General features: G+C 42.6%; 10 protein-coding genes and 1 long non-coding RNA gene across 26 annotated transcripts in view; 9 read left to right on the top strand and 2 right to left on the bottom strand.

Moving 5' to 3' along the window:
• Positions 1-17154, top strand: part of grin1a (glutamate receptor, ionotropic, N-methyl D-aspartate 1a) — a 34047-nt gene extending 16893 nt beyond the window's left edge. For 2 of the 12 annotated variants that reach the window (XM_031855502.1, XM_031855506.1), the window contains 14 exons: positions 1-113; positions 422-549; positions 2538-2702; positions 3156-3274; positions 3631-3743; positions 4316-4464; positions 4594-4751; positions 5301-5462; positions 5815-5924; positions 6278-6423; positions 6683-6733; positions 10909-10935; positions 11743-11853; positions 15132-17154. The exon at positions 1-113 is cut by the window's left edge and continues 35 nt beyond it. In XM_031855502.1, the coding sequence (XP_031711362.1) occupies positions 1-113; positions 422-549; positions 2538-2702; positions 3156-3274; positions 3631-3743; positions 4316-4464; positions 4594-4751; positions 5301-5462; positions 5815-5924; positions 6278-6423; positions 6683-6733; positions 10909-10935; positions 11743-11853; positions 15132-15200 (1621 nt within the window). In that variant the 3' untranslated portion in view covers positions 15201-17154. Of the gene's footprint in view, positions 114-421; positions 550-2537; positions 2703-3155; positions 3275-3630; positions 3744-4315; positions 4465-4593; positions 4752-5300; positions 5463-5814; positions 5925-6277; positions 6424-6682; positions 6734-10908; positions 10936-11579; positions 11854-15131 lie in introns of those variants that run through there. The other 10 variants (XM_031855503.1, XM_031855507.1, XM_031855513.1 and 7 more) reach the window with 8 other exon arrangements.
• Positions 17155-21189: 4035 nt separating this feature from the next.
• On the top strand, positions 21190-33852 carry entpd2b (ectonucleoside triphosphate diphosphohydrolase 2b). The gene is made up of 9 exons (XM_031855940.1): positions 21190-21705; positions 24369-24486; positions 26671-26821; positions 28382-28541; positions 28819-29046; positions 29580-29849; positions 30746-30865; positions 31224-31358; positions 31457-33852. Exons 1-9 carry the CDS (start codon positions 21472-21474, stop codon positions 31670-31672), a joined length of 1632 nt encoding a protein of 543 aa, XP_031711800.1. The 5' UTR covers positions 21190-21471; the 3' UTR covers positions 31673-33852.
• A 451-nt stretch (positions 33853-34303) lies between these two features.
• Positions 34304-36814, top strand: phpt1 (phosphohistidine phosphatase 1). Its single transcript, XM_031855680.1, has 3 exons — positions 34304-34657; positions 35885-36012; positions 36281-36814. Exons 1-3 carry the CDS (start codon positions 34492-34494, stop codon positions 36371-36373), a joined length of 387 nt encoding a protein of 128 aa, XP_031711540.1. The 5' UTR covers positions 34304-34491; the 3' UTR covers positions 36374-36814.
• Positions 36815-37984: 1170 nt separating this feature from the next.
• On the top strand, positions 37985-52432 carry mamdc4 (MAM domain containing 4). Of its 2 annotated transcripts, XM_031855678.1 has the most exons (29): positions 37985-38125; positions 39728-39820; positions 40210-40377; positions 40594-40719; positions 41203-41436; positions 41569-41694; positions 42445-42600; positions 42697-42800; positions 42949-43104; positions 43642-43732; positions 43855-43968; positions 44425-44517; positions 44602-44739; positions 44859-44998; positions 45344-45452; positions 45547-45651; positions 46418-46552; positions 47163-47290; positions 47434-47650; positions 47760-47897; positions 47982-48109; positions 48383-48473; positions 48914-49063; positions 49296-49421; positions 49524-49648; positions 49844-49943; positions 50387-50577; positions 51168-51233; positions 51634-52432. In XM_031855678.1, the coding sequence occupies exons 1-29, from the start codon at positions 38074-38076 to the stop codon at positions 51664-51666; spliced, it is 3633 nt and encodes a 1210-aa protein (XP_031711538.1). In that variant the 5' UTR covers positions 37985-38073; the 3' UTR covers positions 51667-52432. The 2 variants fall into 2 exon arrangements, with proteins under 2 accessions (XP_031711538.1, XP_031711539.1); XM_031855679.1 differs by lacking the exon at positions 51168-51233 and having other exon boundaries at positions 37986-38125.
• On the bottom strand, positions 40874-51310 carry LOC116388074 (uncharacterized). Its single transcript, XR_004213051.1, has 4 exons — positions 47744-51310; positions 47411-47646; positions 47132-47312; positions 40874-46853 (listed from the first exon to the last, which is right to left on the bottom strand). It is a non-coding gene; the product is annotated as an uncharacterized LOC116388074 (long non-coding RNA).
• A 379-nt stretch (positions 52433-52811) lies between the features above and the next one.
• LOC116388237 (uncharacterized) lies at positions 52812-55316 on the top strand. The gene is made up of 3 exons (XM_031855919.1): positions 52812-52855; positions 53164-53458; positions 54657-55316. The coding sequence occupies exons 1-3, from the start codon at positions 52812-52814 to the stop codon at positions 55065-55067; spliced, it is 750 nt and encodes a 249-aa protein (XP_031711779.1). The 3' UTR covers positions 55068-55316.
• A 3068-nt stretch (positions 55317-58384) lies between these two features.
• LOC116388133 (glutamine synthetase-like) lies at positions 58385-63438 on the top strand. The gene is made up of 7 exons (XM_031855769.1): positions 58385-58421; positions 59493-59667; positions 59915-60076; positions 60160-60306; positions 60899-61026; positions 61154-61353; positions 62877-63438. The coding sequence occupies exons 2-7, from the start codon at positions 59499-59501 to the stop codon at positions 63184-63186; spliced, it is 1116 nt and encodes a 371-aa protein (XP_031711629.1). The 5' UTR covers positions 58385-58421; positions 59493-59498; the 3' UTR covers positions 63187-63438.
• Positions 63439-66064: 2626 nt separating this feature from the next.
• Positions 66065-97154, top strand: arrdc1b (arrestin domain containing 1b). The gene is made up of 8 exons (XM_031855567.1): positions 66065-66234; positions 83966-84076; positions 88861-88911; positions 93020-93174; positions 93538-93720; positions 94126-94302; positions 94793-95258; positions 96245-97154. Exons 1-8 carry the CDS (start codon positions 66117-66119, stop codon positions 96307-96309), a joined length of 1326 nt encoding a protein of 441 aa, XP_031711427.1. The 5' UTR covers positions 66065-66116; the 3' UTR covers positions 96310-97154.
• A 2182-nt stretch (positions 97155-99336) lies between these two features.
• slc31a2 (solute carrier family 31 member 2) lies at positions 99337-104914 on the top strand. Of its 3 annotated transcripts, none has more exons than XM_031855575.1 (4): positions 99337-99845; positions 101281-101347; positions 102564-102622; positions 103360-104914. In XM_031855575.1, the coding sequence occupies exons 1-4, from the start codon at positions 99837-99839 to the stop codon at positions 103660-103662; spliced, it is 438 nt and encodes a 145-aa protein (XP_031711435.1). In that variant the 5' UTR covers positions 99337-99836; the 3' UTR covers positions 103663-104914. The 3 variants fall into 3 exon arrangements, with proteins under 3 accessions (XP_031711435.1, XP_031711434.1, XP_031711436.1); XM_031855574.1 differs by having other exon boundaries at positions 99354-99845; positions 102564-102792; positions 103360-103608; XM_031855576.1 differs by lacking the exon at positions 99337-99845 and having other exon boundaries at positions 101281-101343; positions 102564-102792; positions 103360-103608.
• A 258-nt stretch (positions 104915-105172) lies between these two features.
• niban2a (niban apoptosis regulator 2a) lies at positions 105173-132466 on the bottom strand. The gene is made up of 14 exons (XM_031855573.1): positions 132162-132466; positions 125434-125564; positions 124410-124538; positions 124196-124301; positions 123790-123957; positions 114951-115066; positions 111767-111871; positions 111504-111666; positions 109746-109933; positions 109226-109381; positions 108838-108951; positions 108518-108625; positions 107876-107987; positions 105173-107196 (listed from the first exon to the last, which is right to left on the bottom strand). The coding sequence occupies exons 1-14, from the start codon at positions 132214-132216 to the stop codon at positions 106280-106282; spliced, it is 2568 nt and encodes an 855-aa protein (XP_031711433.1). The 5' UTR covers positions 132217-132466; the 3' UTR covers positions 105173-106279.
• Positions 132467-133749: 1283 nt separating this feature from the next.
• Positions 133750-141795, top strand: part of stxbp1a (syntaxin binding protein 1a) — a 30539-nt gene continuing 22493 nt past the window's right edge. For both annotated transcript variants that reach the window (XM_031855533.1, XM_031855532.1), the window contains exon 1: positions 133750-133852. In XM_031855533.1, coding sequence (XP_031711393.1) covers positions 133816-133852 — 37 coding nt within the window. In that variant the 5' untranslated portion in view covers positions 133750-133815. The remainder of the gene's footprint in view (positions 133853-141795) is intronic.

Here is a 141795-nt window from a genome sequence, read left to right as displayed (position 1 = left end):
GAAACCCACTCAGCTGGACGGAACATGCAAGGAGGAAATGACTTTAAACGGAGTCTTAATTAAAAAGGTTATCTGCACTGGGCCCAATGAGACCATCCCAGGTAACCTATCAGGGACGTTTCTACTATCACTGTGCTTTTACTGCACCCGCCAAACACCCACTGGAGATGCATACATATATATGCAGTAGGTATCTATATATGTATGCATGTAGCTGAGTGTGCCATTCAGAGTGAGTGGTTGTTGGGATGCTGGGATATGCTTGGTCTGTATGCCGTGACTGTGTGCGGTCGTCTGCTGTGTGTCACGCATTTCGTTCAGTCTACGTGCGCCGCTTTTGGATAAAAAAAACAAAAAAAAAAACGTAACGTTTTTCCTCAAGAGTGATTGTAACTTGTAACTGTTGCTGGTTTTGTTACAGGACGTCCAATTGTACCCCAATGTTGTTATGGATTCTGTGTTGATCTCCTCATCAAGTTGGCTATGACCATGAACTTCACCTATGAGGTGCATCTGGTGGCCGATGGGAAATTCGGAACTCAGGAGCGGGTTAGTTTTGCATTCAAAGGCCACGTTTGTCGTAGTTTTGCATGAGGCACAGGTTGCACGCGTTACCTCACATTCCATAGGTTACACAGCTTGAATATTTTGAATCTTTTACCCCACTAACAGTAGCGATCTCACTTACAATTCAGAGCTGAAGCAATAAGCAGTCATAAAGCAAAGACCCAAAGATAACAAATGTCCAGCAGGTGAACTTGAACATCGTCAGTGAGCTGGTGTCAGTTTTTGAATGTCCACGCTAAAGGGATTAGACGAGCAGCAATCAGCATGAGCGCTGTAGTGAATTTGGAAGTGTCAATTGGTTGCAACGTGAAAGGAATATAATATCACATGAAGCCCACTTGAAAATTTACCATAGAAAAAAGAAGAATATCTCCATAGTAAAAGTATGGTAGTGTCAAACAAAACAAACAGGATACTTCAAAACTTTATTTTTATTGGTCAGTGATGGAGTTCTTCTCCTTCTGACTTCAGTCTCACCTCAAGCAGGTTTCTGGTTGTGTAGCCTTGACACAGAGTAAATGAAAAAAATTGCTTTAATTAGCAATATAAGTCACATATGGACACAATTAAAAGGGTTGCCAAGTGAGCACCAGTGGCGCCCCCCAGCTTGTTTTAATTGGTGGTGGAAAGACTCGGGCTACAGAGAATCTTGGGGTGGCCCGCCAAAACCAAAACCCATCACAATGTAATAGTTAAGGAATCGTAAACTGATATTGGCTACTTTGGTTTCTTATTTTAAAGTTAATGTAACTAATTAAAGCAGGTCCATGGACTAATAACAATACTGTTAACATTTTGAGATTCACAATGTGCTGGTCTATCTGGGGGCAGTGCCCCCCCATGGCCAACCCTTGGCGGCGCCACTGGCGGGCACCAGTGCAAATTTGAAAATACAAGTAGATTCAGCTCACATACAAATCGGCTGATTATTCAGAGATGACATCGTCCCTGAACAGCTTGCTAACCTACCTATATATTTACAACACAGTAACTTTTAGCTAACCGTTAGCTTATGGCAACCATTTAGCTAACATGTTTAAGCTTACGCTAGCTTAGCTAATGTTGCTAATTGTGGATTTGTTGGCAGTTATAAAGGTGGGATATTTTCTAAGTTAGTCGTTTTTAGGCTAACATTTGTTGAGTAACATCATGGACTACCCATCACACACTGGCAGGCTATTAAGTTTGTTATATTATAAATTATGTCCGTTCACAACCTGCGTGTTAGGACTATGTGGCATGGTGCTTTGAATTGAATAATGACATGAACCATTCTGGGTTTGGCCATTGGTTAAGGCTTGTCCAATCAGGTTTCTTGTAGATGAAAGAATAATCATCAGAATTTTATTATCACGAATAGCAATCATTTTGGAGAATGGAGAGAGTATGCTTACAGTAATATCTTTATATATTATATTGTTTTATTATTTTACCTTGACAGTAAGTAACCGTTGCTTAATTTCAAATCCTGGATCAATATTTTTTCATCATTTCGATGGGTGAACAATAAAACATAATAGTCCTGTACTTAAAATCAATTCACACAATAGCTTAAAGGCTATACCTCAAATGACAATGAAAATCAATGTCACAACGTTAAAGGGGGTGCTTTTAATGACTTGTAAGAGAATCATCACCTGAATCTGCAGCTCCCCTCGGCTTAACAGAGCTTTATAGCAAGTTTCAGCTCATTTGTTTTTATCTCAAAAGATTTTTTCTGTGAACACATTCATCTCTAACCCAGAAAAGGCCTATCCTGTTGGCATGAATGCATGATCTTATCAATTAGAGAAAATAAGCAGGCTCCCTTACGTAAGACAGAGACAGTTTTAAAGATGAGGAGCACGCCAAGAACTTCTATCCCCACTGGGCTTAACCCAAATCCTTAACACCTGGAAACATTCTGTGGTCTAGACGACAGCAGGTTGATGGCTGATTCTCATGTTAACACCTTCCTTTTGGGGCCTCAGGTGAACAACAGTAACAAGAAAGAGTGGAATGGCATGATGGGAGAGCTCCTGGGGGGCCTGGCTGACATGATTGTAGCCCCACTGACTATAAACAACGAACGAGCCCAGTACATCGAGTTCTCCAAACCCTTTAAATATCAAGGCCTCACCATCCTTGTTAAAAAGGTAAGTGTCCACCTCTAGCCCATTCGGTGCTCTATGGAGTCAAACAACCACTGCGGAGTTGTACTTAATATCCACTGTGTTATTTCCAGGTATCAATTCGTTTTCATTCATTTACATATTTTATTGAAATAATAATAATCTCTTAGCACACTGTGCTCATTCCTTTTTGTCCATTATTATTATTATGAGGCAGTGCTGAATTTTCAAGTAAGTCAGCCATGACCATGTGTCTTTTAACACAAATGAATGCCACCTTGAAGTTTGTTGGGATTGACTACACAACTCAAGCAAATCTCAAGAGGCAAAATGGTCAGCAAATATGTAAAAATACACACGGGTTGAAAACTTCAGATAACCATTGAAACAGACACATCTCACTCTATAATATGCAAACGTAAGGTCATCGAAGCTGTTGATTATCAATCGAATACTAACTGCGTTGTGTGTTTTCAGGAAATCCCTCGCAGTACGCTGGACTCGTTCATGCAGCCGTTCCAAAGCACGCTGTGGCTTCTGGTGGGTCTTTCGGTGCATGTGGTGGCGGTGATGCTTTACCTACTAGACCGGTTCAGGTACAAGGGGGACCTGTGTGTGTGTGTATGCTTGTGCCCATGTGTGTGTCATGACTCATGACTGAATCAGCGAATGCATGTGTGCGTACATGTGTGTACATGCACCCCCGAGCGCTGCAGATCTTCCCTCGGTGTGGACAGGAAGGCAGACAGAGGTGAAGATTGGCTCCAACCATCCCACCGCTCTGTCCCTGTGCCGCCGTCTCTGTCTCTTTTCTTTCCCAGTTTGTTTCCCCTCTTGCTTTGCTCGCTCATGTTCCCCTTCCCTTCCCCCCCCCCTGCCTGGGGTCCCACCTACAGGTTCTCTGCAGTTTCTCATTTTATCTTCTGCAACCCACCCAATTTCTTCCCTCTAGCCCGTTTGGAAGATTTAAAGTAAACAGTGAAGAGGAAGAAGAAGATGCCCTCACCTTATCGTCTGCTATGTGGTTCTCCTGGGGAGTGTTGCTGAACTCTGGAATAGGGGAAGGTGAGATTAAATAAATAATAATTAATGTAAATCTCTAAATCATCCCCTATTTACTCGTAAATGTTGCCTTTTTCCCAGAACACTGTAATGCTGTCGAGTACTTTGGTCTTTACAGTTTTGCGGTAGTATAAAGACAAAAATCAAGGCGTTTGTGGCTCCAGCCGATGCCTCTCTGTCATGTTTTTCTTTGAGGATGAGACATTAATTGCTTTCAAATCACATTTTGCAAAGAAAGACGGTGATACAGCTCATATTCTAACAGTTTATACCTGTTGCCTTGGCTTGTTTCATTTGTCTTCCAGTTTCCCTTTTCATATCTGGTATTTTTAGAGGGCTGTATTTTCATTTCTTTGCAAAAGTTACGTGATTTTTAATCTGCGAGCAAAGGGTTGATTATAATTTATCAAAACTGTAATGTATAAGTTAATGATCAGTTGCATCAGTAGTTGTTGTAACAGAAATAGCAGTGTTATGGGTTATTAGCAGTATCCAGCTAACTACCCTGCATGACTATCCAATTAGACATTGGAAGTTACTGAACTGAAAACCTGAACCTTGAACTCACCACACAGGTGCACCGCGCAGCTTCTCAGCGAGAATCCTGGGTATGGTGTGGGCCGGATTTGCCATGATCATTGTGGCTTCTTATACTGCCAACCTGGCTGCCTTCCTGGTGTTGGACCGACCTGAGGAGCGTATCACCGGCATCAACGACCCAAGGGTGAGTGCAGGATCATTGTAGACCATGGTACCACACAACAACATTTTTATCTACATAAAAAAATATAAATACCTTTTAAAATTAAGTAGTCATTACTCAACTGAGTCTTGTCCCTGTCTCTTTATGAAGCTGAGAAACCCATCCGACAAGTTCATCTACGCCACGGTGAAGCAGAGCTCCGTGGACATCTATTTTCGGCGGCAGGTGGAGCTTAGCACCATGTACCGCCACATGGAGAAGCACAACTATGAGAGTGCCGCCGAGGCTATCCAGGCCGTGCGTGACAAGTGAGTCTCGGCCAGGCCGGGCCGACCAGAGCACGAGTCGGCCGGCTGCTCGACCTATCAGACACACAGACCAGGGCCAGTTCAGTTAGCTCAGTGGGGTGAGGGTCATGGACCTCTGGGCCAGGCGGAAGCGGCAGGACTTACTGCGGTGTTCCCACTGATCCGGGCCCATCGCCCAGCCACGCCAGACATCAGGGACAAGAGCAGGTGTGGATGTGTCAACAGCACTGGCACCAGTGTAAGGTTAAGCTAACATTGAGTGGAGGAGCACCCTTTTTCAGGTTGTACCCAGACGAACATCTTTGAGATGGGTGGAATCCAATTGGGGGACGTGCCCTCACCCATCTGGCATTGGATTTCATTTGGGCCATAAGCAGCGGTAGAGATTGCTGGTAAACGCTGAATGACACACACGATCTGGTGTGTGAGAGAGAGAGAGGGGTAGGAGCCGTAAATGTGTATGTAAATCATTGTACTGTTGCACCGTAACCCCCTCCTTCCCCTCCTCCCTCCTCCCCCCCTTCCCTCCTCCCTCCCCCTCCCCCACAGCAAGCTGCATGCTTTCATCTGGGACTCTGCGGTGCTGGAGTTTGAGGCCTCGCAGAAGTGCGACCTGGTGACCACGGGAGAGCTGTTTTTCCGCTCGGGCTTTGGCATTGGCATGCGCAAGGACAGCCCATGGAAACAGAATGTGTCCCTGGCCATTCTCAGGTCTGTCCCAGCCGAAGCTACATTACTCGTATGACTTTCTTTTTTCTTTTTTGTTGGTTTCTTGTCAATATGATTTCACGGTCACTGACCATTTATGAATAAATCACAATCATATCTATTCAATACATTGCCTTATGTTACATTTACTGTTTCTGTATCTCCCCTCTCCTGCTCCTCTCTTGTGTGTTCGTCTTTGTCCAGTTATTGTCTGTCTGTCTGTCAGTACACCTGTCCTGCTGTCTCAGTCTCATTTTTGTTGCTTTCTGGGAGTGAGCGGCTCGGATTTTCCGCCGTATTCGCGGCGCATATTAACTTTGTCACCTCTCTCCCCACCAACCCCAACCCCCTGCAGTTCTCATGAGAATGGCTTCATGGAAGACCTAGATAAAACCTGGGTGAGATACCAGGAGTGTGACTCACGGAGCAATGCCCCAGCCACACTCACCTTTGAAAACATGGCAGGTATGGTCCATTAAGGCGTAGAGAAAGCGTTAAAAGTGATTGGACAAAAACTGCAGTGGTAAGGTACTGTAGCCCTTTTTTGTCCAATACCTTTACAAAATCATTGTTTTAGTGTCAGCGTGGGTGCTCTGTGGAAGTGTGCTGTACGGTATCTTGTGCTGTGGCTATGTGCGGTTGTGGTCTTCCATTAATATTGTGTGGGTCGCAGCTGCTTGGAAAAGAAAGAGGGGCTGCCGCTGAGCAGGACGGGCAGACCGTGCATTCATGCTCGGTGGGCGCGGCGAGGTTGTAGACCAGCAGCTCACGCTTCTCCACCTCTCTTCTCTGTCTGTTTGTCTGTCCTTTACCAACAGGGGTCTTCATGCTAGTGGCAGGAGGAATAGCTGCAGGGATCTTCCTAATCTTCATTGAAATCGCCTATAAGCGGCATAAAGACGCCCGCAGGAAGCAGATGCAGCTCGCCTTTGCGGCGGTCAATGTTTGGAGGAAGAACCTGCAGGTAGGATTGATCCCCTCTGCTCGCTCACACCCAGGGTGGAATGGCTGAGGCTGGGGCGGCAAGAGAGCCGACAGAGTGTCTCTCTGCCTCTTTTGGGAGCTTTTCATTTTTGCACATCAGTGGTGGTGAGACTGCCACATCACCGTATGAGAAAAGCGAGATTTCCGATGCCTTTGTGCACTGTAAGGCATCCTCAGTGGCCACCGTGTAGATCCTAACAGTTCCCAGAGGCCAACGTGTCTCTTGTGTGTGCCTGCAGGACACTCAGGAGACCTCTGGAAGTCAAGCTGTGGTCGGGACCCCCTCATTAGTATGTAGCTAAGTAGCAGAGCCATATCCACCCCCCATGCCAGCTCTCGCTGATAGAGTAACAGTAGGACGATTACCCTTGTGACCCTCCGAGGTGATGGACATCCAAATTAAAACTTCACCTCCCACATCCATGGCATGACCTAGCATTCTTTAAGCTGCTGCTCTGGTGCTTATACTCTTCATAAGGTCAGATGACGTGGACATGGAAAGCTAACGTAAAAAAAGGAGCAAATGTCCTCGCGTGAAAACAATAATAACAATAATTTACGGTCCGGTTGATGTACTTTGATCGCTTCATCATTGATGGCCTTCAGTCTGAAGGCCATACAAAACAACAGCCAGGAGCTAACAATGCAAATAGAGCATAAAGACTAAAATCAATGCCCTGGCCCAATCACTCCCGGGATCGACTCTCCCAGTATGTCAGCATTACTGTAAATGCTACAGTGTGCAATATGTCTCCACTGCAGTGTCCATAATGCAGACACAAAATATGGAGTTTATTCAGGATGCAATCAGAATCAGGTGTCAATTTAAAGGGCCAGTCAAAAAATGTTTGACTTGCCTAGGTGGTATCTAGCCATGCAGATACTTTTGGTTTAATGTGCCTAACTCCTGCCTCAAAACCAATACAATTTGAGGTGAGTAGAATTGAATCTGAATCGAAGACATCTGCATGGTAATTACTACTCGGAGTAAATTATTTTTACTGCTTTGTCATTTGAGTGAACCAACCCTCTTTGAGCTGCAATAAAGCAGTATGTTCCTCCACTCAGCTGACAAAGAACATGATTTGCCTTACGTTATCTAATGCAATCAAACGCAGCTGTGACGCGCCTCCACCGCCAACACACCCCTCCTTTCCTTTTATTCTTGATGGTTTCACTCCCTGATTGGATCGCTCGGAGGTTGAAGCACGTTTAACGACCATGTCCCACTGTGAACTGCGCTTACGGGCTGTCACTGTAAACCTTGCACCAAAGCTCAGTGTTGGGCCCTGCTGAATAGAGACAGCAGGGCTGGAGGAAGGAACGGTATGAAATCACATGTGCCTGTCAGCAAATCGATGTCCTTCCGAGAGTGTCTGCCATCGACCTGATCGATGTATGTAACTGTCGTGAGTGTCGTCACGTGGATGTGCGTTCAGCAGGCGAATGCATGCAGGGAGCGGGGGGGGGGATATCATTACTGAGAAAGGAGAGGGACACACTAAACTGCCCGCAGAGCAGCACGTTTCAGCTCCATGTCAGCAACGATCACGTTAATTTCTCTGCACCGCTGAACAAAGATGGCTCATGCATGCTCATGCTTGCTCATCGACCGTCCCTGTGGGCCCCTCCGGCTAAATCAACGGACCACACACGGTCTTCACCGCCCTAAATAGAACCGCCGTAATGGGGTCTCATGCAAAGGAGTGCAGAGGGAGCCCGCAAAGTCAAGTCGAGCCAATACAATCTGTTCTGTTCGGCGTGAATATTATTTATACTGTTTGGGTGCACTGATGGGATTACGTGATCTAATTTCCCACAAATTAAAAATGACAGCTTAATGTGCGACACACGCTCATCACGATGGAAAATCTAAGCTCACAGTTTATGTGGCCTCCTCCTTCCTTAGTACGGCAAGCACTGAAACCTGCGGTCCCATTGTTGACATCATTTTGACTGATTGTGCGTGTGTTTGTATGTAATTATATGCTTACACGGCCTCGGGTCCGTGCACTATGCAAAAGCACTGTGCACTGTGCACCCACATACCTGTAAACACAGAGACGTAACCTAAGAGAACGTGCACTTCTGACTAACTCAAATTCGTTCATGTACTACATCTCAACTCATCCTCGTTATGCTGTCAATGCTCAAAAGCCCTTGAAATATGAGCTCATTAACGACAACAACACCAACCGTCCCTCCCACATTGCTTTACAAAGAAATAAAGGTGCATGCCTTGTAAGAATTGCACGCCTATGCTGTTCTTTAAGGAGCTGTAGCCACAGAGATGTAGTGGGGGTGAAACTACTTCATCTCATTTTTTGGTAAGATCATTTCAGCCTTTTTGAGGCTGATTAAAACTTTATGATCTAAATTCATAGTTTACATTACACAAAGCAAGTATTTAACAAATGTACTGTGTAGTCACATAAACTTAACATACGATTTTGTCTCTTTTGTGACAGATGTGTAATAATAAATAGTAATAAAAGACAGTCCGTCACTTTACTGTTTTTGTTCACTCTCGCAGCTCTCGTGGCATCGTTTTTCAGCCATAGCAGCTACCTACGGTGGCCGACAAGGACAAACGCGCCACAGCACCGCAAAAACGTTTGTGCTTCAGGTTCAGAGACTATGCCAATTACGAGAAAAAACACATCCGACAATCCAAAACAAATACAGCAATTGAAACGTTCTGCACATGAAGTAACACCATGAACACGCCTCCCTCCCTCAGAATTATTTTCATTATTTGCAGCGAGCTGCACTTCGCCACCACCTGGTGTGTTTTCAGCGTTACAAAGCTGTGCCTGGATTACAGAGACCAGTCTGACACATGAAAATGTATGAAGCCAGGTTTGAAAAATCTAAATTAAAAGAAATTTGAATACATTAATATTGGTAACATGCAATAAAAAGTCACTCAAAACTACAATTTATTTTTTACACACCTCAACATTGATGCTGATGCCACTATATCAGTAATGTGCTAATATTGGCAAGCTTCAAATATTTTATATCTTGCACTGTGGTCTTAATAGCCTACTACTAACTATTGTTTACATCATACAGATTTATGTTGCTATATGTTCAATTTATTGTTGCTGATTTCTCATTTGATTGACCACGACATCACTGGGAGGCTACATGCTCTGGCTTTCAGCTTTCCATTTTGCAACAGATGTTACTCAGAAGTGCACCGTCTGAACGCAACTGAAACCCTCTGTTGCGTGATGGTGATTATGGTGTATTATGAGGACGCACTGCGGCGGCTGGGGTGCGCCGTGCGTGCCCCGTGCCATGTTTCATCTGATGGTCCAGCATGCCGGGACTGTGCGTACGTAGCAACCTCATCAGGGCTCAGAGCGGCCGGACTGCACTGTAAGAATGGGGGGAAGATTAAAAGAAGAGAAGTGACGTCACTGAGGCATTGATTTCTTTTTTCCTGAACCAACCTAGAGGCACACAGTCTGACTTCCTCCATTTACTAACATGAGATGTCATCTTCCAACAGGAAAAGTATTTTACTTACCGTCACCTGCAATAAAAATCGAGTGATGCCGTGCACCCATCATTCCCCTACCAGCTCTCATCTATCGTCCACGCCAGCTAACGCCTGCTCGCCACCTGATATCGAGTCATTAGGGGTTTGAGAGAGAAAGCGCTGGTTGGCGGGCTGATGGGTGATACAAATGTACCCAAAAAGTGCCTAGTCATGTGACCTGATGAAAAAGGATGTACTGCGGGGGCCAGTACTGGCCAGGATTGATTTGTCATGCTATTTGTTTTGTGTTTACTTACTTCTTTGTTCCTCCCCCTCCCCTTTTTTTACCTCCTTCTCTCCATCCATAAAACTTTTGGCATGTTGAAATTCACACCACACTGCCCCGCCCGGCTAAAGGGCCTCCCTCCCTGCAACTACTCGCTCATCCTTCACTTATACTTTACTAACATCCACCTTAGAGCGCTTTATTATTTTAGAAATAGCACCCTTTAGCCTCCATCTGCTCAGATCATTATGAAATTAAGCACACAGAGTTGCAAACCTTTTTTTTTGCACTTTGACTTTGATTAAGAATATGATTTGCAGCTAAATCACCATTCCTTTAAAAATCTTTTTTCTTTCTAATGCACTTTTTCCTCATTCTCCATCCCATTCCCTGTGTGTGGGGTGAATTTCCATTATACCACTTTCAGGTATAATGTCTTTAAATGGGCTTCAATTACTGACTTTTGTCGCTGTTGTTTTCCCTCTTTGATATGCATTGTAGTGGCCTCCGATACTGCAGCTTCTCGACTTTTTATACCAGCCTGGCTTTGGATGTGGATGTTTGCTTTGCTAGTCTTTTCTTAAACTATGCGCCCTTTTTAGTTCCCTTGGCTTTTGCTTAAGGATCATCTTTAAAGTAATAACGATCAAGGATGGAAATTTATTTTATTTTCCTTTTCTCCCCCTATGCAGCCCTCTTCCTCTCTAGAGACTCAGGATGTAAGAATACCTTAATATGAGTTTTTATTTATTTATTTTTTTGCACACAAACACCCAGTTATTGTGCTGAGAGTAGCTGTGGGGCACTCTGATGGTATGAGGGAGGGAGGGCACCAAATTGGTTCGCCGTCTTGTAAGGGTACGGTTAAAACTGACTCTTCCTTTATTTTGCCATATCTTTTTATTTATTTAAATGTCAATGCATTTCTAAATGTCTTCCAGAGCTCTGACCTCGGTCACAACCGAGTACAGAGCAGTTTCTAGATACTTTTGTAAAGTCATACCTCTTTAGTTGTTTTAATTACAATGTAAGATCACTTGTGTGTTAAGATGAGAAAGTTGCAACTGTGTGTTCAGGCCATAGCGAGCATGCAGGCAGAATACAACATAGGTATCACACCCACTGACATCTTTACTAGTCATCCCTCATTCCAATGCATTCCTTGGGGCCGGGTGAATGTGTCAGCACATTCTTAGAGGACTGCCATGTCATCCTGTGCAGACCCAGTGTGGCAATGTCTCATAAAAATGTAGACGAATGCCCTCATGTCAGACTGAACACACTGCCTCCACTCTCACATCTAACAGGCTTTATCCCTTTCTTTCTCCCCCTTGGCGCATTTTTACACTTCCAAACGCTGTAGTCTTTCTCACAAGGACCCTCCCTCTATTTAGATGTTGTAAAATAAGGTGATTTACTGGGGTGGCGGGTGGTTGGTGGCAAGAGAGGAAGGGTGAGACTGAAAACCACGGTTATCACCCCAGCCAAAAGGACATGAATAATGTTTCTACATATATTCATTTTAGGATAGGAAAAGTGGTAGAGCAGAGCCCGACCCCCAAAAGAAAGCCTCTTTTAGGTCCATCAGTACCACCTTGGCCTCCAGCATCAAGAGACGTAGGTCCTCCAAAGACACGGTAAGGAGACGAAGAAGCAACATCTTCCCCTGTTTATTCTCCCCTCGCTCTCCTCCTCCTCGTCCTCCTCTGTCTCTACTCTCACCCCTCTCCTTTCTCCTCCTCTGTCCTCTCTGCCTACATCTCCATGTCTGACCACGAGGGAGTCCCATGTTCCACTCACTCACCCATTTCCACACGGCTCCGCGGCCTCTGCCACGTGTCTGTCCGTTCACCATCAATCAGCCATCACCATTTAGCATCTGTAGGTCCCCCACAGGCCCAAAGGGCATCAGTGCAGGGACTCAGGTCAGGCCAGGAGCTCGGCTCTGGATTTCTTTGGGGCAGGGTGTTTTGATGGGGTTAGTGGCGTGTTTCTTCTGGAGGTGGGGGTTGGGGACAAAAGCACGCAGTCTGCCGGTGGTGTTTTGTCTTGGGCTGCTCTTCCTCCCTGCCTCTGGTTTGGACGTGGACTCTGGCGATTGTGTGCTGTTGGTGGCGTTGTGGTGTGTGTACCGTACTGAAGCGTACAAGATATATTTGTGTTTGTGTCCTGTCATTTTGACTGCTTGATCCTTTTGTATATCCATCGTTTCTTTGCACCAATCCCACCCCCTACTCCCTTCGTTTTGGCTTTCTTCAGCCGCTGTCGTTTCGCTTTTGGTTCGAAATGCATGCGCTGTTGTTTTTGTCATTTTTTTTCCAAAAATCCATTTCCAAGGTTGTCGTGATGGCCGGTCCTCCTGGGAAGAAAAAAACTAATGTGTTATCTTACTTTTCAACATGTCTATTTCAGGATTGCACTCATGGATTTCTATTAATCTATTTACTTTTTGATTTGTCATATTTTCTTTGTCATAATTCCCATTTATTTTCCAGTGTCCTTGTGGTCTGAACTGTGCATGCCTCTTTCAGGGTGTATTTCCAGGTGGCGATGACAGTCTTCTTTTCTGTTTTAAATATTGTTTTGTTTTTTACGAACTACAAACTCTGTGACGCCTCAGACTCTCACTGTGTTACAAATACAAGCTTTTCTTCTTTTGTTTTTGCTAAATCACCATCTCTTTGCTTGACTCCGTTGTTGCAGCACAATGAGAGTGTCAGGTTTCCTCCAGTTCAGTTGAAAAGCCCTGCCCGTTGCGGTCGGGAGCTTGTACTCCACGAGCTCGGAGTGCTCTAACAAACCAGTGACCCGCGGTCGTTTGTGCCCAGCTGCTCCGCAACACATAGCTGGTCGCTAACCAAATCTGGCATGAGAAAAAAACAACATAGCACAGACACCTTCACAGAAAGGCCTCTGCACCAACATTGTGTTTTCAATGTGTTTCCCAGGGGAGATGTAGGCAGCTAAGCTAACGGTCACAAAGTAAAAAACTTTATTGTGTGTTTTTATTTGACCTCCTGTCTTTCTCTTGTTTTTTTTTTTATCATGGATGTTTCTTGAACCAAACCACCTGTACTCTCCCCTGGAGGTTTCTCAATAGACTTGGTCTGGTTTGAAGAGAAGAAGAGTGGGATCACCATTGTCAATATGGTTTCGAAGCCCTGTAGCTGTGGATATACATATTTTTTAAATGGCTCAAATAAAACAGGATTTAGCGCAATGAAAAAAAGATGCTCCAATTGAAAGATTTCCCATCCCCAGTCTTCGACCATTATTTTTGATTTTATATAAATGTTCTTCTTTTATATTAATGGATATCAATGGACTTGAGTGTCAGTGTCCCTCACCCACATGCCACACTGCTCCTCTCTCCCTCTGCAAGCATGCCGACGACTGTAACTGTCATAGCTGTAGTAACGGTAGCCGAAACCATCTTTGTAGCTCCACATTAACAAGGATCACCATACTGAATACGTAGCTTTATAGCCAGTAACTGTGGTTGTGATGTCAGTGAGGTGTCTCTCTTTTGCTGGTCCACTTGACCCCAATAGGGTGCGCTGTTAGCGGGCCCTCAAGGTACAAGAGTGAGGAGACCCCCAATAAGGAGCTGTAAGCCATATGATGATGCAACTTGCGGGTTAAGGAGATGAGGGACATCCACTCTAACCCCAGTTTCATCCAGAAGATTTGACCTTTGACTCGTCAGTCTGGATGTCGCCCCATCGGCCAGCATGTTGGTTGCATCATAGCAGCTTCTGAAGCTCATAATGCTTGAATGTATTGGCTCTATCAGCTAAACGCGAGAGGCACGTCAAACCTAAGATCTTGCTTAATTGAGAAAGAACAAAAACAATAAAAAATTTGTCCATTTGAGACGGGTACACTGAGGCAAGACTCTTCAGTGTTTTGGTTCTGCAATGTACATTTTTAGGGCATTGACGAACAAAAGGATGTTCTCTACACATTGGAAATTAGGAAACAGGCTTTTCCCAACTTAGCGCTGTGGGTCAGGATTATGATTGGCATTTTGGAAATCACAGTAAACAAGTTTATTACTCCACCCACTGTGTTCCAAAACATGAGGCTATTACAGAAGAGAACAGCATGTTTCAAGCTCTTACTCATGATGCAATTGACTATTTTTACATCCAGTCATTGTTTCATTGGGTTTCTATATTTCTTTGCTCGTTAGCAGACTCAGCGTTGCAAAAATATGGCTTACTGCTGTCAGACCGCACACACACACACACACAATCCCCCACACTCAAAAGACTGAAAGGCAAAATCACTGTTGCCATAGAAACTAAGCACCTGCATGGAATCGGGATCTTGTTTTCCCCTCTCAGCATTGTAGACGCCTCTACTTCAACGCGCTCTGCTTTAAAAGAAGCACAGTGAAGCGGGGACTGGACGCAAGAGTCCGGCACAACAGCACTTTGAAATCGGCCTGAAAGATTCGTCTCCTCCTCCTCGTGAGATGCTAAAATTAGAGACGCAGCCTGTCTGCATGCGCACAAGATGACTGTGGGGAGATAAAGGAGCTGCCTGCTTTACCCATGGATGGAAATTATCACCCATTTTTTTTCCTAAAAAAAAAAGGGTGGCTGATTCCAATCTGCTGTTGTCTAGACTTAGGGCTTACGTCTGCTACTAACCCACCTCAGGCACCACCAAGCTGCTTTACAAACAATCCAAACTGAACAGATTCAACAAAAAATGGCAAAAAGTGAGGTTTGCCTGAGAGGGGTTAGAGAACCCTCCTGCTTCTAAATTTCTGCAGAAATGAAGCACAGGTGTTCTTAGAATAAGAAAATGAACGTTTGGATGAATATTCTAACATTGCAAAAATGCTGCAATTGTCAAGAAATGACTGTGCCTCCCTTCCCCCCCCCCCCATTTCTCTTCATCTCTGCAGCAGTACCCACCCACTGACATCACGGGCCAACTCAACTTGTCTGACCCGTCTGTCAGTACCGTGGTGTAAAAGAGAGGGAGGCACCGAGGGAGAGAGGAAACGAGACGAGTCAAGGAGGAAGTGGACGGGGAGAGGGAGGGAGAACCCGTCTCCTCGTTCCCTTCGCCGTCGAAGCCGGAGCTTTCATTTCACTGCCTGCCGACGGAGCTTCGAGAGGAAAGTGCTTGCTGAAGAAGTATCTGAAAACACTGAACTTGCACCTTTTTTGAAAAGTCGGGGTTACCTGGCCTTAGATGTTCGTAGGGCATGCACAGAAGAACCAACCCGACTCACATATACAACCTTTTCCTTCTGTATATTATCAACTTATTTAACCTTGTTTTTGTCCTTTTACTCACAGAAGTTTACTTAATGTTCGATGTTTACTACTTTGAAATTTCCTGACTGATAAGTTTAGCAAGCCAGGTTTAGTTTAGTTAAGTTTACGGATTAACCAGATTTGGTGCAAGTACTTTACTAAACATATCACTTATTAGGGCTTAGATACCATAGTAATTTCTAGTTTTTCTCAACAACATATACTGCAATACAAGACGTACTGTAAGCTTCAGTGGATATCGAATAGTTTTTAATGGGAACTACCTGTTTTTAAGCTACATTTTAAAAGGTTTTCAGAAGATGCTTCTTTCATTGAGAAGCACTAATAATGACACTAATAATGAGGATATGACTAATCTTACCATTGAAGATGATGGAAGCATGTGTGTGCTTGTATGTGAATAAGAGCTTTATGTATCTGAATGATGAAATAGATAACTGTTATTTTGAAGGCTATATACCAGATTCTGTAGATGTTTGAATTGTATCTTTTTCCAATCTGCTAAATGCAATTTATTTTTTATTTCTCGTAAGAACTCAGTTCCTTAATCAAAATATGTTAAGCTTTACAACTATTTCTAAAAACAGGTGAACATATGAAATATGAAAGTAAGGCTGGTGTTTTTACGTCCAAACATGGACGAGACGCTCATGGGTCAGCCATGTCGCTTTTGGGGACGCCCTCTCTCTTCCTCTCTCCTGCCGCAGCAGTCTTTCTCATTTCCAGTCTGTAAAGGGGGTTGCATCAAAGGGCCAGGTTTTTCGTCCAACCAGCACTCGGCCTTTCGTGCAAAACCTCCTTCCATGCGTAGCGCTGGCGAGCTTTTACACGAAGGAGCCCGAGTGAATTGAAAGCGTGGCCCTAGCTCCAGAGCTTGTGTGCCGGTCTTGGTTAGGTGTCAAAACAGGCCTTTTCCCCGTCTTCTGGAACTGAGAAACCACTGGTGTTTATTGAAAAGACTATGACATCGTGTCCGGTCTCTGGCACTGCATAGCACTTTATGCTGAGGCGTCTACCAAACTGTAAAATAAAGATATTGATCCACCAAGAAACTAGAACAGGATCAGTAAAACACCAGTCAGACATAACTTCTCCACAACATGTTTTGATTTCACAATTGTCTTTTTTTTTTCCTTTTTTCTTTTTAATTTGAAAACCGTCTTTGTACGAGAAATAATGACACTTTGAAACAACCACACAAACTGAATTTGTTTTCTAAACCTGAACCAAGGGTTTGCTTCTGATCATGTTCTCATTCTGGCCTATGCATGCTTACGTGTTACTGCAGTATCAGTGCTTCAGTTTGCTTTTGGAGGCGTGTTGTTGCTGTGTACATTCAGCTGAGCTGAGCTGAGTTGAATGAAATGTAAATTCTGGTTCGGTGTAGACGGGGTCGAGGAGATTGCACTGTTTGTGTTACAACTGCAACTGAGAATGTCTAGTCACACACACTCATACACACGCACACACACAACAGTTGTGATACACAGGCATGCACTAACACTCACACACACACACAAACACAAAACCCCTTAAGGGAGGAATTACTTCTTTTTCTTACCTTTTCCAGTAAAGATCTTGCATTGAATCATTCCGTTTATACAACTGTAAATAAAATATACTTGCATTGCCAAGTCTAACCAATCCTGTGATTTTACTGTTTTAGGCCTGCAACTAATTATGAATCTGTTTGTTTTGTCATTATTTAGTTAATTGTATAGGATATAAAATGTATTATTTGTACAACCAACAGTCCAAAACCAAGATATTCAATTTACAGTGATACAAAAACAGGAAAGAATAATCAGCATTTCTGCTAGATAAATGACTTGAATTATTAATTATCCATCATTTCAACACAAATTATGGAGTAGGTAAGTAATTATTTTGTATGTCACCTCCGCAACTGCTATTTTACGAGCTTCTTTACAGTTACAAACAAAACAATGGAAGCACACACCATACCAAAAAGAATAATGCATATACACAGAACACTTAGTCAGTGTAATGTCTTGTTTTGGTTCTTTGGTCTGCCTTTAGACTGAATGGCCTACTCCTACCTGTGGTTATACCAACCCTTCATATACTGTAAAACAGCTGCACTTTTCCACTTTGGCTGGTGAACACGGTCGAGCAACGTGGGCCAGATATTTCCCTCGGGAGTTGTTGGACACCAAATAGAGCTTAAATGAGAGTGAACACTGGACATCAAGTGGACACAAACACGAGTCCAATGGAATTATTATGTGTCCGTTGAATTAAGGCCAATTTGTACTAACGTGTTAGCGATGATAACATATTTTTAAGCTAATAGTGTGTCAGCAATGTGTTTCTGTTTTATGGAGTGTCTGACGCTTTGAATAACTGGAAGAAAGAAACCCTAATGCATCCTAAAATGAAAAGAGTGACCATGCAGTTGAATAACTAGGTTTTATTATAGCAGAAATGAATATGTGCAGATGATATTTGATTTCATTGCATTCATATTAGGCCTCAGCTGCTCTTTGTGTGTACTGCTTATTAGCAAATGTTAGCATGCCAACATGCAAAACTAAGATGGTTGCTAAACATCAGCATATTAACACTGTCCCTGTGGGCATGTTAGCATCTTAACATTAGCATTTAGCTCAAAGCACCGCTGTGCTTACGTAAGCCTATACTGCACAGCCTCACAGTTAGTTGAGACGTGTGTGGCTATTTTAATGTTGCTTCCACATATTTTAGGCTACCATGGTATGTAAAAGCCAACCGACTAGTGTGATAAAATCAAAGGTTTTTCCTCCAAACCTCCAAAATGTCATGTTGCATCCGCAGACAAGACAGGAGGTGCTACAGGTTGTTGATCTGAAATGGACGGACAGGAAATCTTCAGGCCGATTTAAAAACTGTAATTTTTTTAAAACAGCCCACACATCTAAAGGTTAACAGCATGACTCTTTCATTAGCCATACCAGTGTTATCTTGGGTTCACAAGGACACAGTCACTGTCACAATCAGTTGTATCTTTCATTAAATGTGTCATTAATTAAATCATGGCTGTCATTGTTAATTAACGACATGCCTTGTAGAAGCAGAGCTGGGTCGCAGGAAATTGTCAGGTGAGACATGCCACCGCGACCCGACCCCGGATAAGCGGAGGAAAATGGATGGATGGACATTTGTTCTGGTCCATTGACGTTCTGCCCTGATCACAACCGACACTTTGTCACGCTCTGTCAGAGAGATTGATGTGATTCTGTGTGCTGATTGGTTCTAACGACCTGATTGTAAGTACTGGTATGAACCCTCCACCAGGGCAGCAGTAGCTCAGTCTGTGGGGACTGAATATGAAACAATCTCAAAATATTGCTGATGCCTCTATATGACCGACAGAAGGAAATGACACCATCAGTAAGAAGATTGGTTATTTCTGTATAATTGTTCTTTATGTATGTAATCGGTGCCACCGGGTCGGATTCCGCGTGAAATCCGATTAAATCATGCAGGTTCACGAGAAACTCCCTCAGCTCAGACTCCAGCTGGGCCTCCAACAACGGCCAGCCCACCGCAACAGATCGACCCAGATACGGCTTCGCTGCAGAATTCGACCTGCAGTAGGATTCGCCGGTGGGAGGAGGAGAGCTCAGCGCACGGCAATAGCATCTCTTCCTCCGGCCAGGAGCAGAGCTTTGCCTCGCTGCTCCCCAGGTCTCTGCTGGAGATCCAGTGCATTTTATACCTGGGCCTTCACTGCTGTCCTGCAGCTGAACCATCTCCTAATAACCTCATGATGGCGCCACAGCTACGGTTATTATTTGTTTCTAGGGGTGTAACAATACACGTATTCGTATTAAACCATTCGGTACGTGGCTTACAAACCGAACAATACGTTCGAATAATACTAGGGCATTTGGAAAATGCAGAAGCTTAAATTGTGGAAAATATAATGTTTTCTGCACTCACGTAGGAGACAACGGGCTGTGTGACCTCTGAACCGGAACAAAACAAAAAAAGCTGAGGCACCGCACTTCTGGGAGGCTACGCTACACCAGCTTAACGGGAAAACAACAGCAGCAACTCGCATTCTGCTACACACTCGAGGGCACCGGGCCATTCAGATATAGATGTAAAAAAACAAACGCAGTTGACTTACCAAATGCTGATCACTTAAAGACAACCTCCATGCTCCTTTCTTTGTTGACAAAGAGTTTAATCCCACGGTTAAATCCCAACTCACAAATCCGTTTCTCCTCCTTCAGCCATTGAGTGTTAAAAAAACAAAGCTAGGTAAAAAAAATAAAAATCTACACCAAGCAAAATGCAAAAAAAAAATCATAATTTCTTCCATATATTTTAATTTGAACTCTTACTACTCCGACTAAGCTTTGTTGGCTACGTTAAGTTTCGTTTCACGATAGTCACGTGCTCGCCCACTGACCAATCACAGCGCACGCTGCACCTCACTGCAGCACTGCACCTGAAAACTGAGCTGCACGTAATGCTGACGTAGGCCAGCTAGAAGGCTCTGGCACGTCAAAGAATATGCCCAACATGTCAAACTAAAGATCTGATTGGTTGAAGACTATGACAATCAACAATATGGTCCCCATTCACTTAAACTGCACAGGGATTCACTTGAGAGTCTGCAGGCCTCGGGCCTCTCTTCTTACCTAGAGACACAGAGGTGAAATCTGATTGGATGAAAGCTCTACTTAAAACAAGCTGCACTGGAAGCAGAGCAACTGAAGAAGACAGTAGCTGTGCAATGAGAACATAAGATAATGGGGAAAATATTTTTATAAATTATAATACATGTAGTGTATTTAAGAAAAATTATTAGATTATAAAATAGCTATAACTTTGTGATTCTGTTTAGGCCAGCAGAGAAGGCCTTGCTGGCCCATCACTGGGAGAACCAGAACCAGGACTACGTGTAGTAGACTGTCAGACCCCTGCTGCAGTAAATTGAGAAGCTTTGTAGAGGGAATCTAGTGCTCGGAAACACTAACACTTTTGTCCACAGGGACCGCCAAAATCAACACAAAAGGAAAGTTCCTTGCAGTGACTTTAAGTTAACTAATTAAATTAATCAATTCCACGGTTTGGCCAATATGTCAACTTGGTTTCAAAGCCCAGCGCTACGGGCGTTTGAGCAGAGACAGAGAGCAGAGCTAGATAGATAGAGGTAGGTATATTTACATCCCAGTTCTTCCAGAAGATAGGCCTATACAAACTCAGATGTTATATTCATAATTTCATTAACAGTATATATTTTGTGATATCTACCATATTGCAAAGAATACAAACATCAAAATGAGCACCCTGAGTGTGAAGAATAGTGAAGAACGTGAAGAATAGCTCAAGTGCAATATTCAGAAGGTCCTTCAAAATTACTCATTACACATTCTGCTAAATTTAGACTGTCTGAATCAGAGTAGAATTTAAGGAAAAACAAGAATTCAACTACATGCACAAAGAAAGTACATGCCTCCAGTGAAAACGTCATGTTGTACTTAGGCATTCAAATGAGGGCGCAATTTGCAAGTCAAGCTACACCCATTCACATTCAAATACTGGACTAAAACAACAAGCAGCTCTGCAGCACCGCAGTCCAACAGGCTACAAATTGGACCTCTGCCAGACGACACTCCCCCTTTTCTCATTAATGATTGAATCATTATGAGTCATGTGTTTGTCCTCTCTGAAATAAACAAGAAAGTGATTAGTCTGACACTCTGTAGCTCCAACCTCAGTCACCGGTGAATGTGAATGAGCAGCAGCGGGTAAAACACATTTTTCCCTCCATGGCACCGGTAGCCGTGGTGCTGTTTTCATTCATTGGACGAGGAGGAGACGGTTCCGGGCGCGCGGAGGAGTGCTTGGCTGCGCGGGGAACATACATTCACTTCATACTTTGATATCTCAAGTGAAATGTAAAACAGGAGGCAGGCACCAGGTGAAGCGTGAGGCGGGCGGTGTTAAATGCCGGGGCCAGCGGGGAAGCCACCAGCCACGTCTCCCTGTTGGCCGCTATTAAAAGTCGACGCTCAAATTTCCAGCGGGCGCAGAATCGGAGCTGCGCTTGAACGCTCGCGCTCCATGGCTCAGCACTGCGCTCACCCGGTCGTCCCCATCGCGCTGCTGGTGTTTGGACTTGTTGCCATCCTGCTTCTGACCATCCCCACCGAGGACGTTCGGGAGGCCCCGGGGTTCATGGTAAGGTCGGTTCCGTTGGGTATTTTTGGATTAGTTTGTCAGCACGTTGAGTCTATCTGGATAGTAACCAAAGCTGTGCTGAGCAGGGTGCGGACACGGAGCCCAAAAGGTGATACACACTCAAAACATTCTGTGGCACGACAGGATTCTCTTACGTTAGTAGCCTACTTGGAGGTTGTTCAGCCTACTTCACTATTAATGTTTGTAAAATGAGTGTCGGTGTTAAGTTCGCATATTGCATCCTTTTTAATCTTTAGAATCATGACTTTAATTAACAGGCTCTGATCAGCTGTTGAAGCCTAAATGTATGGAAGTTCAGGGGCAACAAAATAAAATAGACAAAGTCAAGTTGAAAATTGTATCTTCTACAAGTGTGAACTAGTCATATTACTCTCAATTTAATAAGTCAAGATCTGGTTCAGTACAACTTGTCAACTTCATGCCATTGTGTCCTGCACTTCACACCCTCACTGTGGATGGTTTGGCTTTAATGCTACAGCTTCACCTCGTCTGAGAGGACAGGTACTATGTTCTCTTTGAGATCACTTCAACATATTTTACAGAGACTGTTTATGAACTTTGATGACACTACAGATCTGGTTCCAGAGCGCCTCCTAAATGTCTCCTTTGTTGTCTTCTGACTGACTGGATGCATTGCGCCAAAGGCGTTTGCTGTCACAAATGATTAAACCATGTGAACGAATCACTTAATCGTGCACACTAATAAGGTATTTGTTTTCTCTGTGACATCTCTTGGGGGTCTGTATGTTACATATAAAACATTTGAATAGTTGGAAATGCACCACAATACCTACGTACGCACCCATTTCGTGATTTGCTGGACAAAAGGCCTCTATAGACCTGAGACTGTATACGGTCATTGTATCGTGGATACACAAATTATCTTTCACTTGCGTTGACACTGCTGGATGACAGCGGTTATCTGAGTCTTCAGGGTGGACCTCATGGCTGTGATACTGATAAACTCAATGGTACATTGTTATAAAACAATGAATATTATAGACTTTACCTGCAGCGACCTGCTGATTTAAGAGACTGCCTTACATTCGGAGTGGAAAGCAAGGTTCAGCGGCTTTGGCCTTCAGAGCAGGACTGCTGCACACGGTAACTCCAGCTTCTGTTCCCTCCGCTTCATCGTTTTTGTGTAAAATATCCCATGGTTCCTCTTTTTTTTTAACATAATGTAGCCTTCCTTTCACTGTGGTCACACAAAAAAAAGGACACAAAGGGTTTTTCTTAGCTTTTGCGAGGAGAGAAGTCCAACAGTTCATGAAATGGAAGGTCAGAGCAGATCATCAAAGCTGCTCTGTGTTCTCTGTGTTTTTTGGCAAGTGTTCGAGTGAGTCCTTACAACTCACTGCACAGCAATAATGAGAAAATGTTATGAGAGATAACAAGCACAGCTTCCACATGATGTTCACCTGTTGTACTGACTTGAGAAGTTGCGTGTTTTCGCAAACGCCTGAGTGTGGAAAGATGTGCAATGTGTGTTATGCATTTCTGCACGTGCACCGTTTGTGTTTGTGGTCTCTTTCCTTTGCATCGTCGGCCACATACCTTCTTGCATGGCTGGATTTCTACTGGTGTTTCCTTTCATTTAAGCAAGTTGCTTAATATTCCACATGGCAGGGAGAGGGGAAGCAGTGTCATGGCAACAGGGTTTTCATCACGGTGGGTAGGCTGTGGCATTTGAGGGAGCATTTTCCGCTTAACAACAAAGTCAGGACTGTCTCAGTTCTTAAAGCAATACTTCACCCACAAAATGACAATATGTATATCGATTACTCTCCGTGTGTTTATTCTCACGTGCCTGTTTATGTAGTGTGTTTTGAGATGCAGGAACGCGCCTCACGAGCACGCACTTACCTGTTTTAACTTGTTGTGAGTTTGCCCTGCAAAATGAGTACATCGTATTTGGCTAATAGCACACAGTTCAAAAAAAAAAAATATATATATATATATATGTGTATATATCGATTTTTTTTTTTTTTTTTTTTGGATTTTTTTTTTTTTTTCTTCACCCTAAATTGACTGGATTCAAGAAGTGGAGCAGGATTTCAAAGTAGATTTAGAATTTATATTTCATGTATCTTGTAAATCCTCTACGTAGAAGACCAAAGTGCTACTTCAAAGTGCTAAAATCTTAATCAGCAATGTCATTAAGATTGAAATTTTTGAGCTGCTGCACAGAGACTTCAACCAAACCTCATCTTTAGATGACAATCGGTGCAAATCAAACTCCTCCTAACATATGCTCGTGTACACACTAAAAGAGGACTGGATTAACAAAACAAATTGTGAAATAACATTTTCTTTTAAAAGTCAAGTCAGAACCTTTGTAGCACAAAGGTTGAGATGCGCGGTGATACAATGTCCTATATTCCTGTGTGTTTATAGAAAAGCAAATGCAATCAGTTTCTGTCCATCATATACTGTATGTAAAAGAACACCCTGAGGGTAACCTTTGAAGGTGGCGCTACAAGTTAATCTTGTTTGCAGCTAAACGTCTTCCAGACGCCAAAATCCAGGTCACACAGCCTCCGTCTCACTCTTCTGTCTTTTTTAACTTCCCTTTTCAAGGGTGTCTGTACAATTACCTCTCTCCATGTGTTTTCTTTTCTTCTGCCTGTTGCTCTCTGTAGTACGGGATTGTCTTGGATGCTGGATCTTCGCACACAACTCTGTACATATACAAGTGGCCAGCGGACAAGCAAAATGGAACGGGCGTGGTCACCCAGCACAGCGAATGCCGTGTTAACGGTAAGTGTCAGCGCTCCCTTCAACCCAAAAACAACACATGTTTTGCATATTAAACTCTCTGGGTACCAATACTCGCACACTTCAGAGGTGGCTCTGAAAAGTTTAGAACTTTCTCTTCACAGCGTCTGTAGCCAGATCAGTCCAACAGCCAGAAGCTCCTTAATATTACTCTAGGCCCCAGGGCTACGGGTGTTTAGGAGGCCGCTCTCTCCCTTCACAATAAGCCACGGCAACTGTCAAAAGACAGCCACAAATAGTCAACGGAGTGCCCTCCTGATTAGTAAACATAATGTTAGCATAAGACAATGTGTCGACAAAAAGTCGAGACAAGGTTTTCAGCCAAGTAGGCCACGAGAAGGTCAGTCTTTTAAGTTAAACAAAGCACACATCATAAGCAAAGAACCACCATATAAAACCAGCTTTCAGAAGTGCTTTCTTACTTTCAGAAGTACGGAGGCCACAATCATGTTCTTCATATCATGTTTGTGTAAGTTGTTCTCCTGCATCGTCCTCAAGCTTTTCGGTGGTTAAAAACATTTGGCATTATTTAGTGTATTTTTTCCCAACTTCGAGTAATAGATATGTGAGAGAGAGAGCAGAATAAAATGTCCCCTGAGCCGCACGCTGTCTTAGTCTTGCTCGTTGGAAGCATGGCGCTGTCTGTGGTGCTGATCGTGCAACTGTTACGATGTCGCTGTTTTTAGTGACTTTGTCTTGCGTTAATAGCTTACTGAGGCCTCGGACTGATTGCGTATCAACTGTAAGGTTTAACAGTGGACGACATGACTTTAACATGCTCTGCACGATTTGTCACAATTCATTCATATCGACTGAACCGAATTTGACATATCATTAAGATATACAGTATACGTTAATTAAGCATGTCATTTAATGATTGTCTAACCACATACAAACCTACACAATATTGAACTATTTAATATGTAATTTAATTTGTAAAAACCAGTTCATCATAGCTATGGCCCAATATTGTTCATGGCAGCGGTAGAGCAAATAGATAATATAATAATTTGTAATATGTAAAAGTTAAACATATGTTTTCCAGTAAAAACCTGCATAGAGATATTTCAAACCACTGCTACATCTGTTTCTGCTCATTCTCATGCTTAGTCATTGTTTTTTTTCTTCTTACCAATAACTGGCTTCTGTTTGACGCCAGCACAATTAGCTACCTGTCGCTCACTGCGACCATTATTAGCATGTCAAGCAGCTAACCACATAGCCGTGCATTTTGGCATATGTCAACTAGAGGGTTTGGAACATACAGAGTATATGTACATACTGCAAAGAAGATTTACGCTGCAGGATGAAGATTTTACAGACGTTTTAGCACTTTCTTGGCTCACTAGCATAATATAAAAGCTGTGCATGGAGCAATTATGTGTGAAAATGTGAGTGGTTATAAGATAATGTGCATACAAACTGGCAGCGGTGAATCAATAAGCTGTGGCAGTGGTTTGAAAAGTTTTTATGGAAGTTATTATGGACTATAGGAGAGCAAGCTACAAACACGTCAGCCTCCTTTCAAGCCTTCAGAGTGTAAACGTTTTACATTTTAAAACACAGGTGTTTCTAGTGACATGTAGTAGGTGGGATCTGGAAGAGTGCCAGCTGTTTCCTGTGAACGGCTGATGTTGTCACAGCTGAGCGCAGCAAGTGAAGCAGCTCTTTTGTCTCGAGCCATCGTGAATCAGGAATGAGTCCGTGTCCCGCCAAAGGGTCCTCATGCCTCTTGGCTTTGATAAACAAATGTTTATTTTGTTCCAATTAGTCATGAACACGGCATTGACACTGTGAAGTTTCATAAAAGTAAAAAGGCCACAGTCAGAAGTGAACTTTGATCCCTATGTCCGAGAATGATGCGTATAAATTAAAATCAGACAATTCAAAGGCTACGAGAGTCCTTAGAAATGATTCGTGACATTTGTAGTCCTCACAGGGACTTCTGCTAACAGTACGGAATAACGCTTATATTCTATAAATTGATTTTTCAAAGGGGATTATCATGCTCTCTGGGTCGCTGTGGGAAATCTCTAGTCTTGTGGGTGTGATCAATTTGCACCATGATGCAAGGTGCATCACAGCATCCCACACGAGAACAAGATCCTACACGTCCATCTTGTAATCAGAGTTTATTTTTCTTCTACCTGTTGATCGCCGGCTCAGGCGGAGGGATCTCCAGCTATGCGGGCCAGCAGGGAGCAGCAGGGCAGAGCTTAGAGGCATGTCTGGACCAGGCAGTGAAGGACATCCCCAAAGAAAGACACCAGCTCACACCTGTGTACCTGGGAGCCACAGCTGGCATGAGGCTTCTGAAGTGAGTCAAACTGTGTGTGTGTGTGTGTGTGTGTGTGTGTGTGTGTGTGTGTGTGTGTGTGTGTGTGTGTGTGTGTGTGTTTGTGTGAGAGACCAGACTGTCTCTGTCTGTGTTTATTTTGTTGTGTTTCTACATGACTTTATTTTTCTTTCACATGAATCCATGGATGCAACACTGTCACGCGCTAATCCTTTTGTACAGTGTGACAATAATAAAACAGTAAAGCAATAAAGTGCTCGTCAAAACATAATTATGTACCTTGTGCAATATCAAACCTGTTACATGTGGACATCTTGTATCACATATTTTGCATCCAGAGCTGTCTGTCTGCTAAGCCCTGTAGTACCAATCCTTTCTTTCTTTAGTCATATGAGGGAACATAAACATATTGCCTGTCCTCAGACTAATATAAACCTAACAAACTACTGTAAGTTGCTGCCTCTTGATTTCCCTGCTTGTAAACGTTCCTCAGCATTGCTCCAGTAGATTTATGAATGTCATAATAAGTAGCAATGGGCCGTATGCTGTAAACACAACTGAAGTAACTATTCATGTGTGAGGTTTGCTGTTGTGGCATGGATGTCAAGACATTTCTCTACAGACTATCCACACCTTCCTTCTGGTCTAATTAGAAACCTGATAAACGGTATGACTGCATGAAGCTTTGAGAGCACAAAGCTGTTGACCGAGCGCTTTTTGGGATATGCAGCAAAAAACGGCTGTCAGAGGTGGATATGGAAATCATTTGCACAGTGCAAACTTAAGCTACATAAAACCTACAGTGTGAGGCAAGACACAGTCTGCCTATTTTTCATCTTTCTCTAAACAATAGGACGGGGCCGGGTTAATAAAAACAAAAAACGTTTACACGTTGCCTCGACCTTGTTCTTCATATCGCCTCCTTCGTCAGCTTCAAAATGTTGCTGTATTGGCATATTTGTTTGTTTTCTTTGACACTAACTCTGTCATGTCTCGTCACCCCAAAAAACCCATGAACTTTCTAGGAAACAAACACAACGTGTGCTCCTTCCCCCCTCCCACCTCTACTGAGATTTGATCTCTTTTTTGTCTCAGCCTGTGAGATGGAAGCGGCTCCTTAAATGTAAATGTTTAAATGTTCATCACGTTGTCATATTGCCTTTAACCAATGACATACAAGTTGGATTTAGCGCTGTGACGTTGTTGCCACAGGTTTCTCTTTAATTTGCCTCAACGTGTCAAAATGATAAACGTCGGTTCAGCTGATTTGCATAAATTCAAACTGGTTAAAGCTTGTCCACCGGAAACGGTCCGGCAAAACCGGAAATTTATCCAGCTCTACTAAACATCCCTTTGCACTCGTAACATGTTGGCACTAATGTAACTTCTTACAGTGTACATAAAAGCACTAATTTAACTGTATAGTAGTAAATCTTTAAGGTCCGGGTCAGCGTGGGTCAGCTGAATCTTTATAGTGTCAGAGGTCAGCAGTGAGACAGTGAGTTTTAAGCGAGATTTGTGAAAACTGATTTTCAGCTGTAACAATTTAGTAAAAGAAGACTCTTTTTTTCCCCCAACAAGCATCTCAAGCCCAGAGCTGTCAGTTCAGATTCTGCAGGAGGTGGGCCACAAAATCCAGTCCTACCCATTCAGCTACCAGGGGGCGACCATACTGAGCGGTCAAGAGGAAGGGGCGTATGGCTGGGTCACCGTCAACTACCTCTTAGAGAACTTCATAAAGGTACCGTGTTTTGGGAGTCAGTACGTTTCATCTTAATCAACTCAGACGATGATTTGTAGAAATGTACAGCAGCAATGGTGCTAAAAAAAAAAGCAGCTTGCATTTAAATCTGTTCAAATATTTCATTTTTGCACTGCATTGTTGCAAAGGTGTTTGTTTGTCTCTTTAAAGCGTATTTAGCGGATGACTGATGACACCTAGTGGCCTCTGCAACACTGATGCTCATATATCACTATTCCCATTATCTTCTCCTATTTCCCTTCTCATTTCTCCACAGTATGGTTTCGTGGGGCGCTGGTTCAGCCCCGGCAGGCCCACAGTGGGAGCACTTGATTTCGGCGGGGCATCCACCCAGATAACATTTGTGACTCAGGAGGAACTAGAGGACCAGCGCGACATGATGAAGCTTCGCCTTTATGGCCAGGAGTACACTCTGTACACACACAGCTTCCTGTGCTACGGGCAAGACCAGGTCCTCAAGAGGCTGCTGGCTCACATAGTGAAGGTAGTGGAAGACGACACGCTCACTAAAACTGAAATGAAACAACCTGCTATTTACTTTGTCATCATACATGTATACTGTATAAAGATGCAGTCTTTAAAGACCCTTTTATAATATTTGTATTATAACAGGGGAGAGTTAGTGGACTTGTTTTCTCTCTTCAGGATCCAGACATTAATCTTAGTGTCTTCACTGTCTTTAGATCCAGACTAAACAGTACACTGATGGATTTCAATGCAACATACAGCTTTATGAGTTGCTTTGTATGTACATTCAGAATTCAGACATTATATCAATGTTTCCTATATGGTAGTTAAAGGGACAGTGTGTAGGATTTGATGGCATCTGGAGGTGAGGTTGCTCACGCCTCCCTTTCCAAGACTGCAAAAAAAAAGTCCGGCAATATCGACATCTGAGAGAATGGACTTGAAATTGGTTGGGTTCTCATTACACAACTATATTTCACATTTTATGTTATAGGAGAAGTGCAAAATTATACATGTGCATTTTAATGGATATCTCTCTGTCTCTCTCAGTCTCAGGGTTACTCTGGGTCAGTCACTCACCCCTGCTACCCTGCAGGCCACAACAGAATTTTAAAGTTGAACAGTATATTCAACTCACCGTGTACTGCGAAGTACAAACCCAGCTCCTACGACTCCCAGGCTTCTCTGACGATACAAGGCAGCGGGCATTATGAACACTGTCTGAGCAACGTGTCCGAGATCTTCTCCTTCGACGGCTGTCCGTTCTCCCAGTGCTCCTTTGATAAAGTCTTCCAGCCAAATGTCACCGGTGGCTTCATGGTAAGAAAGGCTGGAGGGGGTCAGATGACACAGAGGGGTTGTACACGTTGGTAGCTTTATAGACTAGACAAGGAGGACGGGGGGGCCTCACAAGTCCTTATTGATTTTAAGTGGTGTAAGACCATTTTTAAAACAAATATATACAGTTGACCTATATCTGTGTATGTCAATCATTTCCGTGAAGAAAAGTAAATAAAAATTATTATTTCAGAAATAATAGAGCTAACAGAGCAATGGCCAAGCTGTGAGGAGAAGGAAATACTGAATCATTGTTAGAAATTACAACAAAATACATAATGTAGACAGAGAATTGCATTAAAAGTTATGATGCAATGTTCACAGGAAATTCATCCAAACTGCTCGTTTTACACAAATGTCCTGCAGTTATGGGTTTCACTCTTCTAGTTGTACAGTTTATCAGTTGTTCTGTACTGTTATTGTTTGCATTGAATATAAGATGAAATATCCATAAACCATGTCACTTAGTTGGGTCGTCAGTTTACTCAATATAAGGAAAGGAAAAAGTTTGGGAACCATTGATATAAAAGGCCTTTGCATTTGGACCATTAGTTACCTAACATCATAATATCTAAGTGAGCAGAATGGACTTAAGATCTTCCCTTCAGTAAAAGTAAAACACCACAATATAGAAATATTGCATTACAAGTAAAAGTCCTGCATTCAAAAATATACTCAGGGAAAAATATTTGCAGCAAGAAATTTAGTAAGAAATTTAGTAATACAATATAGCCTCAATGTGCAGATAGAAACATAGGCTGTGAACATAATTTTTTGTGTCTATATGTGTTCAATTCCTCTCCTTGGTAGTTTATTTTCCATGTGGTATTAATTGCCCCAGTCTGAGTTTTGTATTTTGTCCTCTTTCTGGGTACCAGGCATTCTCTGCATTCTACTACAGTCACTCCTTCCTGCAGCGTGCCACCAGTATCACTGCGAGCACTCCTTCACAACTGGAGGAGGCCTCCAAAACAGTGTGCGGGATGACTTTCAAAGAAGTAATGTTTTTTTTAAATTCATGTGCCAATGATTTTTATGTCTTTTTTTGTGTCTGTGAATGTGCAGAGTTGTGTGGTTTACGACCAAATACCTGCAAAACTATCGACGTGCCCATCAGCCTGAGGTGTACGTTGTGTTTAACGCTAATGAGCAATAGCAGCATGCTAAAATGCCAAATCAAAATGTTGAACGTGGTACACATTATACCCGCTAAACATCATCATGTGAGCGTAGCGATTGTGAGCGTGTTAGCATCGTCCTATTAGCGTTAAGCTCAAAGCACCACTGTGCATTTTAACGTTATGTCTATATTCTGTTCTGCAACATTGTAAGACGGTCTTGGTTTTTTTGTTCCAGATGCTGCTTCTGGCGCCGAAGCTAAAGTCTCATCTGCAGGACTACTGTGCTATCTCTGTGTACGTTAAGATTCTCATGTTGAGAGGATACGGCTTCGATGAGACATCGTTCCCACGCATTTCCTTCCAGAAGAAGGTGAGAACTTTATCATCTTTTCACCAAAATGTATATCCTCCATGCTCATTTACACACAAATAAAAGACCCCCGTTTTCCACTCTTGCTGATCCTCCAGGCAGGGGACGCATCGGTGGGTTGGGCTCTGGGCTACATGCTGAGTTTGAGCAGTTTGCTGCCGGCAGAGACGGTGGGGCTGAGGAAGGCCCTGACCCCGGGAGCGTGGGGAACGCTTATCTTTCTCTTTGTCCTCCTGCTCGCGGCGGTCCTGGTCTTCATCGTATTCCAAGCTCGCGGTGGGAAGAAGAAAGGAGGCAGTGAAAGCACCATCTAGATAGAATAACGCCGTACTGTACTACACAATGTTGGATCTAAAACAAATCTGTGAGGTTAAAGAGCTGAATTTGAGCTTTATTTAAAGGTCCAGTGTGTAGCAGTTCTGGGGATCTAGTCACAGAAATATAATATAATATACATAACTATGTTTTTATTAGTGTATAATCACCTGAAACTAAGAATTGTTGTGTTTTCCTTACCTTAGAATGAGCTCTTCATATCTACATAGGGGTCATGTCTCACCGTCATGTTTCTACACTAGCCCAGACCGGTGTAGGAACTTGTATGTCTTTTCATATACATGGTCTCCAAAACACGGAGACCGCACTGCATATTCACTGATTGCTAATTAGTTGTATAATTAGAATCACTTTGGGACTGCTTAAATGACTACAGCTTTAACTTCAGTCCTTTTTTTGTGTCACTTCAAATCCAATGTAGTAGAGTACAGAGCCAACACAATGAAGACATGTCACAGACCGAATACTGTGTGATCGGCTGTCGGCTTAAGAACATATCACACTGGCACTACAGCGGAGGTCTGAATGTCATTTTTATTCTTGGAAAAATCCAACCAACATTTGATTGAATGTAAAAAGGTCCAGCGTTATGGGACTGTATTCTGAGGCGCTGTTGCAGTAAAATGAAGCACATTGTGGAGATAACTACCAGTTTAATATGATAGCAATCACTATTGCATATATATATATAAAACATCTTTGAATATATATATATATCTATATATATTTTTATTCAAAGATGTTTTTCAAGTGGCAGCTTTTATTTCAACAGCATAATATCAACACATTTCCGAATGGTAGAAATATAAAAATAATGTAATGATAGCAAATAGCTAGAAAGGACTGATGTGTCTTTAAGTTACTGAACAAAACTTGCATCTAACCTTCCAAAACAACGTATTTACTCACAGACTTAAAGTTTATATTTGTCTTTTTTTGACAGTAAAACATGTTTCAGTCATGAATTCACCACTTTACTTTGGACAATAGTAGTAGTGATCAGTTTAAGTTGAGAGTGGTTGTTTTTGTATCTGACGTGTGGTGGTGTTTATGGGACATATTTTGCACCATAAAACTAGAATTTAAGGACTGCTTTGATGGATTGGATTACACACTACTTATATTACATGTATTGTGCCCACCCCCTCTGCATTATATGTTGAGGTGAAACATGAAAGCAATTTAACCCTCAAAAAGAGATGATCATTATAAAGAAATGTATGCTTCAACATGAAGACATTCCAATGTGTACTCAGGTGTGCTGGCATTAAAAGCCAAAGGCAACTCTTGGCATGCAGCTGTGCTAAATTTAGATTTGGGTTGCAGTAATTCAGTGTGTCAGTGCCTTTTCCAAGAGCTTCTCAGATAGCCCGTGTGTGTGTTGAATATCGATGTATACTGTAGCATCTTTCAAACCATTCTTGTGGCATTAGGTGTTTTGCTAAAAGAAACAATTGGACAATCCTGGTGAAAATTGGTGCAGTTTACATTCAATCAAGTGTGGAAATACATTTAACAGATTTTACACCTTACCAACATTTTCACTAGAATTAGCCATCTTAAATGATTAATTCATATGAAGTCAATGTGAATTTTGTATGATTTTTATCGTGTCGTTTCATCGCTCTCTGTGTGGTCACGTGTGTTTTACTCCAGATAACTAAATATATGTTTTGTATTCGGGTCCTTTCCACTCTTACACGCCTTTCCTTCCTCGGTTTGCTCTGGACTACAACTACCAAAATACTTTGCTCCACAAAAGTATTTAGCTTGTTCTGATGACTTCCTGCATTGCGCTCAAAATGCGTTTTATTTCAGATAGTTTTGCAGTAATGTGATATGTAATGTAATTTGCTGATAAATCATCCTATTTCATTGGTGAACTCACAGATTGAGTAATGGGGGTCAGTAGAAGAATCAGAAGATAATGAGATTGAACAAATGAAGGACAAAATACAATAAAACAATTGTCTTGGTTATTAATGTGCTTGATTTATTAGCTTATGACATAATGATATGATTAGATGAATAAGTGCAGGAGAGAAAAAAAGGCATTCAAGTGTAACAATATCAGAATTAGTAAAACATAACAATACAAAACATACAAGAATAACCATGGCAGGTAATGTCAATAATGAAAATAATACATTCAGCAAAGGGTCTCATGTGTTTAACCTAGTTGAAGATGTAAAGGAGGAGACTTTAAAAGTAATTTTCTGTTTTAAAATATCCTCTAAAATCACTATTCCTGAGTTTTCATTAGACATGTCATTTCATCCAGAGTTGTGTTCTCTCACCTCTGCTGTCACCATACAGCAATGAGTGTCATCACACACAGAATCCACAATCAGTATGGCAAGATTGGCTGACAATGAAACTGCATAACATCCATATAATATACAAAGACACAAGGGACTTACAAGATCAGGAGTAAATAACATACTGCAGTGTGGTGTGAGTGGACAAGGCAGAATGTGCTTGTTTAGCTTCCGAATGAGTACAGGATTGACTGGGAAAACCTCAGCTCCAGAAGATGACAGTAGTGCTTTTATTTTGAAGGCTGTGACCGGAAGAAATCTAAATTGTAGCTTGCAATGCGGAAGCGGACGCGAGTGAGGTTTCCGGTTTCTGTTGCGATGACTTCCTGCTGGTCCGTTCGCGTCTAAAACAAGAAAATATAAACGGGCTTGAGAGCTGTTCAGCTTTCTACGTAGACGCAGACACGGAGTTCGCAGGGAAAATATACGCAGTTTGTCTGTTTGCGTGTCTGCTAGTTTGCTCGCTGAGTAGCCTAGAGATGTGCACGCAGACGAGGGCCGCGGCTCTGATGGCCAACATACCGCGGGTGGACATCGACCCGTCCGGCGTTTTTAAGTACGTCCTGATCCGAGTGCACAGCAAAGAGGAGGGGGACGACTCGGAGATAGATATAGTCCGAGGATACGCCTGGGCCGAGTACCACGGTGAGTCAGGGGCACCAACACCGTCTATCACAGAGCACGAGACCGTTAGCTAGCGGCTACACTCGGTGTTCCGCTTATTATTGTCCCCCTATACACTGTAGCTTCTTTACATTCTATTAGAATGTAAAGAAGTTACAGTGTTGCCTTTTCTTTTCTTTCCACAAGAACTTAATTTTGTCAGGTTGATAAAAAAATGTCACTTTACTTCCTGACATTATTGTTATTGGCCTAGAGAGATAATGTTTAGCGGCTGTACAAAATAACTACTGTCAGATGCCAGTTTATTAGGAACACCTAGCTAAAACTAATGCAGTCTAATTAAATAGTCCTGCATGAAATCCTACCTTCAGTCGAGTCGACTGTATGTTCACTATACTCATTCTGGATGATGTAGTTGATGGTGCTCTTGAATTGTATTGTGAATACTGAGGCGTTTTTAATACTTACAGAAACACCTGCTTCCTAAATGACCAACCAATCATCACCTCTGTCAGACTGTCAGTCAGACCTGCCTGAGTAAAAAGCAGGATCCAGTCCTGTGTTTTGAAATGTTGGTAGCAGTGTATCTCTAGTTTAGACTTAAGCCAGGGATCGAGCCTTAAAGGCTAACATGGTTAGGTATGGCAGAGTAAAATATGGATGAAACATTCACATGCTACTGTGCGTACTACACCTCTTATTCAAGTGTGCCTTTACCGCCATCTAGTGTCTGGTCTTAATATTTACCAATGGTGACTAGAAACAGGGTTTGTGAAGCTTCGTATTGTATGTTATGGGGTTTAGATCAGAATTAACTATATGTTGGTCCATGTTTTCCTAAAAAATTGGATCCAACTTCTAAGCGGTGTCTTGACTCTGCCCTTGTTTATTTTACTGAACGGGGATGTGGGCCAAATTTAAAAAAAAAAAAAAAAAAAAAAAAAAAAAGAAATCTGGGATATGCTACCCTTTTCATATTTTTGGGGGAATATTTTTTGAACAATTGGTGACTAAAACACTAGACTATAACCTCATTTGTTTATTACAAAAAATGTGTTCACGCCAAAATCCAAGACACAGTTTTTATTCATAAAAGTGCATATTGATGTCAAAATCTGTGATTCTAATTACTCTCGTATCATAAAGAAACTGTATGAATGCTGAGCCTACTGTGTTTTCTATCATTCTAAATTATATCTGGAAAATGAAATGTACTATAAAGTGCATTGTTTATGCCTCTTCTTGCAGCTGATATCTATGATAAGGTGTCGGAGGAGCTGGAAAAGGGCGGCCACCTGGACTGTGAGTGTGTCGGAGGAGGGAGGATCAGCCACGACCCCCAGGCCAAGAAGCTCCACGTCTACGGATACTCGATAGTGAGAGAATTCAGCTCAATAAAAACTGTGATGACAATGACATGCATAGTACATAAGAGTAAACGTGCCATAAAACCACGACTCTGAGCTGAAAGAGGCTGAAAAGCTCCACATTGCTGCAGAGTTACCTGATGATAAGTGATGGGTTCATCACTAGGAGCGATCCCTTTCACTTCATCATTACATTCAGTGTTTCATATTGATTATTTCAGCCTGAATAACTGGTTAACCTCTGATGGAACGTTGACGTGTAACTTTTTCGTTGCAGGGATTTGGAAGAGCAAACCACGCTGTAGCTACTGAGAAACTGAAGGCTCAGTATCCAGAATATGAGGTGACCTGGGACAATGAAGGATACTGAACTGACCTAAGATCAGCCTCTGGCGGGCGCCCTTTCTCCTGGACTGACATGTCACTTATCTGTAACCCCCTCATTAGGAACCACACAGAGCCCGATAAGAAGCTCTTTGATACCACATTGATAATCCAAGACTAAGACTGACGAACAGCGACGGGTCTGATTAGAAGACGAGCCTTTTTTTGGGCGGTGGGGGGGGGGGTCGATTTTTATGTTACAGTAAAGTAAAGAAATAGCAAACACTCTACTTGGATCTAAAACAAATGCACGGTTGTCTTCTTCTAATGTGAATGAATAACTTGTCCTGACACGCAGTCCCTCACCGACTTGTTGTAGAGTCACATAGCCTCGCAAATATGACCTAATCACTAAGATATGTTGGAACTGTAGATGCTTTTGTTGTGATGTATGTTTCATAAATGTTTCCTAAAAACTGCTTTTAAACTGTGTGCACACTGTGTTCCTTCTGTCGCAGAGCAAAACACACGCAATGCTTATCTTACTTTTGGCAAACGGCAGTTGTATCGATGGCCATCGACTGTAAACTGCTGAAGAATGACCTCAATTAAATCCGGGTAGATAAGTCAAAATGAACTCGATGATCTTCCAAGATTATGTTGTGCTGAAGTATTTTGAAATGCTGACGTACTGGTTGCCAATGAAAGGACACCAGATATGCTGTTGAACTTGTATTTCTAATGTAAAGTATTTTAAACCGATATTGTTATGCCTCCGTAGCGGCAACTGTTTGTTCCATCAAAAGTGAAAGGAAGATGTGCCTTCCAAACTGTCTTATTGTGGTAAATTGTTGAGCTAGCTGAGTTGCGTTTTACGCTATTGTTACTCCGCCCAAATCTTCAACCACGCTGGACGGGACTTTTGAGATGATTCGCACTGTCAATTCTCCCAGTGGGGGCTGTCCAATCAAAATGTTTCTTTTTTTTAACATTGAGATTCCTACGTGTGTCATAAACAAAAGATGCAATTGTGAAGCGAGACAGCTGCGGAGTGTGTGTGGGTGTGTGTTGTCACGGTTTGGAGCAAGGCTGGTAGTTCTTCATGTATGGAGGCGACAGTGATGTCTGGCTGCTTTGATACCTGCATTTTGTGGGGAAAAAAAGAACATGAAGTTGCAAAATGGCACAAACACTTCATCACAGACATAGAAGCTATTATTAACACTAATACGGTCTAATTTAAAAGGGTTCATTTGGTAACAGCACCTAGAAGATGGTACATATAGCTTAATTCCCATTTATCTAGTGTGTAGACGATGGCATGAATAGAGCCCAGAGCTAAACTAAGTTCCCTTAATAAAGGACTTTGCTTTACTTTACTTAAAGTGCCTTTCCAGAACAAAGTCAGTGACTGAATTTGGTAAATAAAGATGAAATAAAAGGATAATACTATTTGGAGTGTGATTTATTTTTTTAAATGTTGCTGTTTGCACCTGAATTGCACCAGTGTATCTGTTGCCAACTGTGTCTACTTAAGTTATTGTGCAATGCACGGATGTATAAACTGTGGAAATCATTTGGAGGAAATAGTTTTATGATGGTCTGTTGCAGTTGCGCGCTGGGAGACTTTAAAGTCCGGATGTTATCTCTTAAGAGGCGGAGAAGAGGTCACAGTCGGCCAATAAAGACTCTCCAGCTTGCGTTCGGAGCTCCAGACCGATCAGGTGGGAGAGAGGAAAACAGAAGATGTTGCCCTGGAGGAGGTCGGCCCTCACTCTGCTGCTGACTCTGCAGTTTGGTAAGAACACACTCAGCAAGACTCTATTCAAACAGTGTGGGATTTTAAGTCACTTTTTAAATGTAGAAATGCTGCTGCTGCTGGTGGGTAAACTTGGCTTGTGGCATCGTATAGCTCTGTAAAGTAGTGTTTGAAGGTTTGACAAAAGACGTGATGGCTCTTTCTGGAAATAACCACCGAACATACCGTTTACAAGGTCAAGAATAAACCTTCCTGCTCAAGCCACAAAAGAGTTCATAAAAAGTATTGTTTCACCAGCTGTCATAAAACTCTTATACACCGAGCTTTGACTTCCATTTAGAACACTGAGATCAGGACCTCATGTGGTTGTATATCAGTATTCATCATTACACATCAGTTTGACTACAAGTAAGCAAACGACAAATAAGTGATAAAAATGAATAAGCCGTTTGTGTTTAAACATTAACAGGAAACTTGTTCTTTTTTTTGGACACTTTATTTTGTATTATGGTGCACTACTTGTGATTCATGTTGTTGACATGTGTTCGTGCAGCATTCACTTACATACATTGATATTTCTTTACTTGTTTTCACATACAAAGGACAAAAACAGTTAAGAAGTTTCCTCTCAACCCGTCTTGTGCTCACTAACAACAAATATTGATTATACAGTAAATATATACACTGTATTGAGTACACATGTTCAAATGTGGATGGTTTACAGTCTTACAATGAGTGTGTATTTTTTGTTTTGAAAGAAAACAATTTATTGAATTGATTTAATTGGTGTCAACAGAACTCCGTAAACGTGACCCTATAGCTCAGAGTCATCTGCGTGTGATAACGGAACATCTTTTCTCACTATGAGTCAGTCAGTGCTGCGTGTATCTGCTGGGTGTCACGTCTCACATCCAGCTGTCCGCTACCAGAGACCTTTGGATGAACAGAAGGATTGTTGCTGGCGCTGACCTGATTGCGTCTCTCTGGCCTTTGAGCCTGTTGGCATTAGCTGTGCCATAAATCTGTGACAGTAACGAGTCCTGATAAGAGAGTTTGTGTCACCTGTGAGATTTTACACAGTATTTAAGTGCAATTACTTGTACTGTTGTGATACTTAAGGTATTACAACAATGGGAGAGGAATATATTGTGCTTTCTGCTCCACTACTAAATTTATCTGACGGCTGGAGTGACATTTCACACTTAGAAGAGCTTAGATTCAAAAGACGAGATAAGTTGAGTCCGGCGGTTCATTTTCCACCTTGAGATCGGCAGTTGACAAAACAATCTCCACTCAAGGACCCACTTACTAGCTTGTTCTGGAGCTTTCAACCTCATCGCTCGGACTTCGTCAGCAGACAATGTTTGCGTTTTGTTTTTACTGTTGATTTTAACATGGACAAATCGGAGACGAGCCTTGAGCTGAAAGGCTTCCAAATAAACAAAAACATGGACGAAAAAGTCCTAAAAGTGCTCGGAATAATGCAAACTTCTTGTGCTGATGAAGACAGTGTGACGTGGTCGAAAGCTTCAGAACATGCGAGTAAGTAGGCCTTGAGTGGAGATCAATTTTAATTTTGCATCAGATATTTGCGTGTGTTATGTGGGGAACGCTGCCTGATGTTGTTATCTTACCTCACAGCGGCTGGCTCTTGGGCTAGTGTATGCCAGGCTCCTGAATGGAAATGTGACTTTGTGTGCGACTGTGTTGACTGCAGCGATGAGCAAGACTGTGGTAAGTCCGAATACTGTTCTTCAAATGTGAGATCACATGCAACGACCCTGCTCCGAAATGATTTCGCAGTTGTTTATTGTAACTATACTCTCATCTTTGCTCACCGAGAGGGCATTGTATTTACAGAGGCCGACAACTGATTGACATTCAACATTCATTAAAAATTGCACTGTCATGTGTCAAAATGGAAGTCCGGCAGTCAGAAATAACTTTATTTAGAGTGATACCTAGGGAAGATGTCTGAACACTGTTAATATGCTTATTAGTGCTTGTATCATTAGCAGAAACTTCACAGAGTATGATCAGTTTTCACTTTATCCCTGTTTATATCTGCATGTAGTATTTGAATACAGTCCACCGGTGAGCCATAGTTTCTTTTCCACCTCAAGGCTACAGCGGCAGAGGGTTCAAATGTGACTTTGAGGGAGCAGGGACGTGTGGATGGACTGACCGGTCCTCGAATGCAGCAGAGTACGGCTGGGAGAGACGTCAGAGAGGAGTGGAGACGCTGCTCGACAGCGGGCCGTCCTCTGACTACTCCACCGGGACGGCTACAGGTGTGGTTTCATACTTGTCCCTTTTTCTATTTTGTCTTTATGTCCTCATGTTGTCCATGCAACAAGTATTTTGAGGTAATACTATGAGGTGCTTCTTTTTGTTCAACTTGGGAATACATTTAATTCAGTATCTTATTTAACACGGGTCCGGCTTGTCTTATTAGATCAGAAGTCTGATTATCAGACCCTGCACTTTTTATATTCCCTCTCGCACAGGTTGGTTCATGGGGGTGAGCGCAGTGACGGCAGGGTCTCTCAGCACTGCGGATTTAATCTCCCCAGAGATGAAACAGTCCTCACCAACCTGCCGCCTCCGTCTCAGATACTTCCTGTGGGACTCAGGTAACGACTATTAATCACAACGGGTCGTACGTTCAAACTGCAAGCTTCTTTTGTATCTTAAAACACAACCTTATAGACAGAATTTCATATTATTTTCTACTACTTTTTTTAGAATTTGTATGTATTTAATGAGTATTTGTTTTCACATATCCCTGCTTGTAATCAGAATACTTTATTGATAAAGGTGGGAAGTTAGTATATTACAGAAATATAAGAAAAACATTTAAATAAAGGACAAAGTAAAATACAATGTAAATGATGTACACAATGCTACAATATATAACACAAGTATGAATACAAAAGTATAAATGCTGTATCAATGGATGTATTGAGCAGTTGAATAATTGCACATTTGAAACATTATTGCACGTAATTTATGTTTTGTAATTGTCTCATAATTGTATTGATTCTCCAACTGTAGCCTTTTTAAACGTATTAGTAGACATAGTTATTGTTGTTGTTGTTGTTGTTGTTGTTTATTAGGTCACACGGGTCTGGGCTCCACGCCCTTGTGGGTGTCCATCCTTCGCCAGGACTCTCGAGAGGCCGTCGTGTGGCGTCCCGAGGCCTCCAGCGTACGTGGCTGGAGGGAGGCCACCGTCTTTCTGGGCCGCATTCCCACAGGCTTCCAAATCCGTCTGCGCTCGCGGCGCTCCGAGGGGCGAAGAGGAGACGTGGCGGTGGACCAGATGGAGTTTCTGGACTGCGCTCTGCCCCGTGAGTCCCTCAAAATACACCACTCATGTACAGTCCCATCAGCAGTTAATTGTAATGAATCTGTAAATTGATCAGTTAAAGTTGCTGAACCACGATGAGCATAATGATTTTTATCTCTCGCTACGTCATCAGTCCCTCTCTCTGGGGAAGGGTGTCCCCCAGAGATGAAGGCGTGTAGGCGGGGGGGCTGCGTGGAGCAGCGACAGCTCTGTGACGGCAGCGACGACTGCGGTGACGGGACTGATGAGGAGAACTGTGGTGAGAAATATTACAGCACAGAGCCCTCTGACACCACGGGAAAGTACATATGTTTGGAATTTGTCCAGACACGGATGACTCACTGTACAAATGGACAAAGTACAAAAAACTCTGTCATAAGAGATTAGAGCGGCAGTTCAACCAGCAATAAAAAAAGAAAATTCGTACACTTTGTGGTGTTGGATGACCTCTGCAAATTTCACCGGACTACTTTCTAGTGAAATTCCCAATGAAAAACGTTTTACTGGGATATTGTTTATATCCCAGTTTTTCAAATGTCATTTTTCATGTTTTTTAGCTCCACAAATACAACTCCCTTCACCTCCATTGTATTTGGTTGAAGGCAGAAGTCTTCAAAATCCGGGACATAAAAAAAAAGTATTTACATTGCTCAATATGACAAATACGTTAGGAGAACGTGTTTTTTAGTGGAAAAAAACCTGAGAAAAATTCGTAAGTCAAAGTCCACCTACTTGCGTTTTCCACACCACTTTGTCTTGCTGTGAAATGTATTCTGTGATATTCTTGCAAAGTACCTACTTTGCAAAGTTCCCAGAATTTTTCCCAAATTCCCGGCAGAATTTATTGAATTTCCCCCACAGCTGTCTGTATGGAATACACTTTTCAACACTCCACAACGTTGCTGATATTCAGTGAGAAGAGGCAACGTTTCCGTACATTCAACCCGTGCATGTACACATTCAGTGAGCACCAGTCAATGTAAGCTGCGTGTGTTTATTGTGTCTCCAGATGGATACCGGGCGTGTGACTTCGAGGAGGGCTCTTGTGATTGGGACCTGAGTTCACTGTCCAAACTGAGATGGGTCAGGACCAATCAGGAGAACATCTCCGTCACGGATCCTCTGAAGGGACCAGGCAGGGATCACTCCAACAACAGCGCAACAGGTATCATAGTCTGACGATGTCAATATGTTCAGATGTTGTTTTTAAACATAAGAAATAATTATATGTAAATGCAGGATATCACTATTATCATTGCAGGTCACTTCCTTTATGTCACTGTCCCTGATGGTGGTCTCACACATGACTGGGCTGCGTTCCAAAGTCCCCGCCTCGAGCCCACCAACATTTCACATCCTTGCAAGGTGAGTCCCAAACCCTTTCCCTCTTCAGTCAGAGAGGTTTTCATTTTACTCTTGCGCTTCAATTTTCACAGGGATTTCCTCACAGTCGGACATTTTTGATTAAAAAGGAAGATATTTCTGACCAGTTCTCTGTCTCTGCCCGCTGTAGATGGTGATGTACACTCACCAGTTTGGGCCGAGGTCCGGCGGTCTGACGGTGCTGGTGGCAGATAGTGAGATCTACCCGGTGTGGGAGAGGGGCGGCGCTCTGGGCGATGTCTGGGTGAAGGCAGAGGTGGAGATTGTCACCGACTCCATTTTTCAAGTGAGTACTTCACCTGAGTTTGTAGCCGTAGCCTATAAACAGAGGTGCTGAAGATAGGGTAACAAACCTGATTCACATATTTGTTTTGTTTTTTATCACAAGTGTAAATGGCATTTTAATTGAAACATGTAAGAGAAAAGTGATCGTTTGCACACATATTAGCATAGGAGACTTAGTAATGAGCCATGCTGATAAAAAATCCGCCCAATATTCTAGAAAATAACAGTTTTTAGGTATGGTTGGTGTATCAATAAAAGCAAAACACAACAAAGTGCAAAGTGCAATACAAACAGTTGTTTATGGCAATGCATGTTCATGGGAATTTGGTTCCAAAGTAAATTTACTTTTAAGAGAATTTTTAATTCAGTCCTTGAATGACAAATCCTGATCAATATAGAAATGAGGGCCTTTAGTTTTCAGATATATTTTAAAGAGCAATTGTTTTCACCAAATGGGTAAATGACACTTCAGAGCTTTAGTCTTGAAGGAAATTGTTATTGCTATACATACATTTGCCTCCATTTTCTGTCATTATAGATCGTAATGATGGCAGCAGTCAGGGACTTTGCGTATGGAGGCATCGCTGTCGACAGCATTGTGTTGTCTCCTGAATGCCGCTTGTCATCTGGTAATCCTTCTAACAGTCTTTTTTTTGAAGAAAAAAAATATTCCACATCTGCAAAGAATGAGAGCAAACACTCTGATAAACACTGTGATAAATCTGCCATCTCACATTCTCCTCTCGAACAGCCAATGATACCTGGGCAAGTTTCCCTCCATCTCCTAAAGACCCGTGTGCTGAACCAGACAAGATGTGTGATTTCCATCAAGACTGTGCCGGAGCAGAGGATGAAGACAAATGTGGTGAGTCTATTCCTTCTCTTTATTCTGCCTCACTTTTATCGACGGGACTACAAAAGTGTAAAAGAAATTACGATTGTTATTAGAGCCAGTGGAAGCTGCTTTAGACCTCAGGAGTCCCCAGGGCCCCACCCCCCCCAATTGAACAAATTACTAGATATGAAAACAATAATTTTGTTTATGTGTGAAGCGAACAGTGTGCTTATGGTTCAGCATAGCTGGTCAATAGATGGGCTTCATGAGTCATTGGTGTCAATAATTGTAGTGCAAATAACAGTTTTTGTCTTGGCAAAAAAAAACTGTAATAGCTGTCCTTAAAGGGAAATTTAGCAGGTAGATTAACCGTCATTTATTCTTTTTTGTATTAATATCCTTAAGCCTGGCTTTTATATCTCTTTTATATCTGTCTCATGCACTGAGCTTTGTGTGATCTCATGTCTCCACGAATCCTTTCTGCAGGGGATTTCTCTTACACTGAGGGCAGCTCAGGTTGGACTGACGCCAGCATTGGGAGTCAAGGTTGGCTGCTACACGCAAATGTCACATCCGAAGGTACAACTCACATCACTGTTTACTCATATTTAGTGGATGAAAATCACCAAATGACATAATGTTTGATTCTTTCATATTGCTTAGAGATGTACCTGTACGTATCCGAGGCCCCAGGCCAGCAGCTGACCGAGGCCCAGACACGGACCCCCCTCCTGGGCCCCTCCGGCCCTGCCTGCACCCTGCGCTTTGATTTTGCTCTAACGGGGAGTCTAGATCACGCTGGTAACTAAATTAACTTATTATCCCACATGTCTTCTTTTCACTTCTTACCTCGGGACACACGACTCTGAGTCATGTCAAAGATCTTTTGACATGACTCTGTTTACGTGTCTCCGCTGCAGGTGAGCTGTCCGTCAGGGTGATCGACAGTTTGCTGGGCACGCGGCCTAAGCTGTGGGAGTTCAGTGGGAAGACTGGAACAGGGGAGGGGGCGTGGCAACATGTCAACCTGCCTATTGGAGTCAGAAAAGATCGCTTCCAGGTCAGCTTAATTTTCTCAGGGATGCTATAATTGTCATTATTTCATTTAAGATGTTTGCATTGAAGATGAGACTTGACTCGCAGAAATGAATGTCTGGTCTCAGAAATGACTGGAGGTCAAGCTTTTAAGGAAAAGAAAAGACAGGTTGTCTGAAAACATTTAGAGCTGTAGACGTTTGAGGAATATTCACAAAGCCTTGACCTTCGATCTAAATCTAATCCATCTAAATACAACAGTTTCACCTTGTGGAACTGGTTAAAAATCTACTTTACTTGAAGTTAAAGTTAAAATTTGTGAATTTCACTCATCAGGGCTCTTTTGTTGTCCTTGTTTTATCTTTGCCAGCTGGCCTTCGAAGCTCGTGCTGTGAAACTTCCTCCAAGTGCCAACATTAAAGTGAAAAACGTTCGCTTTGTCAGCTGTCATGCTGATTATTTCCCATCCTCTCCAACAGGTAACTCAAACCCATCTTCAGTACACACACATGACGTTGCATAATGCAGACTTTACGATGTTACCCGGAAATGTGTCATTGCGTTTTTGTTTAGGGCTGTCGTGTAACTTCGAGGATGGACTATGTGGATGGTATCAGGACAACAGTGACAACTTTGACTGGGCGGTGGTGGATGGGATGGACCACACCATCGGGATCGGTAAGCTCCTTTAAAATCATAAAAATACGGATATACAGTGTATTTTTTAGGAGGGAGTATCTCAGACACGCCTCCATCTTTCCTGGACGTCACTGGTAGAAAACATCAGATTTTAAATGTGTCATATGGAGTACATAGGAGGATATTGTGTAATCATGGTTTGGAGCAGTTATAATAAAAGGAATATTCTTCTTTCTCATTATCCTCATATATGCTAATAGTTTGATACAAAGAGTATTCATATTCATAGTGTTCATAGTTTCTTTTGTGAGAACATTTAACCCTCAAAACTACTAAAACCTCAAATCACTTCCATGTTCACGAGGGGGACATTCTTGTAACTGACATTTGGGATGTTATTCTAGTCCCAGCACAGCCTTCGAGGCTAAAAGCTATTATTAATATTATTTTCATACCGGTTGTCACTCTGTATCCGGGTACAGAAAGTGACAACACTGTGAAAACGGCACTCAATTCTGTTGAAGAAACTCCAGTTCTTGTAGTTGTGTTCAACAGAAAATACCAAACCAGTTTAAATGTGCGATCTAAATGAATAATAAATTGCTGTTTTTAATAGAGCTAAAGTGAACAGATCTTTGTCTATTTGTGGTAAATGTGTTGAACTTAGTATGTAGCTCATTCATTGCATCACTCATAATCACTATAAGACAACACAGTATGACTGCAGTGTATAAGGTGCCATTGCTGTACTTGTGATGCTTTGAAGCTCACTTCCTTTCCCGCCCGCCTCTCTGTTGACCTCCAGGCAGAAGTCTCATGGTGGATATGTGGAGCCCTTCTCTGCGCGGTGCGTTCGGACGCTTAGTTTCATTCCCACAGTTACCAATTCCTTCAGATCACTGCCTGTCCTTCTTCTACAAACTCTACGGGCCGAACACAGGTGAGGACAAGACTGACTGGAATGTTAAAGAAGCATCTCTTTCTCTGAGCCTGAGGGGGAAACAGATGATTTACCTTTCCCTTTACCTACATTGAAGTTAAAGGGAAAACTCACCACCTTTTGATGGATGTCCAATCATTGTTGAGGGTAAATGTAGTCCATTGAAGCAATGAATTCATCAGAGAGGCTGAGGCTGCAGCTCCACGAGCCGTGCAAGACGATAAGGCTGGTGGGGACCCTCCAGGCATCAGAAGCTCACATGCAATGCATCATGGTACATGTAGGCTCTGCCAGCCTGAGTCTGTGAGTAGGAGAACTGAGCTTTATCTGTCAATGTAGCACGCAGTGAGGAATTCCATCAACCACATTTACCATCAACATTGATTGCAACATTGATTTCCACATAAAAGGTGATGGCTTTTCCCTTTTAATAATTTATTACACAGGATCTAGTCTTAAAAGTCTGCCTCTTAGTATAGTTTTGGCGTTGTGTTAGATGTTGGTTTGAAATTAAATATTACCGACTTGCCCCAGAACAAATCAGATAATTGAATCATATCTTAATCTTCTCACACTTACTGCCCCGTCCTCCCCGTCCGGTCCCGTCCAGGTACTCTGAATGTGAAGCTGTTGAATAACAACGGTTATGAGGCCGTCCTCTGGACCCGCAGTGCAGCTCACGGCAACGTGTGGCACGAGGCGCACTGCCCGGTGCCGCACCAGCTCACTACCTTCCGGGTATGGAATGACTGCAGTCAGCCTGAAATGCAATGTCACAGATCTGTCACATAAAAAAGAAAAACTGACAATAAAAAGGGGAAGATGGTGCCAAAATTAATATTTTCCTTTCCAACTCACCCTCTCCGACCTTTCGCCTCCAGCTGATGTTTGAAGCAGCCCGCTCTGGTTTTGACGGGCGCGTGGCCATTGACGATGTGGCGTTCGTGGACCGTCCGTGCACCGTGCCGAGGATGTGTTCCTTTGAAGGCCAGCGGTGTGGATACAAAAGCTCTGGTAAAGTTCACTGGCTTCACCGCAGCGGACGCACCGCCACGGTGACCGGACCCGAGACCGACCACACTCTGGAGACTAAACTGGGTGAGAGAGAATCCGAGAATCCCATTGAACGACAGTAATATTTGAATGTACACGCAGAAAACTGAGTGACAGTGAATTGTGATCTTCCTCTACCTGTTTGGTGGCTCAGGTTTCTACATGTTGGTTAACACCGGGGTGGGCTTCCTTCCGTCGGGTTCCACGTCAGCCCTCACCTCCCCTGTTCGCCAAGCAACCGCCAAGACCGAGTGCGTCCATTTCTGGTATCACATGGGCGGAGTGAATCCTGGTGAGACACAGTCATACAGTGAAACACACGCGCACACACAAACATGACAAGAAACCCCACAACAGAACTCTGTGTACTTTGCAGGTTCTCTGACGTTGTATATGAAGCCGGTGAAGGGAGAAAGAGTGAAGAGCTTCTCTGACAGTCTGAACCAGGGAGATGTCTGGCGCCAAGGCAACGGCAACATCTCCAGTGCCCTTGTGGACTGGCAGGTACATTGTGGAGACTGGAACAATTATAGACTTTTACAATAGTACAAACTATTGAAACTGTCTAAAAATCAGATATCATTGCTTTGCGTTCCTGTCCCATTTACAGTTTCTCTTCAATGTGAGGATGCACACTTATAAGGAAGATCAGCATGTTAAATGTTCCATTTCTCCAGCAGCTTTAGAAAATTGGGATCGTATAAAAGGTCCGTTACCTTTTTATATGATGTCGTGTTTGACGTTTTAACTAAGATGATGCTTTGTTCTGCTCTGCAGCTGGAGTTTGAGGTGGTCGGAGCCGGAGGCAAAGACACTCACGTTGCAGTTGATGACATCTTCATTTCAGCTCGCCCATGTGAAGACCAAGGTTTGTATCGGCGTCAGCCAAATCAAAAGAACTCTTGAGCCACAAAATGATCCTTTATTAATCACCCTGTATTACCTTGAATTCTTGAAGAATTATTTTTCTTGCATGTCTCAATGTTGAATAAAGAATCCAAAAACGGAGAAAAATGTCTCGATCAATTGAAGTAAATGGGGGCCGCATTCAACAACAGCAAAACTATATGAAAACATCTATTTACTCTCACACAACTAGTGCAGCATGATGCCACTCTAATTGATCCAGTTGTATGCTCACTACTTCCCAAACACATCCATCTTCGCTAAAACCTCGCTATCTAAAACACTTCCAAATAAAAGAGTCTCACGCTTGTGCAGGCGCGCTGCTCCTCCTTGGGAGTCGTGTTGATGCATAATGGGCTTTTTAAATGGAGCAATCCACCAATTTCTTTTTTTATATTTCAGGTTCTAAGTGCAGTCTGGAGAGAGGGATGTGTAGCTGGAGCAACACTCAAAACGTCAAAGTGGACAAACTGGACTGGGAGCTGACGAGTCGGGAGGCAGAGAGCCACTACCCCACCCCGAATGAGGACCACAGTCTGGGCACAGAGAAAGGTAAACCAGACAGAGACAGAGCTACTTTGACTGTGCACGTTGTGGCAAAACCTACATACGGTCATGCGTTTCAACAAAGATCTTCGCACTGAGAGTCAGGAAGCAGTGAGAACAACACTTTGATCATTTTTAACACAAACGTTACGTGTGTCCGTTTGTCTGTTTTTTTGTTTTTATCCGACGACATGTACCGAAGTGTGAAATAACCTACCTTCCCTTTCCTCTCCGCCAGGTCACTTCCTGTTCTTTCCAAGCAGCAACCGGACGGCACCCTCTGAAAAAGCTCAGTTGCTGAGCCCTCACCTGCCCCCGACCAAGGGCACCTGCTTGAAATTCTGGGCCTACAAGCCATACTCGTGTAAGGATGGATGTTATCGTGAAAGCCTGTCGGATGTAGTCTGGATGTGTGTGATGCACTTCCCATTTTGATATTTTGAACTTATATTTCTCACACATGCAGCGGACAGCCAGCTGAGGGTGTGGAGGTTATCTGAAGGTAGTCTCCATCAGCTGCTGGTGGTGAGTGAACTGGGAGGGCCGTGGAAACGCTTTGACGTCAACATCACGTCTACTAAGGAATACCAGGTCAGACTCTCACTTGCCAGAAGATAAATATACTGTGTCTAATCTAGACACCAATATAGTGCTCTCTATGTAGCGTACTGTATGTAAGCTTATCCACAGCTCAACGGTGCATTCAAGTTTTGCACTTGACTAAATGTGTTGCACAGGACTGACGGACCGCTCTCTCTGCTGTCGTCTTGTCTTTGTTGTCTACAGATTGTGCTTGAAGGAATCAAAGGCACATCGGGCGTTGTGGCTCTGGATGACATCGAGTACACCGTCGGAGTCAACTGCGCTAACGAAGTCACAGATGCAAGTAAGAAGGGCCAGTGGTTTTGAATGTTTTCCAGACCATTAACTGGAATTTTTTTCAAATAATAGTTGGGGTCATTTTGGGATATATGCTTATGCGTCTTCTTTCGTTCTTTATTTAATCCGCTCAAAGATTTGAAATGTAATGTTTCCTTTCACCTGCACCAAGACTGCAGATCAAAGCTAAATCTGGTAGAAAGCATCTTTTCTCTTTTTTGAGATTAATGTAATGTAATTTCACAAACTACACTAAAATATTCACTTGGGATTAGGAGATTGGCTTTTAAAAATGTTCAGCACTAAAGGAGTTTGTCTAATTGCCAGCAGTTTTGTCAACTAACCTAAAATGCAAACACCAGTAGTGCAGCCCTTTGACTGACTTCCTGTCGTCCTCAACACAATCATCTCGTAGAACCGGAAGCTAAATGTTGTCCACCTTCCCCGTAGCCTCACCAAAGCAGGACAACGCCGGAGGGATCGCAGCGTCCGTCATCGTGGTCCTGCTGCTGATCGGCACGTTGATCGCCCTGCTGATTTACTACCTGCGAACCAGACAGATGGTCCAGCCTGTGAACGGTCCGTCATCTTCCTCAGCTGGTGCTGGCTTCAGAAATGAATCGTATGCACCAGACCTCTCAGTGAGTTAATCTGACACCCAAACATTTGACAAACATCCAGTCAAATTTGTTTCATGAGTATTAAAGGGTCATTTGTAGCATTTATAGCTCTTCTATCTTACATTGTCAAAAAACATTGTCATGTGGTAAGTGAGGCAGCGTTGACTTTGGATGATTAGAAGTTATGCTAGCATACTAGCATAACTTCTATATACTCTAATATGATGTAGAGTAAGCACAGGGAGAACAAAACAGAGCAGATAAGAAGGAGAAAGAGTAAGCATCGAAAGAGGAGTCAGTTTAAATGATATTATAACTACAACAAAGACATGGTCATATCGTTATTGTGCGTAAAGATCTGGCTAGCTAAATAAAAAGTATCCTAACAAGCGTATTCAACAGTCTTTTAATTTACTAAGTGACACTTTTACACTCTAAAATAACCAACCAATCATGGTTAATATACCAGCCACATACTGTATCTACCCAAAATGCTCCAGACCATTTTCAAAAAATATATTTTTAACAACAATGAGGAGGTAAGCTAGCTAGCTAGCAGCATCTTTTTGCCTACCGTGTCTGGTTAATGATTGATAATGTGTTCACTGCAGCAGGATCGTGTGATTATTCCACCGGCGCAGAACCATCCGATGGCAGCTGGGTTCAATAATGTCACTGTGAGTGTAGAGCGCTGTAAACTTTTTATGACTAATGTGGAAAATATATCCATCTCTATTCACATGTACTCTGTGAATACAGTTAGCGGCAGTTTAAAGCTGCACCAATACAACTTTGACCACTAGAGGGCCGAAAGTATTCCCATATGAACTCACAGCCATGAGCCTAAACATTCTACATAATACTTGTGTTCAAAATGTTTGGTCAAAGCTGTGATTTCACTTTAATGTTTAAGATGAATATGATAACTAAAATACTCATATAGCTCCTTATTTCATCTGTCAAACACGCAGTGTTACACAGAAACAGTGCTGTTTATTAACAACTTCGGTGCCTTCCTTGGCCACCTTATGGACGGACCATGGTGACGGATCCACTCTCCCTCTTGTGTTCCTGCAGGTCCCTGCTGATGTCAGAGAGATGGAGGTGTGAGGCAGGAGGAGTGCTGGTCCTGCCACCCAAAGGTGGCCTTGTGAAAATGAGGCGATATCACAGCAGAAGAACTGCTTGTGTCGCCCTTAACTGACACACACACACACACACACACACACACACACTAACGCAGCCCACATACTGAAACACCGATGAAGGCCTAATCGCTGAAGCTGCCTCAGATCGGATGGAGCCCTCGAGGGTCACAGCTCTAGGCCTGTGGACGGACTGATGGAAGTCAGAAGGAGAACGTCTACGGTGTCGTGGACAGATATTAGTTTCCCTGTCTTTGAATCGAGACTGGGCATAACCCTCGGTTGGCAGAAATGGTTGCATGGAGATTTTCTTATGCATTTTGGATGCGTAAGAAAGCATGAACTTGGAGCATAGAGCTGGAAAAGACGTGAGTTTACCAGGCAAAGAGAGTCTGATGAAAGACACTATCAAGGTGCATTTTGGGAGAGGAGCTTGACTCGCATTAAGGGGTAAAAAATATCTCTGCCTCAATCTGTCTCTCACAAGCCTCCCAACATTATAGAAAGCTGTAGAATGCCCTTTTAAAGAGAAAGGAGAAAGAAAAGAATGACGTTAAACCTTGAAAGAATTTCTTTTTTTAAAAGGTTATAGAGAAAGTTGACATGTAACGCTGCAGTTTGGAAAACATCTGTACGACGGATGTATTCTTACAACTGCCCTCCGCTTTGAAACAGGATGTAATTGACCTCTGAGGATAAATTGATTAAAGTTGAGCATTTAAACATTGTCAGTATGCCTTTGAGTGTAAATTGGTTTCTGGGGAATTAAATGACTGCATCATGTGCTAAATATTATGTCAGAATCTCGTCACTATTTGTCAGTGATGGGTTCTTTAAAGCAATAATTTGAATGTGTCTGCTCACAATTATTGCAGAAATATATTGTCAATGTCAATCAACAACAAATGTATGAGAATTTTGATAAATAATCTTTAACTGCTTAACCAATCATTTATACCAAACGTTTTCTTATGTCCCCTGAAATCTCTTTCATTATACTACTCTGCATTTAGATACTTTATAAATATTAGATATTGATCTATCTTATATTTACACAGTATCTATTTTATTCATCAGTCGGTGAAATGCATCGTTAAATATGAATCGATAATGCACAGCATCAGTGGTCGCATCCAGGGTACAGAGGATGAATGGTAACCTATATGGCAATCGCGCGTGCTCCTGCGTGGTATAGCTCCCTGCATTGCTCCGCTGTGGTCAAATGCCTCGTTCATCTTTAGGAAGAGGAGATGACGACATATTGTCCTTAGCAACGGTCGCGTCTCTACGGCAACATCCTCCGATGTCCCCATATCTGCTGTTGTCACCGTGACTCTCGTCTCAAAAACTGCCGCTTTCTCTCGGATGAACAGCTGATTTTGGGGGATGGCGTGTTGACACGGGTGGAGTGCGAGCGCCCGCCGGAGCAGCCGTTCCTGTCTCGCGCCTTGAGTCCCTAAAGTTGGTGTGGGGGGGCACGGGGCAACTTGGCCACGAGGACCGTCTCCTCCTCCTCCTCCTCATCACCATCCCAGCACAAGACCACCAGCCCAGACACTGTTTGTTCTCATCTGGACCGTTTTTATTTGCACCGACCGGCTCTCATCCAGCGGCGCGTGCGGCTGAATGGATCCCGCCGTGCTCATCTTCCTGCTGTACGTGATGATCGCGCACGAGCTGGTCTGCGGCTGGATGCAGTACCGGAGACAGAGCGCCAAGCCCCGAAGACGAGCAGCTGGACCTCTGCTGCGTTCAAGGTGAGATGTAGGTGTGTGTGTGTGCATGTACATGTGTGCGCGCACGCACGTGTGGCTGCGATTTAGATTTGGTTTTAATGTGAAGTAGAACATCTGGAAGTAGTTTATATACCAATATGTTTTGATAAGTATGGAGGCACTGATGAGGTCTTGATAGCTCTGTAAGGATTAGCTGAAAAAATTGACACTGATTTAATAATACATTAATGTTTGGTGTGGTGTCACCAGATACCAATCCCAACAATAACAATAGTTTGGTCACCCTTCCTTACTGAAAAACACATTTAAAAAATCCAAACAAAAAAATGTTTCATGTTATGTAACAAACCAAATTCCTCAAATATGTCAGTGTTATTACTGTTAGCTGTAACAGAACTTTGTTTAAATAAGACAATCGTTTGAGCATTGAGGTTCATTCTTGGTCTGAACACAAAGCTGTGATGAAAAGCTCAATACTAAAAGGATCACTTACTAGTTTTTCTTCCAGTGCTTTCGACCATATCTCATGTCTTAATGGGACTTGCTCAGTGTCATCATGTATGATCACCTGTTATCATGTGACCAAACTCACATGATGACACCCGAGCAAGTTCTACTTGTTCCAGGAAAAGAAAAAACAGTAAGTGAACCTTGAGTTTCGAATATTTTGTCCAAGAACTGAAATACTCAATTAGCAATTCCATTAAATATAATAAATTCCATTTAAATCAGGCGACATCTGTTCGAAAGGAAAGTTAACGAGATCTGACTAAGCCTTTGGCTAAGTTTCTTAACAGTTATGGATAATTAACATTTAGCACTCCAAATGTTTTAAGGTTTAATACTCCATTCCTATGTTTGAGTAATTTTTATTGAATAATCCATCAAACAATTTGTGGTTGTGGGAATTTTCTGGGTGCGTTTCCAAATGCTTATTATGTAAATATTTTCTCAGCATTGTATACGTCAGTACTCGATTTCCCATCAGTACTCTATTTCCCATCAGTACTCGATTTCCCTTCACTGGAAAAAAGTGTCCTGAGCGATAGATATGTAGAAAGCTTTAGAAAAGCGAACCTGCTTAAGTGTTCGCTGAAATGCTTTTCATTTCATTCAATGAGATGGCTTCAGGGGAACCGTCATGGTATGATGTGTTTCCTTAGACTGTCAATCATGAGACATTTGCTTTGAGCTTTAATCACCTGTACCACCTCCTCAGCGCCCAGGTGTGTCAGGGAGCCTGGAGTACAAGCAGCCAGTCTGTCAGGCCCGACAGAGGAGGGAGGGACCTGAGGAAGAGTGGCCGCATCGTGAGGAAAGCCTGATCAAGAGAGGAGCCAGAAAAGGATACTTGTTGAAGAGTAACCTGAATGGCAGCAAACCAGGCCGAGGTAACAGCAGCTGCGGAAGTAGCTCTCAGAGCGGCAGGCGAGTTATGCAAAAATGGCTCTGCTGTCTTTTCAAACACCCCAAAAGTGACTTTTGGGAGCCGAATCCAGCAGATGGTTCAACCTTTTTTCACTGTGCATTGAGGCTCAAATTCTTTTTGAGCTCTCTGTCTTATAGTCCCAATAAAATCTGTCAATACCTGTGGATTATGTGCCTCAAAAGTAAAGTTCTATGCTTTTGAGCAGCACAAACACAATTCCATTCCCCTACATTGTATTGTTACGGACGTAGAGGTCTCAGAGGAAGATATCTCCACACTTCTGCACATAAAGTGCTGAGTCAGATACCTTTTTATTCAGTAGAAATGAATTTGTTTTTTATGATTAATGCAAACTAACCATACTAACTGTGATGTTGCACGGGAAGAAAAACAACGCCATGCAAAGAATGTTGTGCAACAAATTTGTTGTTCGCTGGGATTGTGGTTCTTTTGTGGTAAGGAAGGTTTCAAGGTTACATGACTCAGCCCAGCTGCTGTTAACTATTGTTAGTCACTATCATTAAAGGGAGGGAATCAAGCGTGGTGTCTGTGATTCTGTTTTTCTTCTACTCTGATATCTTCAGAATTATATTGTGTTCAGTGTACTTGTACAACACCCACGTACAGAAGAAACTTAAATAGAACTTGGTGTTCATGCTCTGAATTGAAAGGCCTTCATGATCTTGAACTTAAGCTGTTGGCCTTTTAGACATCGATCTCTTCAAGAGCAATCAAAACTCAAACAGCGACAACTTTCAGTGGAGTACGAACACTTACAGAATCAACTTCTACTCAAATTCCAATTGAACTATTCGGGCCAAACTTTAATTAGGTAATATGTGTGAAACCTGTACCATAGGTATTGGCAAACAAGCGCACACTAAAATATATTTTCAGCTGGATTCAAGGATGACATGCCAGATGGTCATGCAACTGCAATGAAAACTTCATCTTGGGTCACCCACAGCACATCCAAAATTAGACCTACACATACATTAAAAGGATTACTTACATGTGCTTTTTTGACCATCAAATCAAACAACAAAAAACATCAATAATATCACATTGATAAATATTACATGAAAAGGGTAATTAACAAAAAAAGCGAGACAATAAGAAAATAGTTCCAAGATGTATGAAAACCAAGACCAGGAGCCTAAAGTCATGCTAAAAGCTCCGCGAGTGGTGCTTTGAGCTAAAGGCTAATGTCAGCACGCTAGCAATCTGTATCACAAGGACAATGCTAACATGCTGATAGTAGTGTTTACCATGGTTACCATCTTAGTTTAGTGTGTTAGCATAACATTGAAATAGCGATTAGCAAAAAACATAGTGTGAAATGTCAGAGGATATCCAGAATTATTACAGTTTATCCTGAAGGGGACGTGTGTTTGTGTGCCAACTTTCTTGGTGAAAAAAAAGGAATACCAATCCATCCAGTAGATTTAGGGTTTATTCACTCGATAAGTGACCTACTGGTGGCACTGTAGGAAAAAGTCAGAGGATCACCAAAGTGCCATTGCCAACAATAACAATAGTTTGTCACCCTTCCTTGTAGTGCTGGGCAGTATATACCGGAATCGGTATACCGGTTTTAATTTCCCATATGATGTGAATTTTTCACACACCCCCATATCTTGCATAGCCAAAATAACTGCTTTAATTAGAGTGCTGTCACTCTTCAACAGGCAGGCAGCAGAATATATTGTTTGCTGCCAAGTGCACTACTGTCAAAGCTACTTCTTTTATTGAGAGGGAACCCTAATCATGGTTATGACTTTATAACACAACAATGAATAACCCACAACTAACGCTCTTTAACAGGGCAAAACACCACGACACAACAGTTTGTAACACATAAACAATTTGTAACACTAATAATTGTACATTTATAAAATGACACCGCCGAACGGCATGCTTGGTAGAGCTCGCTAGCTAGTAATGCTACATTAACGAACAGATAAGAGCGATGCAGGATGAACAAAGACAGACCGGAGATGCACCGATAGAGTCTGTGCCCAAGAGAAGAGCTGGGCCGTCGGATTCAAGGCCGTCAACCAGTAACGTTAGCATGAGTGAAGTGGTGAAGCCAAAGGGTCAGACATCGCTTGAAGAGGCATTAGCTCGAGACACTGGATATGACAAGAAAAGCAAGCGGAGGAGCGACATTACGAACGCAATAACGACCCATCTATGCAAGGACATGGTCCCGCTACAGACAGTCGAGAAAGACGGGCTCAGAGCAATGATTAAAACATTGGATTCAAGGTACGTCTTACCGGGGCGACAATACTTCAGCCAAACTGCTATCCCAACATTATACGAACAAACGAGCAAACCCTACGGTAAGCAAAGCCTTTATACACGATGACGTTATGTTTTTATATTCTATGTACTTCTGACAGTAGAGTAAGCCACTATAAACCTATATAAAAACACAGTCAAGGAAAAAAAAATACCGTGATATACCGTGAAACCGGCAGAATCTTAAAAAATACCGTGATACACATTTACCGTCATACCGCCCAGCACTACTTCCTTGCTGAAAAACACATCTAAAAAAATCTAAATAAATAAGAATAACTTACAAATTTAAAAGTCATGTAACAAACTAAATTCCTCAAATATATCAGTGTTAAAAGTTGTATTACTGTTAGCTGAACCAAAACATTGTCTAAATAAGATAATCGTTTGAGCATTGAGGTTCATTCTTGATCTGAACAAAAAGCTGTGATAAAAAGTTCAATACTCAAGGATCACTTGCTAGTTTTTCTTCCAGTGCTTTCGACCATATTTCATCTGTCTTTGGCCGGCACTGTGCACGCATCAACCACTCAAACACACCATCACATTGTGTCTAGATAGTAACCCACAAACTTGCTGCCCACTGCCACACAGTCCCATGTGACCGGTCCTGTTTCTGTAGCTGTTGTTGAATTTCCGCCCTCTGATCTCAGGACAGCTAACCTGACGGAAACTGAACATATGACCAGCTTCTGGCCTCTAATTGTGTTCACTGAGCTGCAAGACGCTCAGCTCAGCAAACAGCAGTCAGACACTATCAGCAGATGTCCTCTCTGGAGCAGGTGGGTGTTCATTATTTCTCATGGGAGTTTGTGTCCGCCTCAGCTATACCTGTGCAATGATTTGTCTGATTTGTTTGTTTGTTGTACTATATAGAGGGCAGAGTGGGTTAATTAATATGTTTTGCACGTGCTGACAATACACAGTATGGATTAATTTTATCACTTGGGTAGTTTTTATTTTTTTCTCCACAGAAGAGAGGAAGTAAGGTTTCCGTTTTGCTTAAAGTCAAATGCATCAAGGATCTGATTTGGTGTAATGGAAACATCATGTTGCATATAATGGAAATAAAAAATCAGACGCATGCAAACACACACCTAGTGTAGTGTCATATTATGTAAAGGGAACGTGAGCCCGCGTCATCACTGGTATTTGCAGTGCAGTTAAATACCGTAAGCAGGTTTAGGCATGTCAGACACCGAGTTGTCTTGAAATTCTCCCTCGACTACAACTTCAGTCACCTGTTGCGCAGTAAGTCTAAATTATTTGTCTGTGTATTTAATATGCTTTGTTGAACAACGTTGTCTAATCTGATGAATACAACTCATTATTTTAAGTTCATTCATCAAATATCCAGTTTTTGGTTATTCTCTGCGATACAACTCAAGCTTCCTGATTCTGTGGAAGAGTTTCATGACTTGTTTTAAGCCCAGAGTGTAAATGTAATGTAATATTATATGTAATGTTTAGAAGTATACAGTTAAATATGGTAATGTTTTTGAGTTAACAAAAATAGGAAGGATTAAAAAGAACACAAGTATCTGAATTGTTTTTCCAAATATGTGGAACCTTAAAAAAGCATAATGTTAAAATATGATTTGATTTGATTCTTTATCCGCAACTAGATCAGTTATTAGATATGTTGTTCACACATTTTGTAAGATAAAATGAAATCAATCATGATTGATAAGGTGTAAATAGGGAACTCCACAGTTGTGTGTTGATTTGTTCTTTTAAGTAAATAGTACAGTAGTAGTGTAATATGTACAGCAGTAGTGTAATATGTTTGAACTACTCTCCTTTTACTGACACCGAGTCAAATTTAATTCCCACATGTTCTGTGCAATGAAGTAAAAGTAAAGGTGCAGAGAGTCAGAGACCAAATGTAAAAATGTTGCGAACATTTCGTTTTTTTCTACTCTATTCTAATTACACTTACAGTAATTGTGCTTGATAAAGAAATCAGGAGGCAGATTTGGTCTCAGTTATATTAGTGCACAGTTGTACGGCTGCTCTCCGTGTTCAATCGGTTGTGAATCAGCTGTCACTAAGATGTTTTTGTGTTTCGCTTTCTGTGAGTGGAATTGTTTCAAGCCCTCCAGGTCCCAAGCAAACATAAACCAGCTTAGTTGTGCCAGGGTGACAACATGATAGTGAACCAGATAGTGAAGGAGGGAAGGAAGGAAGGAAAGCTCATATTAGCTTGTTAAATTACAGCAAAGGTCGCCAGCCTGGCGACCTTAAAGAAGTGACTAATCCAGAGTATGAATGAATAGATAAACACCAGAGCTGACATGTCACATAATGGTTCTATGTTTAAAGGCGAGCATGGCTTCAGTTTCGCATAGCTCCCACCTCAACAAGGCCGTGCGGCAGCAGTACATGAGCCTGCCGCAGGGAGAGAAGTGCCAGGTCACCTACATCTGGATCGATGGCACCGGTGAGGCTCTCCGCAACAAGACCCGAACCCTGGACAGCGAGCCAAAAAGCATAGACGGTAAATGCCCTATTTTTGTGGTTTATTACTTTGGTGTGGTTGGCCTATAACTGCATATGTAACTATATGGAGTCATTGTTCGCCCTTTGATTCTAAACTGCTGAGACTTTTCACATTGAAGATAAAGGAAATTAGTCTCGGTGACATCATGGCGGAAATAGTCAGCGAGCTCAACATGTTTTACAGGTAAGTTATATTTAGAAGAGATGTTTTAATTGAGATGTTTCGGGTTCATTTGTCTTGGCAGATATTCCCGAGTGGAACTTTGATGGCTCGAGCACGTACCAGTCCGAAGGCTCCAACAGCGACATGTACCTCATCCCAGTCAGCATGTTCAGGGATCCGTTCTCCCTCGACCCCAACAAACTGGTCCTCTGTGAGGTCCTCAAATACAACCGCTTACCTGCAGGTACATTCATCACATTTCCGTCCGAAATCCTGTTCAGTAAGTTCAATTGTACTTACTGCTCACTCCTGTTCTGATCTGTCTAGAAACGAACCATCGTGCGAGCTGCAGCAAAGTGATGAAGGAGGTCAAAGAGCACTGCATATGGTTTGGCATGGAGCAGGAGTACACGCTGTTAGGAATAGACGGACAACCTTACGGTTGGCCCGTGAATGGATTCCCCGAACCCCAAGGTGAATCATCCATCATTTTCTCTTCCTTTGTTCCCTTCATTCATAGGAACAAATTAGGCAGACTTTATAAAGACTCTGCAAGTTGATAGTTGATAGACACACCAAACACTGGCTCTAGAGAGAGCTTTTAATGTTTTTACGTTAACTGAAGGCCACTGTAGTTTTCTGACATTGTTGTGAAACTTAAGGAGCAACGCAAGTCCGTAGGTTATGCACTCTGTCTTGGAAAGGGAGGAGTGAGTGGAGGAGTATTCAGTTGGTTGCAATCTGCAAGCACTCCGCTAGATGCCACCAAATCCCACACACTGGCCCTATAATGGAGCAGTAGCCTAATAAGTCAGGCCTGCAGTTACACGTAAAGGCTAAATATTTCAAATATGATAAATTAATTTTGATGTGGATGCTCTTCAGCCCATGATCCTGTTCATACACCATCATACACAAGTTCATTGTCCTCACAAATAGATTATTACTCATCAGGTCTGGTGAAGAGCAAGGACAAGTAAATTACCCCAAATAACGAAAGTTATTTGTGTTAAGGTCTGTATTTATTTAGTCTTAACAAGCTTCCTATCATGTCTCCCACTTTAAGGACCCTTCTACTGCGGGGTGGGGGCCAACTGCGCTTATGGACGGGACATTGTGGAGTGCCACTACAAGGCCTGCCTCTATGCAGGGATTAATATCTTTGGCACTAATGCTGAAGTTATGCCATCTCAGGTAAGTGTTACCGTTATTCTGCAGATGAGCAGTTGCTTTGTATGCCTGCAACTCCAGTTATTGTTCTCTGTTTATTTTTGTTGGACACAAGTTCTTTATTCTCTGCCTTTACTTCTCCTAACTTCAGTGGGAGTTCCAGGTGGGAACCTGCGAGGGTATTGAGATGGGCGACCAACTGTGGGTCGCACGCTTCCTGCTGCATCGCGTGAGTGAAGACTTTGGTGTCGTTGCATCACTGGACCCCAAACCTATGAAGGGCAGCTGGAACGGTGCTGGTTGCCACACGAACGTCAGCACCAAGCAGATGAGAGAAGCAGAAGGACTGCAGTGAGTAATGTCCTTTGAAAATTGTAATGCGAGTAACTCATGCATCAATTAACTTAGTAAAATAGTAACACCCTGAATAAATTAGAATGGAATTACTGTATCCCAACCATTGACATATTAACAACAATCCTCCTCAAAAAATTGTCTGATAACTTTAATCCTGCTCATATTTGAGTATTTTGTCTTCCAAAAGTGAAGAAATAGAAAGCCCACCGTACATTTACAGTGAACACATTTTTACTTTTGCAGATGGAGGTTTTAAAGGATTTCGATAAATTATTTGAGCACCGTTTTCAGACCAAAGTTGATCTAGAAAGATCAACGTTTGGGTAAATAGTGTCACAGTTACAAAAACATGGCTTTAACTGTGTTTGTATGATCACAAATGAATTAATTAACTGATTCTTTTTTTTATTTGAAATGGTTCAATAACATACCTTTTTTGATTTTGTCTTAATCATTCCATAAAATCCTCTTAAAAGTAATTGTAATGTACATGCACTTTACTTTTTGTGTCCTTATTTTGACCATCATCGGTTTTTGCAATTTCAAAAACATAAGACACTCGCCAACAACATTTTTCTCCAGATTAACATTTGACATTTGACACACACACACTTTTGATATTTCTCTGCATTTTCACACGATGGCTTTATTCTTCATATAATTACTGTCTTTAACATTCTTTCAAGACAAAGCTTAGGACGATATCACATTTTTTTACATACTCAAAAAGTCAAACTACTAATCAATTAGAATATAGGCTATGAGTCAAAGTGTTTTCTGGGGCTTAAGTAAATTGATTTTCCATAAAGTCAAAGCGGCTCAACATTTTCACATCAACAATAGATCATATGTATGTGAAAGGTTTCGCTCCTCATGTCAAACCCAAAGAGAACTATCACCAGACTCTACAGTTCCCCTCAGCTGTACGGAGCAACTTTCAGCTCACCGTTTTCGGTTTAATGGAACCCAATTTTACCGTTTTGGTTCAATCTCCTCGCTTTCATGGGCATCGTTTTTGGTCTCGACAGGCAGCTATTTTTGACGAAAAAGCTTTACAAATCCACTGTATACTCCAACACCAATGGGCAGACAGACAAAGTAAGCAACCTGTGGGTGAACATATTGGAGCATTTAGCAGCTAAAGAGCATAATAATTCCTTCAGGAGGTGGTGGAGACCAAACACAGAGCTCAAAGAGAATGACTATTTAATTTACATTCTTCAGGCGCTGACCAACAACATGACTCCAAGTGAATATCAATGTTGCTTTGATTCTTCTCCCTCTAAGAGAGAAAAAAACAGGACTAAGCAGATCGTGCAGAGTTTTATTGACAGGAACAAAATGATGACAAGACACAGCTACAATTTATGTTTGCCACGATTGTGAAAATCCTCAGTCGTGTCATTCTGCATTTTCATCCCCTTATTGATGCATAAGCCTCTCGTCTATGAAGTTCCGACAATATTCGGACAACAACCTTCCATATCTCAACTGTCCCTTTTTTCCTCCGATGACAGATACATCGAGCAGGCCATCGAGAAGCTGAGCAAAAAACACCCCGAGCACATCCAAGTGTACGACCCGAATGGAGGGAAGGACAACATTAGGCGTCTCACAGGTGCCCATGAGACCTCCAACATCACCGACTTCTCTGCCGGAGTGGCCAACCGAGGCGCCAGCATCCGCATCCCCCGCCAGGTGGGCCAGGAGAAGAGAGGCTACTTCGAGGACCGTCGGCCTTCAGCAAACTGCGACCCGTACGCTGTGACGAAGGCCATCGCAACCACCTGCCTGCTTGATTCAGAAGACTCAGAAGAGAGCAAGTAGAAGAAAGGTGCTCCAGAAATGTAGGATCACACATCTGCCTCTCAGTTCATCTGGGCGTTTTGTATTGTTTTTGTTTCGGTGTCATTTATCTAAGTTTCGATATATTTCCATGTGCACAGACAGCAATGTTAATTTCCGTAGGAATGAGAAATTGAAGAAATATTTTGTACAGCAGCTCTCTCAGAACAAGAAATGACACTTCGTTCTTTTTTTTTCTGAGCCTACATGCATATTATGCTGCATTAATGTGAGTCATTGTCGCTTAAAACTTGTCTCACGTGTGTTAGTGAAATAAAGACACAGCGGTTCTATAAGTGTGTCCGTCTTGTTTGTTTGCAAAATATCAGGTTAGAAAATAAAGTGTGAGTTTATTTATATAGCACTGTTCTGTTCAAAGCTTTGGCTTTGGAAGTCAGCAGTTAACAGAGCCATAGGAAATAATAAAACAGTTAAAAGAACACATTCAAGTATAAGATTAAAGGAAGAGTGTACAGTATTAGATCCGCTCAAAGAACATGGGAAATAAAGTGCATTGATCAGCAGACAAAAAGCATCTGAGAGCAGTTGTAGTTTGGTCATCATATTCACACTCTATATTATTCTGAAAGTGCTTCTTAAAGCACCATTTGGGCTGCACACATATAATTACAGTATATATTGATTTTCAGATATTTATTATAAAATATCAAAAGATTTGAGTGTGTCAGTATCACACAGTTACTATTTCCATCTTGTTATTGCATCTATAAGATAATTATTTATCTGAATTCCAGCTAAATAACTTCATACAACTATTTAGCCCAATACACTGTTGCGCTACAGATGTAAATGACTTATGGCAATTGTCCACCAGGTGGAACCACTGGTTTAGTTTCGTCTAACTTTGCCTCACCATAACTACATTTAAACAAATTCACTTCAGGAATAATGAGTGATATTTGGTTTTAATTCAGCAATATACCATAAACATAAATCAACATTTGAGGCAGAAAAGACACAAATGAGGCTGTCTCGTCATCACTGGCATGGATGAACCTCCTCCTGATGCTCAGTGCATCTGACATATGGCATAAACATCTTATCCTGTTACCCCCTGACATACAAGCCTCTCGCTTTGAGCCTCGCGGTGGCAAAATGACTCATTATTCAAGCTGCTTTTGCAACGCCAGTAAACAAAAAACGCAAAAAAATTCTGTGGACCAGATCAGATGCCAAGGCATACCGGATTTCCATGGATACGGGCAGTAACTTGGCAACCGAGGTGTTTGTCTGTCGTCATGGAAACATATGTCTCAGTGCAGTTACACATTAGCAGTCGGGTGACATGATGACATGAGAAGACAAAGAGAGATGAGAGAATTAATGTCTCGTGTGTGTTTTTATGTATTCTTTTTGTCTTCTGCTAAATGCAACATATTAAACCTCCATGATGGAAAATGCTTGCACATGTTTGGTCCTTCTCTGTGAGCTCTTCATGCAGCAAAGCTACCATAACTTTCAGCTGCCGATGCTGACAGGAAGTGCAGGCAGGGACAGGAAACGCTTTCAGAGACAGGAAGTGTGTGCAGAGATGGGAAGGGTATGAGCCATGGGAAGTACTGTGAGACATATTTTAATGCTAATTCATATTCTGTTTTCACCAGTTAGTGTGTTACTTGAAAATGCCAGCATGCATTAGGCTACTGTGTGGTGTTCACGGATATTTTGTCCCACAATGCAACAATGCAAAATGGACATGAGTTAGTACTTTAGTTTGTATCTTGCATGTCTTTGTTCAAAAGAGAAAAGGGTTGATTAGCCTTCTGATCATTATCTGATGACCTCCTAGTTCCTTAGGTAATCAGGCCAGGAATCATTCAGTCAAAGGTTACATGACCAGATTCAGCATGATCAAACATAGGGGAAGTTAACATGATTACATTGTGCACAATCAGAGGAATTTCCCTTACAGTACTTAGGTGTTGTATATTTAAAAGTCACTTTGTGCTAAATGAAATGACCCCACACGAATATGGAGCCAGGTAGTAGCATAATAGCATAGTAAATATAGGCATATAGTACAGAGATGTGTGCAGCAGGTTAATCTAGCCGTGGGTACGATACTCATGAGGGCTGGAAATGCATCTGTAATGACAGGTCTGTGGGGAATGTACCTAATAGACAACATTTCTTAGAAAGTGTGAAGTAACATTTTGGAACGTGCTGTGCAGAGACTGCACCTGCAGCACGTTAGATATTACAACTTTATAACCAATATTCAAGGATGATATAAGCTAAGAATATTCATCACCAAGTCAAATTCCTTGTACGTGTAACCTAGTTGGCAATAAACGGTTCTGATTCTGATCATATTTGGGTTCTTCTATGATTCTTGTCCCCATCCAAAAAATGAAATACTGTTTACAAAGTTTGAAAAATATTTTTTATAAAATGTCAACACACCTCTTTAGCCTCACCAACATTGTTTGATGGTGATTGGAGCTCTTTGTCGCTTTTTCATGCTCTTTATAAAAAATAGGATAAATTAAAGAGGGAACAGTCACACAAAAAAAAAATCACAAGCCTGCAGAATTAAATTCATTCAGACTATTGACAATTTTCTTTCTTTCTTTCTTACTTTTGTTGTGTTGATTTTATTCATGATTTAATTTGAGGTCTGCAATAAAATGTTACAAAATAAGATCCTGTCAGTTTAGATTCATGATAATTTTACCCGAAGTGATCCTGCAACTGAATTACATAAGACTTTCAGTGCATAAACCACAGCGCATCAGTTATCATCTCTCCCATCACTTTCAACGGGCTGTCAACGTGACGTCACTGGTCTCTGGTGGGGGGGGGTGGCTCGCGGCAGCAGGTGAGAGCGCAGCATCGCCTCCTCGCTGCTTTCAGAGACGCAGAGCGGCGGAGTAGCGGAGCGGAGCGGAAACATGGGAAAGCTTCAAGAATTTGATATCACTTTTGCCAACAACAAGGTGGTTTACGGTCCGGGAGAGTCCATCGGCGGAACTGTGAAAATACGAACCGTCCACTCGCTGCAGTACAAAGGTAGGCTTTCCTTCAACATTTTATTCACAAAGAAGGGGGAAACAATGTTGCCAGCGTGTCTTTCATCCGCCGCCTGGCTCAGTGAAGCGCGCGGCTAAAGGCTCGATGTAAATAAACTTTTCTTCCGCGAGGTTGGACACGAGGAAGCATAGAGGGGCTACATACCAGCCGTGCGGTTGCTTGTCAATGGCTCATTTTTGTGACCGTGAACGTGTAAGAAGAACAAACTGTTGCGGACATGACGGATTTAGGTGGTGCTGAGCTGGGGAGTGGACGGTGCGTTATTTTTCCACCCGCCACCACATGCCACGACCAGCCGCCGTGGACTCTGTTGTTGTGCCGTAGCTGGAGCTGCTCGGGAGTTCAAACCTCACATCCTGCTTGATAAAACATGTTGCTTACATTGTTTCTTTTTTGACCAACCCTTGAATTAGTTGGGGATGTATTTCAGAACCTTTATTTTTTATAAAGTGTCAGACACTTGTGCTTTATTAAAACGTCTTTCTTCTCATGTTTTACGGTGTGAAAGGACCTTCAAAACTTATATTTGCCAATTTTTTAGACTAACTTGTGGGAGTAGCTGAGAATAAGGGCTCAAGTAGGTGAGCAAGGTGGAGGAACAGCTTTTGGAGTTGCCATGGAGGTAGGCTACACAAAGAATCCCTTGTGTGTCAGCGATCCCTGTTGGGATTATTGTCTGATAATAGAGGCTGCTATCTACTTTAACTAAAGGCTCTTTTTCAAAGGGTGTCTGGCACGGAGGTATGCTAATTGACAAGGACAGTAAATAAAGAGGGCTCCTGGACAGTGCAATGAAGACTGCAACACATGTGACCGTTTTGGTGTATAAAATAGGAGAACAAAATAAATTCACTGAGCGAAAAAACAGTTTTCTGTACTAAAAAGACATTTAATGGGTTAAGCTTTTGTTGATTTAAGAAATTAAAAACACAATTTGACCTAAATTCCGTATTTTTAACGAAATATCTTGGACAAATTTAGATTTTTTTTGTGCGGCTATTCGGCAGCCATGTCCACCTGTATGTGGGCTGGTCAGGCACAGTGAGATTAATTTGCCATCATGCACAGGCTGACCTGAGGCAGATGGCTTACAGCAGAGGTCAGAGCTCCTGCTGAGCTGTGTTACACTGTGAGGTCACGCTGTGAGGTCACACTGCGAGACACCACCTGACACCAGGCGTCGTTCCCGAGTTAAACGCTGCAGAGGGGGCTGCTGTGCTGGACACGGGCCGTCCGTCCTTGGAGCGTACAGAAGGCAAGGAGAGCTTCTCCGAGTCAAGTGGACAGCTCGCTACAAGTCTTCTTTTTTTTAGGATGCTGAAAGGAGCATGTGATGCTGGCTGAGTTCGCACCAGCCACAAGGACACGCATAGTGTCTGTTGCATTCACGGGTGGGCGGTAATCCCAGTTTCATTTCTCTGTAATTCTGATTTCACACCACCTCGCCGGCAGCACAGTGTGAACAACCACAGTGCGCTTTCAGTGCTCTGCGCTCTGACAGATGTTTAGATACAAATACTGATGCTGAATCCATCACTTCAAAAAAAGTGTTTTCAAATTAAAATTAAAAAAATCAAAACACAATTTAAGAGAAATTGTAGGTTCTCTATCACATTTTTAGAGCAGTAATATGGCAGCAAACAACTATTTGTCACTCTCTCTTGGTGTGTGGGGGAGCTTCTCTGTGCTTTGTTCACATAACCGGGCTTGTTAGTGCATGTGATAGTGTTCGGTACCATATCCTGCCTAAATATCTCGATACCGATACTGAAACCAAACCACTGCCAAAACCTAAAAATCAGGAAATGGAATGGACTAACGCGACAGAACATGGAATTCTTTTTTAATTAATTCAAAATTATAAATGTGAAAAAATATGTACATGGTATGCAGTAATCTGACCCCCCCTATACTTAAGTTGTTTTTTTTTTATAGTTGACTTTAAATTCAACACTGTTATCTCTGTCAGCACTGTTAGCTGCGTCATTGTTTTCTCTTCGTCTTTCTCAGTCAACAAAAAACAAAACTGTTTGCTCCCCCTTCATGCCGTTATGTGTGGACCACAGTGCAGCACGGGAGGGCCTTTTGGTAGTCTGTTTCAATTTTTCTGTTACAGCATAAACTATTGCTCGTCTTGTCTCTCAGAATGGTAAAGGACTAAAGATTTGCCTGTGAAAGTGTGTTTTAAGAGGTGATGTACGAGGCGGTGTTTTTGTCCTCGGTGAAGGTACTCCAACTGAGGGGACTTGTTGGGCTGCATCAGGAGCTTTCAGCCTGCCCGTTAATGTGCCATAAATGCCGAGGCTGCATTATGTGTTCAGTGACATCACCCCTCTCAGCCGCGAGTGCCGATGATTCCATCAGTCAGACGGCTTGAATCATGCTGAAGCAGGGAAATGTGTGAGTGTCTGCTTTGTGCGAGAGTGAGAATTTCCTGTTTTTGTGTCTTGAGGAGAGAACACAGAGAAGTTGCTGGTTTGTTGATGTAAATCCGGTTCCACATCGAATCCATTTTTTTGCATTTAGTTGGCGACCGACGTCTCATTAAGGCAGATCCATCCTGATCGTTTAATCAGGAAGAGTAGTGAATTCTCCTGGTTTGTTTGTTTGCTTTGTTATGATGATTTTGCCCTAAGGTTCCTCATTAAATGAGAATATATTCTGTTCTTCTTATTAAGTATTTAATTCACACAGGAGCATACGAAAACAACCATGTGGTTATTTCATACAAGCTATTTATTTATTCAATTATCAGAAAACATGCTATATCGTGATATATATCTTATTCAAATATGAAATGACCTATATTGTGATAGAATGGGCCATATGGCCCGGCCCCACCTTCTCATTTCGCTTCCGTTCAGAGGTCTAGAGTCCACAACACAGTCGGATTTAAAAGCGTCTATTTCCTGCCAATATTTTACCAAAGAATAGAGAGCAGCACTTTGTAGGGCAGGACCGTCTTTAAGGTATCAAAGTGGACTGTAAAGTTTAGCTTTTACATCCTTTGAGTGTGTGTTTGTGTCTGGGCTGATGAGACACACAGTCTACGTTACATAGAAGCTGGCACCATATGAGCTGTATGGGTCCGTTTTTTTTTGGTGTTTTTATTTACATAGCATTGCGAGTCAGGTGTGTACAGTTACCAAGTCGTATGATGCGATAAAGTACAGAGGGATGGTAAACAGATACAAGTTCCCCGAGACGCTGAACTCGCCGCCTCACTGTATTATTGATGATGGAGACCATTAGAAAGCATTTCTATCGATTAGCTTCCTCACAAAGACGGTCGTTAAAGCCGAGTCAGGGACGCATGAATGAAAGTGCGTGAATGATCCACTTATACACATTACTTACACATGATGTAGGACATGCAGTACAACATAGTTTATACCTCTTATTACTCGAAATTCTGTTCATATAACATGATTCTGCAGCACGTGGTTTACCATCCATGTAAATACTTTGTCCTAAAAAGCCAGGGTGGCGGGGTGAACGGGTGTATGTATTGCGTCTGACTTTCATCTTGGAAACTATTATTGTCTGTTCAGCCATATCAGCGGCATTGATCTGTGGATGGCAATGTGTGTCAGGCCACCCACTCCAGACTGAAATATCTTAACTATTGGAGGGATTGCTGAAATTTGATTTGGGACACACATCCATGGTTCCCAGATGGTGAAGCCGACTGGCTTTGGTGATGCTCTGATTCTTGCATCTAGCGCCACCGCGAGGTCGACATTTATGGTTTTGAGTGAAATGTCTCGACAACTATTGGACTTCCTGAAATTTGCTCTTCACATTCTTGTCCCCCCTCAGGATGAATTGTGAAATATTTTTTCTCTACCAGCTCGATTTCCTGAAGTTGATTTTGGGGGGTATTGACAGACAGCAGCAGGGGATCCCTCTGTGTTAATGGTGAGTTATAGATCTGAGGTTGTGGGCGTAGCCGGCCTGTCTGTTCGGTTTAGTCTCCTCTTGTGTCTTGGCCGGCCTCCCTGCACTTAGCAGCATGTATAGTCACCTGATACACGAGATGCTGCCGCTTTGACTCAGTGTCTCAGCTTGTGCGGACATTTTATCTCATGTAGGACGTACCTGTACAGGGTAGGGGCTCCAACACTCAAAAGACTGAAATGTACAGACCCGGTGACTGCATGTAAGTACGCTTTGGAGTGGCGAATTTAACAGGAAATGAATCACCTCAAACGAAAGTCCACTCGATCTGACTTCCTGCCCGTCTGTAGTCTCATTTGTCTTTTTTTTTTTTAAATCTCCGCTGTGCAGACTTAGAAACGGCGTCGGGTGTAAACGAGACCTTAAAGGTGTGTAGTTCTTTTGTATCTCAGATGACAGTAGTGGAGCCTTGCTAAGCTTTCAGCAAAGCAGAAACACAAACATCCACTGTAACCCAATCATCATCTGTGGTGATACAAACCACCGGCTTTATATAAACATGAGTAGACGTCCGCCTCGTGTTCACACGAAACTGGCCACAGGCATGTGTACACACACACACACACGCGCGCACACACTTACACTTGTGGTTTGTGAATCACATGGTAAGAGTCATGTTTTTTCAAGGGGATACTTTGGTACGTAGTCAGAGAATCACGTACCCATCCTGTTTCTCCCTGTTTCAGTCAAAATGTCACTCGAATTAACAACTTTCGGTATTCTTCCGCATTGTTTGTTCCATCCTGGGCAAGCCGGCACCTGTTCACACAGCAGCAATCAGTTCAACAAAGAATCTATTGAGAACAGCTTATCGTGGGACAACCACGGGGTGTGTGATCAATATTCAGTGGGTGTAATCTCAGCCTCCGTTACTTTGGGTTTTTGACCATTATTGTTTTTCATATGGCTCTAGCAAGTCCCCCAATTTTTATGTATGTGCAATTCTAAATCACTGGAGTACTTCTGTAACTATCTACAGTGTATTGGTGACACTTCAGGAAAACCAAACCGGATTTAGGAAAGACAGCATTTACTGTTATTACAGTGGTGTCATTAAATACTCTGAAGTGTCACCTAAAAAAACACCTAATCCTTTGTGCAACTTGCAGAACCTGTATCTATACGGGTCTATAATTCTGTTACGTCGATAACGTCCTCATCATCCTCATCATCCTCATCATCCTCTCACTGTGACTGCTGTTGCTACAGAATGTTAGTCTAGGGAGTGACAGTGGGGATGTTGGGTTGACGCAGCAAGAGAAATGTATTCTTAGTTATCAAGCAGTTTGAACTTGTTTATTGGCCTCTAACACTGTGCAGGTAGGAGCATGCACGTGTGTTCAGTGCACGCTCGAGCAGGATTAGATCGAAGCAGACAGACTATAAACAACAAAAATGAAGGTGTTCACAGACTGGATTAATGCCGCTTTAGCAGTTCGTTCATCACTGTTTTGGCTCCCTTATTAAGGAAAAACACTCAAAGAAAAGTGGAAGTGACATGAAATAAATCAATGAATCCAGTGTGTGAGTATCTCTTTGACCTGGCTCATGAGGACGTCCCTGCAGGCTGGGGCTTCTGTGTGACCATCTAGACTCAGAGGCCTGAGTGTATCGTGACATCACTGCCCCGAGGGCGACTAATGGAGACGTGTCTGCACGGAGACATCCTGAAGACACACCGGCCTTTAAGTAGATTCAAGTTAATGGAATGAATAATGTGTCAGAAATCTATTTTCCTACCACTACCTCTACTACTACTACTCCTACTACTACTACTACTACCACCACTACTACTACTACTACTAATACTACGACAACTGCTACCACAACTAGCACTATGTGCTGCTACTACTGTGACTTTTGGACTAATACTGTTAGTACTACTACTTCTACCACTACTACAACACTACAAGTGCAACTATTTCTGCCACTACAAGTACTAATATTACTACGAGTAGTACTACCACTACTCCCACTGCAACTACAACTGCTACTAATGCTGGTAGTACTGGTGGTTGTGCCACTAATGATAACACTACTAATAATAGTAATACGAATAGTACATTTTATTTAAAAATATTTAATTTGGTAATTCTATTCAAAAGGTACATTGAAAACAAAAGAGGCAAAGCATGAAGTCTGTTTGTGTTTGTTTTAGGTTGGTTTGAAAGCCTTCCCTTTTGGCATCCTTTGTTGTGTTTTGGGATTAATACTTCTAAATCCGATTCTTGCGGGTAATTGTTTTCTGCCTTGTGTTTTTTTAATGTCCTTTGAGACCTACTAACTGTAAAGGTTCATAAATAATCTTGAACTGGAGGGGTTTTATTCCCTCTCGACGTTGGTGTCTTTTGTCCAGTGCGTGACATATGATGACTCGGCGTGATCAACGGTGACTCCATTCTCTCTGCTTCCCTTCTGTGTGGGCGGGTGGCAATGATCCCCATGTACAGTACTTCATCAGTGGGAGCACTGTGCCCATAGAAGTGGTGCTGTCAGCTGGAAGTCTTGGCACCAGCTGCTCCCTCTGCCCCATGGACTATAGTCCTGTTAATAATAAGCATCCTTTGACCCCCATAACCAACCGAGCCTAACCCCACGGCTGGTTATTTAGGTCTATCATAAGAGGATTCTGTCTCATTCCCCCTGATAAGTACAGACCCCCCCCCCCCCCCGCAGATCACTCTCCATCTTCCTCTCTCTCTAAAAGCTCTCCCACTTCCTCTGCTTTGTAAAACAAGTTTGCAGAGAGGATGTCACTCTTTATGTGGAAGTGGAACAAAACAATGATTAGCGCTACCAAAGAAACTAAAGATAGAAGTGTCAACTGGGAGATAAGAAGTTGCTTCTGCGCTTGTGCTGGTGTGTTGTGAAATGTCACGTGATGTGGTCGTGCTGGCCCACATGCCGAGCGAATAATCTCAATCCAACCGTAACTTAAAGATGCATTGATCAGTATTTTCATACTCGTCACTCGCTGGCAGATGAACCCTGAAGCCTGTAGCCTCTTTCCTCTCTCATAGTTTTTAGGTTTTAAGATACATTTGTTGTGATTTATCTCTTATTAACAGCAACTTTAGCATCTGTTTTTAGCAAACAGTCTCTCATGAACACACTGTACACTACCTGCTCAGCACCAAACAGCCGACATATAGCCGCTAAAGAGCCAGATATGTTTTATGCCAGTTGTGGATTATTCTGACCCAAGAGGCCAAAAAATATATTATTGCAGCATTTAGAGGTAATCTTAAAGACAGCAGAGAAGCAGTATGTGGTATTTACTAAGAGGGCTGGGAAGGTTTGGTCAATGTGAAGTGAGACACCACATTGAATAACTCACTGCAGGACACACAGATTAAGTCTTTTATAGCCCATAATTAGAGGAGAACCTGTGTGTGTGTGTGTGTGTGTGTGTGTGTTTGGTTCAGCTTTTGAGAAGCCATGAGAGGTTTCAATCATCGTTTTTATCTTCCTCCCGCATGCTGCTAATCCTCCATCGACCTCTCCCTCCTCACCTACATTTTTACTTGTCCTTTGTCACAGCTGAGAATTATTCCACTGTGGGACACGTGCTTGTGTTTGGCCCATTCACAGAGCTGTAGGGTCGTAAGAAAGTTGGTGATGATTGGAAAAGTTGTCTGGTTGGTTCACAGAAAAAAGGGATGAGCGTCAACAGATCAGCCCCTTCATCTGACCTATGTCAAGGTGCCCTTGAGCAAGGCACATAACCTCCACTTGCTTCAGTGTCCAGCAGTTGTGTGGCCAACAACCTCCCACATGCATACAGTACATATACTGTATGTATTTATATGTATTATTATTGTCATGTTCAATTCAGGACATTAGTTAGTTCCACAAAGTTTCTGCTTTCTTTTGTTTCTGCTTCCATTTCTCTCTTCAGCCGTGGAACATATTGTGTGTGTGTGTGCGTGTGTGTGTGTGTGTGTGTGTGTGTGTGTGTGTGTGTGTGTGTGTGGAAGGCTGGAAGAAGCAGTAGATAATACTTTGAATATGTTTGCCTCTTCTTTCTTGTCAGTTTTTTTTAGCACTGGCTCATTGGAGACTATCGCACTAACGTCAGGTCTCATGCAGCTTTGTCTTAAATTTCTCTTGAGCTTTTGTTCTTCTTAACCATCCAAATCTGCTCTTATCCAGCTGTGCTGAATGATAAAACCCACTTGATCATATATTGCAGGTGTGTGGCCGATTGTTATTAGAGTAGATAAACTGTGCACGGCAGCTGGATGCTCAGGATTACATATCACACAAAAATCCATCTCGTGAGGCTTCAAATAATGCGTTTGCAATTGGTGTCCTGTGAGGAGCTACCGGCTGCTAGGTGTGTGAGGGGCGAAGCGTTCGTTCTAAACAACTATGACGGCTCCTGAAGAAGTTAGGGTGGCTGCTGCTATAGCCACAAAATGAGAACAAATCTTGGATCAGAACAAAAATAAGAGGAAGTTTGCTTCACAACACTTCCTGAGGCCCATAGTATTCTATAAGCCCCAAACCATCAGCAGCTGTTGTTGTTGAACCTATTACGCCTGTAAACAGGAGGTCCACCATGACACGTGAACATCTCTGTGTCAGCCTTCTCTAAACTTTAGCTCCTGATAATGGTTCACGTGTGCCTACATGCCACTAATAGCACAACTAGCAGTTCTAACACACCCACATCATAAAATCAGCTGGGACTAGCGACGGTTACATCCAGAAGGTCTGAAGGTCGCTGTTGGGCATCCGCTGATACTAAATGACTAATCACACTTTCAAAGCTGATGACTGCAGCTTGCACCAGAGTAAAGATCTCTTTACTGCTGTCATGTAGCTGCATACAAAACACAGAGAAGATCAGTGTTCGCAACAAACGTAGCTGGAGTAGTATCAACACATAATGACTGTGGATGCACAGAGAGTTGAATCGCAACGATTCATAGTTGATCTGGTGATCTTAGCTGTCATGATTACAAGTTTTGATTGTTTTTTTGCCTCAGTTTTCATCCTGATCTCAACATCTTGATCTTAAATTGATGTTTTTAGAGATGCACAGTGATTCAGGACAGGTCATTCATTCCCTCTCTGCTCCATGTGGGATAATGAGAAGTGGGTCAAGCTGTAGCTGCTAAACGTGTTGTCCTGAAACACTGAATGCAGAGAAAATACTGTGTGTGTGTGTGTGTGTGTGTGTGTGTGTGTGTGTGTGTGTGTCTTCCTCCAAACACGATGTCCGTCTGGATTTGATGCTAACGCGGTGAAATGTGGAAACTTGGTGGCAAGATGGGTAACGTGGGAGCGAGTGTGCAGAGTGCAGATTACACGTCTGCTGGTTGTTTCTGTGATGTAACTTCTGCACGGATAAGCCTCTTTGACATGCATGCAAACATACCCGGGGATTTGTGTGTGCATGTGTGTGTGTGTGTGTGTGTGCTGGACATGCAGATGTGTATATGCATCCTAAACTCAAACACACGCAAGCACAAACATTATTAACGGACCAAAGTGTGCAAAGTGTTGTGATGAAGGTGGAGGAGAGTGCTGGCGGAGACCTGGAGACTGTGAAGCAGATGATTGATATCATCAAACTCTGTGGAACAATCTGCATTCCTTTCCTCCACTCATTTATTGAGATCGTTCCTTTAATTTGTCACCAGTCTGCACGTTGTCAGGCTTACAGGTGTGTGATGCAGCAAAGGATGTTGGGTAGCCAAGTAAGCAGAGTTCGCGATTGCAACAGACACATGGTCTGACCAGGGAAACTGAGGTACATTACAGACAGTCTTTCGATTCATTGTTGATCGGCTGACAAGCTCCTCATTGAAATACGTTCCTGAGAGGAACTGATGTAATGGGGTTTGCATTGTGAACAATAGTTGCCAGGTCTAACCCGAGCATTATGACTGCTATAATTTAAACAGACTTCATTCAGACTGCAATAGTTATATAATATGTAATCATATTAGGGATAGGAATATGTATATAATGTTACTGGAGAGGATAGCAGTTGTGTCGTCAATTTCCTGAAAAGGTGGAAACAGACACTTTACTTATTTCTTTCATTGTTTCAATGTGTATTTTATTTCACTATAAATAACCAGCACAATGCACTCAGTTGTCTTTCAGGCTTTTGTGATAATAATAATTTGAGAATGACCCATGTATTACCAAATATTTCAAAACTTGAATATTAGCTTTGGGCCTATTTAGAGAATGTTTGTGATTGTTTATGACACGGTTAGTGTATATGCCCTTTACAGGACTGTACCCGGCTATTCAACCACTGAGACATACGTTTGTTGAGTATTCGGTTTCCCATTTTGGGATTCGGATATTCGTTGTTGTTTTTTCACAGAGGGGTCTGTTGTCAATCGTGTTGTGTCTTCTCTCAACCCTGCCACACTCATTCTGTACGTCTCGTCTTCAACATCCGTTCAAACACATCACAGTGGCACAACAGTAAGTTACAGAGAACAACATGGTAACTCTATCAAATCATGCAGACGTCCGTCTCAAACTGTCTATTAGACCTGATTGAACTCCTCTTCACGCTTCTTCAATCGTCATGCACAAATGCACTAAAGGAACGTTCAGACTCTTGAGTGCAGCTCCTGAATTTGTGTCCCTGTTGCGTCTCAGTTGACGGTTGAAAAGCTGCGATCGAGGGCATGAAGCCGTGCATTCATATCTCTCTTTCGCTCACTGAAGCCTTTCAGCCTGTTGCTGATGGTAACTCAGCACATGTCTGAACGAAACAGCTCAGGCTCTATTCTGCTGCGGGGGATTCCCTTACAGCCAGGAGTAATAGATCATGAGATCAGGTGGCTGCGTTTGATACGTCTCACTGAGAAGCATTAGAAAGGGAGATGTTGGAAAAGAGAGAGGGACTAATTGTTCGCAGCGCCTAAAGATTTAATGAAGGTAGTGAAGGTAGCGTCGGATTACTCGGCTGTCAAAGTGAAGGCTTTGAGCTCTGGGGTTTGTGGAAAAGATATTCTCGAATTTTCTTCTTGACAAAAGGTTTTAGAAACATTCAGGGAACAGAGGGTCAGTGGCTCCTGGTGCGTTTTTGTTCCCTTCCTTCACAGCTTTCTCAAAACTCTACCTGAAAACATCCTCTCTGTTTGAGGTCTGACCTCGCTGCGTGTGACTTTCAGAGACATGGCAAAACAAAATAGTCATCCATCTTCGTGCCGTATGATTCTGTTGGACTCTCTCTATGAATACAGCAAGCACAGGACGGTCTGTCCTTCAACGCTACACAAGCAGCGTCTGACATACACATACACATGTTTTGTAACCTTAATACAAACATACAAATGCCTTCTTTGCTGAGAGGTACTGTGTGTTTAGGAGCAGCCCGTTTTCATATGTGGACCCCTCACTTATAACTAAACCCGTTAGGCTAATTTATCTGAGTTTTTCCAGCATCATCCATCCAAATGATGTCTAACGCCGACTGAACTGCTGCCTCCCCATGCAGGTTTTCTACTTTCTACAGGAGCTTCTTTTAGACCGATCCAGTCTTATCATACAGACACAGCTTTGGGAGTATCCGTGCCTCATTATGCTGGAATGTCTACGTGACGTCCGAGGAGCCTTTTGGTGTTATGTGAGGAATGCCGATCAACTCAAGTTATTCAGGCTGAAATCCTCCTGGTCGGGGTTGTTCTCTGGTGTGTTGTGTCTGAGAGGGTTAGGGGGTTTCCTCATTCGGGCTTTGTTCCCTGTAAAGTTCAGACCTTAAACAAACGGAGGCTCCTTTGTGCCATTAGCTAAAGCTGGACTCGCCGTAATCGGTGTAAATAAAGAACTGACGTTATCAGCCCAGCTTCCCTGCAAGCCCCCCCCCCAAGCTGACTCATTTTCCCATGTCCTGATGCAAGCTCTGACTTAATGGCTTTATCCCACAGACACAGGCCAAGTTCTGGGAACAGTTGTTGCAGAAGTCATTTTTCTCACTCAATGTTTCGCGTTGTTGTGCGTGCCAGAGTGCAAACAATTCTTGTCAAAGAAACTTCATCATGCGTGTAGCTGCTCTTTGTTTGGGAAATCTGATGACAGAGCAAACGACAGTATTGCGTAACTGGCACATACTTTCAGGAAAGAATGCCCTGAAGGACAACATTCCGGCACAGGGAGAGGTGGAAGGGATATATATATATATATATATATATATATATATATATTAAGTAGTAAACCACTAGACTGTATGGCAACCGTATTTGCTAACAGTTAAGCCAGTTCTCGTTGGTGAATCTGACCTAAACATGGGTTAAACTGACAAAAAATTCATTTTTTGGAGAAAAGGTTTTTTTTTGCCAATGATAATTGACCATTGTAAATGTAGGATTACATAAATGTAGGATTAATGCAACAAAAGCAGGAATGAATGTCTGGTGGGTTCTGTATCTTCTCTACTGATTCTTGGATCATGTATATCCACTTCTAGACTGCTTTACTCGGGCGTAGTTCTACTTCGTCTGCTTGTCTTAAGACAAAATTTAACATTTATTAAAAAGTTTGGCTTCTTTTGTTAACTGGAGCAAAAAAAAGTTTATTTCTTTTACTAAGTAGCATTTTGATATCGGACTCAGTACAACGTCGGCTCCGCTCCTCTGATGCCAACCTCCTGTCTCTTCCACTCAGGTCCAAGCACCGGACATGGGGTGACAGAGCCTTCTCCATATCCTCCCCCTCCCTCTGGAACTCTCTCCCCAAACACATCCGAGACTGCACTGACCTTTGCACATTCAAATCACAAATCAAAACCCACCTTTTCAAAACTGCTTTTAATGTGTGACCACTATTGTGTGTTTTATGTTTTTAATGTATAGCTTTTATATATGATGATTTTAATGTAAAGTGTCTTTGAGTATTATGAAAAGCGCTCTATAAATAAAATGTATTATTATTATTATTATTATTATTATTAACAGTCAGGTATTATAGCAGCATCAGTATCCTCTACGTAACATGGTGAGTTTCTCATTTTATGACATCTTAATTTTGACTTAATCATCCCTTCTGAGGCGCTCGGCCACCCAAGTGCACTCCAAACAGAATACACTGTACATATGCACGACGGCACAAAACACATAATCTCACCTTCCCACATACTCACCACTACTACACCTGTGACTCCCACCCACGTCCTCCGTGACCCACCAACGCCCTGTTCTAACCCACATCACAGACCCATTTGATACAATGTAACACAGCGGTCATGTCTAGGCAGCCAGATCTTGAAACTCCATGGATTCTATCTTCTCTCCTGGATCGTGTAGACTGCCCACGCGGTCTAGTTCGTAAAGTCCTAATGAGTAGTAGCACCGGGATCATCTCCGCCTACGGCCACTCTCATTGAACCGTGGAGAGGACCTGGACGGACTCCAGTGAGCTGGCAATGAATCCCGGCAGCAGCTGAGTCAGAACTGTGCTGCTGGCTTCCCTCTTACTACCGAGTGTCAGTCTCCCTCAGGCTGTGGTTCAGTCTGTGGAGAACTGGCCCCTGGCAAGGATTCCTGTGCTGGCAGCAGCAAGGTGTGATCCATAGCTGCTGTTGTGTGGATGAGTCGGAGACTGTCTGCTTCACAAAACCAAACAGAATCTCGTGAATTGAGTTTCACTGCACTATTTCTGGACTACTCGAGCTGGGCCTCGTAGATCGCAATTTTAGCATGAATCTGTTAGTGCTAGATTAATCTCCTCAATTTTCACCAAGAAATTCTGTCAGACTTGTTATCGTGCACTTTTTCATCCACCTGTTTTTATGCACATGGTCAATATACATAGCCCATAAGTGTGAAAACATTTTAAAAACAGAAGAAAGCACTACTAATTGACAATGTGTTTCACGCTTCGCTGTCCGAGCTTGAAAAGAAAGAAATGTAATATATGACATCTGCTTTGGTGTCATCTAGCGTTGATACACCGCCCATGTGTTGGTGCTATTCACTATTACATTCCTCCACCCCACCAGTAAGCCCACTATGTAAGGAATAAATAAAACAGGTCAGCTAGCCTGATGGTCTAGGTGGCATAGCCTGCTAAATAACTTCAATATCCCTACTTCGAGTCGTAATTTATTCCTTAAAAAGACATTTTATTCCAAATTCAAAAATACACATTTCGCTCTTACCTGTAGGGCTATTTATCAGTCCAGCGCTGTCACAAGCACGAGCCTCTCTTTGATGCATTATTATTGTTCCTCTTCAGTCTCAATCCCCTAACAGTAGAGGTGGATGCACGCACATGTGTAACTAATTAAGTAATTCTCCCCAAAGTCTCCATAATTGTTTGCCCTGTTAACACAAGAAAAAGAACAGCAGTGATCTATGCCAACATGAAAAATATCTTGAGGTTAAACTAGAACCAGGCAGAAGACTCGATCTAAGTTTCTACTGAAACATGAGGACATATCGTTTCTATGTCTAGATGTGCGCCTCATCAGACACATCATTACTACTCCAGGTCCATCCGGCTCCACACGTCTGTGTGGAGGTCGGCCCATTATTCAGCCGCAGACAGACAGTCTATTAGGGGTGGGGGGGGAATCGATACAGCATAGTATCGCGATATTTTGCGTGCCGATATTGTATCGATACACAGATGCCAAGTATCGATCTTTTATTATATAAACTATTACATTTTTTTATTTATTTTTTTTTTATTTTATTTTTTTAGAAAAATCAAATCAATTACTTTTTCAGTCCACTAGATGGTGCTGAGTTATTTTCTGGTGAGGTCAGCAAAGGTCCCGGGTCAGCGTGATTGGTAGGAAGTTGGTCAAAACAAAGATAGAGACATGTGGCCTCACAACGGGGTTAAATCTGCCAACAGTAGCCAGGCTCATGGAGAGAGAGCAGCGCACAACTGTCTCTCTGCCCTCGACGTCCACGCATCGCAAGTTATACTGAGTTATATAATTCTTATATCCTACTTATATAAGTTATAGTTCATATACTGAGTCCACACATTTGCATTTAGTTAAGTTGGACTATGTAGTAATACAAACGGTTCAGTTTGTCAGGTTCATGCAACATTTATGACATTGTTGGTCAATGCTATTTTGCTGCAATAAAAATGATTGAAGTGAGATGAACAGACTGAAAACTTTATCTTATTTGATAAAACATGTTGACACAGTTTTCCTTTGGGGACATAATTTGAAGTTGAAAAAACTAATAAATCGCAATATAGGCCTATGTTATCGCAATACTCAGAATATCGCAGTATCGTGATAATATTGTATCGTGACCTAAGTATTGTGATAATATCATATCGCGGGACCTCTGGTGATTCCCACCCCTACGGTCTATCTGCCAAAGCAGCCCATCTCTTATGACACAACTATTCACTATTCAGCTGCTGCTGCAGCCGCTCTTCCTGCTGCTGCTGCTGCTGCTGCTGCTGCTGCTGGGGATATTAACAGATTACCCCTGCGCTGACCTTTCGTGGGCTGAGCTCTCCTCTTTTCCACAACAGACAGCTGTAAACAATAGCAGTAATGGCTCCCTTTCCCGTCGCATTTGTGTACTTTTACACCTCTCCTGTTGCCTCTGTGAAGTGTGAGGACTCCAGAAAGCTCACGGTGTGTGTGGATGTGGAGTATAAAGGTATTATTCTCCAACAAGAATGAGGCAGACGGCTGCAGGAGCAGATTGCAGGGTTTAGTTAATGACCAGATAAATGTGCGTTAGTCGGTTGAAGGGCAACGCTCTGTTTTGTGTTGTGTGAGCGGCAGATTTTGGTTCTTGTTCTTACAGGCAGAGGTTCCTCCCTCTTCCACCGAACTGTGCCAAGAGTCATGCCGGTGTGGAGAGCCCAGCCATCTGCCACTTTGAGCGAGAGAGTGTGTGTGTGTGTGGGTGTGTGTGTGTGTGTTCTGTGATGCCAGCACAGGATCCTGCGTTGATGTGCGTTCCTGTGACGCAGTAGTCTGAGGCATGAGTTTTTAATTGAGGGTTTTTGACTTCACATGTTCTTATCATAGCAGGATTTTAGTGACCAAAGCATGTCTGTAGCATTCATTGCCATGAATGTTTGGACGTATATCCACGTATATCCATGGTGACCAGAGGATAAAGACTTGATCCCCTGACTTTTCTTCTAGCGCCACCAGCAGGTCAAATTTCAATACTTTGCTCTATGTCCAAAAGTAATAATGTTCCCATCAGCCTCAGCTGTGCCTTGTGTTTTGGTTTTAGTGCTAAGTAGAAAACACCTGGTAAACAAGAAAGGAAAGGAATTCAGACTGTGTTGTTCTAACATTTAGAACAATACTTGGCCATATCTGTCTGACTGCTTATCAGAATACTGAGATCATACTGAGGCTGGGACTGTTTAATCCTCTGGCTTCTGTCACACTTTTGTGTGTGTGTGTGTGTGTGTGTGCGTGTGTGTGTGTGTGTGCATTATCAGAGAGATTTTATTTCCTCACAGATAGATCAACAAGAGGGATAGAGAGAGGAGGGGTGATCCACAGAGAGGGAGAGAGAGAGAGGTTGCCACCCTGCAGAGCCGGGCCCTCTACTACCAAGCAGGGTTTTGGGTCAGCGAGGTAACTTCAGGGCTCACCCTGGGTTTTCAGTCCCATGACGGTGATTCACTTCTTATCGGGGTAGATCGCCATGGTAGCTTCCACTGCACACGTAACCTGTGCCGGATCGACTTGTACAAAAGCTCTGCCTACTCACTCAAATAATATTACACAAATACTAAAAAGTTCAGCCAGGTAAGCCAGGCGAAAACAAATTTGCCAAATGCAAAAAGGACAGCTGGCAAAGAATCGCAGACTGTGTGAATTAATAAGCTTATAGTCTAATATCACATCCCCATCTAGAGCACAATGGATCTGACTGTTAATGTGTGCATTGTGTTGCTTGTATATATTCTTATATATTTTAGCCTTATTCTGTCAGCTGCAACACCAGCGTTGTTTCCCAAGTTGCTGGTGTTACTATTTTAATGATGAATAACAATTCAATAAATGTATATCTATGTATTTATTTTTACAACGTTAAGAAAGCAACGATCAAGTCGAGCCTGACGCCGTCTCACACGTCAAAGAGTGATGCGGTCTCTTCCACACAGTGAGGCATACAGCTTATCAATTAAACCTATTTGCATTCATTCACGCATCCATCTGTACTCTCAGTAATCTCGATGTGACCTCTTTATCTCACCTGTTGCCTCATCACAAGCGTCACCGCCATCGTCAAACACAGGTCTAGCGTGACTCTGCGTTTGACGAACAGTCGGTACTATGATTCATGACCTCTTTAGTTTCCCAACAGCTCCCTGATGAAGTTACTACTCCTCCTCCTCCATCTGTTGACAGAAACTCCATTCACAGCCCGTTGTGATTATTAACCACAGCAGAATGCACATGACCAGCACCACATGGCCCATAATGATTAAGTCAGGCGTCCCTCCTTGCGAGCCATTCTCATGCTAGTCAGTGTATATTGTGCTGGTGGTGCCCAAACTGAGTGCGCTTACATGAGACAACCTTCCTCTTTCTGAATAACATGAATGTTAATGATGATTGTCATGGAAGTTTTTAGGTCACATGCTCAAGAGTCGGAAATAACAAAGATGTTAAGATCAAGACTTCGACACAGGAAACAGCTTGACAAATGAATCAGAGTGACACTTTCCCAAAAGGGTGTTAGCATGAAGCATTTTTGTTGGTCAGACAAAACAAGAGCGGTAAACATTCAGACAGTAGATTGACTCCTTTTCTCTCCTCTCTCCACAGCCATCAAGGTGAACTGTCACGGCTCATGTGGCATCTCCAACAAAATGAACGACGCCTCGTGGACTCTGGAGGAGCAGTACTTCAACAGCACGTTGTCGGTGGCCGACAAAGGTCATGACAGTGAAAGCATGATGCTTTTATTCGCTTTTTCTGCCGGTTGTCCTCATACAAACGCATAGGCGCATAAATGGTGACCATAACGTTCAGGCTTTACATTTTTTTATTGGATGATCACACCACGTTTTGCCTATTCCACGCAGCTGTTGATCTTCATTCATATTTGTGCACACTATGAAGAGACCTGAAGACTATCTGATGTGTACTACAGTGAGTGGAAACCAATGGTTGCATAGAAGTTCAGTAAAACTGGTCTAAACATTAACTGTCCTTTAACAGCAAAGCACATCACCATCAGCTTACGTCCTATATGTGAAACAAAGTGTTTCATCCCTGAGAGCCCTGAAATGTCAGAAGCTTCCTCTCATAACGACACTGTATGACGTGACTGAAGCCTCCTGCCTTTCGCCTCATTTGCTTTATGGGACGTCTGCTGCAACAGGCTTAATCCCACAAAGGCAGCAGTAGGTTTTTAGCAGCCGCGTAGTGAGGAGTTAAAGCCTCAATCAGTACGAGTAGCAGTCCCCTGTAGTCACGCTCCGGCTGGCCTCTCCGCATGCCGCCTCCCTGAGGAGAGACGTGGTCTCATCCGAAGGTCGGACATGCACCACAGAGGACGGGTTTCATTTTTCCGGTCCCCGGTCTCTGGGTTCCATCTTGCCCTGAAGCACTGATGCCCGAGAGCTCGCACAACCTTTTGTTGTGTGGGTTGTCTTCCATCTTTTGTATCGGTTGCCGATACCGCCTGCAGCCAGAAGCTGAAATGTGCCATGCATGCATGAAATGTGTTGTACATGCAAATCGCACTGAGGGACTTAATGGCGGTCATTGGAGCACGTAATCCATGCTGGTGGAAACACCAAGAAGCACTTCAGTGTTTAACACTCAGGACTGTGTGCTTCAACATGTGGTATACACCAGATCAGTCTATATCTATATATACAGTATATGTATATATATATACATGCTTTACTGCTGGAAAGTGCATTTACTCAAGTACTGTACTTAATATTAAGTACGTAATAAGTAAGTAGAATATTTAGAAGTACTTGAAGTTTTCAAATTTGACTCGTTAATTCCACCGGTGTCAACATTGTGCTGTTATCCCCATTTCAAGATATGCTAGCAGGGAGTTGCACCTGTTGAAACACAAATAAGGTTCAGAAGCTGAAACTGAAGATATTTTGCATTGTAGATACTATATTATATTATATATTATGTCAGATCACAACAGAAGTTGTCCCTCCTTTCTCTTCCTTCTTTCTTATTATGAACCTGTAGGAGATTCAAACGTGTCATTATTACAACAGCGTAAATAATTGTAACATTTGATTGGAACAGTTGGATCAAATGTCAAAACAGGGAAGTGAAACCTAAGCTTTAGATAAGGCTTAGATTACTCAGACTGCGCAAACAAACAGTTGGCGTACTGTATGAGCTGAGGTCTGAATGGTGCATGGATACAGGATACATTATCTGCAGGGTGCCAAACAGTCAGTATAAACAAACAGCCAAGTTAGGCTGTTAGCACACGTGAGTAAAAAATAAACACAACAGCAGGGCTGGAAATCACACCTCAACACTTGTTTTTCAGACAGACCTAAATGTGTTCAGGGTATTAAAAGCTGTCCAGTGAAAGCAGGCGGAGTCAGTCTGGTCAGATTTGTGTCTTGTTATACTTATTCTTTGATCAGAAGTTCCAGATTTAAATTGAATTATTTTGCCAGTATTTTGTTTTGGTAAAGCTCTTGAACAGCTGTCCGTTTGTAGACATAATGTTACGTAATATTTTTGCTTTCTTTTGTAAAAATGAAAAAAAAAAACTACTTCATTCCTTTATGTTTGTCAAAGTTAAGTATTTTGGTATTGCCACTGAAACTCTGGTATTGTTTCAATGTTATTCTCTACAATTGTAAAGTGAACCAAAATACTTATTCTATTAGACATTGGGCTGCAAAAACTTTGTAGGAATTCATATGAGAAATAAAAAAAATTAAACAAAAATAAATACCACCATGTTTAGCACATTTGCATTATCTTTGAGGACAAACTACATTCTATATTTCAGTACACACATGCACACACAGTGTACACTGTAAAACACCAGGCGCACCGCACTCCAAACGGAGGAGGACATAAATAATTCATCACACACCCTCCCTCCGCGCTCCCCTTTATCTCTGACATTTTTTCCACATCCCATTCTCTTCCGAAAATGGGCCGCTCTGCCCCCAAGGGCTGAGCGGCACAGGGGGAGCGCGACAGGAAGGGTGACAGAAGACCACCACACACACACACACACACACACACACACACACACACACACATACACAAAGCAAGCGACACTCACTTTGGCTGACTGATAATGTGGTATGCCACAGATGCTTGGCGGTTGGAGGACTGAAGACCAGTGATGTCAGCGTCCATTCTTCATCCTGTCACTGTTGTCAGTTCATGACCTTCAGGAAATAAGGATCTCCCTCCCACTGCTGCAGCGTGTTACTGGTTACAAACTGACAGCTTTATATTTAGACCATGCTGGACACGTTTCCTTTTGTTGCCATGTTTTACGTTATCTGTTGATGATGCGTTACACGTCTGTGCACAGACAGCATTTGTTGCAGCGTTGTTTTCTTTCAGTTAGCTAAATGAGAACCGACTTTCAAAAAGCACCATCAGGTGAAAAGTCCTATTTAATGTCATCTTATTAGATTTATGGATGTTGTACTTCGACACCACAAGGCAGAAAATACAAACCAAGGAGAGAAAGTGGATCGAGGGTCGAAGGTCTCTTTTACTCAACTCAATCGCCCATTTAGGATTTCTATCATCGGTCTTCTGTGTTTATTATTCCTATTCTAAGAGAAGTGAGTTATCTACCACAACATTAAGAATTAGGACATTTTAGAAAACTTTCTTTTGTTGACATTCAAAGAACGGCACAGCACATGAGTTACATCGTCGTAGCTGTTGGTTTTTTCCCTCTCCGTGATATTTTGAGTTAAATTGAGTTAACAAAACAGCATAGTGTTGATACATATTATGTTTTAGCAAAAGTTTCTTAATAATTTGCATCATTACAAGAGTTGATATGATTTGTAATCTCTTATTTCTGAGACAGAACCTGTAAGTTACTGTCGGTCTTTCCATCCACCTGTTTTCATCTGCATTTTTAATTTGCATATTAAAAAAAACTGAGCGGAAACACAGAAAATTCAAAACATTTTTAAATATTGTAAAAAAGTTGTTACGCTTGGCTGAGGTGTAAAGGTTGTTAGAAATAGAAAAAGCTAATTGATAAAAGCACAATGTGACAAAGTGCGATGGGAGCAGATGTGATGTAACCGTCCTCACAGAAAAACAGGAAACTAACAGAAATGTCACATTTACATCCAGCTTTCTACTTTGAGCCATTTGAGGTCCGACTGTCACTCCTTTTAATGACGTCATCTTGTTGCGCCCTCCTCTTCTGCAGTGGTATATGGGTTACCTGACTGGAGAGTTGTCGACCACCTACTGCCTATCTTGATGATCCAGCTCCAGATAATCACATAACCACAATGGATGGAAACAAGCATTCGGATTTTCTAGAAATGAGGTTAAAATGTGCAATACATTTGGAGGGAAAACTGGCTAATACAGCCTTGTCTGGCCCGTTTTAGCAAGGCTCTCAACAGTTGAGTATATAAAGTGGCTGCACCTGCACAGCGCTGGTTTCGAGCACAACTGCTTCCTCAAGCAGTAAACATGATGCAAATGAACACACACACACACACGCACGCAGTCTGAGCACTTCCCCTCAGTAAACCAAGGCTAACGGGGGGAAAAGCCGAGTTGTGCCCATCCCTAATGAGGTGAGACATGTTGCTGTCTGGAAGAAATTAATTGGGCTGTCAGATCATCTAGAGAATTAATAAGCCGACTCTCTCAAGGTTTTTCTTATCGCGAACGAAACTTATGAAAAGATAAACTACAATGAGCTGATGCCATCGAGCCTGGTCTGTATATCCAGAGCCTGGTACATCTTAATCCTCTGTGCCACAGAGCTCCATTGTTGTCAATGAGCCCCACTGTCGCACTAGATGACATGTTCTTTCATCACCATGAACAGATACACCATCCTGCTGCTGTAAATGCTCACTACATCCCCGGTGTGTGTATTATTCCGCAGCTGAAAATAGTCCCCAACAAATTCACAATTTACCCCTGTTTGAGTAACATTCGTGAAAGCTACAGTGCCCAGCTGTTTGGGGAAATTATTTTACCTTCTTCCTCTTCTTCAATGGGAATCAATGGCCTCCTTGGTAGACAGGATTCTTTGACAATGAGAGAAATATAGAATTAAACCAGGCTTGTTCTTTGATCCCAGTGATGCTGACCTGCAGATGTTTCAACTGAGCAGAAGAATGCACTCGGTCTTAGGTCGATCGCTGCTTTCCCCCACGGAGCCACTCTGCTTGTAAATCATTGATTAGCTTTGCTGAGAAATGCTCCAACTTTGCCAGCTCCACGTGTTACCGCTTCCTCCGACACCGGCTGATTGGTTTCAGTTGCTAGTTTTGTTCGCTACAGAAGACTCGGCTCAGCTGTCTCTGAACAATGACGCTGCTTTGTCTCAGAAACTCCATCCCTCTGGGAAAGTAGGTGATCCTCACAGGACTTCTAATGTATACTCGGGGGTATGGGAAGTCGAAATATACACAATCACACAGACCCTGATCTATATTTTCAACCATTAATGTAATTTGCATTTAACTGAGAGACTTCCTCTTTTACAGGAACCCTGGGGGCAGGCGAGCACAGTTTCCCCTTCCAGTTTCTCATTCCAGGTGAGTGTGGGATTGACCCAGGTGACCCGTTCAACTTCATTCCTCCACGTCGGAGGCACGCCTTCAGGTCTCGTAATAGTTTTCCAGGTCCGCGATAACATCTGATAGCATGAGACTTTTCCTGTTGGTGTACTTACAAAGTGCTCAGCCCTAAGCCCTTTGTCTCCCACACAAAGCAGACGCACACAGATCTGCGATACCGATGCAGTGTGAAGGATCCTTACCTAGTTAATGTTTAAGAGATTTGGGGAGGAACGTGCCGATTGTGACGTGACTCAGCGTGATAAATAATCTGTATTCCACATGCCACTTCACATACACGGCTACGTAGATTTTTTTTTCCGAAGGCTGACGAGTAAAATAGATGACATCACAATCACGCACATGACACGGAGATCAGCCGAACATGCTTGGCATTTGTGAGGTTCACACACAGTGCAGTATCTGTCTGGTATCTTGCACTCTCTCAGGCGTGGGCTGAAGCACAGGGGGGGGATTGGGTTATTTTTAGTTCCCTCTCCTGTTGTGCAGTCACTGTTTAATTGGTCTTCATGCCCCTCCTCTCAGACCCTCTGACTTGAGAGCATCAGCACAGGGCATGTTAACTGTCATGTAGTGATGAGGGGAGACAAACCCACATTATGACATATTTAATAAGATATTGCATCATTTGCATATTTAAACATAGCTTTTTAGAGCGCTTGTAATCTGAAATAGAATGCCTTAATGGGAGTAATCAGGTGGGAAAGTTCCGTGGTGATACCTATTAGTTAAACATGTTCACCCTATTCATGTGGGTTGTCTCTCCAGAAGTGGCTCATTGGAGAGTCAAGTGTCTCGTATGCCCCCTGCTGGTACAGCACAGACTGATTTGGTCTGTAGTTAAAATAGACTTGCAGCAAATAAAGTCTTTAGGTAGAATGACCTGACTTTAACACTGGGTTCCAATAGGTGATGGTGATAATGAGTTTTATTTGTAATCCTCTTTAAGAAATGTTCATGTGTAGATATAAAAACATCTCAGCATCAAAACACATCATAAACGTGTTGATGTGCAACATTTCAATAAGAAATGAATGAATGAAGTGTGGTAGTTCATTAAATAAATGCAGTGTCATCTGGTAGAGGTTGCACTATCTTGGAAGGAAAAGACTACGTATTGTTGTACAAGTATGATAATAAAGTTGAATGGAATTGAAGAAACATTTAAAAACAAAATCCTCTAAAAATAAAAACTCTATAATCTGTATAATCAACTAAAGAGCAGTTCCTTCTCAAAGACAGAGACACAGAGACCTCGAAGCTTGTTTAAATGTGTGATGAAGCGTGACAGTTAATGGTTCAAAGTTATTTTCAAATGAAGTAAAAAGTTAATAATACACTTAAGCCCACCAACTCAGCTATGGCAGGTACAGCGGGTCGTTGATTAACACATCATTGACGTTTCACCTTCGAACTCTGTCAGAGTGTCCTCGAGCAAGAAACACTGGGACCCAGTTTGCTCTAGATGTGTGCTGGGATGGATGTGAGGGTGCTGTAAAGTGGGATAAAGGTGCTACATGAATGCAGGCAGTGCGAGAGGTATGAATCTTCACTGGCCTCATGATTCAACCTAATTACGATTCACCTGCTCAACGATTCTCGAGGAACAGTTATAAAACGAGCATTTATCTGCGTCGAGGCATCAGATTGTGTCCTGGTCTGATCAATTTTTTTCAGTGAGACGGGGGAAGGAGTAGGCCGAGATAAATTCAGTGCAGAGACACTTACGGGGATAAATAGGGTTGGATGAAACGGTGGATGACCTCATTCCAAAAGGACATGAGATACACGTTGAAGATGAGAAAAACAAACAATATGAAAAAGTGATACACTTTGATAGAGTGCTAGAACCTTTTATCCTTATCATGCAAGAATCCTTGTTTTCATACAAATTAACTGAATAAACTGTAATAACCAGTGAGCAGCTGATGATCATAGCAGAAGACGAGGACAGCCTTAACATGCCCAAACATTCCCTATCTCACTGTTGATTTCTGAAGTTAAACTGTCAACCGTGACACATTTCAAAACACCAACACTGAGCTAAGGCGTTGGCTGCTATACTCAAATCAGGGAGCACGCTGTGAGACAAAATATGTGTGAATGAAATACATGCTTTTGAAATCAAATCAAAAGAGTTCCCTCCAAACAGGATTCCTTCTCACGAGCAATGTATTTCCCTGTTTAGCAGATGAAACCTTCTCTTCTTGATCTGAACACTAAAGTAATTCTTGATTTGGTGATTTGCAGGTTAAAGGCCAAGCTTTAAACTGGGCTAAATTTGGATGAAGAAACATCTTTAGGTGTCTAGGTTACATATTACACCATTTTACTGACTACAGTTCAACTTGTAACAGGAGCGGATGCCATATTGAAATATAGTCACTGACATGCTGTTGAAATGATGTTAATATGTAACTCAGACATCCGAACAAGTGTCTTCAGCTGCGCTAGCTGCTCTGTGAAACCTTGTGCTTTGAGCTTAAAACCTCTCAGCACGCCAACATGCTGATTATGAAGCAGGTACTGTACAATGTTAACCATGTTCAGCGTCTAAGTTTAGTGTGTTAGCATGCTAGCATTTGCTAGTTAGCAGCTAGTTAGCTTTGCCTGTATTTAGTCAAACCAAGGTATTGGACAAATTGAAATTTGGACTCTGATGATGGCACTAATTGAAAAGTCAAGGGGTCACCAGAGAGATGACAGCTCATCCTTAGGGCAATAGTAATATCTGAACCAAATTCCATGGCAATCCATCTTAGAGTTTGACAACCCTCACGGTGGCACCAGAGGAAAATTCAATGGGATTCATCCACTGGGGACCATGAATAACTTTTACCACAACTGTGGCCCAGTTTCAACATAGGTGGCAATTTCTTTTCAAGATCTTTTGACCTGTAAATCAACAAGTGCTCACTTGGTTCCTTGGTTGTACAAGTTGTGATGTCTCGGGGGGCTGCCTATTGAAATGAAGTTAGCAAGTTCAACTGCAGCTCAAAGGAACAAGGCCGATTTCGCAATCCTTTTCAGCAGCTACGAGCAGCCTCAGTCTGGTGTGTCTCCAGGGAAAGTCGGCCTGGTGCTTCAGTCCGTCCACAGCTCTGTCCTGGCTCCCAAGCTGTCTGAAACAAAACACAACAACAACCCACATTCTCCTGCTTGATTCTTATTGACAGCAGCAGCAGCAGCAGACTTGTCCCTGGAGCAGCCGCCCGCCTCGCTGACATTAGCATCTGAATGAGGATCAGTGAGAAACGGAACGCTTCAAGATAGTGAGAGGGGCTCAGCTTTTGTTTTGACAACACATTAATCACATTTTTGTAGATGGTGTTTGGGAATTTACATGCAGATTGTTTGTACGGCTCACACTTCTAGAAGAGCTTTTTTTTTTTCTTCCTTTCCTCTGGCTCTGAACATCTCTCTCCTGCTGTCTGTCTGGCTGCTTTCTCCCCAGATAGTTTTTTTTTATCTGCCTCTCCTTAAATTGCCTTCCCTCCAGCCTTGTGCCTCCCTGTTTCCTGCTCGTCACTGCTCTTTCCTCGAGTCACAAGAACAATCGGTGTCCTTTTATCTACTCTGGACTAATGTGCAGGAATCAGTCTGAAAAGCTCCTTCCCTCTCGTGGCAGCTCTGATAGAGGCCTACATGGATAAGGACACTGTCCTCCCCCTACTGCTAACTCCATAAAAGAAAATCTATTTAAATTGTAGCCCGATTCATTTAGCTTTTTTCAGGAATATCCATTGAGATACCTATGCACTTAACCTTTGAACTGGAATTTCTTTTCCTTATAGTATAATTTGTCTCAATAAAAAAAAGAATAGTCTGTACGGTACCATACCTATGCACATGAAATTAACTGTAATGACATCTGTCTGTTAGTAGTGTCTAACAATTTAATTCTGAGCAGCATTTTGTATTCTTACGGGTTATCAAAGATGCAAAATACCTTTTTTCAAACCTTTTGATTGAAAAAATCAAACGTATGGGCTTTAGCGGTCCTTTCGCCCCAAAATATCAGTAACTGTTCTCAGTGTGAAAGTAACGTCTGCAATCCTCTCTTCAGTCGCTGTTCCGACTTCCTTTGAGGGACCCTTTGGGAAGATTATTTACCGCGTGAGGGCGGCTATCGACACGCCCCGCTTCTCTAAGGACTACAAAGCCCAGAGGCCCTTCTACCTGCTCAACCTGCTCAACCTAAATGAGGTGCCTGCCATTGAAGTAAGTGTTCGCAGCACAAGTTTCCCTACTTTTTGATAATCTCTCTGCTCATTGTATTGCTGAACAAACCTGAATGCTGCTCTTCTGTTCTTTCGAAATAGTTTAGAATCGAATGCAGAAACAGGAGGAGATCAGCGCTTGTCTCAGTCGAGGCTTATTTGATTTGATGGCAGAGCAGGATCTAATTCATTTTCTCCCCAACCTTCCCTGCATTACTCACTTACCATTCACTCTCTTCCCGACATGACTGTCGGAGTTTCCTGATACTCTGGAACTAAGCCGGGATAGATAATCAGCACAGCATCAGCTAATTTAGGCTTCTTTATCACCGCACTAACAAACGTTTATCCTGCGACTCCACAGCATCCGAGTTACGCTGTGACCACGAAGAAGTTCAGCTACCTCCTGGTGAAGACGGGGACCCTGATGCTGAAAGCTCGCAGTGACCTGAGGGGTTACATCCCCGGGCAGGTCATCAAGTTAGCCACTGAGATCCACAACAAGTCTGGGAAGGACACAGGGTGTGTGCTGGCCAGTCTCATACAGGTAGATCAGTGAATATTATCAGTAATAATTATGTTTGTTTTTTTACCACCATAACTTCTTGCTGCAGTGAGTCATCTTTGGAAATATTGTCTCGCAAATGCTTTCAGGTGTTAAGCGCAGAACAGGTGCACTGAGTCTGAGAAAACAGAAAATGGATGCAAGAAAAATGAGAAGCATAATCTGTGTCTCCCTTATTATGAGCACAGCCCCCCGGAATTATCCATTTTAAGGAATTTATTGTCATTCATAGAACTAAAACCTCCCTGTGGGAGCACATGAAATCTCTCTATAATAATAGAGGTTTTCTTGATCCGTTTTCGAAGGAGCCGCTTTTCCTTCCAATAAGCTAGAGGCGGGTGAATCGGTTTGAAGTCACCATCGCATCTTTTTGTGTCCGCGCACCAGAAAGTGACCTACAAGACCAAGCGGCCTGTGTTCGACCTGCGGACCATCGCAGAGGTGGAGGGAGCCGGAGTGAAAGCAGGAAAACATGCAGAGTGGAGAGAGCAGATCATCGTCCCTCCTCTTCCTCAGTCAGCACTGGCCCGCTGCAGCCTCATAGACATCGACTATTTCATTCAGGTCAGTGTGTGTGTGTGTGTGTGTGTGTGTGTGTGTGTGTTTAGAAGTGCATAATATTATTAAAAAAGACTTATCCTCTGAGCTTCCAAAGTTCATTCTCTTCCGAAGTGGAGCGTACTTAAAGGGCAACACTGTTTTTTAATGTTTGTTGTTTTTGTGTTCCTGCTGGCGCCTGCACACATTCAGAATATTTTAGATTTCAGAGCTTGTTGTTACTGTAAACACGGCAGCTAGATATACTGTACATTTTCACCTATTCTGGTGTATTTTATTGCAGCCGGATGAATAATAGCATCGTACACTGTATTATAGGGGTATCATAGTAATTATTCTCTTGGATCAGTTGTAAATGTGTACCCAAATTTAACTAATATATGCCCAGATTTTTGAAAATATGAACAAAATACAATGAGCCTTAACTATATTACAGTATAAAGTTCAAATCGAATTGAGGCCTGTTCTCCCATCACAAATGCTGTTTGTGTTTCAGGTGTCACTAAAATCTCCAGACGCCGTCGTCACTCTGCCCATCTACATTGGGAACATCGCTGTGAACTTGTCTCCGTCGAGGCCCGTGCTCTCCTGTCCAGACCGCTGCGGCGCAGCCGTCGCACCCAGTGCGGCGGGCGTGACGCCCAGTGCTCCGCCGGCGGAGGAGGAGGAGCCAGAGGAGGGGCTGTGTGCAGGCGGCGTGGCCAGTGAGGAGATTCCCACCAAGAGTCACTCTCAGCAGGATCCCTCAGGTCAGCCGGTCACCATGTCCCCCAGCGCCTTCAGCCACGCACCGGGTGCGGCCCTTGCTCCTGGCCACAGACAGCCCAACGCGTCCGCTCCCCTGTTCTGTGTGTCCACCGGGGCCACCATACCTTTCTTCACCGAGGGAAACGTGACTCCCATCCCCACTTCCTGTTCTCTCATCCTCCCTCCAGAGTACAGCAGCTGGGACTACCCTCATGGTTAGTTCTTCGACACCGGCACACTGACAAACACATATGCACACAGGGACACATAAGATAGCAGTTTGATTTAATGGCCAATTAAATAGTCATGTCACCCCTATCACAGTCAGTGCTTTGAAATGTCTTTATTATGTTTTCACCTCAGTGAATTCAAGTGATGAATTGTCTGAAGTTCGATCTCTAAAACCGGATAAACCCTGGCTGGTGTTGAGCCAAGAGTCGCCTCTTGCAGTAGTGTTGTCATATGTCCTTTTTATAGGTAAACCTTAATGAGACAAACACAAGAACTCTCACAATCACGTGGCCCACATGTCGCATATAAGCAATCACACACCAAAGTTTTATCGCTCAGCCACAAATCCTGCCAAATTCTGTAAGGCAGCTTTCCACTCATGCAGAGGTCCTGACTATTCCAAAACGTTGCCGTTTGAACAGCTCTCACAAGGTTTAACAAGCCCACAACATTAGTTTTTGTCTGAAACTGAAACTACTGTTCTGTTGAGCGACAAAGCTAACCCTTTAAAACTTAGGGCACCAGCTGTGTATTCGTAATGCTGGAAACACCTTGGTACGGTAAGTGCTCTTGAATGCACCCTCGGGCCAGTTAGTGAAGACAGACACTTTTACATTTCACATGAAAACAAGTGAGGGATGACCTAACACTGCAGGTGCTTCTGAGTTCATTTAATGTGGTTGCTGAAGCATTCACAGTTGAAGCTCAATAGTCCTATAGCATGTAATCTATTAATTCTATAATAACCACAGAGTAATGCCATGATTATTACAGAAACCCATGTTCACTCTTTCATGTCAAAGCTGAAATGTGTCAAAAGCACATTCATAATCACATTTCAGATAGACTGATGAACCCTACATGACAAATCCACTGACTTACAGTGATACTTTAGTAGTTACTACAGAGCAGAGGCAGGACTTCAGCTCTATCACCGACTTTATTTTTCTTCTGCCTTTGTGTGTTACAGAGCCCCCACCCACTTACGAGGAAAGCTGCAGTAGCGCCGACTCCAGTTTCAACAGTAGACAGTAGAGAAGAAGCCGGTGATGAAGCATCATCACCCACTCTCGTCCGCATTCGACACTCTCGACTAATCGAGACAGAGACACCGCGGGTTACAGAGGATGGACGATAACTCCACCCCCAAGAACACCCCAAAGATTGTTTCCTTGTCCTCGAATAAGTAAAAAAAGAAAAAGGGATCATATCTTATATTGAGTATAAGTTTAATTTCTCGTGTCTCATCAGGTAGAGTCAGACCGAATGGGTGAACATCACTGTGCCTAAAAGAAGTATTTTGGATCACCACACAGCATTTCCAATATTCAGTGATTGGACATGGAGTTCAATCTGTTTTGTTTTTCCAATCCATTTTTGCATCTGTGATGCCTTGAAAATTATTTCGGCCGACTGTGCCCTTGTTATTGTGGTCCACCGCTGTCCTCGGCAGCAGCAGCAGGGCAGAGATGTCTAAAGGAGAACTCATTACCAGAGGTTGTGGTTTGTCTAGTTTAACTAGTTAAAACACCAGTGTGTAGGATAATCTGTGATTATAGCATCTTCATAATAATACCACTAGAAGAGTCCAGTCAGAATCCTACACATATTGGCTTTAAAGACAAATACAGTCCCAGCAGCACCTCTCAGTTGTGTAACCTGAAACAGAGGGAGCAGTAAAATCATCAAAAATAACTTACTGTAGTGAGAATTTGTATATTTTCTAGCATTACTTTTATCGACATGACAAACAGGAATATTTATATAATAAAAAATGTTTTACTTAAATTTGACTCTAGACAAGATATTTTATGTTGAGAGAAATGAAACACATAGAGTGTGCTCTGATCTCTTTTTGGAAAGATTGATTATCTTAGATTAATATATATATATATATATATATATATATATATATATATATATATATATATATATTTGAACTGCCACCATGTGCTGTTGCCTCATACAACTGAGAGGTTTGACACCAGTTTTGTATTCAGAGGATAGTTTCTCTGCAGATGAGGCTCATTTCTCCTGCAGCTGGATGTGTCTACTGCAGTGAAGACTCGGTCTATGTCTGCCCTCTTGTGGCCGTCACTGGTACAAATTTATCTCAAACTCCTCTTGAAAGTGGAGCTTAACATGATCAGCCATGCAAATACTTCACTGAGTCCCTGCTTCTGTGATGCACCAAGTGAGGCCTGCTGTTTGAATTGTTTGTTGAGCAGAACGGACAAATTGAGGTTTTGAGATGCGTGTTGTGTTGAGATGTGATGCAGGTGTTTAGCGTCACTGTGTCAGTCTGAATGAGATTATACCTTGTGGTTTTTTTCCTCTCTGTTGCCTTAACGTTCTTTTAGTGTTACGTCCGTGAGATGAGAACGCTCTGAAACTTCAGCTGGTGCAGACGATAAACATACATGTGCACAACACAACACTTTTTAGTATTTGCACGGGTTTCTGACTCTACGTCTTGTGTGTGTGTGCGTGTGTGTGTGCGTGTGTGTGTGCGTGTGTGTGCGTGTGTGCGTGTGTGTGTGTGAGAAACAACTTGTTTGGACAAGTTCACCTGAGGTCTGTTTTCCCTCAAATTCAACTATTTCAAATTGATTTGTGCTTCAGCGCCTGTGTTAAATTACCTGTTAGAGACATTTTCTTTGCCTGTGTACAAGGTCTGGGTGATAATTCCACACTTTTATCTTTCAGTCTGACCTTTTGATCTGATCTCATCATGTTATCACTCCCCAAATGCCTCCTGTCCAAATTAGCTCATCTTAACTCGTCAGCCTTTATTATAAACTAACCAAGAGTTTGATCTCATGTCATTCATAAGAGTGGAACAGAGTTTCTGTGGATTCTGTTATTTTACCACATTTTAGCACAATCTCAAAGTCTATCCTGTGAATTCAGAAGACAAAAACATGTCGACTCCTCACCGTAGATCACGTTGCCAAGTGTTGTTCCAGAATTTGTATTTTATTTTGTGAGACACGTCCGCTCCGAGATTTTCCACAAACTGCTGTTACTGTTGGAAACCTGACAGTCCCCCAAACTACGTTGTGTCCTGGCTCTACATCATTGTGAATGCATGCCTTAAACAATCTGGATTCCCACCACCTTGTGATGGACTTCTCTTCTTCTCCGTCAGGGATGCGCAGCGCTTCCTTGGTTCTGTCTCCTGTGGACTGTGCTTAGTGCACCTGATGTATACAAATGTAGCTTTTAAAAGCAGCGAGGACACTGGACCTTAAACCTGTTTTTATTCTTGTTTTAGAAAATGTGTGCAATTCCTTTCATCTCTTAAGAATGCTGCAGCACCAACTCCCTGAAGTCATTTCACGCTGCCTTTAGCAATCCTGCTTCTGTTTAATTCCTCTCCACCAAAAGGTACGATAGCTTTATGAAGCTCCAACTGTTCTGTGTTTCATTCTTTTCCCCTCACATATTGATGAGTGGTGTCTGGTTTTGTATTTTTCTACTTGTTAAACTGTTTACAGGTGCGTATGCAGACACTCATAGTAGCACCTCAATCAGTAAATGTAATATTTCAGCATACAGTGAAGAATCAGTTGTACTGTACAGTATAACAATAAAGATATACAACGTGTTTTTGTTTATGTCAGCAGAGTCGGCTTTGTTCTGACATAGGAACATGCTTCCAAAACTAATTTTATTTTTATTTTAAGAAACAGTGAGCATACCTTTCAACAACAAGGCAGTTAAAAGTGCATTACATAGAGCAAACATTTATATTTGTTTAGACTTAAAAAACAACAACATAAGGACACCGCTGATCTCCAGCTACATCTCAGTGTGATCATGTGTGGAACTGCAGGAATCCTGGTGAAAGGTTCCCAGTTGTTATAAAAGCGGCACACAGAAAAGCAGTAGAAGCTGTTGCAATGGTGGCTAAAATCAAAAGGACTCCGGGGTAAAGATGTTTGCAGAGGATGAGATGTACGATAGTAACATCACAATAAATATAATTTGTCGTCATCGCTCTCAAGTAACAATCAGCCTCCTTCCAGAAACACGGTGTACGGTGCAAGTTTTACGACGAGTAGCCGAAAAGCAACGAATGCTTTCGGCTTCCTCCGTCCATCACGTGATCCAAGTAATTGTGTGGAGTAAACAACGGAAGATTCGATGTGCGCATGCGCATGCGTAGTATTTCGAGCATCTCTATCGACTAAATGTACAATGTTAGCCAAACGTTGGTTATAATGCAAATGTATGGGCAGTTGTACCCGCCCTGCTCGATGTGGACGATACTATTTGAGTTTCCGAGCGACTTTAATCACCGTTTCGACTGTGTAGTTGGTGCCTCGTCCCAAGTTGCTTAAAAACTCAACTACCCGTCAGCCCTCGGGGTTTTTGTCCGGAGTCAGGAGGCAGCCTTGTTCCGCTGCACTGACCGAGGAGCTCTGCTACTGTGGGACATTTGACACATGGCTCGTACTTGAGTGCACTCGAGCAGCAACTCTACCCGGGGCCGTGGGTCGTCAGCGGTGGGAAGCCTGTAGTGAATAACCGCTGAAACTGCGGCGCTCACCAAGTTCACCATGATGTCCGTAAGTGGGGTCTTTGTAGTTTGTCACATTTTGAATTGGAGATATTTCTCTACATGATAAAGTGTGTCGTTGAGTCAGTCAGTGTGTGGGGACATGTGATGTGGACTCTAGGGAGCAGCGCATAGTAGACCTAGAGGATCATATTGAATATGTCTAAGTTGTTGTCCCACATGGAGAGTTTGTGAGGAGTTTAACGCTTTACGGTTAAGTTATCTGTCACTGCTCGAAAATATCTATGACGCCTTCAGGCTAAGGCTGGGCAGTCTGTCCGAAAACACTCTGGTATCACACACAACAACAACCTCAATAACACATCGTGTTGTTTCTACTACTACTACTATTTGCTTTGACTCTTTCAGCTGGATAGCAAATATCGTGAAACTATAACTTGGCATGATCACATCATCAAGTTATTTACCAGCAGTCATCTCAGCTCTACTGAGTTATGGTTGAAATGACAATTGCATTGAACCTTTTCTATGTCAAGCAAACTTAAAAACTCGCTTTGCAAGTTGGATCACATTTGCTAGTAGTGACATGAACAGCTGCATGTGGCACACTGGAAAAACAAGTCATAGTGTGGGCTTTGGAAAACGCTGGACATGAATGTAAAGTAAATGTGGGCCACAGCGTGCAAAACGTATCCGTGCTGTCATTGGAAAAAGTGCACTGAGAGTGTTTTGCAGTAGAAACATTGTCTTCTCTGTTGGCAATCTCAACATTGACGTGGTTTAATGAACAAATAGTCTATCTGGTTCTCTCAAGCGGTTTGGAAGATAAGTTCACAATGGTCACTGTGCCTGGCCTATAAAGTCAGATTGGTGACTCAAGTTGTCTATATTTTACTTTCTCTCTAATGTTTCTTGCTGCCTCAAACACTTGAGGCAGCTGGTGAGAGACGGTCATGCTCGGACCGATGGTGAATTAGCAGGGGAGAGGAGGAAAGAGCCCGGCAGGGGCCGTGCATGCAGACTCGCTTTTAGACGCACTCACAGAGTGCATTCCTGCTGTCAGTCACAGGTCCACCGGAGCAGAGCAGAACAGAGCAGGCTTCTGTTAGACAGTACATCCTGTAATTGTTGGGCAAGACCTGCTGAATTTGTTCAGAACAGTTTAAATTACATTTCCTTCTCTCATTCGTAAAAGGAATCCCAAAAATGACATGTAGAACACAGAGAGAGAGAGAGAGAGAGAGAGAGAGAGAGAGAGAGAGAGAGAGAGAGAGAGCTGATCTCAGAGCAGTGCAGTAGCTCTCAGTCTCACATGAGTGGTCTTGGTGGGAAAGAGGCTGAGGTCAGCAGCTTTGTAACGCCCGGTCCCTGCGTTAATTATGTTTCTCAGAATTGGACCGTTTCTTTTTTTAAACGTAATCATAACCAGTGAAGCGCACACAGCCTTGTAGAGTCTTTAATATGTTTCTCATATCTTCCTTCAGATGACCTTTGGGGTGTCGAGCAGCGTGATGCTGCTGTTTGACTTCTGGGATGTGCACGGGCCTGTAGGTAAGATGCAACAGACATCAGGAGACGTTTATATTTTGTTTGTATATGCGTGTATTTTGAACAGGAATGTCTGGAAACCTATAGTTCAAAACAGTAAGCCTGAAAAGTCTGTAATGATTTTCTCTGAGGAGGGCAGCAGCAGTCACCAGCTACAGTGGATTCAAACGTTGACCTGGTTTCATTGTCAAATATTAACCAGAACATTGATAGAGACTTCAAACCACTGCTGCAGTATGAGATATATATATATATATATTTCTTGTTGTGTGTTCAGTATTAGAACCCGACCAATGGTGGGATTTTGAAATAGACAATATAAATACTTGTTAAAAAAGTAAATAATCAAAAATGTTTATTCTAAGCATCTCTCACATGTAGTTATCAAAGGTGCAGTTTATTACTGAGCTGTACCTCAGTTTGACTCTTTTTCTTCATATTATTTCCGTGTTTGATCTAGATAATGTTTTTAGAAGGCTGTGTTGACCCAGTTCCTGCACATGCGTTCAAGCTTTGTTCTGTCATTTTTTCCTCTAACTTTATACAATATGTATAACGTATGTGAAGTAGTTTCTGATATATGTGATGATGAATATGATACGTTTATGAATAACATATGTTTGATGTTAGAATTATGGCTTTTCTGTGACTGTTGTTTCTGTGCTTTATCTATGTTCTTCATTTAATTGTTAATTGTTCTGCGATGGTCTTATCACCCATTTTTTTTTTTTTTTTGGATGAACCACGCCTGCCAGCATAGAGCTTATTTGCATATTATTGTTTCATGCATTGTTTGCAAGATGTATTAAAGAAGGTGTGGCACTGGTTCACACTTTTCAAACAGTTTTGACCTGACCAAGACCCGAGTAGGAATCGAAACAGTCGTTACTACATTTTTTTGTGGCACGGAGTAGTGTGCTGACTTTACCCGTTTCCTTATCAACATGTACATCTGCCGTCTTCAGGGAAGGAGCCACCAATCTAGTCTGAGCGAGATGAGAGTGGAGTACTCCTTAAGTTGTAAAAATGCCCCAGAGCAAAAGCAACATCCTGGTATTAAGGGTCCAGGAAGTCATTGCAGGCAATCAAGACATTTATTATTATAGTTTACAGATACGATGAAGTGGTATCAATCTTCTTACTCAACCTGTCCAGGAAGCAAATTTACAAAATGTTGAGTTATTCCTTTAAAGTCTAAATTGTGTGTCTTTGTCTCCAGGGATGCTGCTGTCGGTGTTCGTGGTCTTTCTGCTGACGGTCTTCTTCGAGTTGCTCAAGGTGTGGAAGGTGTGGTTGGGGAGTAGCTCTAAGCTGGCTCAGCCCCAGCGTCTGTACGCGGCCCCTCAATCCTTAAGCAGCGACAGCATCCCGGCGCTGGAGAGCAGCGCCTCTGAGTCCGCGCTGACCCCTATGGAGCCGCCCCCTCCCGCTCCGAACACCACAAACCGGTCAGGTCCAAGTAAACATACAAAATCGAACTCCTCTCTCTCTTTATTTCTTTAATGGTGGTCGTGGGCCTCCGTAGACAGTCAACCTGAAATTGTATAAAATGCAAAAAGCAGTTCTAATTGTTCTGCTTCCTCGAGTCTGATCCAGTTTGTTTTCTGTGAAATCAAACATGTGGAGTTCAGTGAGTGTTTAAGGGTACGTCGTTTGGCTGCAACATTGCAGTAATTCCTGAGCTTCATCATTCCCCTGCTTCCTGTCGTAGCTGTGTGTGTGGTCTGCTTTGTGAGTTTGTGTTTATCTGTGCACCTCCACACACACAATGAGCTCCTTATGTCTCACACACGACATGGTCGTGAAACTGAACATTGACCTCCTTCTCTGTTCAATGGTTCAAGTGTCGCATCGTCTGTTACAATGATTGAACCCAAAAACAACATGTAGCCTAAATCACTGACTACCATCTTGACAGACTGCTTTCTTACTATTATACCGAAGTATTTAAGGCAGTGATCCTCTCATACAGCTCTACTTGGTGTAACTCATGTGTTCCTCTCTTCCCTCTGCAGCTGGCTGCTGCATGGTATCCAGGCAGTCCTCCACATGCTGCAGGTGTCTCTGGGCTACATGCTGATGCTGTGCGTCATGTCCTACAACACCTGGATCTTCATCGGTGTCATCATGGGCTCTCTCCTCGGTTATTTCATCTCATTCCCTCTCCTGGGTCAAATCTGATGGTATGGACGGTTCAGAGGATGTTTATTTTCCACTTCTTCCCCCCTGAGTTACATGCTCTGGATACTAAATGGGGAAACTACTTGATTGAGGGGGGAGGGGGGGGGGGCATGAAAGGGGAGTTCCTTGTATGCTAACGAATAAGTTGCACAATACTAACGCACACCACTGTCGCATAGAACTCATCGAGATCTGCAAACAGAAATGCTGGTGCACAGAATCATTCTGATTGTCAGTCTTCTGTCTCTCTTTGGTTTGTGACCGTAGGACACTTGTTAAAGGGACTCTATATGATATTCAGAGCATTAATATAGCGAAAAAACAACTACTTGCTATGTGAATATAGTGAATTGAGCAGAGAAGGAAGTTCCTCTCCCACTGTCTGCGTTGTAATCCAATATTCTCTGGGCTGTGTTTGCACAGCCAGTCCGGCCTTGCGTGTATTTTAGTGCACGTGAGCGCCCCCCACTGGCTAGCTCATGGCCGCCGTTCTGCACTGCACTCGTGCTGCGGTTTATTCATCCTAAAATGCATTGGAGTCGTCCACAGAGGTACAACCCACATCAGTGATGGGGGTCATACATAGCTCGTGGCATATTACTGTTTTTTTGTTTTCTTGGTCAACCTTGACAGACTTTTTAAACTACTACAGTTGTTTTACTAACTGGCTAACTAACAATTAAAGGTGTTATGTCACTACGGATGATTTTTATTTTTTTAAATGAGACTTTCATGAAGATTTTTCTGCCTTTTGCAGTGTGTGAAACTTTAAAGCAGACTCTCTGTTGGAGCTGAGATTTACAGTCAGATATCATAAGACAGGGCTCAGATGAAGGAAGTGAATCATGTGCTAACTTCTCTAATGTGTCATCTTGGTTCATTGACAGTCATTCTCAAACGTATGTCATATACGATCATGTGGTTCTGTGGCAATCATTGACAAACCATGAGCCTGAGAAGAAAAGGAACCTTGAGGCTTACATCTCGGGTGTTTTCTGTTCAGCTATGAAGGTGACAATGTTCCTCCATTGGAAGTACTGGGTCTTAGGTATGAATCTAAATGCAGCAAAATCAAAATGAGCCTTGGATACAGCGTCAATAGGCAGTGTCACAACAGGACACTTGCCTTTATAACATTGAGAGAAAGAGGAATCGCAACTCTTCTCAGCAATGAACATCAGATTGCAGCTTGCTCTTTTCACTACAGATGGTAGTAAAGTAAAAGTGACGCTGACACTAAAAGATGTAGGAACACTTGTACAGCTTCAAAGTTTCCTTTCATTTTCTGGAAATAAACTGATATGTAACTACAAATTCAATAAAAAGACACCTGGAAAGGACAATGTCATTTGATACTTTGGTTCTAATAAAAAATGAAGATGTAAAGAAGATGTTTGTACTTTTATTTATTCACACACTTTAATTCCACTTCTGGTCTCCCGTACTTTCAGTATTTCTTTTCTATTTGTCCTGGAATAGTTTTCTCCTTTCATTTCCAGTATTTTTATTTTTTTTTTATTACTGGAGATGTAGATGCAAATACAGTATCCAACAGCAACACGTATCTCCATGTTTCATATTATCAAAATAACACAACAGACGCTGTCCACCCGAGGAGCATCGTAAAATAAAAACATGTCTCATCCTGTTATTCTAGTTTTGTGGAGTTTTACCATTTCTGAACCTTAAGTTGTGTCATGTCACCATTTACAGTCACCCAACACTATTTCCTTAACGTGAACAATGTCCTCCACAAGATAAGTATCGCTGATACAGTCTCTTATTTTTTCATTTCAGAACACAAATAAGGACATAAGTCTTGTAAAAGCCACGTCATCCAAACATTAATATTTCAAAAAAAATGACCCAGATTTAAGGTTTGAATTAAATTAGAAAACATCGGCTTCAAATCGAAAATTGTCACTTTTGTGTTTGATTTAACGTACTTTACCATGAAGTTAAAAACAAACTCCTACAAGTTAAAGACGCATTATTTACTGTATCCTGGTCATCTGCACCCACAACCAAAGTGACGAGAACCGATGAATTTTGGTTGTTTCTTTGTCAAAAAGATTAAAAAAAACATCCAACTTATGATATCACAGTGGAAGTGCAAATCATTCCCGACAGATTGTACAAAATATCTGGTGTTGAAATATAAAGGCCATTTGCGAATACAGGAAACGCTTTCAAAGAACAGACTAGGTAGGAAAATTACATTTTAGCTGTAAAACAAATCCCCTTCCAACATCTAAAGGCTGATTGTAGCACCCCCTGCTGCCCAGGTAGAGGCGGAGATTATTCATTTGATACGTCAAGCAAAAAAAAAATGTGGGCCTGATTTACAGATGTAACTGATGTAACCAAACCTTTAGCACAACTTGAAAACATTAATAACTTAGATGTAGTTGTTTAGAGTTTACTAAAAAATGGATTTCCACTTTAACAATCCCTGATCCTTGTGATGGACCCTCCACCTCTTAACATAGCGTAAAGGAGCAGATATGAAAGCCGTGTCAAACACAAAATATGGCGAAACTTTGCAACGAAATCCACTAAGCTGCATAGAAAGGAACCAATCACCAAATAAAAAATAAGTCGAGGGGAGGCTGGGAGTGTGCAATATCAACGACGATACGCTTTGACTTAAACCTTTAAATACAGTCCTTTACTTCTCTCCCTTTACATGTGATGCACACTATTTTATTTGTCCGAGCCTTCCAATTTTAGAGTTATGTTCGGAGAATTGTCTTCCTACGGCAAAACCACTTCCACTTCTACCAGGTCGATTACTTTGTCCTCTCCGTCCAGGCCGTTTGTGATTGGCTGAGGCTCAGCTTCATCCGGCCCCACATCTGTCGGTGACTGGAAGCCACTGTCGTTGTGCGAGCTGGAGTCTGAAGCCAGTGGTGGCGCTGGCGACGACTCGTGATCTGATTCTGCCTCGGAGACCTCAGCAATCCTTTCGCTGTCCTCTTCCTGCACCGCTATCTCTATTTCCTCGATGGCGTTCTTGATGGCTGCTTGGTCCTGATGCTCCTCATCAGGTTCCTGCTTCTTGCTTCTGATCAGCTGCTGGACCATTGTCTGCGTGGACGACTTGTCTCGCAGAGATTTCCTGGGGACGTGGTCCACCATGGTGGTGACATGTGTCACATCCTCCTGCACCCCGTCCTCACAGATGACGGTGCCTGTGGTCGGCTCTGTCCCATTGGCCATGTTGCTCTGGCTCTCCTCTGACACGGGAGGCGCCAACTTCACCACTGGATTAATCAGGTCTCTGATTTCAGTCACGCTGTCAGGAGACTTGGGTCCCTCAAGCGGGCCTAGGTCCTCCTCATCCTCTCCCCGGTCCTCCTCTACGCCGTCAGACTCCTCGGTATCCTCCTCGGGGATAAGATCCACACCTGGGACCTCCAGGCAGGACTCGAAGGGCAGAGGGACCCCGTCGAGCTGGATCATGGACACCACCTGCCTGCGTCGGCTCCCAGAACCCCCTCCTTCAGATACGCCGCCACCAACGGAGACCTCAGGCTCATCGCCCCCAAATTTAGTAGCCCAGTCCACCTGAGGGGTTTCTCCGAGCAGGTGCAGGTTGGGGTCGCTGTTGGTCAGAATGATGCTGTCCCTGTAAAGATTGTGTCTCCTCTGGACAGCTGCCTCCTTCACAGCTGGACAACAAAAGCAAACAAGAAAATCAGTCACTGTGTTCAGTAGGTGAGTGTTGGGAAAAATCGAATGACTAATTATTATGCGTTTAATGATTAAGGAACGTTGTACGTTTACAAAAGCTTATGTCCTCAAATGGTGGTTGTGTGAACCTTCTGTGACACTCGGCGTCTCAGCAGCTGTTTAGTCTATTAAGAAGCAGTTGACGGCCGAAAGAACACTTCAAGCTGTTTACCCTAAATAAGAGATAATGAACCTGTAGAGATGTCAATACTTACGCAGAACTGATTTGCAACCATGACTTCATGATTTCGACAAAGTGACCCTGAGACTGGAACAAGTGATGTTCCAGGCCTTGTGATAATTACGCTGTGTGAACGCAAAATGTGTGTGTGTTATCCTTTGTGACGAAGACCTTATCGTAAACAACCCTGTGCCAATGCTGCGTGTGTTTTCAAGTATATATGTCAGAAGCTCAGAGTCAGAACTCCGAGCAGCCTTGATGCATCAACTTGTTTGTGTTTCAACTCTGTTCCTTCTTGCAAGAGTAAATGTCCTGTGATTAATGATTTTTACAACGGCTCGAGTGAATTTTTCTAACAGTGAGATAACTTGATGGAATAACATTCAGAACTATCACTACTGTTGCCATATTATTTCTAAATAGTGTGTGTCCCTCACCCATCATTATGTCCTTGGAGACACACTGCAGCACCACCTCCTCAAACATGTTTTCAACCAGCAGGAAACGGGCGAGGTCTTCGAAGATCAGCTCTTTGAAGCGAGGCAGCTCCTGGTGGGAGGAAGGGGGCAAGGATGAGCTTCCAGCAGTCAATGCATTGCTCAAATATGACCGATTGCATTTCTGATCTTTTCAGTAGGCATGCAACCCTGTATTACTTCTATGTGTATATGCATATGTTGCATCCAAACTTTGTTTTGTGAGTTTAAAGTTAAAAGAAGTCAAAAGCAGAGTTCTTTATATTGACTTTGCAGTTGGATTGATTGCATTGGAGAGTGTTATGTCAATTTATGGCAGAAAACAAAAAGTCTTGGGACTGCAATTTAGAAAAAAAAGAGAGGTTTTAAAGAAGTGCTCAGCTGTTTTTATTTGTTATGGGAATTTCTAATTATGACTTTAGTTTCTGGACCTAAATACACATCAAAACGGTGGGGCTGAAACTCAGAGCACAGTGGGAGCACCAGGTGGAAAGAGTCACAATACCGTCAGGACATATTGTATACTGTAAAGCATGCAATTTGAAGAGGGTCAAAGCGTTAAAAAAAAAAGGAGGATTTGAGGCTAGTTTGCATGATACTCACAGGTGAGCAGGATGGCGAGAGCTGCTTCAGCATGTATGGGATGATGATCTGCAGCAGAGCCTCTCTGAAGAACTTCTTGCGCACGGTGCTGCTGTCATGATCGTATTTCTGACCGGGAAAGACAAGAAAAATGAGTCGGTAACATAATAGCCTTTCTAATCATTGCACTTATCATATTCACATCTTCGTTCAGAGTCCCTCTGGAGATTATTGGAATAGACAACATATCCATATACTTTCTGACTAAATAAGGCTTAGGAAATTAGAAAAATACGTTCATCTACTATACCACTTCTCTGTTTTTCATTTTCCTGCTTTACCTTGAGAACCCTGTCCTGGCATCGCTGCATGGTCTTGCACATGTCTTCTTCTCCCTGGGTCTCCATAGACTGGTTGAGCAGCTGCTCAAATGTGTAAACTGCATTGTCCATTTGCTGTCCAAAAAAAAAAAGAAGTTTTAAGTTAGACAGTAGAATAAGAAACCGATTGATGCTGGTAGTGGCAGTAAACCACAGCTCACTGTTGATCTTCACAAATTGTTGTACTCTTTTTGTCCAGCAGGTGTAAGTAGAGACTTCACCACAAGCAGGACAGGCTGCATCTTGTCTTCCAAGGAATTAGGGAGTGCTTTCAGGCCTCCACACGCTGCTTCGAGGTATTCTGATTCAATGTGTCATATCAGAGAAAACTGCTGCCGTAGCGTCTTACCTCCCTCATGAGGATCTGAGTCCTGCTGACGAACACCGAGGGGTTGGCGACGTCGAACCTCTGCTGCAGCCCCTCCAGATTGAGCTGCTCCACCTTCTCATAGGAGCTCTGCATCTTCACCGGGTGGAAGGCGAGCATGGACAGCCTCTCCATTTGCTGAGGGGGGGGCGGGGGGGGGGGGGAGATAAGGAGGTGAGAATTTTATGAGCGGAACCGAGAAAGAGGTTGAGTTGACTGTTCAAGTCCTTCGAGGGCGGCTGAGGAGACTCCATGACTACTATGGTTAATGTGAATGAGGGTCATAGTGACAAACCCACAGAGAAGTATTGCAGCTTTAAGGTCCTCAGCTAAACAAACCAAAGAACAGTGACAACACCCTCCTTCCACATTACCGTGGTTATCAAACAACTCCTGTAGACTTGTGAAGCCAGGTACTATGCACTGTGTTAACACTTCCTTACAAAAATTCATGCACAGAAACAAAAAAGGGAACAAAATATTTTCAGTCAGCTGAACTCACGTCTCCCAGTACGACTTTCCCCCCTCCGTTGAGCGAGTTCTTGCTGACCTCCACCAGCTCCCCGAAGAAAACCTCCCTGACCTCGGAGAAACCCCGGCTGGTGGGCTCCATCAGGGCCTCCAGGATGGAGCTGATGTAGGGCTGGACGTTCGTCTGTAGGAGCTGCTCCGCCTTGGGCAACACCAGAGCTGCATGCCAGCAGCGACCCACAGAGGACGGAAGAAAAGATCACGTTCATGGTTAGTTGCTGCAGCTTGTAAACACACTACGGCCAGGAACTCTGCAAATTAGTCATCCCAATATACAGCGTGTTTGTTTGTTGCCGGGTTGAAATGGTTGGTATGCATGATGTTCAATGGAAGCCCTGCACATTTCACCTGATTCTCAGATGGGCCTACACCCAACTGTTGGAAACGTAACCTGCGTTGAAAGGAGCCAACCAAATGAAACTCACGGCTTGGATTACCACTCTCAAACCTCTGTGTTCCCATCGTGTAATGTGAACCAGCACGACTTTGCTAAGCTGACTCATAGTTTTGAGTCATATTCGTGGGATAAAGTCAGAAAAGTGATGGAATGCAGTTCTGCCACTTCAGCTCAATAGCAAACAGTACACATGAAAGATGTGAGCAGCCTGTGCCAACACATTTAAATAGAGAGCCGACAGGCTCTCCGCTCAAAGGGTGGGTGCTCCGGTGCTGAGTGAATGAGGGAGGAAAATACTTAAGTACAAAGCTTGAGCTGAGAGGAGAAAGTACAGAGAGAGCAACAGCAGGGAAATGTCAGATATGGAGGCAGGTTACAGAGAAAAGGCCCTGTTTGTGCCAAATGTCGGAAACTTGAGCAGTGTGGCGTTATTCACTGACCAATAATGGCTGAGGCAAGAATCCCCGAACAGAGAAAAAAAGTAAACGGTGAAAGTGAACAATGAAACGACCACTTGAGGTCGGGAAGATCATGTTACACGGCACCATGAGCAACGAGTGAACCAAGTCCTTTTTGCACAACATGTTGGGCATGTGTAAGTGGGAAAATGTAAGGTGGTGTTCAGTTAACAGTAGATTCAAATATGCAACCAAAAGTTAAACATCTGTCAGCATTTCTTCCTGTCTTTTGTTTATTCCGTCGCTCCTTTACACCACCATTGCTCTAATTGTTTCCCTGGGTCTTACTTTGTTTAATACATCCATGTTAGACTGGAGTCCTTATATGACTCTTACTCACAGCTGTGATACTGTACATAAATATCAATGTTTTAGTTGGTTTTTAACAGTGCACAACATCCCAGTTTGCATGGTTTTGGATATTTACAGGTAAAACGTAGGTGTCTGGGTTAAATTTGGCTGAGACTAGCATTTCAATGACTATATATCAATGTGTAGTTAGGACGTGCTTTGAATGCTTTCGGCATGATGGTTATGCAATGTGCACGAATAAACTTTAAAACCACATTTAACCCATTTAGCCAAATATTGTTTAGCCAAAACACATATAGTTGTACCTATATGTATATATATAGCACCTGTGATAACAGAATATTTATGTCTACCTAATGGTGGCAGCTATTTTCTGACCGCAAACTGCTGGACAATGCAAAAGGTACGTTAGCATCACTGTCTGTGGTGTGTGGCCCTAACATATTCAACATATAGAGCAAGATGCATCTTCGGCTGTCTGCCTCGTGTTTACAGCCTAAACATGAATGGAAAGCAGCGTGAACTGTAGCATTTTGACTGTAGCATGTAGATCTTTCGTCACCTCGCATCTTGCTGCTGACATGCTCTTTGGACGCGATGATCTGGTCCATGTCGGTTCGCAGTCTGGCGTCCAGGGGAGCTGTCTGGGCCTCACAGGCTTCGACCAGTGCTTCATACTGGCCGGTGGTCTGAGACAACACCTGCTTGTACAGTGCATCGGAGATCTGGATGGAGGGAGTGGTTCAAAGACATGAATTGGTTTGGGACTCTCCTGTGTTTGTACGGCATGTCTGCAGTGCACTGTACAGTGTGCTTTGAACTCACCAGCATCCAATGCCTCTGCCTCTGCTGCATCTTCCCCCTCAGGCGAGGTGCAATAACGCTTCTCAGCTCCGGGTGGAGGGTCTCCATCACCAGATTAGCAAGAATCTGTGCGCGCACACACACACACACACACACACACACACACACACACACACACACATACACACAATATATTTCTGTATTTACACACATTCAGTAATTCATTTTATATTCTGTGGAGTTGTTTTAATTTCTCAATGAATTAAAATAAAGAAAATTCCTTAGGTTGTAATAAATCTGACTGAAGTGTATTGGAGTAATTTCCACCTAATGGTCCTATTAGTTAATACTGTGAGCTGAAAGGTCAGTCCTGCCTTTTTACTATTTACAACTATAGTTATTTTGGGCCAATTGGACATTTTCACACTAGAGGTGTTGTCAAAAAAAACAACCAATATCCTGCACCAAAGAAAAACAAAAATAAACCTTAAAAAAGAGGAGCCTCTTTCCCTGGTGGCTACATGGAAACAGTGGGGCGATTGATACGGAGAGGCAGGAAAGCTGGCTGTAATGGCACTGTCCTCACAACCCACACACACACGGAGCTAGGCTCACCTCCATGACGTTTTAACAAAGCTAAAATAATATTTGGTGAAACATGCTGCTGCCCAGTACTGACCGGCTGAGAGAAAAGCAGTGTTTTCCACACAAAAGAACAGCCAAGCTTGACAAACAATGGGTATATTGTACTTTGTTTGCCTAAAGGCTTGTTTGTCTGGAAACACTAAATTAAATAGTATTGTTGCATTGGTGGCTGTGACTTGTGTTACCTTGTTCTAATGATGCTTCAATTTAGTCTGTGTCATTTTTAACATCTATCTGGATACCATCAACATAGTAAGGCCATAAAAACTGAGCTTTTGTGAAAAGTATACTTTTTGTTTCCTTTTTATTAGCATCCCTTAATGTCTACACTGGATAGCTTATTGTGACACATTTGTGTTACTGTATCAGCTATAGATTTTGTTTTCGAGTCAAAGTTTAGCCTGAAAACAGCACGCTGAAAATGTTCGATCACGCTACACGTCACAGCAGAGTAAACACAGGTGGAATTGATACAAATTAATGAGGTCCCATTCTATTTAGTGTGTCACATCCATTCCAGTGAGCCCACATGCACAAAACCAGGGCCCTGGCCCACCTAAATGGAACAGGGCCATAATTAATGTTATTTATCACACCAGTGTTTACCCTGTGACATGTCGAAATGGCTGCTGTGAAAAGGGCCTGTTTATCACACTTTTCTTAAAAATGCAGGCTTTTTAAACCACCCACTGGATCCATTTATCTACTGTTGAAAAAGCTGTGCTTCAAACACATTATGATACCTTCACCGTCGTTAATGTAGCATTTCAGAGCCAACAGCAGGACTCTTTTGTGGAAGAAATCTTTGTGTTAGAGCCTGGCTCATCTGTTGGTTGTTTCACCTGTTGTCCATGAACAACTCCAGTACCTGGAGTTTTTCCTGTCTTCCTGTCCTCCGTTTGAGACTAAGGCGACTGCGCATCACAGTCGCATCACTGAGGTAAGTGTTGTCCAATGCTACTTGTGTTATCCTACAGAATGTTGCCACTAAACCGTTTGTAAGTTGGTGCTTGTTGTGTCAGTCAGCTGTGAGGCTAATACACCTTTTTTCACAGCAGACATTTTGACTTGTCAAAGTAGTGTGTGATCCCACAAAACCAGCACCCTGAAACTAAAACGGCAAAATGAAATTCAGCCCTTACTAATTTCATAATTTACACCTGTGAGTTTCCTACATGTTAAAATGTCTTCCATAGAAAAGGCTTGTTATCAACTGGCTGTTCATTTCTGCTCTTATGTTGCTACCGTGGATTTCCACTGGCCTTGTTTGTGGATTAAGCCTACGTCTTATGGTGACACTGATATTTTATTGTGGCAAAATATGGTCCTGGAGACACCTACTGTAGCGGGTTTGAGAACCTTGCTAGGTGTTTATCTCTCTGTTTGTGGACTGATTTTGTCAACACGATAGTGTGCAGTAGAGATCCCTATGGTGTGATCCCATTGCTGCAAGGTGGTCTCTTCATTGTTCTCCTTGTTGTTTTGTGGGTGCACTTTGATGCCGTCATGCTCTGTTTAGTGTATGTATTATGAATAATATTCATGTTTGAGTATTATGAATGTTTTGGGTTGATTTGGTCTCGCTGGTTTTTGTCTGCGGGTGTTTCCTCTTCGCTCAAAGCAAACTCTGGTCTTCAGGAAATATTGTAACCTGACTTTATGAATGTAAACATGATTGTTGTCACAGTAGTTGCATTCACCTTTTCACCTAACGCGTGTTTTTATTGTAACACCTTGTTTTACTACCAATTACATTAAAACAGCTGAGCTCTAGTGCTGTGGTTTTCCCTGCAGGATTAATAAAACTCGGGGCATGGGCACGGGGAACCACATGCCCCGTGCCCATGCCTGAAACCGGCCTCGCACAGAGCGATTGTGAGGCACTAGCAAGACACTGAAAGAGACTCATTCAGAGGGGAGACCCCAATCAACAGTGTGTGTCCATGTGAACGCTGGTATGTTGAGGGGTGGGGTCTTGTTGCTCTGTTTGAAGGTCTTCTGTAGGTGCAGTCTTGTACTTCAGTGTGAAGAAAGGGTGTGTTTATAAAGCAGATGGAGTGTTTTTTCCTGAGCTTTATTCATTGAGAGAAGACTTTTCTCTGGAAAGCAGCCCAGCTTATTTTCTCTACCAGTGCATGTCATCATCCATCATTGTGGCCTCTCAATAGGTTGAACTACGGCCCTGTACTCGCAGTGACTGTTTCGTAGTTCTTCCTGAATACCTGAAAACTGTCACCTGCAGCAAGCATGCCATTTGGGGCATAATATCCTCGGTGTCAATTTTTAATCACAGGCTGTAACCTCTGAAGGATGTAGCACACAAATGGGGTTTTTTCTGGGAACCTGCATGCACGGCTGAACCTCTCAAAATGAGGTAGTCTAAAACTCACGGTCTAATGTCCTGGAAGTTGGCATCAAAGAACCAACAATGTGTACATACTGTGCCAGTGGAGAACAACGGGAAAGGCCTTATGGACCTGTTTATTTTTTGAAAATGCAGACTTTATAGGATCCAACCCCTGAGCTGAGACAGCGTTGTATTGTGATCTGAGATCCTGACCTGTGGGGGCTCTCCGCACATCATGTCCCAGGTCCCGTAGTGTCCCTTGGCTTGTCTCTGAAGTCTCACTGAGTCGGTGAAGGCTGGCGTCTGAATAGTGCTGTCCTCTGACAGACCTGTTTGGGGCAGAGAAGAGCAGAGCAGATGCTTAGTAACAACACTGAGAGAAGACCCCCTCTCTCCCCTCTTTATGAAGAAGATGCCCTTGACTGAGAGGAATGATCTTAAGATTGGGGGTCGCTTTTTTTCTTTAATTGCACGATTTCTTTGTATTAAAGTAAGGTCTCAAAATCCTCTGCAATGACTAAAAGGGTGTTTTCTTGACGTGAGATGAACAAATGCTCGGAAATTTCATTTGTTTCTGTAGATTCCCACACTAACAACCGTTTCCATAACATCCGAGTCATTTCTGTGTGACGGTCTGAGTGTCTCATTTTTGGCCAGCGGTATATTCAGTAACAGTCGCTGCAGTGCAGGACGTGACACATGCACATTCCCCGCATCGCGCACACAGTTGTGTCATCAACCAAAACGGGAAGATGTCGGCTTGTTGGAGGACAGATTTCATGTGGTTGCCCCGGGTTACCGCCACACCCAACTGACGGGACAATAGCAGCAGCTCACAAAGCGCCCGGCAACATGCGTGTGTTTTTCGGAAGTTTGCTCCTATCATGTGGTTGTGTTTAAGTGATGACAATACAGCTGCCTCTCTCAAGGCAAAGTTAAACATCCCTCACAAGAGAGTATGAGCAGGTGTATGGAATAACACATCCCTATAATTACCAGTTTGTTCTTCCTTAAAATAAACGGGACCAATGCTTCAGTTGTTTTACTCTTGTGGCAACAACAGTCAGTCCTTCTGATGGAGACATGTGTAATTAAAGGATTGGTTTTCTGTTTGCCAAACTAGCCCTGATTGAAATGTTGTTTACCATCATTTATGATCAGTCAATAATTTAACACAACTTCAACAATAGCAGCAATACTTTATACACTTACAGCGAGTGCTGTACTTGTACAATTTCCACTGAAGTAGTTTCCTTATAGCAGTGGTGGAAGAAATATTTAGACCCCTTACTTAATATAAAGTACAAGTACTACAGTGATGCTGATTTTTGAATGAAATGACCCGCCCCAAAACGACCCATTACAGTAACATCAGGCTAATGTTTAGGATGACATGGCAAAAAAAAGTGGTTCTTCAAATATATAGATTTTTAAATTGCATAGCCTGTTTGGGACAGTACAGCGTCCACTCTTGCAGATTCTTCTTCAAGTCCAAACAAATGAGAGATACAAATTCAGTTTCCTAAACGGCACAATGAATGAATAGTTGCTTTACCAACAGAGTGATAATCTGTTTTGTTGTATGTGAAGTCTATTATGCACAAGCATTCAATGTGTGTGTGTGTGTGTCCATCAAGTTGTTTTGTCTGTGCGTCAGTGACTCACGAGGAGGCTGACAAAGACAGGAAGTGAGGAGGGGGAGGGCCAGAGCCAGACAGGAAGCTGTCTCTGCTCCCAGCCCACTAACTTTTTGCTGACGGGCTGAAGGCTGTGTTGGCTTGTTTTGGCACGAGGTTTCATGGGAATTCACTGGATAAGGATAGAGGCGCAGTGGGAAAGTAACCGCGCAGAAGGCTGCCACGTTGGCAGGTGACCAGACATCGTCTGGAGGTCAAATGCAGTGAAAAGTGTCTGAGGGACGCAGCAGCGGTTATGGTTTAAGATCCTTATACCAAACATTTCATGACTCATAACTGATCATGTGCACGTCAACAACAGCCACATGGCCCTTTGAAGTGTACTTGACAGTCAACCAACCAGTTTTTCTCCATGAATATAATTGATTTGGATGGTTTCACATGGCTGAATTCTGTGTAGTCCATAGCTATCTCACAGACTCCATGGCAAGTAACATTATACTTCCTGTTTACATCTGTCTTACAGAAGTAACAAAGAATAGCAATAGGAATGACAGACCCAACTCCTCCTCTGGGTCTCTAACTCTTGATGTTTTGGTGTTTTACTCATGTTAGCTAGCCAGCTGCAACGGTAATAGGAACCTGGTACATGCATATTGAGTAGCTGTGGGTGATGATGGACTGCTGACCTACTGTAGCTCAAAATCAGTATCCTGTTTTTGCGGGCGTGACTGGAAGTTATGTGAAAGAGAAGCAAAAACAGACTTGAGTAGAGCCCTAAAATAAATGGTAATAGTAAATGCGTATTATTAAGCGCTTTCATATGGCTTACATGGCCTGGCACTGGTCTGGCTGGGAGCCACCTTCAGTCTTTGTGTTTGCCGTTTGGTTTACGAGACTATATCAGTCATTTGAACACTTTCAGGGCACAAACTACGGTCAGATCATCAATGTGAAATACCTGAAAAGCAAAGTCTTCTACATTCTTATCTTGTTGCTCACTTTTAGAGAGTTTTCTTCTTGGTGCCAGGCCTGTAAACCACTACACATTCTCCATGTCTGAACCAAGCTAGATCAAGGAGCAGATTAGAGTTTCTCTGCTCTGTGTGTGTGTGTGTGTACTTTGTATAAATAGAACATGTGGCAGCACTTACCACAGTCTCTTTATGTGAGGCATTTCCCTCCCTGCCTTGCACACCACGCTCTGGTTGGTGGGATCTTAGCAGCAGCTGTGGATGAGTTCCCAGGCCTTCACATCTACAAATGTGTGCGCGTGTTTTCCCGGAGTTAAATGTATTTGACGTTTTTAAAAACCCACTAAGCATTTGACTGTCAAATACTGTCTGATTAGACCTCGGCTTCAGGGCAGCTGCCTTCACGAGATCAAAGCAGGTTTTAAACACTTCATTCGAACCCTCACACTGCTGCTGCTCCCACCGACATGCATGAGTAGCATTTCCCCATATGGTGCAGCCCTATGGAACCAGCCAAACCCACAGTGCAATAAATACTCACTGAAATGTACCATCAACCGCAGACATCACAAACACATGACTGATGAATACGTCCTAAAATGCAATTTTAGCAAATCCTTACCTCCAGCAGCAGCAACTGAGAGAATGCTGGACACCCAGTCTTGGTTTATTTTGTATTTTAGTGCTCTAATATATTGTCTGGACGTGACACCATAGAGTACAAAAATGTCAGCATTTTTAATTATATAGCATGCCGAAAAGCACACTGCTCTGCAACTAACAAGCCACACACCTGGCTTGAAATGTACTTGTATTGTCCTTTTTGAATGCACGTCTCTTCTTGCGGTGTGGAATTGGTGTGAGGTCTGTGGATCAGAGCAGGGGGCTGGTGGTGGTTTTAGAGGCTGTGGGGGTGGAGACCTGTCTCTGATTGATGGTTCTCTAGTGGCCCAGCAGCAGCTTTGGTGCAGTCTTTGACTGCTAATGTGATGCAGCCTCAGCCTGGCTGCTGGACTGCTGCACAAGGGCTAAAGCTAATGATTATGTTGTATTATCAATTAATTTCTTGATTGTTTTTTTTAATTAATTGATGAATCGTAAAAATTACAAAAAATTCAACATGTATTGAAAGCCCAAGATGATGTCCTCGTTTTGTTTCTTTTGCTTGACCCACAATTCAAAAGCAAAAACTAAATTATGAAGGATATGAAACCAAAGGGAACAAATCCTCACATTTCAGAAGCTGGAACTAACAAATGTTTGCCAATTTCGATTTAAAAAAAAAAAAGTGCTATTAAAGCTACTGCGAGGAACTTTGGTTCTGTGTTGATTTTGGGCGGTCCCTGTGGACAAAAGCGGTAGTGTTTCCCTCCAGAAAACCGCTCATTTACTGCAGCAGGGTCAGACGGTCTGCCCTGCGCTGTCCTGGTTCTCCCGTCCCTCTCTTCCCTGCAGCGAGCCCAGCAATACGGGCTGTGTTGCCAGCAGTGTTGTGTCGGCTCCCAGAGGGGACCGGCGGAGGAGCGAGGCAAAGCTCTGCTCCTGGCTGCAAGGAGCTGCTGCTGCCGGGCGTAGATTTTTGCGGGAGTCGGACCCATCAGTATTAAATTGACACTGTTTCATAACTAGTTCAAAGTTCCTTTTAGCAATTAAAAATGTTGTGCAGAATACTGCGATGAAGTCACCTGTTAACTGAGATCATTATCAGGAATGCTTTGCAAATCATCCTGTTAAGACGATGCAAAGCAGCGGCCGCTCATTTTACTGGAGAGCTATTGAGGATAAAACGACAAGAGCTTTAGTGAATTCAAAATAGAGCTTTAGTGTGTCCATGTTTTACATTTGACTTGTGGTTTTTACTTATCAAACCCAGCTGAATAGTGTCAGTGATCAGCTGAGGAACTGCTTTGCCTGAAGCTTCTGTGCTGCTAGAAGTTTATTCTTCATGTACATTGAAGTATTTCCTTTACCATTACTGACATGCTCTGTAAGAATCAGAAGTGGTAAATGCACTGGCCATTTCTCACTTGAGTGTATGCCATTTACAGCCATTAATTCTTGCTAGTAATGATTTTGTGAGTGTGAGTGTGAGTGTGTGTGTGTGAGAGAGAGAGAGAGAGAAACTGCAGAGAGGGCAGGGGTCAGGCTGTAAAACCATTTATCACTCCCAGGAAAAGTCTTTTACCGGTTCTGGTTTTCCTCAAAACACAGGTGGGCCTGGGCGTGTCAACACAGGCCAAACGCATGAATGCCAAATCCACACTGACACCAGCCACGGCGACAGTAAAACAGCAACACGCTCTTCGCTGTTCCTTACAACGTATCACCGGAGCCCAGCCTCACAGCTGGAATGTACGGCAGGGACTCTGGTGTTCACTGAGCGTGCCCGAACAGGTAGTGTTGGGGAAGTAACGGGTGAGCTTGACTGGATACAGACAAGAGGCAAACTTACAGTGGGTACGGAAAGTATTCAGACCCCTTTAAATTTTTCACTCTTTCATTGCAGCCATTTGCTAAAATCAAAAAAGTTCATTTTATTTCTCATTAATGTACACTCAGCACCCCATCTTGACAGAAAAAACAGAAATGTAGAAATTTTTGCAAATTTATTAAAAAAGAAAAACTGAAATATCACATGGTCATAAGTATTTAGACCCTTTGCTCAGTATTGAGTAGAAGCACCCTTTTGAACTAGAACAGCCATGAGTCTTCTTGGGAATGATGCAACAAGTTTTTCACACCTGGATTTGGGGATCCTCTGCCATTCTTCCTTGCAGATCCTCTCCAGTTCCATCAGGTTGGATGGTGAACGTTGGTGGACAGCCATTTTCAGGTCTCTCCAGAGATGCTCAATTGGGTTTAGGTCAGGGCTCTGGCTGGGCCAGTCAAGAATGGTCACAGAGTTGTTCCGAAGCCACTCCTTTGTTATTTTAGCTGTGTGCTTAGGGTCATTGTCTTGTTGGAAGGTGAACCTTCGGCCCAGTCTGAGGTCCAGAGCACTCTGGAAGAGGTTTTCTTCCAGGATATCTCTGTACTTGGCCGCATTCATCTTTCCTTCAATTGCAACCAGTCGTCCTGTCCCTGCAGCTGAAAAACACCCCCATAGCATGATGCTGCCACCACCATGTTTCACTGTTGGGATTGTATTGGGCAGGTGATGAGCAGTGCCTGGTTTTCTCCACACATACCGCTTAGAATTAACGCCAAAAAGTTCAATCTTGGTCTCATCAGACCAGAGAATCTTATTTCTCATAGTCTGGGAGTCCTTCATGTGTTTTTTGGCAAACTCTATGTGGGCTTTCATATGTCTTGCACTGAGGAGAGGCTTCCGTCGGGCCACTCTGCCATAAAGCCCCGACTGGTGGAGGGCTGCAGTGATAGTTGACTTTGTGGAACTTTCTCCCATCTCCCTACTGCATCTCTGGAGCTCAGCCACAGTGATCTTTGGGTTCTTCTTTACCTCTCTCAGAGAAATAAAATGAACTTTTTTGATTTTAGCAAATGGCTGCAATGAAACAAAGAGTGGAAAATTTAAAGGGGTCTGAATACTTTCCGTACCCACTGTATGTCAGAACATGTGTGTGCTAATGTTGGTGTTTGAGTTCTAATTCTATTTGCCCATTGGCTGTGTGGTTAGGGATAAGGCTTTGAATTCATGCAACTCAGTTGGCTTGATAGTTGGCTAAGTGCAAAACAAGGTTGAATCAGGTTGGGCAACTTTGTTCTCAATACAAGATGGTTTGGGCCTCAACTTACAGTGGAAACATTTAGAAAAACTAACATGCATGCTTGCTTGCATCTTTCTGTAGGTGCTGAGTGATTTGATGCAGCTCACTTGATGATTACAAAGATGTGATGATGCATGCTGACAATGACTTGGAGCACTACTGCAGATAATTCAGCCATACATAAGCTTTCATATGAGGTAAGCTGTTGTAGCCTTAGAGCTCAAACAACACAAACAACATTATACTCGTGTGTACACGCCCACAGGCAGTACAGACTGTACTTGTGTGCTTGAAATTTAGGGTCAGCTAAGGTAAAGTCTTTTCTTTGTGCATCGAAACTTCCATGTACTAAAGAAAGTGGATGTTAGCAATATGTTGCCAAAATGTTAGTATGTATTGTTCCCCAAAGTTAAACATATATAATGGTATAACACGGCTGTAGTGTGGGTACTATTTACTACAGGTAAATAGATTAAACTAATAGATGTCACCATAACCCTTCCCTAGTTGATTTTCTGAAAGTTTGTTTAAATATGCAGATGAGACAGTATCTGTTTTTTCAGTATTGAGCAAATAGACAAAATAGATAAAGTAAAGACCTAAATATGTATTTTGGTTGTTTTATTTCCACTAGTTTACATGTATATAGGAATAAAACGGCCCAAAATCTCAGTGCATTACAGCCAATGTTTTTGCCTGTAGTGTCTTGCCTTAATATCGTTGAAGTAATAATACTAGAAGTACCATAGAAAAGGTGGATTCAGGTGCCATTATGTAAGGATGTTAAGTATTGTCTGGTGATTATGTGTATCTTAGATTCAAAGGTTGCTGTAATAGGAATAACTGGCAAGTGAATATAGCCAGTTATCTTCAGCTTTTTATAGTTAAATACTTTATAGATATGCTCTTGAGTTCATAATTCGTATAAGAACCTTTATGAATAAGCTACGCTCGATCTACAATCTCTGTCCACACCACCTTTCTCTGCAGCCAGCAAGATCCAAGCAAGCCCAATCACGTTCACAACAGCAGCCGTTCGTTTATCTCCGAATATCTGTTTTGTATATCTCAACTTCCCCACCTTCCCCACTCATTTGGATTCTCTGTCTCCAGTCTAAATAGAGCACACTGAATGAGAGATCACACACGCCCACAACCACAAAAATGACCTTGACTCACCTTAAATGAAGGCAGCGAATGGACTCCCTACTTATTGCTGCAAAATCGAAATTGAAATGGACCTGCTTATTACATTTAATTCTTAATAGTGTATAATTTGAGTCAACATGCCACAAGGTTTGGAAGCAGGCCAATCATTCCTACCACTTTAGTTTCTTCTACACAAAGCCCAAAGGTGCCATTCTAAGTTGTCTTGCTGAGAGATATGACAACATGAGAATAAAATGGATTGCCTTATGTTTGAACATTGTGTCTCAACACAATGTCACATGAGTCACGCCATCACAAAAACAATCCTTAATAGCGGATCAAGAGTAGTTCTCCACCCAGATAAAACAAACATGTTCTATTTTGCAACCAAATACAAAACGCACCGCAGTATCCTGCAAATACCATCAATGCACGAACAGCAGCCAACACTCAAATAATGATGATCAAACAAAGAAGGGCGGGTTAATCAACCTGTACAATTTTAAAAAGTCTAATAGAAAAGTAGCTCGTCGTTGCAACAACATTCTTCAAGCTTTTGATAAATACGTCGGCTTATGATGCATTTAGCTTGATTTTATTTTTTAGAAATTGTTTAAATGTAGTTTGTCGCAGTTCCCCTCTGATATTTTAATTTTTAAATGTTTTTATTTTTTTTGGCCAATCACCCCAATCCTGGAAGTAGCCATTCGTTGGGCCAGCACATCGCTACACTGATGACATTAATGATAATGCCTCAATGGTTAGAGTAGAGTCCGCTTTGCCGTTCTTTCATGATGCTAAAGTAAACAATTCTAATGTAAATATTTCACAGTGAAAGCCTTTCAGAAAAGAGAAGGGATTAGGGCTATTCAGGACGATGATTACGCTGTCTACTATTGGTTTGATTAATTGGTTATTGGTTGTAAAAACACCCATCAACAATTTCTCAGAGCCTAAATCCACATCATCAAAAAAAAAAATTAAAAACAAATGAAGAGTTGATTGTGAATTAACAGCTTAATCAAAAACCAGTAAGCTTCTCACAAAATATGCTAAACGATTAATTAGGTCTGGTTCTCTCCTCAGCTGAGTAAATAAAGTCCCTGCAGCACTAGTTGAGTGATTGTCTGTCTTGGCTGTAAAATGTGTAACATTTGGAGCTCTGATCCAACGACGACAACATGTCTCACTGTAGCCAAGACTACTAAAATAAAACAAATACCCATCATTCCTGCTGCACCTCACATTCAACCAGCTCACTCAGAAGGCATGTAAAGGCTTCACACTGTGACACACACACACACACACACACACCTCGTCTGAACCACCAACAACTGTAGACAGGCAGAGAGAGGCACGAATTGTCCGTAGCACAGAGAGAAAGACATGTACTGTAAGCGCTGGACAACTGAATTTAACAACTTATCATCTCTTGTGCTCATTGCAGTGCTCCATAAATACTCTGAATCCCATTCATTTATCACTGCCAGGGACCCTTTTAAGCCGTGTTACTTCCTTACTTCTCTACACGTGAAGTCGTTGTGCGCTTGTGTCTTTTTCTTACCATTGTTACTGTGTCTGACACAGTCCTGCAGCACTGCGTGCCACTTCTTCTGCTCCTTCTCCGTCATCACACAGAAGTAGTGGTGGCGGGCGTACGGGTGCCACAGGATGAGGGGGAACTTGGTCGCACACTTGATGAACGGATTACTGCCCACTTTGGCCTTGATACCTGCAACAGGTCACATGACGGAGCGAGAATGAGGAACTGCAAGATCTAGATTGAATTCATTAATTTGGAGTTTTTCAAAAATGATACTGATTTAATGCCCAGCCAAAAGAACAACAATGTATGTTCAAGTAAACAGACTATACGATACTATTTATCAACCATTTTTTGCCATATTTTCTCATATATATTGTCATATTTAGAGTATATATATTCATTATTTTCTTTGTCATTTTCCTACCTGGCAGGCTGGTATTAATCAGCTCCATGTATTCCTCTATTGAGGTCAGAACCTTGTACCCAGCGCAGTTGATAATTCCTCTCGAGTGAAGGCCTCGTTCGTGTGCCTGTCGGAGAGATGGCCAAAAAAAAAAAAAACACGGCAAGCTGTTTTAACACAAGTGCCCAAATCACCGAATCGGACAACCGTTCAGTCGAGTACGAAGTGCACTCACTGTTTTGCTCTCATAGAGGCTGATGGCGTAGCTGTTTGGCACAGATACAAAGCGATTCCTCCACTTCCGATTCTCCTCCAGATACTGAAACAGACTCCCTGAGAAGATGGACCGGCCTGCCAGAGGGTCCTGAAAAATCAGATTTTATGTATCATTGCAAAGCATATGTGCGTAATTTGGGTTTATTCAGAGAATGGTTGAACTCTGCAAGAGACCTGAAGGGGTAGGTGGTCTTTTTTTTTGTTTGTTTGTGTGGGTTTACCCAAGGATGCATACCACCCACTTTGTTTTCAGATTTCCTGTTTTAGATCAAGTAATACTGTAACTGAGATTGCTCAGAGAGGAAGGAAAGAACGAAGGGGACAGAAGTGAGTAGAAGAGCTGAAACATAAAGAGGCACTTGGGTTAGAGAACAGATTTGCTGCTGGAAACTGTTAAATTACTTTATCTGTTAATTTTATTATATATACACACACGTGTGTGTTTGCAAAGCATTAATTCACATGTGCATAATTTTGCTCTTCTGTCATAAGCACTCGCAAGCAGCTGTCCTCCGCATAGTGAAGAGAGCAGAAAAACTACTATAATAGAACTCCAACCGGCATCTCCGTTCATGTGTGAAATGTGCTCCACTTCCCCCTCAGTGATTGAAAATGTGAACAAAAGTGGGACCTACAGTACATTCGGCAACCGAGAAGATGAGAGGAAAACAAAAAGTGGTCGAGGGTTGCTCCCTCTTAGTCGTTTAGGTGACTAATCAGTCATTTCGGTCTTAAGTCGACTAAGATTTCTTCAGGCGATTAGTCGTTTTTCATGCTGAATGGCTTATTTCCAAGAAATGAATGAGTGTATATCTGGTAAACACAACATTTTATGTGGCGCTTTTGTGTGATTCTTTGTGAAGAAACTCAGTTTTACAGATCAACTAATGGATTAGTCGACAAAACTGAAACAGTTTCTCTAGTCAAAGACAGCCCCAGTCAGGTTTAAACCTCTCTTTTGTAATAGATACAATTGCACGTGCCTTCCTGTGAAGCAGCTGTGACTGCGTTCCTCCTCCTCCTTCTATCTCATAGCGGACGCTGTTGAAGAGAGCGACTGCGTACTGCTGCTCGTACACGTCGCTGAACTCCTTCATCACATCTCTGGTCCGAGCTACAGGAGGACACACAGACGGACACACAAGATCAGGAAACATCCACACTTACACAGACAAGTGAAAAATCACATCTTAATGTTTAACAATAATAGATTGTGCTGAAAGGTACAAATATTTAAGTTTTTAAAAAAAGACCATCCTGCAATGACAAATAATGAAGAAAGCTTGAATTAAATGGTAAAAGTTCATGTTTGGTTCCAATTTCCAACAAGAAAGACTTGACAAGGTCTTGCAACCTTATCAACGCTATTTTAGAAATGATTTTCAAAACGTATCGGTTGCAATTTAAGTATCTTTGTTAAACATTGGCTGTGTTTATTTGGGGAGCTGCAATTCTCCTGTGTGGACATGCTGTCTTAAATTGAGTCTCACCCTGTCAGAAAGGCCACATCCTCCCCCACCGCTATCGGCTCTTTATGAAAAGTGCCATATAGTAAAATTCAAAGTGGGCAAGAAAACATAGTGACGCTTGTGCAGCACTCAACAAAGCGATACCAAACATGTATTATCAGCACAGTTCACTTTATATCAAAGATGTCTGGGACAGCGCTGTAATTAATTCAATTTTTGGGACTGAAAGCTTTTGCATATAAAATACAACTCCAGTCAAAAGTCATTGTACACCTACCTATATACTCAATATTTACCTATATATTCTTTTTATTTTATGGCTGTGCCATTCAATTAAATAGAAGTATAGATGTCTTACTTGTCATTTTGTACAAGTTTCCTGTCTGAGCCTCAAAACGATTATCATAAATCAAACATTTCGGGGTTGTGGAATGTTGGTCGGACAAAAAAGATAGTTTGAAGATGTCACCTTGGGAATTGTGGCAAGTATCTTAAGATATATTATATAGAGTAATGATTAATCAATCATGAAAATAATTGTTAGTTGCAGCCCTAGTTTGGAGCGAAAGTATGGAGTCTCCCTTTGGGTATCAATTCAGATGAATCAATGTTTTCCTGTATTGCATAGATCCTTTCCACAGCTTGACTCAGCATTTCTTTTCCACCACTATTCTGCGAGCAGCATCCTACTAAATAGTCCGAGAACCTTCTGGAAGGGACATGAGCTTTTCCCACATTACAGTGCTGGAAAATGAGTTAGTTTGCGAGTCAATCGGTGTGTTTGGCTCAGTCAGCAGCAGACTAGAGTTGACTAGTCTATGATGTTTATGGAAGGGACAACGCAGGAAAGAGAGCCGGCATGCAGTGGGAGAGCAGGAAGGGAAGAGCTGACAGGACAGGATAGATGGAGAGAGAATGTGGAGGAGACAGGGACACACAAACTTGTTAAAACCTGCGTCATACCACGAGGAGATGCAAGGGCAGGTCAGAGGAAAAATAGAGGACATTCTTGAGACGGCTAAAACAAAGACTCCTCCTAAATCCACTTAATAGGGCTGGCTATTGAATCTTGATACTTTTTTATATTTAAAAAAAGCCCTACGGTTTAGGAATGTCTTGTCGTCTGTTTTGGTTCACTCACTCAAGTCAAATGCGGATACTTTGTCTCCCCTGAGGTCCCAAAACGTTATTTTTATGTTATGCACAAGATATGGATCTTATCCATCTTATTTTGTTATTCTATAATGGTGGATATCAGATGTTCATAGAAACTCTCTCTTTACAGTCGGTGAAAATTTCCACAAGATTAGTGCTGGCTAACGGTGCTTCCTTAGAGTTGGTACTTTCCACTGGTTGTCTTGCTGTGCCAAAGTCAGCAGACTGGATAATTACACATGGGCAGTCTTTTGGGCACTTTGAAATTGGAATTTGGGAACAAAGGCCACATCATAAATCACATACTCAATCGTCTATTTCAACCTGTGTAGGCATGCCAAAAAAGTTCCGTTATATCCATTCATACACCACATACAAGACCCATAGAGAAAACTGACCCTACTCTAAGTGTGTTATATGAATTAATTAACTGCAACACAGCCTTAGAGACCAGGAAAACATGATATCTAAGATGGAGTACATCTTGATATCATTTTCCATTTGTTGCCACTTATCCGGGGCCTGGTCATTGTGGCTAAGCAAGGTAGTTTAGACATTCCTCCTCCCAGCAACTTTTTCCAGCTCCTCCTGGAAGATCCTGAGGCGTTCCCAAGCTAGATGAGATATATAATCTCCCTAGTGTGTTGTGGTTCTACCTACCACTGAGTCTCCTACCAGTTTGACATGGCGAGAAAATCTCCAAAGGAAGGCCCCCTAACCCCACCTCTAAGGGTGAGTCCAGATACCCAATGTAGGAAAGTTATTTAGACTGCTTCTATCCGCGATCTCATGCTTACGGCAGCTACCTAAAGCTCATGACCATAGTTGAGGGTTGGAACGCAGATCAAGTGGTAAATTGAAAGCTTTCCCTTCCAGCTCTCTCTTCACGCCTTGCTACTGACACGGCACCAATCCGTCTTTTGATCCCATGCTCCAGTTTACCCTCACTCATGATCAAGACCAGAAGATGCTTGAACTCCTTCACTTGAGGTAGCAACTGACTTCCAACCTGGAGGGAGCCATCCACCGTTTTCTGCGAGAGAATCATGACCTCAGACTTAAAAGTGCTGACTCTCAGCTCGACCACCTCACATTTGACTGCTAACCGCCCCTTTGTGTGCTGAAGCCAACAGAACCACTTCATCTGCAAAGAGAAGAGAAGCTGATGTTCCCAAACTAGACACTCTCCTCACCCTGGCTATGTCTTGAGATCCTATCCATGAAAATCACACGCATAATTGGTGACAAACTGACAACACCGGCAGAGCCCATCGCCCACTGAAAACGTGTTTGACTTCCTGCTGACAATACCGTCACAGCTGTCACCTTAGTTATATAGTATCAGGGACGGATGGCTTGCTATAAGGTGATCTGTTTCACTCTTAAGAGTCAGATTTTTGAAAACCAACTTGGCTCAGTTTCAAAACAAAACTTCTCATCTCTTCTCTGACATGATTTTGACATCAGATAATTCGCTACACCCCACAAGACTTAAGATACATGGCCGTAAGCCTTCTCTAAGTCCACAAAACACATGTAGACTGGATGAGCAAACACCCATGAATGCTTAAGTCTCATTTAAAAGAAAAAATGGGAGCCAACACCACAGTCTGCCATTCCACAGGCAATGTTGCAAACTCAATGTAACATTGAAGAACTGCGTCAGCCAAGACAGACCAACAATGTTCAGAGCTTTTCGCATCTCACCCACACCTGGCGCCATGCTGCTGGTGAGCTTCTTAACTGCTTACAGAGACCTCCACCAGGGATATGCAGGTTTCCCCCACATTTTCAAAAGCTGCCTCCCATGTGTTCGTTGAGTTCTGGAGTCCCTCAAAGTTCTCTTTCCACCCTTCGACCATATCCCCAACCATGGTGAGCGGTTCTCCTCCCCTGCTGAACACAGCCTGAAGCAATCCCTGCTTTTCCCTTCGCGAGAACTCCTTGACACCCATGTCTTTACCTCAGCTACCAGCGAAGCCGCAGCCCTTCTAGCCTCCTGGTACCTGTCTGCTGCTTCAGGAGACCCCTGTGCCAACAAAGCCCAAAAGGTCTTCTTCTTAGCCTTGATGACCTCTTTCTCAGTCGCCGCCACGACATCCATCATAAATTCTTCCGGGACCTCACGGACAGAGGCCTCAGCCAGAGGTTCTCAGTTCACCCTCACTACACGTTTGGGTTCACCAGGTCTGTTCCTGACGGTCCTGACAGTCTTCCCTGCCATCTGATCCAACTCACCACCAGGTTGACCGCTGTGCTCATTTCGTGACCCAAGTGTACAAGACATATGGCTGCAGATCTGAGGGGAGGTGGAGCGGTGCCAACTCGATAATATTGGGCTCACCTCTATGCATAGCACTGGGACCAAACTCCAGGAAAGGGGCCGGACTCTCTTTCCTGGGCTGGTGTGGGAATACTGACAAGCCACTGGCTGAGCTCCGCTGTGTTGAAGTTTATCCCTGAGAACCAAAGGATCACCTCTATGCATGTGATTGGGGCAGCTGTGGCTAAGCTGCTATGGTGGGTTGTCCCTTAATCATCTTTATTCGATCCCCAGCTCCATCCTGCTTAGGATGGGTTAAATACAGATGTCAAATTCGATGTATGTACCTGTACGTGACATTTGGAATTAAGATTAAGAGAACGTCATGCCTTTTAGTTGTTGAATGCTACAAAAATGATAAATTTTTTCAGAAACTAAAATGAGCGATTGAAGTCTGAGATGTTGACATAAGCTGCTGGCTAATATTGTGAGCATAATTAACTCTCAGCTTTTGCTTTCATTTTAAAGTCGCAGTCTTGTTCTGCGACACATATTTGAGAAACGACTGCAAGATCTTCATTATGGATGGTCTTCATTATTTACCTATCCTGTAGTCAAACAAGCAAATAACTTTGTCTCTCTTAAGTGCATATTGCGTCCGTGTTGTGTGGGCTCACGAGGGAGATCATTTTGTGAGAATGTGCTTGGGCGGCGATGATGAAGGAATAACTTTGTCGGGAGGTGCACACTCCAAACAAGACTCCCAATGCAAAAATGCTGAGTAGAATACAGTCACTCCCTCTCTCTTTACCACTCGCACACATTCAAAGTACTTAAAAGGGCATGCTATTTGTTATGCTATTATTGTGTACTTTACATGCTTGAATACATGCAAAGAAGAGTGCAAAGGGCCTACAGATAGATGGCTAGAGATGACACAGATGGAGGCTGTGTGAGAGCCAGACAGCAGTTTCAGCTATTATTCTTGTGACATGTTCCTACCTGCTTTACCTCTGCGACCTCATTATGTTCTTCTCTCCCTCCTCCTCTGATTCATCTTTTTATGTGTATGTATTTCTCAGCCAGACTCACAACATGAAAATATTGCACTACTTTGGCTAATCTAGTTGAAAACCTGAAATGATGGTGGCTCTGTCAACAGTTTGGATGTTCACGTTTTTAAATTTGTTTTTAACTTAGACCAACTTTTAGACACCTTTGTCAGTTGAGCCAGTTCCTTCATTGATGAAGAATGTGAGGTGCAGTTGAAGCTCCAGAAAAGCTAAGTGGACCTTTTGAGATGAGATTACTTTGTAACACAAACTGTTCCAAGGGTTGAGAGTAAACTTCTGAATCTGACAGGATGCATATTTCTTGATTTGAAGAGACGTATAAGGATGCAGTCAGATATAGGGCATTACATTATAGGGCTGCAAAATAAATGGATATATATTATATCTATGAATTCTATGCATTATTTTTTGAATAGTTGATGAGTTTAGAAAACATTGCAAAAGATGGATGCCTCAAATATTCCCCTCATCCCAAAGTGACTTCTTCAAATAGCTTTTTCTTTTCTTTGATTATCAAATTTGTTGTTGTTCGTTTTTTTTAAAAATCGTTTCAGGAATACCACACCCAGTCTGTCTCTTCAGATACGTCGTAATAAACAGACCTTATGTAAACTGAGAAACCAGCTTCCATCAATGTTATTCTCACTACTTTGAACTGTTCCTGAGAATGTTTCTCTTTCTGGTTCATAAGAAACGGAAGCAACAAACACGCCGAGTGTCTGAAACCTCAAGAACATAGTCGTCGGTTTGCAGGAGTGGTTTCCTCATGCTAGTGTGCCTGTCTGCCAGCATACACACAAGCACAATTACAATCCTGAAGGAACACCGGAACTGAAAATGATTCTGAAAGCAACAAAGTCTACACGGTAATAAAAAATGTAACCAAGCAAGTCTTCTCTCTTTTCTATGTTTTAGACCTTTGATGCATTGCCAAAACTTCTTCCAGCAATGAAAGTCTTATCTTTTAAAGAAAGCATCCAGGCCTAGATATTCATGGAAGTGGTTCATGGAATCGTTCCTCTGCTTCCCTCTGCTCCCATTCCTTGTTGGAAAATAACCACACAGACCTTCACAGTGGGAGGCTGGAGCAATCTGAGATTTAAATAGCAGGCAGTCCCAAACTTATACAAATATGCTCTCCTTTGGGAAACCTACTTATTATCTCTGAGAAATAGGCCTGCAGCAGAGATCGGGGGAACTGTTCAAGTAGAGCAGGGCAACAATAGCTGATATGAAAGAGAAGCTTTGTCCTAGAATGAAACGGGAAAGGGGACACTTGCTGAGGGAGACTTAAAAAACTGGGTGTCTGCAGGCATTAGAGTTCAATTTGATGTAATTTAACACCACATACAGTAATAAGAAATGTAAGTCAGATATTTGTGTGACAAATCATGCAGACGGTCTCAGTGGATTTCCCTCCGCAGGTCAGTAAGGACAGCTCAGTTTAAAGATTTGTTTTATGATAAAGCTTTCTCCAACACATAAGCACGAGTTTTATGACAAATGGAGAAAGGAAATCGGATAAGAATTTGTTGAAAATTACACATTTGAAACTGTCGGATGACTTCTACGGCCCCTTATTTGGAGAATATAGACATTTTAAGAGCTTTTATGATAAAAGTCAATTACGTTGTTATATATTTGTATGAGCATGTAAGTTTTGGATATGAATAAAAAAACGTTTAAGTAACTTCAGTCTGTGAGAAACTACATTCATCCTGCAGCTCAGCCACTCCTCACTGCAGCCTTACCTGTTATCACCTCCCGCCTGCCCTCATCCAGGTGAGAGGAAACCACGTCCCCCATGGTTATAGGAGAGCCCCACAGAACCCGTATCGGTGTATCCGAGTTGCTTACAGGTTGTACTTAAGGGGGAAATCTTGGTTATACTTCCAGTAATCTCAAATATCCGAGCAGATCCACCGGGGAAAATAAATGCCTTCCCTCCAGAGAGGCGCACGGCTCTGGCGCTGACTGCGTGTCTTCTTTGGAGGAATGCGGCGAGGTAACGACTCCCCGCGGGTGAGGAGCAGGAGGAGGTGAACACTGGCCTGGTTCACAGCGGCAGGACACACCCTCTGGGAGTCATCACTGGTTCAACGTGTTTAGGCGGCCCTGCCAAGGGTGTGGCCAGAACCAGGAGCTTTAGCGTAGTAACAACATATTTAACATTTACTGTGAATGCGAGTGTGGTGTTTGTGAGCGTGCAGCCCGACTTTGTTTGGTGTTTAACTTCTAGCTTAATTTAAGAATAATGCATTTAAAACACAGACCAAATGCATTGTAGCCTATATAGTGATCAACCCTCAGCAAGGTGGCCTATTGGAAATATGTTTTTATGTGGTTGGATTTAATTAATTTGAATCCACTCTTAACGCCCAATGCAATTTGAATACAAATAGAAGTTGTTCAGTCAGAAAACTCGTGTTTCCATGATCTCCAGTGTTTGCGCTTCATTGCAGAAAGATACATGCTGCCCCCTTGTGGACACTTGTGTTACTCGTCTATTTAAAATTGAGAGGGGCCTGTATCCACTGTTAAGGTTGCAACTGGAATTGTTGCAGATTAATTAAAATGGTGATCGATTTATAGCAAACTGGTCCAGCAGTGTGTCGGTTATGTAGCCTACTGTATGGAGCTAGCATTTGTTGCTTATTGAATTTACCTGACTCCAGGAAGAGCATGCTGTTGGGGATCCACATAAACATTATAGAGCAATAACCAGTGCTTATTATAAGGAATGTAGTGACTATTTGGATTTTGGGCTTTATTGTTTTCATGAATTTCATTTATCAAGCAAAATGTTAATTTCAACTCCTCAAATGTGAGTCTTTGCTGCCTTTCTCTTTCCCATCACTGTAAACTAACGAATATATGTTGGCTTTTGTTTTTGAGGACATCACATTACTCAATGTAATCAAGAATAATACATTGTAGGCCGACAATTGCCACCCATTTGAACAATATCACCATTTAAACCAAACGCAGTGAAATAATTATATCAGAACCCATGACATACAGAGATCATTTTAGCGATGCTTTTTAATCTCCTCTGGTTTTTAATATTAACACATAATAGACTTACTAATACATGACAATATGCCTAATTGAATGCCATGTTTCTGGATAGGAGGCTTTAAAATATCTTTCGAGATGTCAGAATAATATAAGGATGTATCACGGACTCCAGAACAAGTACAATGCTGTATAGCAAGTAGCTAATAAGTCGCAGTTGCAGCCAAGCATCCGTATATAAACGTCCTGCATCCCCAATGAGGGGATGGTGCGTAAGGATACGCAGTGACGTTTCCAACTGGAGGCTACTCCGCAGCGATGTGAGGTGAACAGAGAGAGGAGGGAGACAGAGAGAGAGGGAGAACACTCAGTCCAACACTCAGCAGCATCATGGCACCTATCGGATTAAAGGCGGTGGTCGGCGAAAGTAAGATTATTTCATTATTAGCCTATTTTGCTCCGACTCTCGTGAGATGCGCTGTGCGAGCGAATGCGGTGGTCTTTGTGTGTGTTTTTGCGGGATGCGGATGTCAGCTAGTGCATCTGGAGGATGATGATGATGATGGTGACTACGATGGTGGTGCTCTTGGTGTTCCATTGTATCCTATAGCGAACCACAGCCGTGTAGTGAGGGAGTTGTGGATGACCTGCAGAGCCTGATTTGTCTCACAAGGCTGCTGCGGTGCGGATGCGCAATTGTATTCCAAGCGCGGGGAGACGTGAAAATGGATTTAACTAGCGGTGATTAGCCCGCTCATGAACGTAGCCACCCTGCCCCAGAAGGATGCAGAAAGCCTGGAGGCAAACGTAGCCCACGTACGCCCTTTTTAGCCTCACTCAGCGTTTATTTTTTAGGAATAATCTGCACTGCATAGGTTAACTGTGGCTTTGCTTGAATATTTTGCAAGACATCGCAGACACTTGCCTCACGTGCCTTATAGTTAATCCGAATCCGTGGGATTCCCTGATCTCAATGGTGCCTCACCCTTCTGATGGAGCATGAACCGGTTGCGTAAAACACCCTTTCTGCAGCCGGAGCGCTTCAGAGCTAAATCAAGCTGCTGTCAGTCCCGCAACGGAATAATGGCGGATTGTGTCCAAGACGAGAAAGTTGCTCTTACAACGTCGCTCCGCAAAGAAATTCCGCATTATCTGCGGGCCTACACGCTCTCCCGTCCAGTAACACTCAGCGAATGCCCTTTCATCACCGCCATGCCCTTTGCTGGCAGTGCGCCACCGATCAGCCTGTGCAATCCTGCATCATTATGGCTGTAGACTCGACTGTCCAGCGCTGGTTTTGTCATTTAGACTAATTTATTCCGGCTGATGCTCGGCTGTAGCGTTGGAGTGTGCGCTGCTGATGCGGGCCTGACCACGGAGGCGCAGCTCGATTCTGCTCAGCTGGGTCAGCTGGGTGCGAGTATTGGTGGTCGTGGTTATGTCAGACAGGCCTGCATAGTGACTTAAACACTGACAGAGACTACTTAATGTGAAGCCAGGTGGCATCTACATCACTAATGTTCTCCGGTAATTTCCCCAGCTGCGCGCTCTCTCTATTTTTAACGTGCCCCGCCCGTGGTGCAGGATTTGCTTCATTTGATGATATCTGTTGTTTTCATCTTATTGGTTCAGTTTCACATGTCACTACAGAAATCGCACGCACTCGCTCCGCAGTAATGTTTTGCTCTCTGGCAATAAAATCGCTGAATCTCCAAATGTCTTAAATCGTGTCGGGATCATTGGCACATTCATGTGCTGCAAATTCTCAGGCCCCCACCCCATCACACACACACACACACAAACACACACACACGCGCACACGCACGCACGCACGCGTGCGCGCGCAGATACACATCCAACTCCTCAGTCGTACTGTATTTTTCTGCTATATGATGGAGGGTGAAAGGGTTTGTGCTTTGGCTGGGAATCAGACCTCCCACATGAAGCTGAGACTTAACCACCAACAGTTATGAACCACAAAATGCAAACCCGCTTTGAAGCCCAGAATATTGTATTATGTAACAGATATGATGTGATTGGTGGTGTGTAAAGCTGTGAATGTTTAGTGTCTCAACCCACAACTTTTTCGACCCATTTAGTTTGACTTGCTTGCTTGGAATCTCTGATTTTAACAATGTCATTAGGTAAATCACTGAGATGATATGATCATGGTGTCATGAATAAAATCCAACTAATAATACTACATTACTGGCCAGTCCCGCTGTGGAGTTGGAGCAGATTTTTAATAGTACTTTTTTATCCTAGTGCTATATAATACTGTGGTTTTATATTTTATGGCCTGCAAGATTTTCTTTTGTAATATGGCAGATTTTTGTTTTAATCAAGGACCTAACATGGAAATTTGATAGAAATTATATAAAATGCACACCTACAACATTACACAATACAGCTTCACATGCCAAATATCCCTGCATGTTCTGCATTGCTTCTTTATTTAGGCCTTGTAACTGGCAATTACATAAAGCAGTTTGTAAGGCAGGAACACGCAGCCTCTGTGTCGAGTGAATCGTCTTTTCCAGACCAATGTAAACACTCGTGCGTGTTTCCCAGTAGACAGGGATACGGCAGGCAACACCTGCTTTCTGTTTGGCTGAGGTGAAGCCGGGATGGGATTGGTGGAGGTGGTGGGGGCAGAGAGATGGGAGGGGGGGCACGCACGCCGGGCACGCCACACCATCATGGGTCTTCTCTGCAGCAGTGGATGTAGCAGCCAGGAGGAAGGAGGGGGATGGGCAGCGAGCAGAGCTCTCACCCTCCCCTTCCGTGACTGTATATGAGCGTCAGTCCCAGAGAGCAACAGACGGAAGATAAAGCTGAATGATGAGGATCTCAGCTGCCGGCTACAACCTGAGATGGTAGATTGATTCAAAGCAATGCGCTCAGGTTGATGAAACTGAGGCAGCACGTGGTTCTTTTTGTAAATTACAATCCTGTCATTAAAATCAAACAATATTCAGTTTTTACATTCAGGAGGTGAACACTTTACAAAGCAATGCATATACGGCTGGTGCTTTGGATGTCATTATGTTGTGCAGGTGTTCATGTGAAGGGCTCCTGTGCCTTTCTTTATGCTCACCCAGACAACAGTCTGCGATGACTTGGTCACCGTCTTACACTCATTAAACTTAGATTCCTCTCTGAACATCTCTCTTTGTGGCATTTTGATCACTTTATTCATATCAGTCAGCTGATCAGAGTGACAGTCAAAAGGCACATCACACCTGCAACACTAAAAATCACTTCAGTTGTTTCTGTTCTTGTGTGTTGAGGGCAAGAATGCAGAGGTAGAAATAAACTGTAAGCATCTACTATCTTTTGTTTTGCCAAACTGTCAATTTCTTCCAATTCCATATTATACACTGTTACTATGGAATACTATGCCATATACCACCTACTGTTGCTATATCTTCAAAGTGTAATAGTGTTGGACAGTATAATACTGTTTGGTGTTGTAACAACCGGAAACTATGCAAGGCTTGTGCTGAAAGTTGCCACTCGAGTTGTGAGTGTTACTGGGCGTTGAACTGTATTTGTGACCATTCATGTTGTCTTGTCACTTTGAAAACATTTAAGTACTAGTTTGACATTTTGGGAAATATGCTGTCTTATTGAGGATGAGATAAGGAAATTGACACCCCTGTCATGTCTGTGCTGTAAGTACAGAGCAGGAGTAGGATGTGGCTAGCCTAGCTTAGCATATAGAGTGGAAGTAGGGGGAAATGTATAGCCTGGCTCTGTCCAAAGTTCAATTTCTTGGCAAACAGAAGCCAGGCGCAGTGACTATGCAGCTTCCCAGAGTCTTGACGTCACAGTGAGGTGACCAGGTTTGGTTTGGTTGTTCCTGTACACAGAGAAAAATCTGAGTCTGTGATTACCAATCGTATCACGGAGCCAGTGCTATAGCTGGAGACGCTGCACAGGAGTACTGAGCAGATAAATGAGCTAAATAGCTCCAACATTTAGCTCCCTCTGTAACCATACATTGTTGCTTTTGCATTCCACTTTATGTGCGGAATAAAAATTTAGATGTATTGGTATGGTTTATTTTGGTATTTGGATAGAGCCAGGCTAGCGGTTACCCCCTTTGTCCAGGCACTCTAGTGTAGGTACTTTACACAGATATGAAACTGACATGGATCTTGTCTTGGAAAGGAAGAACATACCTGCAAGTATCTGATTGGTTGTGATGACTCCGTTGACTCTGACTTGGAAGTATCTGGAAGCAGGCTGGTGTGTATTTGCTCCTCTGTGTAGGATTTTGAAGAAGAGAAGGAAGGTGGAAGGTGATACAGAGAAGGACACATGCATGCACATCGCTGCACACACAAACCAGCGTGCACACACACACGCACAAAGCTTTCATCTGACCTTGGAAGCATCACTGAACCAGAGCATCACACACTTGTCTGGGTTCAGAGTCTGACGCAGTGCCTGCAGCCCCTGGGCCTTCGTAAAACACACACACACACACACACACACACACACACACACAACAACAAATACTCTTGCACCCTGCAAGCGCACACAGTCCCAAATAAATCCATGCCGACATGTCATGTCGCTGTGGTTACAGAGCATGAAGGGCTGGCTGTAATAGAGCTCTCTAATTCAGGGTTGCAGTGGCTCATAATCTTAATGAATTCTCTTTCACTGAGGAAGAGTGCTGTGTCAGCTGGCAGACCTCCTCCTCCTCAGCAGCACGTGGTTGCTCTCTCCAGCCCCCTTTTGCAGACGTACAGTATGCACATACAGTGGAGACATATTTATCACATGTGTCAGAAATATCTACTGATAGAATATCGGTACAGTATGAAAGCCAAGTAGCGCCAGCCAAGATGCTATTGTCTGGAGAAAGAAGAAGAGGATGGATAGCATGACGTAATAATGTGTGAAGCTGTTGTTTTAACCATAAGAGGATTTTATATAAAATGATGTTGATGTGGCCCTTCATGATGTACATTAACCAGTACAGCTGAGCTGGAGGAGACCTCAGAGCTTCAGAAGGAGCCTCCCCTCCAGCCAGGTTGTTGCAGCATAGTGGATCGCTTGCTTTACAGTCTTATATACTGTCTGCTATTTTTAGCACCCTGGGCCTCTGTGAGTTGTTTCCCAGCTTCATTTAAATCCCTCTCTGGTTAGTTTCTTTATGGTGCTGAAAAAAGAGTAGCCGTCACTTGAATTTCTTCTTGAATTAATTCACCACGTATCAAGCGGATGCTTCCCTGCAGCTTCCTGCCCTTTCTGTTATAGAGCGGAAACAATTATCTGTTTAATCAGTTTGATAAATGGATGCATCAGTGACCATTTTGAATTAGGAATCCATTTTTAAAATCACAGTGAAACAACATTCAGCTTTCTTAATGTGTTGTATTTCCAATCAAAGTGGAATATTTGGGGTATAAATAAAGAGAGGGATTTGATTAAATCATTCAGGGGTTTCAATTGATTGCTCATTATGTGTGTGTGCTGTAGTGAGTGTGAGTGAGTCTCTTGTGAATAACAATGAAGAGGACTGTTGGCCCCCAGCCACACCTTTCTCACCTGCATTATTAGATCAGCAATAGGACAAAAGATAAATGAATGAATTAAGCTGCAACCACATTCTCCTGGAAATATAAACAGTTTTTTACCATGTGACATCCAAACACACTCCTCCAGAGAGGCACCAAAGCTCTACGACCTGAGACAAGCTAACAAAGTCAAGTTACGTTTGATTGAATCAATTCTACACGGTGCAGGATGAGTCATACAAATGTTTATTTTCATATTTAAATACAAAGTTCTACATTTGAAATATATCACTAAATAACAAACATTAATGCAGGGTACAAATGTATTTAACTGTCTATAATTCATGTCTTAACATATCTACATTTTACAAGTAACACCTCCAGCTTTTGTTTTTTAACAAAATAACTTACTACTTCTCAATTAGTATGTCCCTATTATGTATGCTTTGAGTATAGCCATCACCATGAAAACAGAGAGCCTGGTCATGGCGCCCTGAGCAATAAGACTTAAATAGATCTGCCCTCATAGTATCAAATGTGTTGAAAATAAAAAAAGATGTCTTCTCATCTGGAAAAAACAGTTAGATTACATCATACCAGTAGGAGTTTTATAACATCAGGTTTTGCAGTATTGTCATCGATTGGTGAACTTGTTATTGTTGACCTGTACTTTCTTAGTGAGAATTTTGCATGTGAAATACACACTGTATTTAAATGAACTGTTAGAGTAGTGCAATTGCACAGACTGAAGAAAAATATAAATATGTACAAGCATCAACAAGTAAACTGCAGTTTATCTTTTTTTTCTGGCTACAAACGCTGACAATGAGCAGCTGGCTACTGTACACATCATCCACTGATAGAAGTAACTTTCATGTGGAGGTAAAACACACCCTGAAGACCACACACAGCCTGCAGCATTTATGTTGTTGAATGAGTTGTTCCACTCATCTGAGTTTCCTGTCACAGAAGCTCCTTACAGTCATGTGAATGAGGGTGGCTGACAGCTCCATGTGGTGTGCAAGTGTTGGCAGACCACTCGCCAAAGGGTCTAATTTGTCATGTATGTTATTACAGAAGATCTTAATGCCTTTCCACACATTTTTTTTTAAAAAGCGTTGTGATATGTTGATTGCTCTACTGCCAACGTTGTTGGTTGATGCCTCTACAGTAGTGGCCCTTTGAAAATATAAAGGGTTGACCCACGCTGTTGTCACATGTGCTCCTGTGGCCTTATACGTTTATGTAAACTGCATGAGTATTAGTTGACACACTGCAAACACAGTAACTAGATTCAGTCCATTACTATGAATATACAGTACAGATATACAGACCTCCTGCCTTTTCTCTGCTCCCGTACGTCTTCATATACCATCACCCATTGGTGCAGGTCATCGGAAAGGGTTCTCCATCACTCCATTTCCTGTTTTTCCAGGGCACCTCTCCTCAACCCGCATGACCTCTGACTACATGAACTTTGAAGGCCAGAGAGGCTTCAAACTCCTGATCCTCTGTTGCTTTTCTCACAACCATCTTGTGCTGGTTGGGGCTGGTTATGTAACTGCAGGCCAGGCTGCAGACTAATGTCCGGTCATGAAAGCAGACTAGCTCTGAGTTTCACGATTTTTTTATTCTCATGCAAACTTTTATCTCTAATCAATATTTTCAATTTTTTTTTTTTTAGTAGGTTGCGTAAGATACATTGAACTGAAGAGAAGCAGAGTAACTGTTTTATGCTACATTACCCTTTAAGTCTTACTGATGAAATGAACCTCACCATGAGTGAAACCAACTACAAAACAAATGGATCACCATTTCAACAAGGGATGAAACTAACATCAAATCATTATAAGTTATTATTTTTCGTCAATTGACATATTATCTTGTTAAAAATTGTCAAAAGTAATATCAAGAGCTCAAAGTGATGTCTTAAACTGACTGTGTTGCTCAACCGTTCAAAAAGCTTAACGTAATCTATTACAATGGCATGTAACAGAGGAGAGCGATTTTATTTCCTACATTTACAAGAAGTTAAAACTATAAAATGTTAACATGACTATTACAATCTATTTTCAAAGATATCAGACATTGATTCATTTTCAGTCAGTGAAATGACGAATCATTTCAGCTCCAAAGTATCCCATTTAGGAAATAATGGACTTCATGGTAAAATCCCGTTACAATATCTTCTATATTGCTGTAACACCTGATCATACATCATCACTTATATATGGCATAGTTTTACTGATGGATGAAGATGGAGATTGCATTTTATTTGAAAAGGGAAGCTGTTTTTTTTGACATACACAATTAAAAAATGTCTCTGAAGGCTGTCGTATTTCAGTGCGAGCCACGCTGAAACGTCTGCATGTCTCTTTAAGATCAGCCTCGTCAGATTCTCTTGGGAGTGATGCTGCTGAGAGCCGGAGAAAAAATGGGTCATGCACTCATAGGTGAAAGTCCCAGAAGGAGGGGGGGGGAGAACTACGAAGCAAAGGGAGGAACTGTCAGCTCTTCACTGCTGCATAATGTGTAGAGTCAGAGCTGGGTGTACATTGACATGTCGAACAACAACATCACACTGTTTCTTATTGTGGCATGATGTTGTTTGGGTGAAATGCTCACACTGTGTGGCCAGTATGTCTGGTTTGTCAAAAAGAAAAACAGCTTTATCAGGGCAAATGATGGTGTCGTCTCCAATTGGACCATAACGATGAACAATCCACCGCCAAACAACATACTATATCCTAAAATACTAATGGCAACACAGCAGTGCTTTTAAAAATATCTATATCTATATATATAGATATAGATATAGATATATATATATACAGTTGTG

This window comes from Anarrhichthys ocellatus, unplaced genomic scaffold (assembly GCF_004355925.1).
Source record: "Anarrhichthys ocellatus isolate YVR2014 unplaced genomic scaffold, GSC_Weel_1.0 scaffold16, whole genome shotgun sequence".
In the NCBI taxonomy this organism is placed as follows: domain Eukaryota; kingdom Metazoa; phylum Chordata; class Actinopteri; order Perciformes; family Anarhichadidae; genus Anarrhichthys; species Anarrhichthys ocellatus.
This window is presented reverse-complemented; position numbering and strand designations above follow the sequence as displayed.

What these genes read in the sequence shown, in the direction of transcription:
- mamdc4 (XM_031855678.1), top strand. Translation starts at nt 38,074, where the DNA reads ATGTTGCCCTGGAGGAGGTCGGCCCTCACTCTGCTGCTGACTCTGCAG. An exon ending in TCGCCCATGTGAAGACCAAG is followed by an intron (nt 48,474 to 48,913) that starts GTTTGTATCGGC and finishes TTTATATTTCAG; the next exon opens with GTTCTAAGTGCAGTCTGGAG. An exon ending in CGTATGCACCAGACCTCTCA is followed by an intron (nt 50,578 to 51,167) that starts GTGAGTTAATCT and finishes TGTTCACTGCAG; the next exon opens with CAGGATCGTGTGATTATTCC.
- niban2a (XM_031855573.1), bottom strand. Translation starts at nt 132,216, where the DNA reads ATGGGGGACGTGGTTTCCTCTCACCTGGATGAGGGCAGGCGGGAGGTG. An exon ending in TGTCAGCAGCAAGATGCGAG is followed by an intron (nt 109,934 to 111,503) that starts GTGACGAAAGAT and finishes GCTGGCATGCAG; the next exon opens with CTCTGGTGTTGCCCAAGGCG. An exon ending in CTCCAAGGACATAATGATGG is followed by an intron (nt 107,197 to 107,875) that starts GTGAGGGACACA and finishes TTTGTTGTCCAG; the next exon opens with CTGTGAAGGAGGCAGCTGTC.
- arrdc1b (XM_031855567.1), top strand. Translation starts at nt 66,117, where the DNA reads ATGGGAAAGCTTCAAGAATTTGATATCACTTTTGCCAACAACAAGGTG. An exon ending in CTTCCAGTTTCTCATTCCAG is followed by an intron (nt 88,912 to 93,019) that starts GTGAGTGTGGGA and finishes TCCTCTCTTCAG; the next exon opens with TCGCTGTTCCGACTTCCTTT. An exon ending in ATGAGGTGCCTGCCATTGAA is followed by an intron (nt 93,175 to 93,537) that starts GTAAGTGTTCGC and finishes GCGACTCCACAG; the next exon opens with CATCCGAGTTACGCTGTGAC.
- slc31a2 (XM_031855574.1), top strand. An exon ending in GGATGTGCACGGGCCTGTAG is followed by an intron (nt 101,348 to 102,563) that starts GTAAGATGCAAC and finishes CTTTGTCTCCAG; the next exon opens with GGATGCTGCTGTCGGTGTTC. An exon ending in GCTCCGAACACCACAAACCG is followed by an intron (nt 102,793 to 103,359) that starts GTCAGGTCCAAG and finishes TTCCCTCTGCAG; the next exon opens with CTGGCTGCTGCATGGTATCC.
- LOC116388133 (XM_031855769.1), top strand. Translation starts at nt 59,499, where the DNA reads ATGGCTTCAGTTTCGCATAGCTCCCACCTCAACAAGGCCGTGCGGCAG. An exon ending in CGAGCCAAAAAGCATAGACG is followed by an intron (nt 59,668 to 59,914) that starts GTAAATGCCCTA and finishes TTGTCTTGGCAG; the next exon opens with ATATTCCCGAGTGGAACTTT. An exon ending in ATACAACCGCTTACCTGCAG is followed by an intron (nt 60,077 to 60,159) that starts GTACATTCATCA and finishes TGATCTGTCTAG; the next exon opens with AAACGAACCATCGTGCGAGC.
- phpt1 (XM_031855680.1), top strand. Translation starts at nt 34,492, where the DNA reads ATGTGCACGCAGACGAGGGCCGCGGCTCTGATGGCCAACATACCGCGG. An exon ending in CGCCTGGGCCGAGTACCACG is followed by an intron (nt 34,658 to 35,884) that starts GTGAGTCAGGGG and finishes CTCTTCTTGCAG; the next exon opens with CTGATATCTATGATAAGGTG. An exon ending in ACGTCTACGGATACTCGATA is followed by an intron (nt 36,013 to 36,280) that starts GTGAGAGAATTC and finishes TTTTCGTTGCAG; the next exon opens with GGATTTGGAAGAGCAAACCA.
- LOC116388237 (XM_031855919.1), top strand. Translation starts at nt 52,812, where the DNA reads ATGCACAGCATCAGTGGTCGCATCCAGGGTACAGAGGATGAATG. An exon ending in CAGGGTACAGAGGATGAATG is followed by an intron (nt 52,856 to 53,163) that starts GTAACCTATATG and finishes GAGTCCCTAAAG; the next exon opens with TTGGTGTGGGGGGGCACGGG. An exon ending in GGACCTCTGCTGCGTTCAAG is followed by an intron (nt 53,459 to 54,656) that starts GTGAGATGTAGG and finishes CCACCTCCTCAG; the next exon opens with CGCCCAGGTGTGTCAGGGAG.
- entpd2b (XM_031855940.1), top strand. Translation starts at nt 21,472, where the DNA reads ATGCCGGGGCCAGCGGGGAAGCCACCAGCCACGTCTCCCTGTTGGCCG. An exon ending in CAGCGAATGCCGTGTTAACG is followed by an intron (nt 24,487 to 26,670) that starts GTAAGTGTCAGC and finishes TCGCCGGCTCAG; the next exon opens with GCGGAGGGATCTCCAGCTAT. An exon ending in GCGGGATGACTTTCAAAGAA is followed by an intron (nt 30,866 to 31,223) that starts GTAATGTTTTTT and finishes TTTTTGTTCCAG; the next exon opens with ATGCTGCTTCTGGCGCCGAA.